Below are 144,179 nucleotides of genomic sequence, written 5' to 3' on the forward strand. Positions count from 1 at the left end.
ATGGGTAGAGCTGCGAAACACCAAAAGGCAGAAAACGTTAGTAGGAGTTGTATACAGACCACAAAACAGTAGTAGGGAGGTTGGGGATGGCATCAAACAGGAAATTAGGAACACGTGCACTAAGGGTGCAGCATTTATCATGGGTGACTTTAATCTGCATATTGATTGGGCTAACCAAACTGGTAGCAATACTATGGAGGAGGATTTCCTGGAGTGTATAAGGGATGGTTTTCTAGACCAATATGTCGAGGGACCAACTAGAGAGCAGGCCATCCTAGACTGGGTCTTGTGTAACAAGAGAAGATTAATTAGCAATCTGGTAGTGCGGGGCCACTTGGGGAAGAGTGACCATAATATGGTAGAATTCTTCATTAAGATGGAGAGTGACACAGTTAATTCAGAGACTAGGGTCTTGAATTTAAAGAAAGGAAACTTCGATGGTATGAGACATGAACTGGCTAGGATAGACTTGCGAATGATACTTAAAGGGTTGACCGTGGATAGGCAATGGCAGACATTTAAAGATCACATGGATGAACTACAACAATTGTACATCCCTGTGTGGCGTAAAAATAAAAAAGGGAAGGTGGCTCAACCGTGACTAACAAGGGAAATTAGGGATAGTGTTAAATCCAAGGAAGAGGCATATAAATTGTCCAGAAAAAGCAGCAAATCTGAGGACTGGGAGAAATTTATAATTCAGCAGAGAAGAACGAAAGTTTTAATTAGGAAGGAGAAAATAGAGTATGAGATTAAGCTTGCAGGGAACATAAAAACTGACTGCAAATGCTTCTATAGATATGTGAAGAGAACAAGATTAATGAAGACTAATGTAGGTCCCTTGCAGTCAGAATCAGGTAAATTCATAATGGAGAACAAGGAAATGGCAGACCAATTGAACAAATACTTTGGTTCTGTCTTCACTAAGACATGAATATCTCCCGAAAATACAAGAGGACCAAGGGTCGAACAAAAAAGAGGATCTGAGGGAAATCCTTATTAGTCATGAAATGGATTTAGGGAAATTGAAGGGACTGAAGGCCGATAAATCCCCTGGGCCTGATAGTCTGCATCCAGAGTAATTTAAGGAAATGTCCCTAGAAATAGTTGATGTATTGGTGGTCATTTTTCAACATTCCATGGACTCAGGATCTTTTCCTATGGATTGGAGGGTAGCTAATGTAACACCACTTTTTAAAAAAGGAGGGAGCGAGAAAACAGGGAATTATGGGGAAAATGCTAGAATCAATTATTAAAGATGAAATAGCAGCGCATTTGGAAAGCAGTGACAGGATCGGTCGAAGTCAGCATGGATGTATGAAAGGGAAATCATGCTTGACAAATCTTCTAGAATTTTTTGAGGATGTAACTAGTAGAGTGGATAAGGGAGAACCAGTGGATGTGATGTATTTGGACATTCAAAAGGCTTTTGACAAGAGATTAATGTGCAAAATTAAGGCACCTGGTATTGGGGATAATGTATTGACATGGATGGAGAAATGGTTAGCAGACAGGAAGCAAAGAGTGGGAATAAACGGGTACTTTTCAGAATGGCAGGCAGTGACTAGTGGGGTGCCGCAAGGTTCAGTGCTGGGATCCTAGCTATTTACAATGTACATTAGATGAAGGAATTGAATGTAATATCTTCAAGTTTGCAGATGACGCTAAGCTCGGTGGCAGTGCGAGCTGCGAGGAGGATGCTAAGAGGCTGCAGGGGAACTTGGACAGCTTAGATAAATGGGCAAATGCATGGCAGATGCAGTATAATGCAGTGAGGTTATCCACTTTGGTGGCAAAAACAGGATGGCAGATTATTATCTGAATCGTGACAGATTAGTAAAAGGGGAGGGGCAACACGACCTGGGTGTCATGGTACATCAGTCATTGAAGGTAGGCATGCAGGTACAGCAGGCAGTAAAGAAAGCAAATGGCATGCTGGCCTTCATAGCGAGGGGATTTGAGTATAGGAGCAGGGAGGTCTTGCTGCAGTTGTAAAAGGCCTTGGTGAGACCACACTTTGAGTATTGTGTGCAGTTTTGGTCTCCTAATCTGAGTAAGGACGTGCTTGCTATTGAGGGAGTGCAGCGAAGGTTCACCAGACTGATTCCGGGGATGGCAGGACTGACATATGAGGAAAGATTGGATCGGCTTGGCTTAAACTCACTGTAATTTAGAAGAATAAGAGGGGATCTCAAAGAAACGTATAAAATTCTGATGGGATTGGACAGGTTAGATGCAGGAAGAATTTTCCCGATATTGGGGAGGTTCAGAACCAGGGGACACAATCTAAGAATAAGGGGTACACCATATCGGACCAAAATGAGGAGAATCTTTTTCACCCAGAGAGTTGTGAACCTGTGGAATTCTCTGCCACAGAAAGTTGTGGAGTCCAGTTCGTTGGACATATTCAAAAAAGAGTTAGATGTGGCCCTTATAACTAAAGGAATCAGGGGGTATGGAGAGAAGGCAGGGGTAGGGTACTGAGGTTGCATGATCAGCCATGATCATATTGAATGGTGGTGCAGTCTCAAAGGGCCGAATGGCCTGCTCCTGCAGCTATTTTCTATGTTTTTATGGCCCCAAGTTTCCACATGATTTGCTCCTGATTTTTAGGAGCAACTGGTGGAGAACGGAGCATCTTAGAAATTGGAATTCTCCACATTTAAGTTTCCTCCAGTTCGAGTCAGGTAGAACAGTTTCACTTTTGAACAGAATTTTTTTTTCAAAAGGGGGCGTGTCCGGCCACTGACGCCTGATTTGTAAGTTTGCACAGTGAAAACGTACTCCAAACTAACTTAGAATGGAGCAAGTGAAGATTTTTGTAGGCTTGAAAAAACCTTGTCTACACATTAAAAAATCAGGCGCAGGTTACAAATTAGGCGTCCGGAACGAGGTCGGGGGGGGGAAGGGAAGTCATTACATTCTACAATAAATCCTTAGTTATACTTATACAAATATTATACAAATAATTCCAACCTGAATAAAAATTTAAAAGCAAAGAAAAGATTAAATAAACCATGTTCCTACCTGTGTGAAAGTGCTTCAGGCAGACCTTTCAGGCAGGGAGAAGGCTGCAGGAAGCTTCACAAGTTGAGGCAGCCATTCCCGACGGCAGGGGGGGGGGGGGGAGGCAGTGAGGGCCCAACCGACGGCAGCGGGGGGGAGGCAGGGAGAAGGCTGCAGGAAGCCTCAGAAGTTTAGGCAGCCGTTCCCGACGGCAGGCAGGGGAGGCAGTGAGGGCCCGACCGACAGCAGTGAGGGGGAGGCAGGGAGAAGGCTGCAGGAAGTTTCACAAGTTGAGGCAGCCGTTCCCGACGGCAGGTGGGGGGGGAGGCAGTGAGGGCCCGACCGACGGCAGCGGGGTGAGGCAGGGAGAAGGCTGCAGGAAGCCTCACAAGTTGAGGCAGCCATTCCCGACGGGCCCGACCGACGGCAGGGGGAGTAAGCTGCAAGAAGCCTCAGTGCAGATCATGGAAGGGCAATGTGGTTTTATTAAAAAATGTAAACAATTGAACAGCTACAAAGAACTACAAAAATGGCCAAGTGCCAATGTTTCCTTCACACTGCGCGTGCGCGAACGCTCCAACGCGCACGCGCAGGGTTGCCGGCACGAAAAAAACTCATTTAAATGGTATCCGCCCCCTCCTACTTACAAAATCGGCGCGAGTGGTAGGCTCCGCCCCCTGGGCGCTGCACCAAGCAGACATCGAGCTGCAAAGCGCTCGAGAATAGCACGTTTTTTTTCAGGTGCCGTTTTCGGCGCGAAAAACGGGTGCCCAGCTCGGAGGTGCGCCTGTTTTGCCCCGTGTGGAAACTTGGGGCCTATGTTTCTAATGTCCTTTGAGAACCAAAACTTGCTGTCCCATACCAATGTGATTGATTCATAACGACCCTCTGAAGTAGCCTAACAAGCCATTCAGTTTTATCAAACTTAGAAGATTTTAACTAGAGACGGGCAATAAATGCTGACTTTGCCAGCGACGCCCCCATCCAGTGAATTAATAACGAGCAAGAATTTACTGCCACCTTTAATTATGTGCAAATCTCACAGCAACTTCAGGCAAGGACAGATGTGCAATCAAATGCGAATATCCAGAAGTTGCTGTATCAGCTGTACCGCTCCGCCGTTAGTTTCCCAAAAATAGCACTCGATGTCTGACTCACCATTCAAGTGCATTTGAATTTGTTTTTATATAGTACCTTTTATATAGTACTTTAATATAGGAGCTTTAATGTAGTAAAGCATCCCAAGGTGATTCATAAGAGTGTTATCAAACAAAATTTGACAATGAGCCAAATAAGGAGATATTAAGACAGATGACCAAATAATGGTTAAAGAGGTAGGTTTTAAAACGCTCGTTAAAATAGGGGAGGCGCAAGAGGTCAGAATTATTGAAATCCAGAGATCTTGGAGCATTGCAGGGCTGGAGGAGGTTACAAAGATAGGGTGGGGCGAGGTCATGAGGGATTTGAAAATGAGGATGAGAATTTGAAAATTGAGGCATTGCCGGACCGGGAGCCAATGTCGGTCAGTGAGCACACGGGTGATGGGTGAGCAGGACTTGCTGTGAGGTTGGATACGCGCAGCAGAATTTTGGATAATCTCAAGTTTATGGAGGGTGGAGGATTGGTGGGGGGGGCATCTAGGAGAGCATTGGAATAATCAAGTCTAGAGGTAAAAAAGACATGGATGAGGGTTTCAGCAGCAGATAAGCTGAGGCAGGAGCGGAGTCTGGCGATGTTACGGAGGTGGAAGTAGGCGGTCTTGGTGATGGAGTGAATATATGGTTGGAAGATCACATTGCGGTCAAAAACGGCACCAGAATTATGAATGGTCTAGTTCAGCCACAGACAGTTGCCAGGGAGAGGGATGGAGCTGATGGCATGGGAATGGAGTTTGTGACGGGGAACGAAGACAATGGCTTCGGTCTTCCCAATATTTAGTTGGGGTACATTTTTGCTCATCCAATGCTGGATGTTGGACAAGCAGTCTGACAAATCAGAGACAGTGTCGAGTCCAGTGAGGTGGTGGTGAGGTAGAGCTGAGTGTTATCAGCATACATGTGGAAATTGATGTTGTGGCTGGAACTTTCACAAGTAAGAACGGGTGGGTTGGAGGCATAGGGAAAGTGGAAGTTGTGCCAGGAGGCGGGTTGGCAATTTAACTATTATAATGAGGACTGAAACCTCTACTTTAACCTGCTTTGCAGGTTTTACTGCAGGTGGTCGGGAATCCTGGGGCTCGGGATTCCCGGTAGCTGCAATGAGGCGGCTTCAGCCTCAGCCTCGGGGAGCTATCCTTGTCCTCTGGGTGGAGCAGGAATGCATCTTCCCGACCCCCCAAGCTCTCCCAACAGCAGCCCACACCACCCCGGGTTCGGGGATCAGACACCCCAGAGATTGGACTCCTCCCCCGGCCGAGGATCGCGACTCAGCCCTGGGGTCGGGGATTGGCAACCCCCAGGGCGTAGAAACGGCAACCATCCTGAGCCCAGTACCTATCTGTCCCTATGGCCTCCTGATCCGTGTTCCCCGCATGACTGGATCCAGCCTGTCTATCAGGCTTCCAGACGGGAAACCCACCCTTTCCTTTGCACGCACACTGTGGAGTTAAATCTCCACAGCTTGCCAGGAAGTCCAAACATCCGGGTTTCCCACTGTCTCCCGGGTCCCCTGGACCATGCGGGTGGGACCCGGGAAAATTCAGCCCTGTATTTTCGGATGATGTTGTTGAGGGGCAGCATGTAGATGAGAAATAGGAGGGGCCAAAGATAGATCCTTAGGGAACACCAGAGGTAACGATGCGGGAGCTGAAAGTCAAGCCATTGCAGGCGATTCTCTGACGACGATTAGATAGATAAGAATAGAACCAGGTGAGTGCAGTCCCACCCAGTTGGATGACGGAGGAGAGGAGTTGGAGAAAGAAGGTGCAGTCAACCATGGCCAAAAGCTGCATACACGTCGAGAAGGATGAGGGGGGCGTAGTTTACCACGGTCATTTACATCTTTGATAAGAGCTGTTTTGGTACTGTCGCTTGGCAGAAACCTGATTGGAGAGATTCAAACATGAAGTTGTGGAAAAGATGGACACAGATTTGCGAGGCGACAACACATTGAAGGACTTTGGAGAGGAAAGGAAGTTTGGAGAAGGGGCGGTAGTTTGCAAGGACGGAGTGGTCAAGTGCTGTTTTTTTTGACGAGAAGGGTGATGACAGCAGATTTGAAGGTAGGGGGAAACAGTACCTGAAAGAGAACCATTAATAATATTAGCTTACATGGGAGTTAGGAACAGAAGTTGGGTGGTCAGCAGTTTGGTGAGAATAGGGTTGAGGGAGAAGAGGGTGAGGCTCAAGGACAAGATTCGCTCGGAGAGAGCATGAGGGGAAATAAGCGAGAAAATAGAGAAAAATGTGAATTGAGGGCTAGAGCAGGGGGCAGCCTTAGGGGAATTTTGGCGTGATGGACTGGGACAAGGGAGGGAAGGGGCGTAGGATCAGATAGTGTCAAACTTTATGACAACAAAGTCCATGAGCTCCTTGCACTTGTTGTTGGATTTGATCACAGAGGAGCCAGGGGAGGTGGGTTTAAGGAGAAGCTTTGCAGTGAAGAAGAGAAGCTAGGGTTATCTTTGCATTCCAGGATGATTATATAAGGTCAGCAAGAGAGTAGGATGGGGCAGTTGGGGTTGCAATTCATAAGGATGCAGTGATGAGTGCCTCAATAGACCCTTCGGATAATGCCAAGACTGGCACAGAGGTACTCTGTTGACTTATCTAAGAGGCAGTCAAACCTGGCATTGTGGCTAGAAAGTAGGAAGGTCAAGGAGTGCTGAAGGATTGGGATAGGGATTTGGGAAGGCAGAGTATCCGAGAGGGGAGAAGTGAAAGGAGGCATGATGATAGAAGAGAGGAGCTGAGGAGAGGTAAAGAGAAAAGAAGAAAAAAGGGGGAGGGATAAAAGGGAAATAGAAATACTGGACTCAGCCAAAATGTGCACGTGAATGGTTACAGGGAAACTCAAGTTACATAGGCATGGTTACATAGCAAAATTAGGATAGATATGTCCTGGTAATAAATGCAGAATAGAGAGGAGACAATAGGAAGGAGTCCAGAGTTAAAGTCAGAGCTCCCGTGGTGGGATAAATTTGACATAGGTAGGGCAGGGTCAGCTTGGAGCATCGATGAACTGATGTCCAGGTTTGAAGACAGGTGTGGGGGGCGAGTGAGTCCAGAAGCTATTTGAAGCATAGAGTATCTGAGGACGATCTACCCCCCGCCCCACCCCCGATGGTGACGTTCTGCTCTGAAAATCTTCAGCCTGCCCGGCGGTGCCAAAACCTGTTTTTTCCCAGTGGTCCAGAGAGGCTGTGGCCTTCTGCAATGGTGATGTAGCTTCCCTTAAAAGGGAGGGCGCACTGCCGCTGCCACCATGTTTTTTTTTGTTGGACAACTGCCATGTTGGCCCAACAATTATGCCCCAAGGTTCGGGGAGAGTTGTGGTGACGCGGCGCTGTAATGACATCATCATGGCGGTCACTCCGCACCGCGCCCAACTTCCGCCCCTCAGGTGTTGCCACCGCCGCTATCAGTCTCTCTCAGGGAGTCACCGCCTCCATTAAGAGCGACTTCTGGATCCGAATTTTAAAAAAAACAACAGAGAGCGTAAATTCGTTCAAGAGGCGACCTCAACCAGACCTGCAGTAAAAACCATTGAAACGGAGTGCATGAGCCCCGTTTCGAGAGGGGGGAATTTCTATCCCATTTTCTCCATGTCTACCCAATCAAACAATATCAAATACTTCCATTATTTTAAAGACCTCTTCTATCATGTCAACTCTCAGCCTTCACTTTTCTAGAGAAAAGATCTCTAGCCTGTTCAGCCTTTCCTGAGAAGTGCATTATCTAATTTCTGGTATCCTCCTTATGAATCTTTTTTGTACCTCACCAATGCCTCTATATCCTTTTTCTAATATGGAGACCAGAACTGTGCACAATACTCCAAATATGGTTTAACCAAGATCCCTCTATAAATGAACCCCGGTGCTTGGTTTGCTTTTTAAAAATAAACCAGATTAACCTGCGTCATTACTTTTAGTGATTTGTGCAGGTTACAAGTCAAAACTCAGGAAGAAATGTCTGGCTTTTTTCTCTTATTTTAAGGTTATATTGTTTAGCAACATTGCACAGACATTTTAGCTCCAATTTTAACCTAACATGCCCAGCAGGAAAGGGGCAGGATCGGGTCAGGTACCCATGTTCTACCTCACCCGATTTTACTCTCCATTGAAGTCAATGGAAATCATTGCAAATTAATGGCCTTCATTTTTTCATAAAAGTTTGGTGGATGAAAGTTGCATAGCAGCTGAAATTCCTGGAGACCCACTCAGTTACTAGAACTGCAATGGGGCTGGATTTCTGGTTGCTAGTCTATACCAACCATGACCCCATCTGAATTCCTGTGGACAGAGTAATTTGCAGCTAGGGGGCAGGCAATGAAACTATATACACCACTCCTGGGGCATCTGCCCTGCATGGAACCAGAAGGTGCAGAATGGCATCTTGCCACTCAATCAGTGAGGGTTGGGGGGGAAGCTATTTTGCCTGAAGATTGCAAAATTGGAAAAAAAAGATTGATTTTTCAGCAGTCATGTTCGGACTGATTGTTGTTAAGAAACTGGAATTATTGCTTAGGGATGCTGTCCTTACACATAAGTATGTTCACATCATGCAGGTGTACTTTACACTCAAGGAAAATTAGGCAGAGCTGGCAGGATATGTGCGTGTTCAACATCTTTGTTGGAATTTTACATAGTTCAAAAAGATAACGGTTACCCAGAAACTTTTTCTCCTTTTGCTCTATAATTTAGAATCATCCTCTCAGGCTCAGGAATTTGAAATCTTCTGGGACGATTTTCATGCTGAATGTATATCGGGCAGGCACTGAGTGGGGAGAGCTCTTTGCCTGTCCGAATGCATTAATGTGGGGCCTGTGCCAGTTTCATGGCCTGGCCTAATTTAAACGAAATGGGTGAGCTGCCAACACAAAGTGCACTCCCTGTAGGCAGATTACCATTTGAGATGATGGGACATGGGGTGGGGGTGGCTGGTACTTAAAGGCATCTTGCAACAACTTAAAGGGGAAATGGTTTGCATAGTGATGGATAACAGGTCACGAGAATGTGCAGCAGAAGGCAAGATGACTTTGACCAGGGCCCCCAGATTCTCTGATGTAACGGTACAGGTGCTGATTGGCCATGCAAGAAGGAAATCCTCTCAAATATATGATGGGTGCCAAGACAAATTAGTCAACAAGCATGTCACAAAATATGAATGTTACTAGCATTGACCCCAGTACCAGGCTGCAGTGCAGGAAAGCAGGACTGCTGTGGTAAGACTTAGAAACATAAAAACATAGAAAATAGGTGCAGGAGTAGGCCATTCGGCCCTACTAGCCTGCACCGCCATTCAATGAGTTCATGGCTGAACATTCAACTTCAGTACCCCATTCCTGCTTTCTCGCCATACCCCTTGATCCCCCTAGTAGTAAGGACCTCATCTAACTCCTTTTTGAATATATTTAGTGAATTGGCCTCAACAACTTTCTGTGGTAGAGAATTCCACAGGTTCACCACTCTCTGGGTGAAGAAGTTCCTCCGCATCTCGGTCCTAAATGGCTTACCCCTTATCCTTAGACTGTGACCTCTGGTTCTGGACTTCCCCAACATTGGGAACATTCTTCCTGCATCTTCCCTTTGCATCTCTCATACTTGCTGCACAGTCCTGCAGTATCCTATATTACCATCACCAATATCAATCCTTCAAGTTTCTGATTTCCATAGCTCTCCTAAAGTCAGCAGGGAACACTTCACTGCACCTGCTTTCTGCTTGCACTCACAACTCCCGCTCCCTCTTGGCCAGAATTGCTGCTTCTTTCTCTCATCAGGCACATGATAGTAAGCTTCCTCAAAAATGTTGAAAACCCTTAAAATGGCACATAACCCACTTCCACTGCACCAGCAAAAGAAGTTAGTACACAACAAGAGGGAGGGTACAGGAACAGGAGCAGACTCTGCCACACTACAGACACAGACACCAATGGAAGAAGCCTCCATCAATATTATTTACAAAGGTGGGACAACTAGATTTGCATTGTTTTGTTGTGGATTCTGTTGGGCTCCTGCCAGAGTAACAGCTAGAGTTTGGTGGAACACCTGAAAACTTTAGCCTCTCTGCCTATCTCTCTCTCCATGTCACTCTCTCCCCCCAGTCTGTCTCACAGCCTTTCTCTCTTCAGAGTCTAATCAGTCTCTTTCCCTCAATTTAATGTACTTGCTAAAATTTGTAGAACACAAACAAAAACTACAATAGGTATGCCATTACAGGAATGTCAATTCTGTCTCTCTCACTCACACGCACACACAAAGGCCCCAAGTTTCCACATGATTTGCTCCTGATTTTTAGGAGCAACTGGTGTAGAACGGAATATCTTAGAAATCAGAATTCTCGTCATTTAGTTTGCTCCAGTTCTAGTCAGTTAGAACAGTTTCACTTTGTACCAGAATTTTTTTTTCAAAAGGGGGCGTGTCCGGCCATTTACGCCTGATTTCAAAGTTTCGTGAGTGAAAACTTACTCCAAAATAACTTAACATGGAGTAAGTGAAGATTTTTGTACGCTCGAAAAAACCTTGTCTGCACTTTAGAAAATCAGGCGTAGGTTACAAATCAGGCATAGGGAATGGTGGGGGGGGGCGGTGTTTAAAGGGAAGTTTACAAACATTAAACACTTCAGTTTTACAAATAAAGAGCCATCATTAATAATAAATGATAAATACATCAATAAATCAACCAATAAATCAATCAAAAAAAATTAATAAGAAATATTTTTTTTTTTAAATCAATAAATAAAACATTTTCTACTTACCGACTGCAGCACCGGGAGCCCTCCAACAGCGTGCTGGGATGCTCCCCTCAGTGTGTCTCTGTCAGTGTCTCAATCTCTCTGTCTGTCTGTCTGTCTCTCATTCTCTGTCTGTCAGTGTCTGTGTTTCTGACAGCGAGGGGAGGGGGAGGAGGGGGGTAGAGGGAGAGAGCAGAGGGAGGGAAGGGGGAGGGAAGGGGAAGAAGGGGGAGGAATGGGGAGAAGGGGGAGGGATGGGGAGAAGGGGGAGGGATGGGGAGAAGGGGGAGGGGGTAGAAGGGGGAGGGGGTAGAAGGGGGAGGGGGTAGAAGGGGGAGGGGGGAGAGGGGGGAGGGGGGAGAGGGGGGGAGGGGGGGAGGGGGGAGAAGGGGATAAAGGAGATGGGGGAAAGGAGATTGGCGGGGGAGAAGTAGATTGGGGGGGAGGAGATTGGGGGGGAAGGAGATTGGGGGGAAGGAAGGAGATTGGGGGGGAAGGAGATTGGGGGGGGAGGAGATTGTGGGGGGGGAGGAGATTGTGGGGGGGGGAAGGAGATTGTGGGATGGGGGAAGGAGATTGGGGGGGGAGGAGATTGGGGGGGGAGGAGATTGGGGGGGGAAAGGAGATTGGGGGGGAGATTGGATTGGGGGGGAGATGGAGATTGGGGGGGAGATGGAGATTGGGGGGTGAGGGAAGGAGATTGGGGGGGAAGGAGATTGGGGGGGGGAGGAGATTGGGGGGAAGGAGATGGGGGGGAGGAGATTGTGGGGAAGGAGATGGGGGGGAGGAGATTGTGGGGAAGGAGATGGGGGGGAGGAGATTGTGGGGGGGGAAGGAGATTGGGGGGGGAAGGAGATTGCGGGGGGGGGGGAAGAAGATTGGGGCAGGGGGGGGAAAGGAGAAGGGGAAGGGAGGCCGAACGGGCCGGGCCCGAGACTTCAGGCAGAGCCCGTCCCCAGCACCAGATTTACAGGTAGGTGGCGTTGGGTCGGGTCGGGGGGAGGGAGGTCAGGTCGGATCCAGTCCGGAGACGGGAGGGCGGGGAGCGGGTGTCGGGTCCGGTCCGGGGGCGGGGGGGGGGGAAGCTGGTGTCGGGGCAGTGGGGGGGGGGGGGAGCGGGTGTCGGGTCTGGTCTGGGGGCGGGGGTAGGGGGAGCGGGGGGAGGGGGAGCGGGTGTCGGGTCTGGTGCGGGGAGCGGGTGTCCGGTCCAGGGGCGGGAGGGCGGGGGGGGGAGCGGGTGTCGGGTCCGGTCTGGGGGCGGGGGGAGGGGGAGCGGGTGTCGGGTCTGGTCCGGGGAGCGGGTGTCCGGTCTGGGGGCGGGGGGTGGGGGGGGGAGCGGGTGTCGGGTCCGGTTTGGAGGTGGGGGGGGTGGGAGCAGGTGTCGGGTCCAGTCCGGGGGCGTGGGCGGGGGGCGGGAAGCGGGAGTTGAGTCCGGTCGGGAGGAAGCAGGAGCTGGCCATGGAGGAGCCTTATTCACGCAGCCCCAGTGAGGCCATTCGGCCAGGGCTAGGGGCTGCGTGCTTCAGGCGCCTGTAGCTACTGCACTTGCATGCCCACTGTAGCGCGCATGTGCAGAGGTCCCGGCACTGTTTTCAGCGCAGGGACCTGGCTCCGCCCCCAACAGCTCCTGCTGCGCTGCGCCGAGGGCCAGAGGACCTGCAGGGAGGTGGAGAATACGGAGGTTTATTTTAGGCGCACTTTGTGGTGCGAAAAACGGGCGTCCAGGTTGGGACTGCGCCGTTCTAGGCGCGGCTCGAAACTTGGGCCCAAACTCTCTGCTTTTTAAAAGAAACATTGCATATAAATTTTACTTCAGTAAAGCTTTCAAAATTTACCCTCTTGATTTTCAAAATTATTTGAAGGAAAGCTACTGAGCATAAACTGCTCATAGATAAAGAAAAAGGCCGCAACTCATAACAATGAATGGAAGCGTTCTGCGTGTGCGCACTTCAGGTTATTTTACAAACTTAAATGTGCGACGAAAGTAAAGACTTACGCATGCGCAGATGTTGGCCGGGACACAACAGCCGCGTCCATCTTGTTTTGCTTGGAATCTCCCATCAGTGCAGCTGCCTGAACAGTACTGATGCATTCTGGGAAATTAGATACTTTACCTGTTGAGACTCCACAATCCATCTTCAACTCACAGGGTCACATGTCAGTGCAAGTGTATCAGGTCCAAGCCAAGACTTTTGAGAAGTGCTGAGGTCTTTAAGTAAAAACCTTAATGAAGGCATTAAAACACACAAAAGATGATCTAGTAGATAAATGTAATCATGTTATTGTGAAATAAGTGATTGTTTGAATTTATTTATTATTTTGTTTAAACTCTTGTATTGGGCAACAGATATTTCAGTAACTGAGAAAAATTGGTGGTTAAAATAAGTATTTTCAGAGATTTGTTGGAACCCAATGTGGTCGCCAAATTGCACAATCTCAGGATAATATAATCTCCCTTTAAAATAGGTTTAATATTTAAAATCACAGTGCCACCTGTAGGAATAGCAGGTGGTGATAGTATGACATGGAATGGCAGAAAAAGGACCCACCAGCAGTTGCAGGCTGCATTCAGATTAGAGGTTATGAGCAAAATGTTTCCCTCAGTGGATGCCTTTCCAGGAATAACAGGTATTAATAGTACTTACAATCGAACATAAATTTAAAATCGTTGTGCCAAATTTAAAGGTGTCAAACAGGCGCAACTGTGACGAAATTTACCAGTGTGATGGCCCGTGCCAAATTTGTGCTTGCGTTCGGGCTTCCGCTAAATTTGTCAGGCCTCTTTTGGTGACCCTGGTGCTCGCCTGAAATGAGCATAGGCCTCATTTCAATAGTGAATTGAGGGTCCTGTGCTATTTCTGGAAAATTAATTTAAACTAGTCGGAGCTTGCTTTCAGGCCTAACCTGAGATCCTGAGGTATGTTTAAATAAAAACCTTAATATGGAGCCAGGAGGAGGAGGAGTGTACCTCTCAACTCCACATTAATACTGTGGTCCATTACTGGTCTGCGCTCCATCACCTTCCCATTTGCCTCCCCCCTCCCTGAGCCTACCTGTGGACATGCTTGGCAGCCGAGCCGGCCAAAATTCGAAGCACCCGAACTAGCAAACTGCACCGTGGTTCCTGATTGACACAGTCAGCTCACAGGATTTATTTCAGTGAAACCCGATGGTTCTCGGGCCTCTTTCTTGTGGTACCAATTATTAAATTTAGGCCCCATTAACAAAATGTGTGTCCAACTTGCCTAATTAAAATACATAACTAGTTGATCTTCCGTGGTAACGTTCCTGGTAAATGAGGGAGTATGGTCACTTTTACTCGTCTCTGCTGTTTTTGTATCGTTGTTACATTCTTTATCTCATCTATTCTGCTTTTGTCTGTCTCTTTAACCTTCTTCTGTTTCTCTGCACTTGACTCTATTTGCTTCTTTCCTTTCAGGTTTGTTGTTTGGTAAGAACATAAGAACATAAGAATTAGGAACAGGAGTAGGCCATCTAGCCCCTCGAGCCTGCTCCGCCACTCAACAAGATCATGGCTGATCTGGCCGTGGACTCAGCTCCACTTACCCGTCCGCTCCCCATAACCCTTATTGGTTAAAAATCTATCTATCTGTGATTTGAATATATTCAATGAGCCAGCCTCAACTGCTTCCCTGGGCAGAAAAATCCACAGATTCACAACCCTCTGGGAGAAGAAATTCCTTCTCAACTCAGTTTTAAATTGGCTCCCCCGTATTTTGAGGCTGTGCCCCCTAGTTCTAGTCTCCCCGACCAGTGGAAACAACCTCTCTGCCTCTATCTTGTGTATCCCTTTCATTATTTTAAATGTTTCTATAAGATCACCCCTCATCCTTCTGAACTCCAATGAGTAAAGACCCAGTCTACTCAATCTATCATCATAAGGTAACCCCCTTATCTCCGGAATCAGCCTAGTGAATCGTCTCTGTACCACCTCCAAAGCTAGTATATCTTTCCTTAAGTAAGGTGACCAAAACTGCACGCAGTACTCCAGGTGCGGCCTCACCAATACCCTGTACAGTTGCAGCAGGACCTCCCTGCTTTTGTACTCCATCCCTCTCACAATGAAGGCCAACATTCCATTCGCCTTCCTGATTACCTGCTACACCTGCAAACTAACTTTCTGGGAAATCCAAAAAGAGTTTCATGTAAGGAAAGAAGCCACCATTGGAAGATGACTGCATTTAGCAGGTTTGAGTTGTGGAGAAGATGTGACCCTCAGCTGTTTCTTTACAATCCCTATTTCTAATCACGAGTGCTCGCTCAACACCCATTATGTCCCCTAGCTTATCGCATTTTCAAATTTGTTGCTTTGTTTCTCAAAATAATTTAATGAAAAGCTATTGGGCAGAAGCTTCTGAGAGGTAAAGAAAAATATCTCATCAGTACAGCTAACTGAATGGTGCTGAGCCAGCCTGGGAAATGAGAGACATTGCATATACTCAAACTGCATAATCCAAATTTAGCTCAAGTATTTGAGCTTTGGGCCAAGTCCAATTCTAGACTTTTGGGAAAGGCTGAAGACTTCAAATAAAAACTTAAAGAAAGCATTAAAATACACAGCGGATAATTCAATGGAAAAATATAACGGCGTGGAAATTCCGACGTCCCGGGCACGAACAAAGTTTCTACGGACCCAGGAAGGCATCGGAAAAAACGGTTTTCAGCGCGCAATGCGCATGCACTGAAAACCAGCTTTTCCAACCTGTCAAGCTGGAGCTTGACAGATTGTAGCCAGATCGGGAGCGAGGACATTTGTATGGGCAAGATTGGGCTATTTAACCATATCTTGCCCAGCAAAAGTCCTCAAAAATCTTGCGCCTGAAAAAGCAGGTGCATAGCTTACTTTTACAGGCACAAGTGTTTTAAAACACACAACAGCAATTGTAAAATAAAATTATAAACACATAGTTTATTGTTAAAAACCTTTCCCACTACGGTAAGTTTATTTTTAAACATAATTAAAAAAACTTTTTAAGAAATCGGGAAAATATTTTATTTTTATAAGACATCATAACTTTAATTTCAATTAATTTTAAATATGTGTGGTCTGTTTTTTATTTTTTATTATTTTGTGTGATTGCTTTTGTTCCCATTAATAGCACTGAGAACCCGTAGTTATGCGAGTCTCAGTGCTGTTAATGGAAACCTGTGAAATACTTAACTGATTGGCTGAGCAGTCACACGTGGCTGCATCTTCTGCGTCGGGAGCCTCTGGATGGGAGCGCGCTTCGCCACGCGGAAGGAGAAGGCCTCCACATTGGAAATCAGGGCGCCTCCTAGACCACCAGGTAAATTCGTAAAAAATACCCAGCGAGGAGGCAATTGCCCGCGGGAAGATCCCCAGAGGAATTTCTGGGCAGATCATAATATAATTTTTTAAAAATATTTTACTTTTTAAAAATGTTATTTTGGACACTAGGGAGAAGAAATTCAGTCGCACCTCATTTGGGGCGGTAACCCAGGTAGAGCCGTAATTTTAGCATCTTCAAAAAGTTTGCGCCCTCCGCCCAGAAATTTGTCAGAATCGGGCGAAGAGCTGACATGGCGGTAAATCAGCCGTTGCACACTACAATGATGCAAAAGTTTGGTCGGTAAATTTGACGGACCCATTGCGCATGCGCAGAACTCCGAGTCAGACCCTGGGAACAGCTGACTCTTAAATGTGACAACTCAAGTATGCGCATGTGCACTTCAACACTCACTCACCTGAGACTGGCAGATGGATGCGGAAGCAGGTCAACAACATGTGCACCGCTTCTCGGCTGCCACCCTTGAGGCGGTCCTGGAGGCCGTGGAATGGCGCCAAGATTCCCTGCTGCCTGAAGGGGGACGTACGCCATCCCCTAGAGTCTTCAGGAGGCTGTGGCGGGAGATGGCACAACCTGTCACTGCCCGCAACACGGTGCTACTCAATGTCAGAAAAAATTCAATGACCTGACTAGAGTCGTCAGGGTGAGTACCCGTTACGTTATCCTTGCAATGGCTTCATGTGAGACTCACTGCTTGACACTGCCCACACCTTCTCTATGTCTGCCAGGCCATGCTCCACCTTGCTGTAGACACCTTCAAAGCTCTCTATAACCTCCACAGACATGCCTCGTCCTTGCAAGCATCTCTCACCTTCTAGCTCTCAACTCAGCCTGAGGACACCAACATGACCTTTTTAACTCGCCATATGCGGTCACAGGCCTTCAGCCTCATACTTATTTGTATCTCCTTGTGCCCACACCAAATTTTACACGTCCACTATGTGCAGCCACACAGGCTGAGAGGCAGAAATTCACAATTCGCGACATCAGTAGCGAGTCACTTACTACAGACAGGTGTTGCACACTAGTAGCTATAGACCCAAAGACAACATCTTGTTTTTGCTCATTGGAGGCCAAGCTCGCCTACAACAGGTGAGAGCAGGAGCAGATGGGAGTAGGGGAGCCAGACCTCCAGGACTTCACCGCCATTGAGGAGCGAGTGTCTGCCCTCATGGGCCCAGCAGTAGAGCAGTGGTGGCTGGCCAGACAGAGCCCGTGTAGGACATTGACGATTTTTCAATGAGATGTCTGTTTTCTGTGACAGCCCTGACCCTTGATCCCACATGCCTACGGCATGTATCTCCAAAATAATGATGCCCCTTCCTTCTTGCCTTCCTGCCCTCTCCCCAAGTGCTACCCAAAATTGTGTTGCTTTGTGCTTACAGATGATGAACCAAATGAGCCGCAGCATGCCTGTGAGCCAGTGTCCTCACAAGAGGGGGAGGATGAGGAGGGTGTCGGGACTTGTGTGGCCACCGATCGGGATCCGGCCTCAGTACCCGCGATTGGGGACACCAGCTTGGTGGAGGACACCAGCAACTTCCAGGGCTTCCAAATGTTGACGCTCCTGAACCCAGTGGCCTGCAGTAATGCGCAGCGTGAGGGGAAGCTCGGGGGACAGCTCTCTGGAGAGTGACGGCCCAAGAGTTCTGCTAAGAGTCAGGCAAATGAGGACCTTGACTGGGAGGATCTAAACAGGGAGTCATCGCAGATGCGCCATGAGATGATGGGTGCAATGGGGAGTGTATCGCAGAGCGTGGCTGCACTTGGTGTGAGAGTGGCGGAGGATGCCTTCAGCATGGGCCGCGCCTCTCAGCAGTCCACTGAGACCATCCATGCAGCTCTAGACTGGCAACCAGCCTCAGCAAGTGACAGTGGGATCCCAGAGGTGATAGCGCATGCTATGGTTGACATGGCAGCAACCATGACATCACAGGCCAAAGCTGCACAAGTTCTTCATGAGACACTGGTTGCTGGCAAGCACTCTTAGACTGCAGCGGTTCAGGCGCAGACTGACTGCAGCGTTTCAGGTGCTCCTTGCATTCATTCAATCTTAAAATGTTGCCATGCAAGCAGCGTATGCCACTATCCTCTCTGTCTTCCCAACAGTCGGACAGGGAACGGGGCCGCAGCAATTCAACAATCTGTGGGGGCACATATTGCTCCTGATGCTCTGGCACCACCCCACAGGAGTGGCAGTATGCCGCAGGAAATGGAAGGTGCTGTCCTTCCTCGCGATGACAGCATTCCGCTTCCCGCCACTGCCAGTCTGTCTTTGCACCCGACACGGCCTGCACCCCTGCTAGCCCACACTGCTGCCACCTATCCTGAGGTGGTGCAGTCAGCAGTCGGGTCTTCCAGACCCACAGCTGATCCAGGGCTTCCTCCTAGGCCATCTGACATGCATGCCGCAGACACATAGCAGACCTCAAGCAGCCTTGCTGCAGGCAACTGAGGAACCATTGAGGAGGAGTGATAGGCAAGGGAGAGGTTCAGGCAGAGGGATGGGAAATGCCTACTTAAAACACACTGATTAAAAGTGACCTCATGGGTCCCATGTACATAAAGGTTGATATATTCTTCATATGTTATATAATTTGAAGGGACAGGTGCTCCATTTTGTTTCATTTGAGGGGGTGGGGTTTTTGGCGTTGGAGGGATGTGTTGCAATTAAAATGTAAGTTTGAGCGTTTCCTTCAGCATCTGGTGTATGGCTTGTTACGGAGATATGGTCTTTTAATGGCACAATGTTCAGTCATTATTAGGTGCATCCCTCAGCTCCCTCCATTTAAGCGAAGCGCTCCCTTATAAACCGCCACTGCAAAGCCATGCTACTGTCAACATTGGCATGCTGTCTCCACCGTCGTTGCTGCTGGTCGTCGTCGTCTTGCTGGACATTCGGGGCATCGGCACGCTCCTGTTCCTATTCCTCCACGGCCTTCTCCTCCTCATCTTCCTGAGGTGGACCTGCGATCCCCACTGGCAATGCCTGGGCTCTCATGATGGCCAAGTTGTGCAGCATGCAGCACATCATAATGAATAGCGAGACCTATTGAGGGGAGTATTGAAGGCTGCCTCCAGAGCGGTCCAGGCATCGGAATCGCTGCTTCAGTACCCCAATAGTCTGCTCTATGATGCTGCGGGTAGCGGCATGGCTCTCATTGTAGAGTTCTTCCGGGTCTGTGGTGGATTGCAGAGGATGGTCATTAGCCAAGTGACCAGGCTGTATCCCTTGTCCACTAGCAGCCATAGTTGCTGAAACAGTCGAGGCAAAGTGCTCTCCTGCAGGATAAAGGCATCATGTGCGCTTCCAGGATAGCGCGCATTGACTGTGAGGATGCACTGTGTGAGGTCACACACCAGCTGTACATTTAGGAAATGGTATCCATTTCTGTTTCTGAAAACCTCTGCATTCTGGAATGGTGCTCACAAGGCCATGTGTCTGCAATCAATTGCTGCTTGCTCCCTTGGGAAGCCCGCTATCCTGGCAAACCCACATGCGAGCTCATCCTGTAATGAAGTCCATTCTGCATGTGTAGAGAGCCTGTGTGATGTGCTGCAAATTGTGAGACACTGTATATGTCACCTGATGCAACTTGGAACGAGCCGGATGTGGTACATTCTTCTGAACAGCAGAACACACACAGACTCCAAGATGGCTCCATTCCTTTTATTCTTGTTGTAAACAGCAATGGCTGCATTGCCACAGTAGTCCATTAGGTGGAGCAGTAGTCCACTAGGTGGAACTATACTACACTTCTCCCTACTTAATGATGAAGTAATTCTAACAACAATCATCATACATAAAAAAAGACATGGACTTATTTTTTCCATATTTACAAATCAAATTGAACCACTGATTTTCTGTTTCAAAGAGGAACATTAATTCTCGAACAGAACTTCCCAAACATGGTGTTGAACTTAGATTTATTCTAGGCTGATCTGAGGAAAGTTTTCCTCCAAGGGTTGCCCTTGATCTACCTTTGAATTCTTTATAACTCCAAACTGTTTGTCTGCCTGACTCGGACTCAGACTTAAATTCAAACTTTCTCTTGGACTTGATTTTAGTACATTTGTTGTAGGATATGCTACTGGTACTGCACTTGTAATAAGACTATCTGATGAGTCAGAAATAATTGAATCATTCCAACTTTCAACTCCTTTCACATCTGTAGGTAAAATATGATCAATGTGAACACACCTAACCTGTCCATAATCAAACATCTTGACCAAATATAGGCGAAGACCACATATCTTCACCACTCTTCCTGGTAATCATTTTACCCATTTATGGTGATGGTTCTTCACTCTCACCTTCTGATTTAATTCCACATTTCTCTCTCTTACTCTATCTCTATCATGATTCTCTTTCTGTATTAATTGTTTCTCTTCTACGGACTGTGCCAAGTTTGGTTTTAACAACGAGAACCTAGTTCGAGGCTGTCGTTTGAGAAAAGATTCTGCTGGTGTTCTACCAGTAATTATATGAGGAGTATTACGATACGTAATTAGAAAATTAGCCAATTTGTGGTCCAATGACAACGGTCGTTTCTTTGGATTTGGATCCAACATTTGCTTGATGAGAGCATGCTTTACATGTTGTACTGTGCACTCTGCTGCACCATTTGAAGCAGGGTGGTACTGTGGAACCTTTGTATGTTTCACACCATTTTTGCTCGTGAACTGTGCAAATTCTTCTGAACAAAATTGTGGTCCATTTTAAGACATAATTTCTTCTGGGAGTACATATGAAGAAAATAATCTTTGCAAATGGTCTAGTGGTTTAATTGTTTTTCTTCTGTATTGGAAACACCTCTACCCACTTCGAATGGCTATCAATCACAATGAACAATTGTTCTCCTTCCAGCTCTGCAAAATGTATATGTAACTTTTGCTACACCCTCGGAGGACATTTCCATCACTGTAATGGTACTGGTGATGGTTTATTGCTTACCGATTCACATGTTGTACACTGACTAACGATGTACTCTATATCTTTATCTGGACCTGACCACCATAAGTAACTGCATGCAAAACTCTTGGTCAAGCACATTCCCAGGTGCTGGTCATGAAGATTTCCTAATAATTTGGATCTGAATTTATTTGGTATAACCACTCTTGTATCCCACATGATACAATCTTTATCCACTGATAATTCATTCCTACAAATGAAGTATGGATGAATATTTTTCTCTGATACCTGCCAAAGCTTCCCTTTCGATTTGCACATAATTACGCTCACTGGCACTGAGAGTGTATGAAGTAAAAACAATTTGTCTCTCCTCCCCACTATGTAGTACGAGATATCACTGCCCAACTCCATATGAAGAGGCGTCACATGCTAGCTTGATCTCCTGAGATACGTCATAGTGAACTAACATGGTGCTCTCTACCAACTATGTTTTACACTCCTTGAATGCTGCATCGTTTTCTTCTGACCACTTCCACTGGATATGTTTTTTCATCAGTTCATTCAGTGTATGAAACACTGTAGCTAAATTTAGTAGGAACTTCCATAATAGTTCAAAAGACCCAAATATGATCGAAGTTCAATGACATTCTTGGGAATGGGTGCATTGCTAATTGCATCCAGCTTTTCCTTGGTTGGATGTAAACCATCTTTGTCTACTCTGTGCCCTAAGTACTCCACTGGATTTTGAAATAACTCACACTTGCGAGCAGTCACTCGTACTCTGTGTATCTCCAGCCATTTGAGCACTTTATTCAATATGTTATTATGGATTTGCCTGTTTGTTGCTGAAATGAATATGTCATCTAAATAACATACTACCCCCTCAATGCCTTGCAAAATCTGGTTCATCACCCCTTGGAATATGGTGGGGGCGGAAGACACTCCAAATGGTAGTCTATTAAATTGATGCAGGTCGAGATGAGTATTTATAGTCAAACATGACTTGGACTCCTCACCTCGCTCCAATTGTAAGTAGGCATTTGTAAGATCTAACTTTGAGAAGATCTGACCACCTGTCAGTGTTGTGAACAAATCTTCTACATTTGGCAATGTATTGGAGAAATTAACCTCTAGAACCTGGTTTATGGTTACTTTGTAATCCCCACACAACCTTAACTTGCCACCTGACTTGGTACAAGAACAATGGGTGTAGCCCAATTACATAGATCTATCTTAGAGATAATGTTGTCAGTCTGTAGTCTTTTGAGTTCTAGCTCAACTCTCTCCTTGAGTGCATATGGTACAGGACATGGCTTGCAGTAAACTGGTCTAGCGTCCCTCTTACCCTGACACTCGCCTTGAAGCCTTGGATCGGATTACCTGTTTCACAGAACACCTTCAGATACATCTTGATGATATCATCCTTCAATGCAAACCTCATTTCAACATGAGAAATTTCACTCCAATCCAGCTTCAGTGATCCCAACCAATTTCTACCTATTAAGGCAGTTTAAGTGAGGCAAACTCTGAAATGGTTCCTTGTATTTCACTGGTACAGTGATATGAACTACCACAGAAATTTGTCCTCCTGAGTAACCTCGCAGCTCTACCTTGGATATCTCCAATAGCAAATCACACAACTTGTCAAGATATAACGATTCCGATACTACGCTCGAGGGGCCAAATGGCCTACTCCTGCTCCTAGTTCTTATGGCTCCATTCCTTTTACTCTTGTTGTAACAGCAATGGCTGCATTACCACAGTAATCCACTAGGTGGAGCAGTAGTCCATTAGGTGGAACTATATTTCACCGGAGGTGTAGAAGGTGAGTGACTCCATGACCTTCACTGAGACGGGTAGTGCAGTCCTGGTGCCAATGTGAGGCTGCAGGTCTGCCTGCAGGAGATGGCATATCTCTGTAAGAACCTCCTTTCGGAGCGCAGCCTTCTGACACACTGCTCCTTGGACAGGTCCAGGTATGAGCATTGCCACCGGTAAAGCCGTGGGGGGGTAAAGCCTCCTGACCCGACATCTAGGGGCTCTCCTCCTTAGGCCGGCAACATGGCCAACTGCCCTTCTCTCTTCACGACGCCTTGCTAGAGCATGTAGAATGCAATGCTGGTGAACAAGTAATGCCCCCATTAAAGTTTTAGGAACATGTTTCTCTCAAGTTCAACTGGTATGTCTGTCTGCTGCTCGGAGGCTCACCACAGTGCTGTGTATAAACGTTGCACTGACTGTGACCTCCGACGGAAGCGTTTCCTCATTCTTTTAAGTAGCCACCAGCTAACGACCCTGCAAGCCTGTACCAACTGCTTTCCAGCCGTTGTTCTTGGCAGCCGCTAAATGAGTCGGCCGCACCTAAGTTACCGACCAGGGCGCAAGAATCGGTGTTGCACCAGGATTGACATCAGGATCGCACTGATCGTCAGAAGCCAGGCTCTACTAGTTTGCGCCCCCGGTGAGCCTATAATTAATTTTCGGTCGGGGCGCTAAATACTGTGCTCCCTGGTGGTAACCTCTTATGCTCCCAGTAACACCCCCTCTGGCCACTAACTGAGGTGTTAGACAACTGAAAATCCAGCCCTAGAAATGTTATTTAATGACAAAAAATGGTGATGTAAAAAATCAGAAAGTAAGTTAGGTGAACTCAGTGACGAGATTGCACAATCACGGGTAATAAAGTTTAACTATAAAATAGCGATTATTATGTATCACACAGTGTGACACCTTTAATATTGACACTAACAATTACAACACCATGGGAAGGAGTACCAAGTACTGTACTGTTGATACTTATCAGTTTTCAATGAAACACGCACTTACAGACCGAATTCTGTACATAATATATAGATATTTGAACTTTCTGGAATATATAAATTTTGGTCAGATTCTGCTCCAATTCTAAATTCATTTTAATACATTTGGGAAAGAAGTGCTGTAAAAAAAATGCCTTCTAAATATCATTGTGCACTTAGAATACTAAACGCATACAAATGTATAGTTCAAAGCATTGACGGATAAATAAGTAAAATATGCTAGCACAGGTTTATTGCGTCTGGATAGTATTATCTGTGCTGGTTGCAGGCTTGACCCTATGTAGACAAGGTTCATCTATGTAAACATCAGGCTCCAAAGCATTTGGAAAGACTGATTATTTGATCATAACATGTTTGACCTTCTTTTCCTGATGGGCTACCTTTATACAAAAGATATAAAGAATTTTATTCTGACACTATGGGTAGGTACTTGAGACACATAGCATAAACATAAACATCAGACTCATGCCAGATATATCTCTTCAAATTATCTAAAAGGAGCCAGGACACAAATGTTCAATCACGCTGTGACCTTTAAATGTAGGATAGCACAACATCTGTCTGGTCTAAGTGAGATATTTGCAGACAGAAAATGCTCAGTTGGTGTTTTCTGCAGCAAATTTCTGCATTAGGTGTGGTACATTGATCATATCAAAATATATGATCAGTGTTAATGCTGTGTGGTTTTTGCAGTGTTTGGAGATAATTTACAGCTCCCGTAATTCAATATCTTTTAAAGTGGCAATTTGCAGATCAGCAAAGTTTAGATCGGAGCACACGCATACTAATTTGCCAAGGACGATCTTGAAAGGAATACACAAATAACACTGGTGTCCAATGAAGCATCAGCAGGGCACTAAGCTTTCAACATACATAAACATATTTTCAGTAAATTTTTGTATCTGAGTTCTGAATATTATGTACTTGGGAAGATCAGATATAAAATGTTCAATCAGACAAAGAAGTAATTTTTTTACAACACAAACAACTTTTATTTATATAGCACCTTTAACGTAGCAAAACTTCCCAAGGTGCTTCACAGTAGTGATTCAAGACAAAACAGATAAATTTGACACCGAGCCACGGAAGATGAAATTACAGCATATAACCAAAAGCTTGGTTAAAGAGGTAGGTGTTAACGAGCGTCTTAAAGAAGGAAAGAGAGGTAGAGGGGCGGAGAGGTTTAGGGAGGGAGTTCCAGAGCTTAGGGCCCAAGCAGCTGAAGGCACGGCTGCCAATGGTTGAGCAGTTATAATCAGGAATATTCAAGAGGGCAGAATTTGAGGAGCGCAGACATCTCAAGGGGTTGTGAGCTGGAAAGGGACCCTAACAATTCCAGGTGGCTGTATCTTTCTCTACATCTCTTTGCTCAGTCACACACACATACAGGGCACTTTTCTACATTTGCTAAATGTTGGTAACCCCACACTGCATCCACATGATTTTCCAAACCAGGAAATATTCTCAGCAACTCATTGGGAACAGTTTGAACTTTTTATGTCCTCTATATCTTAGAAAGGGTGATACAGCATGAAAAGGAATGCCTGGGCAGAGCCATGACAAGTAATGCCTTTAACTCTCTGAGCAAAGAAGTTTCTCCTGAAATCTTTATTGGATTTATTAGTCACTATTTTATATTTATAATTGTTCCATTGTAGCCATGAAATATGGAATATCCAAGCTATCCTCAATCATTGATTTGACCTGGACTTTCTGCCTACTATGGGTGTCTGCAGCTTTCAATTAGTTAATTTGTTGTTCCCTGAGCTCTCATGAAAGTTGGTGTTGGAAGTACTACATTTCATGTGTCTCCTTTCATTGTTCCTGTTCTGCTGAAGTTCTATCACTGCCTCACTTACAGTCTGCTACCTAGTGACTTATCAGACAGCAATTGAATGCTTTTTTGGGAGTAGAAAATAAATAGTTAATCGATGGGTGGAAATAAAAATTGTAACACACACCAAGATTACTTAAAAATACCTATTTTCAATCACCCCATCATATTTTTTAAAGAAAATGTTAAACACACAATAATGAAATCTATAATATAACAGAGGAGGGAAAAACACAGTACAAGACTATGGGACCCTTCAGATTTCTATTGCTGGTGACACTTTTTTATAAGCCCATTTACTTCTGGTCAAAAAGCCAGGAGGCCATGCAATCAGGACATTTGCACTTCTTTTACACAAGATTTTGGGGGTGAGATTGGGCCTGGGCAGGGACCCACTGGCGGTATGGCATCGGTCACCTGCCATATGCAGCGACCGTTCCGTTCAGTTCCATTGACTTCAATAGGACTGAATAGCTGAAGTATCGTACAACAGGCTGCAAATGCAATTCCACCTGGTTTTCCTCTCCAGCCATGTCCAATCCCATCCTGTTAAGTCTTACAGGTTCTTGCTAGCACTGATGGCAATAGACATCAGAAAATCTAATGCAGAATGTCTATGAAACTCTACTGAATTTACTCACTACTTGTGAGTAATAAACATAGTAATTATTTCTACTAGTTAATTATAAACCTGCGCACAAAATTCCTTAATTCTTACAACTGATTTAATGGCATAATGTGAGTCACTAATTTTTATTCTGTGCTGTCCATTATCAGTGACTGCAGCATCATTTTACATTTGGCCCCTTGAAGCTCAGCTAATGGAATCCGATTTATTTTCTGCTGTCATACACATTCTGCTCAATGGCACTAATGCGACCATATTGAAGCGAGACACTCACTATAGGGTAGATTTTATGAATTCATACTCCGAGCCTGGAGCTTCGCAAACTGAGAACACATATCAGATTTACATGGAGGTTAAGAGGCCCTCTTTTGGCCATTAAAATTAGATTTTACAAATTCACTCATCATTATAAAAAGAAAGCAAAACTTGCATTTATATAGTGCCTTTCATGACCTCAGGATGTCACAAAGCGTTTTGCAGCCAATGAAGTACTTTTGAACTGTAGTCACTGTTGTAATGCGGGAAACGCGGCAGCCAATTTGTGCACAACAAGCTCCCACAAACAGCAATGTATTAATAACCAAATAATCTGTTTTTGCAATGTTGATTGAGGGATGAATATTGGCCAAAACACCGGGGATAACTCCCCTGCTTTACTTCGAAATAATGACATGGGATCTTTTACGTCCACCTGAGAGAGCAGACAAGGCCTCAGTTTAACGTCTCATCCGAAAGATGCCACTTCCGACAGTGCAAGACTCCCTCAATACTGTATTGGTGTCAGCCTAGATTTTTGTGCTCAAATCTCTGGAGTGGGACCTGAACCCATAATCTTCTGACACAGAGGCAAGAGTGCTACCAACTGAGCCACAGCTGACACAATTATATTATATGGATAGGAAATCCTGTAGGTTCCGCTGCTTGGTGACTGAACTTCCAATATGCATTCCTATAGTGTGAATTTGTAAAATCTACCATTCGTTTACGTATATTTAATAATTACCTTTTAAAACATTTCAGTAGCAGATCAATACAATAAATAACATGATATTAAAGAGTCCCTGATTACAATAATTTTAATGATAAATTCAATTGGACAGTTTTTGAAGATATATTTTTAAATCCTTGATTTCTTTCTTGATTCCTTAGGTTGTACATAAACTGTAGTTGAGAGGTGGGCAAATAATTTGCTCGTAGTCTCCTCCAAAATCATTCTGAGCCAGCACCTTAGTCACATGCAGGAGCCACCCCGCAACTGATTTTCACCCTCCCACCTTATGTAAATGTCCTTGACCCCAGAAGTATAGAAGTACAGATGGATCAGGATGCATAGGCCAGCAGTCAGAAGTCCTGTTGTGCCACGGTAATGGCAGTGGAGCAGGACTCAGGCCACTTCTATTTGCTAGGAGGGCCCTTGGCCTTCCAGCAATAGCAGGCTTATTTTGTTTTGTTCTTGAAATATACTTAAATTTTAGTGGCATAATACCAAGACTAGACAACTTTGTTTTTGATAAGTTGGTGAAAACACGCTTTTTTAGTAATTTTAAGTATATAAAATTAAATTGCTCTTATTTTGGAAATAATGTGGTAATGTGCCCCAAACTGGGGAGGCGAACGAGAGGGGGCGGGTGCAGACCAGCAGCTGCCCCCTTTAATGCAGTGATGCCAGAAGAAACACTCCTGCTTCCCCTGGCCACATTAAGGCACACTAAAAAGAAAAAAAACTTACCTTTAGTGGCTTCCAACAGTCCCATTAAGGACCGCTGGTTAGACCACAGAAGGAACCAGAAAATCTGAGCCTAGCACATCTGGCACAGTCTCCTCTCAGCTTCTGACCAATTTTAGAGAGGCGTCTTTAAACAGGCATTAGGCCCTTCATTAGCATCAACAGAGGGCCGAATGTCTGCTAAATCCAGCTGACAGGAATATCTGAATATTGCTTGAGCCAATATGGTATTGGGCTTATTTCAGGCACCCGAGGGATGCGGACATAGCTCCCGAAACTGGACATTTTTTGCCCCTGGTGAAACTGTGTCCAATATTGCCTTGTTTGTTTAGGAAACTCAGTGGCAATATTTCTGACCTTTCCAAAACTAGTAAAAATCAGATAACAAAAAGGGAAATAGAAAAAAAGGAATGCTTAGCAGAAAGCAAAATGCAAGTTTTCAGGAAAAATTGCAGAGCTATAAATAAAAAACATTTTAATTGCCAACTCAAAACTTCAAATGCCAGGACCCAGAGCAAAATCACACAAAGCATAAAATCTGCAGCTGAAGGATTCTTCTCGTTTAAATACCAGAAAAACTGTCTCAGGATAAATGGCATTACAGTACAATAGTTACCGTGTGAGTTGTATGTCTGCTTTCATTTTTAAAACGTTAGGACAAGAAATCAATGCAACATTCTAGCTGGACCATATCAGCAGTAGTTTCAGACTATTGGGTGATGAAAGCCTCACCAACTAAACACTGGTTAAATTCAGACTTTTCAAACAGCTGAGAGAATCTACACCAACATCTGTTACACCTGTGCACAATTCCAACCGCCTGCGTTCATTACAGTTCTTTATTGGCCATCTCCCATTGACAACTTTGTATGCTGTTCAAGTGGATATGGTTCTGTAATGCCCTGGGTTGCTGCTTTTGCTCCAGCTCATTTTTGCTATAGGGCAGATTTCACAGCAATGGAACAACAGAAACAACTACACTGTTGTTTGAAAGCTGCAAATAGGCTGGTTGGACACTAAAGAATTAAATGGTTTTAAAAAATAAAAAGGCCAGCATTTACCAACTGCAATTGATTGCAGAGTGATCGATTGTAGTACACAAATTTTAAAAAGGCTTCATTAAAAAACAATTCTTCAGGCTTCCCCACTGTTATTGTGGCTGGCTCCATCAAATTATTCCCTGCTCTACTGAGATGAGCATCTTAGTTTAGCAGATACATTTTGCCACTGACCCTAGAAAGTTAAATGATGCCAATGGTGCAACTTGTGACAGAAGGATGCTCTTCCTGGCTTTAGAACTGCCCATAAAAGGCCTCACAAGGGAAAGCTGGCCTCCAGTTGTTTCGCTCTGTGCTGGAGATGCTTCACACCCCTAAAATGACCACTGCTGCTCCCTGCTTCCCTTAAATTTGTACGTGTGTTACTTAGTCTTGTCAATCTACTGTTATTTGCCCCTGGAAGAAAAGGTTCACTGGACCTCCCACCCTTATTTAATGTTTTATTTTGAAATGCAAACCAGGGGTAATTATTTATTGCATGTTTATTATATGTCTTAACATTTGCAAAATAAGAATTTAGTTTACTTTAATATCCTCTTTTAACAACGACCAAACCATTTAACTCTTAAGGAGAAAGTTACATTAGGACTAATCAGTTAAAGGTTAACAATGGAGTAGAATTTTCGTTTGAAAATGCACTGGTTAGGTTAGAGTTCAAGTTTTCAATAAAATTAATTTCCATAATTGCAAACGTAAAATCTTCAGCGCAATCAGGGCAGCGTAATAGAACGTAATCACTTTTTTTCCATTAAAAAGTATTCCTTCATGTATTTAAGAGCAGTAGCCTGGTGCAAGGAATTATCACCACAAATAAGCATTGTTAATAAGAGTGCCCAGTCCTCCACCTATGAGTAACTTAATTTAAAATCACCGAAAATGACTTAAAAAATATTTAATAATTTAATTGGTGTACTCTAGTCCGTTCCTTAGTAAATAGTTTTTGATGTGAAAATCTTTAAAAATGTGCCCACTAGTGCTTGTGCGCCTAAGAAAATGAGCACAATTTGAAGAGCCTTCCCATAGCAGCACAATCGGCGGAATCTTGCAATTTCAAGCTGCGGGCATGGTCAGTTTTGTAGGTGGGGTCTGATCCGGGCGAACTGAATCTCGAAGCAGCGTAAAAGGTCTTGGATAACACAAATGTAAGTGAGTTTGGGCGTAACTCACGTTTAAAATTCCCTGATCTCTTGCACTGGTTTGACCAATTCCGTACGGATTGTGCTGCTATTACTAGTGTAAGCGAGCGAAAACTCAATCCCTTCCAAATTAAGACAATGATCAAAATGAAGCAATTAGTGACTAGAGTAGGCACTTTGCAGAATCTGTCTCTCTAGTTTATGCATAGCTTTTACAGCAGTTCTCATAGTTGTATAGTGAACGCTCCATGAAATCTTGTTTGGTTATAATTACGCCATACTTTGAGACATTAATTCAATTCAAAATGGGTTTTAGTCTCTGTTTTTGCAGCTTGATATCGTGACCTGAAACTGACTATACACTTTGCAAATAAAAGTTTGATATTTTGACTGACCGTTTCCTATCACTGAACAGGAATGAACATTATTTTTAAGAAAATGCATTGTTAGACAATCACTCAAATTAGACAGTCTGCGTCTGTGGGCACTTTCATATTGACCTGTTACTTCATTTGATGTACAAAAAGGATGCTGAAATTAAATGCATATTCAAAGTGAACCGAAATTTTCTCTGTACACTGAATTGCCCTGAATTTGCCGCAGCTCTTGCTCTGACATCAAGACCAATTCAGATATAACTGTAATGGATAGTTGGCGCAAACTTCTCTGCTAAATCCCACACACTTAAAAACATTTCTGCTGGTGAAACAACCACTGCATCCTACAGCCAACTCATTTAAAAAAAATCTCATCAGCTGATTCTGTACCAGCAGAAGTTAAAAATGGAAATGAATTAGAAAAAAATCAGCAAATACCTTCACATGCACAAACAAAATATTCATATTTGTGTTGATTGTTTTCCCCATTTTATTGTCACTTTATACTTCTGCTAGTACACAGCACATAAAGTAAATTGTGTAAAAAACACACTGCAGAAGTCTGAAGTAGTCAGGGCAGCTGTATGGAATTTTCTACCTGTTAGCTTGTGAAACTTTGTGTAGTATAAGCAGGACAGCAGATGATAGATTCAAATGCACATTCAAACATCTAACCTTGTTTATACATAAACAAGGCAGATGGGACATGTTTCACTACTCTTTATTGCCTAATAATGGAAGATTAGTGATTTGCTTTTCTGGAAAAGTAGTTAGCATTATAACAGAAGTACCATTCCATCTATTTTCATGATAACTTAATTAGCACATTAGAATTTTTTGTCGTAAATGTAACTTATCCATGCAGGCTGCAAGCAAGTTCTATTTATTCTTTTCAACACCGCAGACTTCATTATTTTAATTCATGATGTTCTTCTGTTTTTGCACCGAGTGAGTCACTATCACTTTCAATCAGTGTGGCTCCTCCTCCTTCACATTCACAAACACCCACGCCTGGTCAATGGTTCTAGAACACTACATGCATTTACAATTCAGTCTAAATTTACTGCTGTGGCATGATGAACCATGACAGTGATCTGTTATTAAAAAAACTTTTGTAATTACCAGACGTTATTTTTCGTGAAGAGTTCAGCTCCAATGAATATAACCAGACTCCTAAGATGGCTTGGTTATACAGGCTCTTTGCTGCCACCTCCTGGTAAAGATATATTGTCCTTTCCTGTCAAAGAAGATAACATAGGAAAATTATACAATAACAGCACTGATAGACAGCAAATATATATGAAGCATATAACAACCTCTTAGAACTAATATAACGCATGAGCCAGATAAATCCTTTAAGCATCTTCTGAGAAGCGAAATGATTATACAATTGCCTGCTGCACTGCACTCCAGTGTTTTGCTTCTCTTCATCTTAACATCCTTCCGCTGACTTACTTTGATTTTGTCCTCTCTCATAACAGCAGCTGTCGCTCTCTGTAGAGATACACGAACTGATAAACACCTGCAGCTTCTTCCTGGCCAATTCCATCACTGTCACAGATTTGCTTGCAACCCAGTGACAAGAAAAAGATCACACAAAAACCCGAGCATTGAAATGAATGAAGGCAATTTACATCGTGCAGCATGTCAGCTTAGCTACTGCCATGCCAAAACAAAGCACATCAGTGGTACCAACTAGAAACAACATTCTTTAAAAATGCAGACTACATAACATGAATATTTTATCTACTGCACCTTTCTCTGGATTAAATATGTTAGAGAGGCTGAACTACAATGGAAGCTGAACAATTGAAGTCTGTGCTGCAGTAAAAGAAAAAAGAATTTAAATAAAATAAAGAGCTGATGGATTCTTTCTGCTTATTCTAAATCAAAATTTCTTTCATTAATTTCAAGCAGTTTGGTTTGAGTTATGTCAGCCTGAACAGTTTTCATTAAAAAATCCTTTTAACAGCACTTAAAGCAGAAATATGGCACACATTATTATGCTGTCAGCTTATCTTTTAATACAAAAGTTCATATAACAAACCCTTTTATCCATAGAAATATTCAGTACTTTCTTTTTCCTTCAAGCATCTGCTCATTGGGATCACAAAGAGCTCCCTTTGTTCTAGACAGCTATCATGAAGTAGGCAGCCCTGGAAGTCACTTGTTTATCTGCATTTCATGTAAACTAAATTAAGGCTCAAGAACAAATTTTCACTGAACATGCTAGTTTGCAATTAGGCATGCAAGCTAGTTCCATTGCCACAAAAGAACAGACCTTAGTTGCTCATATATTTCATAGCTATGCTCCATCCAGCTATCTGAACCCCATTGCCTTAGATCCACCTACCAACAATTTGCAGTTAACTCCTTCCTTTAATCCACCTGCTTTTGAGTCTCTCAAAGGACTGACAGCTAGGATCAAGTGGAGCATCTTTTTATACACCACACTGAGCAGCTGGTTTGAGCAACAGAGTCTCATATTAACCCACATCACATATCGACTGGATTATATTTTAATTTTCTGTACATTATAAACCAACAGCTTTTCGTGTTCATTTGCTGATTAAATTCTAAATACATCCTATGTACAGCAATATGTACCCATGAAATCCTGAAGGTACCTGTGCATGCTTTTACCATGGAGCTAGTGATTATAACACTGGCAACAAGACACACCTATGTCATTTGATATTGAATAAAAATACATTATCGTAATTGTTTTTTTTAAGATATTTAGACATTTTCTGAAGTTCCATTAAGTTCTCAATTACAACAGGTCTCAGGTTTACGCTACATTCCTTTTCTAATGGATGTCTGTATAAATCAGCACAAGCATATGTGGAGACCACTGGACTCTGAATTTATTTAACTGACTAGAATTTAACAATGTTGAGGTAATCAGATGTGCTATTGAATTTATCAATCTTGAAATGATAGGAACTTTATTTATTTACTATCTACAGTAACTTATAGTAGATAACCTAAATTCACTAAGGTATAAAAAGTATGATATATAGATATACAGTATATTTAAAAATTGTGTGCTGTTTGAAAGTACATATAACAGGCATGCAACCGGTACTTGCACATCATCTCCTGAAACTACATATGTAGTTTATTTTTCTTATCTTCGGCTTAATGATTACTTTATTCTCGCAAAATCACATAGTATTCAGATTCTACGCAAAAGAACTCTTCAAATTTATTGAACAGAGCAACATAAATGCAACAGACCTTTCAAACAGTGAGCGGTGATTTTGAAAACATCTTTTAGCATCTAAAGGATTAAAAGCATATAGAGTTTTGTTTTCTCAAGACAGAGTTCATTGCTTGAAGGCAATGCAGTTCACCCCTGCTGGCTTCCTACCTTCCGATTATGAAGTCTCTTGCTTATCAGAGCATTCAGTATAAAAGGTGCCTCCAGTTATATTTAACATGGCACCTTAACAATACAGGCTTTTTTTCCCTTCCTCTCCAAACAGCCACCACACATATAGTGCTAGCAGCTTGCAGGACCATGCATGCAGTATCTCAGCAGCATCTAACTAATGGCTCCCAGGCCAGTGAAAACTTTTACATGCTGCTAGCTGTTTGAATTCTCTTCACTGCAGGACTTTCATTTACAGTGACAGGCTGCTGCCAGATGCAGTCAAAGTGGACCTATCAGAGCCTCTCTATGCAAAACTCAATTCCTCACCATTATAAGCAATCCAACATAATAACATCTCCCCCAGCCTTTGTATTAAATGGACAGTTTCATTCTGAAGCTTTAATAAGACTATTGTCAAGGCCATTTACAACATTAACCCTTTAAGTACCAAGAGGCTTGCATGGCTTTCTAAATACTCTTTGCTTCTCTTTCATACATCCACAAATATTAGTTTTCTAATAAATGATTTGAGGACCATAGTGTGGAAAAAATTATATGCAAAGATAGAACATAGCAGCATAAAAGCATTAAATTCAGCAACAAACTATTCTTACAAAGGCACTAAGAATTGAAATTCTAATCCTGCTATTTAGTTCTACTGAAATTTATCCTCACTCATCACAGATTATATCATATAACCGAACCGTTAAACTACTGAGACCTTCGAAAATCTCACCGTGCTACTTTCCTTAGCACAAAGTATTCTTGTAAAAGCTCTTCCAACAAAATCAAATTCCAGTTCTATCACTTTGTGCTCAAATTTGAGCAATATTTATAGATGAGTGGAATTATATTCTGGAATTCATCTTGGTAAGTGGTATTAATGCAACAGACAATATTCATTTTAGTGTGTCTTGTCGCAATTAAAATTTTTTTTGTGTTTTAAAGACATTCCTTTTTGTAGAAAAATATGAAAAAAATAAGTGCCGGACTTAGCAGAGTCAATGTTATGCTGTTTTTTCGCTTCAACTTTTATGTAATATCTTTACAACTTCTTTAGCTTTGTCCCACATCATCTATCATTTCCCTGATCTTGAGGGTGTTATGTATGTAAACCTGTAATTACCATGTCTAACCACCAGAGGGCTTATCCCCTGGAGTCCCAAGGGATCCCACAATCCCTTGGGAGCACCTCTATATAAGGAGGCCTCACAGGCTGGAGAGGCACTCTGAGATCTGTAATAAAGGACTACGGTCACACTTACTTTGAGCTTGCAGTATCTAGTCTGACTCCTTATCCAAGACATGACAACTGGCAATGAGATACAGATGACGAACCCCAACGCAACAATGCAGAGAACTCTGGGCATCCTGGAGAAATTTTCGGAGGGAGATGATGAGGAAACCTTCGTGGAGCGACTTGACCAATACATCGTGGCCAACGAGCTGGGAGAAGGGAACACTGCCAAATGAAGGGCGATCCTCCTCACTGTTTGCGGGGCACCAACGTATGGCCTCATGAAAAACCTGCTCGCTCCAGCAAAACCCACAGACAAGACGTACAATAAGTACACTGGTCTGAGAGCATCTAAACCTGAAGGAAAACGTTCTGATGGCAAGGTATCGGTTCTATACGTACAAGAGATCTGAAGGCCAGGAAGTGGCGAGCTACATCGCCGAGCTAGGGACTTCCTTGTACTTGGCATTGGCCATGAAGTAATACTTCGCAAACTTTTGACTGTAGAGAACCCAACCTTGAGTAAAGCCATAGCGATAGCCCAGGCGTTTATCTCCACAATTGACAATACCAAACAAATTTCCCAGCAAACTAGTGCTGTTGCAATTACTGTGAACAAAGTAACGTTGTTTTCGAATCAAAATGTACAAGACAGGACTTACACGCCTGTAGCTGCACATCCTCAGATGACTCAGAGTCTGCCATCAAGGGTGGTGAATACAAGGCAATTAACACCTTGTTGGCGCTGTGGGGGTGATCATCGATTCCATTCATGCCGCTTCAAAGGATACGCTTGCAAGTGCTGTGGAACAATGGGACACCTCCAACATATGTGCAGGCGAGCTGCAAAGCCTGCTAATCCTGCAAACCGCCATGTTGCAGAGGAGGACAGATCCTCTGCCGAACCAGAGCCTCAGACCAAGGAGGCAGAGGTATATGGGGTGGACACATTTACCACAAAGTGCCCCTATTAATACTGAAGGTTGAATTAAATGGACTCCCGGTGTCCATGGAGCTGGACACGGGCACAAGCCAGTCCATAATGAGTAAAAAAACTTTCGATAAGTTATGGTGCAACAAGGCTTCAAGGCCAGTCCTGACTCTCATTTGTACCAAACTTAGAATGTACACAAAGGAACTGATTCCCATAATTGACAGTGCTACCGTAAAGGTCTCCTACGATACAGCGGTGCACGATTTACCACTCTGGGTGCTCTCTGGCGAAGGCCCCACGCTGTTCATCAGGAGCTGGCTGGGAAAGATACACTGGCAACGTCCGAGCGCTTTCGTCCGTCGACGAAACCTCATGTGCCCAGGTCCTAAGCAAGCTCCCCCCGCTGTTTGAACCGGGTATCGGGAAGTTCCAAAGTGCAAAAGTGCAGATCCATTTGATTCCGGGGGTGCGACCCATCCATCACAAGGCGAGAGCGGTACCATACATGATGAGAGAGAGGGTGGCGATCGAACTGGACAGGCTGCAACAAGAGGATATCATTTCGCCGATCGAATTCAATGAGAGAGCCAGTCCGATTGTTCCAGTCCTCAAAGGAGATGGTACCGTCAGAATCTGTGGTGATTACAAAGTAACTATCAATTGTTTCTCCCTGCAAGATCAATACCCACTACCAAAAGCAGACGACCTATTTGCGACGCTGGCAGGAGAGAAAACGTTCACGAAGCTGGACTTGACCTCGGCCTACATGACGCAGGAGCTGGAGAATCTTCGAAAGGCCTTACCTGCATCAACACGCACAAAGGTCTTTTCGTTGACAACAGATGCCCGTTTGGGATTCGATCGGCCGAGGCGATATTCCAGAGGAACATGGAAAGCTTGTGAAGTCGGTCCCGCGCACCGTGGTCTTCCAGGACGATATCTTGGTTACAGGTCGGGACACCTCGGGTATCTGCAGAACCTGGAGGAGGTTCTTAGTCAGCTTAATCATGTGGGGCTCAGGCTAAAACATGCGAAGTGCATTTTCCTGGCACCTGAAGTGAAGTTCCTGGGGAGAAGAATCGCGGCGGAAGGCATCAGGCCCACCGATTGGAAGACGGAGACAATCAAAAACGCACCAAGATCACAGAACATGACGGAGCTCCGGTGGTTTCTAGGACTCATTAACTATTTTGGTAACTTCTTACCAGGTCTTAGCACATTGTTAGAACCCCTGCACTCTTTCCTGCATAAAGGAGATGAATGGGTATGGGATAAAAGCCAAAAAAATGCCTTTGAGAAAGTTAGGAAGCTGTATTGTTCAAACAAATTGCTTGTGTTGTACAATCCATGTAAGCGTTTGGTACTAGCATGTGATGTGTCGTCATATGGGGTCAGGTGTGTATTGCAACAAGCTAATGAATTTGGGAAATTGCAATCAGTTGCTTATGCATCCAGAAGTCTGTCTAAGGCCGAGAGGGCCGACAGCATGATTGAAAAAGAAGCGTTAGCATGTGTTTACGGCGTAAAGAAAATGCATCAATATCTGTTCGGGCTCAAATTTGAATTGGAAACCGATCATAAGCCGCTTATATCCCTCTTTTCTGAAAATGAGGGGATAAATACATATGCATCAGCCCACCTCTAGAGATGGGTGCTCACGTTGTCCACATACAATTACACCATCCACCACAGGCCAGGCACAGAAAACTGTGCCGATGCTTTCAGTAGGCTACGATTGCCCACCACTGGGGTGGAGATGGCGCAGCCCGCAGATTTAGTTATGGTAATGGAAGCATTCGAAAATGAGCAATCACCTGTTACCGCCCATCAGATTAGAACCTGGAGGAGCCAGGACCCCTTACTGTCCTTAGTAAAAAAAACTGTGTGCTCCACGGGAGTTGGTCTCGTGTCCCGTTAGAGATACAGGAAGAAATAAAGCCGTACCAGTGGCGCAGAGTTGAAATGTCTATACAGGCAGACTGCCTCCTACGGGGTAATCGAGTAGTTGTGCCAAAAAAGGACAGGGACACTTTCATTAGTGACCTCCACAGTACCCACCCAGACATTGTAATGATGAAAGTGATAGCCAGATCCCATGTATGGTGGCCCGGTATCGATGTAGACTTAGAGTCCTGCATGCACAAGTGTAATACATGTTCACAGTTAAGCAATGCACCCAGGGAGGCGCCACTAAGTTTATGGTCTTGGCCCTCCAAACCGTGGTCTCGGGTTCATGTCGACTATGCAGGCCCATTCTTGGGAAAAATGTTTTTAGTGGTTGTAGATGCGTAATCCAAGTGGATTAAATGTGTGATAATGTCGGCAAGCACGTCTGCTGCCACCATTGAAATCGACAGGCCATGTTTGCCATGCACGGCCTGCCTGATGTCCTTGTAGTGACAGTGGGCCGTGCTTTACCAGTGCCGAATTCAAGGAATTCATGACTTGCAATGGGGTCAAACATATCACGTCTGCCCCGTTTAAGTCAGCATCCAACGGTCAGGCAGAATGAGCAGTTCAAACAATCAAGCAAAGCTTGAAAAGGGTAACTGAAGGCTCACTGCAGACTCGCTTATCTGGAGTCCTGCTTAGTTACCACATAAGACCCCAATCGCTCACTGGGGTCCTTCCCGCTGAACTGCTCATGAAAAGGGCACTTAAGACAAGGCTCTCGTTAGCCCACCCTGATCTACATGAACATGTAGAGAGCAGGCGGCTTCAACAGAATACATATAATGATCGCGCAATTGTGTCACGCGAAATTAAAGTAAATGATCCTGTATTTGTGTTGAACTATGGACAAGGTTCCAAAGGGATTGCTGGCACTGTTTTGGCCAAAGAGGGGAGTAGGGTGTTTGTGGTCAAACTCGCAAATGGACTCACATGCAGAAAACACTTAGACCAAACCAAACTCAGATTTACGGACTATCCAGAACATAGACTCTACCTTTTTCGATCCTCCAACACACACACAAGTGGCAACCGACCCAGTGGTTGACCACGAAGCAGAACCCATCACCCGCAGCAGCCCAGCAGGACTCACCACCCCCAATAGTCCAGCAAGGCCAGCTGCGCAGCAGCCCAGCGAAGGCCCAACAAACGACTCACCAACACCCACTTTTGCACCGAGATGATCAACCAGGGAAAGGAAGGCCCCAGATCGACTCACATTGTAAATAGTTACACTATTGACTTTTGGGGGGCTGGGGGTGGGGGGCGGGGGGGGGGGGGGAATGTTGTTATGTATGTAAACCTGTAATTACCATGTCTAACCACCAGAGGGCTTATCCCCTGGAGTCCCAAGAGATCCCACAATCCCTTGGAAGCACCTGTATATAAGGAGGCCTCACAGGCTGGAGAGGCACTCTGAGATCTGTAATAAAGGACTACGGTCACACTTACTTTGAGCTTGCAGTATCTATTCTGACTCCTTATCCAAGACATAACAGAGGGCACTTTGTCAATCTTTACCACTCTGTAGCTATCCAGTAGAAAGTGTAGATAAAATGATATGTATAGATGTGTTTGGTTTGCTAATTTGTATATAATTAGGAATTAATCAACCAATGTATGTATTCTTTTGGAACAAGAAATCCAATACACACTGCAGTTTTGTTGGTTCACACAGCCTCCTATTCTACTTTGGTCTCCTCTGCAGGCAGCCACCTAATTTCCAGGAACTCACTGTATGAGGAATAGCGAAAGCAAACGCTCTTCCTAACACTTTATGGAATGGTGCCATGGAAACTCACTCTTTAATCCCTAAGAAGGATGTTCAGAGAAATTAATTCAGGATTCTCCAACCTGTTTCCAATGGTTACAAATCCATAGGCCTAAATAAAATTTTATTCAGGATTAACAGAACTCAAGTGGCTGAGTGTATCCTGGAATGCACATTGCAGGAGGTAGTCAGCCCACAGACAGATACAGATCAGAATAGCAAGTGACTGGCCACACGGACGGGTAGGAAGAGGCAGGTAGTGCAGGAATTCTCCGGGAGTGTGGTACTCTCAAACTGATATCCAGCTTTGAATATCGGTGAGGGTGACCACACCTCAAAGGAGTGCGGTCCTGAGGCTGGCACGGTGAGGCGAAGGACTGCACAAGGGACTACAACAAAGTGTAGGAATGCAGTAGTAATTGGGGATTCAACAGTCAGGGAGACAGACAGGCAGTTCTGTTACCATTAACATAAGGGACATCACGGAGAGGGTGCAGAACATTCTGCAGGGGGAAAGGAAAGAGCCAGAAGTTGTGGTCCATGTCAGAACCAATGCCATAGGGAGGAAGAGATGTGAGGTCTTGCAGTCAGAGTTTAAGGAGCTAGGGAGAAAGTTAAAAAGCAGGACCTCAAATGTAGTAATCTCTGGATTACTCCCAGTGCCACACACTGGTAAGAGTAGAAATAGGAAGATGAGGTAAGAGGGAGGGTATCAGATTCCTGGGACATTGCGACCAGTTCTGTGGCAGGAGGTACCGGTTCAAGATGAGTACTTTGCACCTGGACAGAGCTGCACGAATATCCTTACGGGCAGGTTAACTAGTGCTGTGGGGGTGTGTTTAAACTAATTCACCAGGGAGTTGGGCACCAGAATATAATACTATAAAGTGGAAACAAGGTGCACAGAGGACTGGAGAGATGGTTAGAGCTCGAAATAAAACAGAATTAGGTGGGATCATAGAAAATACAAAAAGGTCGAAATTAAGTTTGAGGTGCATGTGTGTAAATGCCCAAATTGGGATAAATAAGGTTGGTGAGATTTGGTTACAAATAGTAATGTGGGAATATGATGCAGTGGCAATAACTGAGACCTGGCTTAAAAAAGGAGAGGATTGGATGCTTAATATTCCTGGATACAAGGTATTCAGAAAAGATAGGGAAGGAAAAAAAGGAGGATGGGGTCGCAATTTTGATTGAGGAAAATATTACAGTGCTGGAAAGAGAGAAAATCGTTGAGGGATCAAAAACATAATCTATTTGGTTGGAGTTCAGAAACAATAAAGGTGCTATTACATTATTGGTGTATTTTATAGGCCACCAAATAGTGGGAAGGAGATAGAGGAGCAAATTTGCAAATAAATTGGTGAGAGGTGCAAGAACTATAGAATATAAAAGGGGTCGGAGGGTCTAGTAAGGAGGAGGAACTGAGGGAAATCCTTATTAGTCGGGAAATTGTGTTGGGGAAATTGATGGGATTGAAGGCCGATAAATCCCCAGGGCCTGATGGACTGCATCCCAGAGTACTTAAGGAGGTGGCCTTGGAAATAGTCATTTTCCAACATTCCATTGACTCTGGATCAGTTCCTATGGAGTGGAGGGTAGCCAATGTAAACCCACTTTTTAAAAAAGGAGGGAGAGAGAAAACAGGGAATTATAGACCGGTCAGCCTGATATCGGTAGTGGGTAAAATGATGGAATCAATTTTTAAGGATGTCATAGCAGTGCATTTGGAAAGAGGTAATATGATAGGTCCAAGTCAGCATGGATTTGTGAAATTGAAATCATGCTTGACAAATCTTCTGGGATTTTTTGAGGATGTTTCCAGTAGAGTGGACAAGGGAGAACCAGTTGATGTGGTATATTTGGACTTTCAGAAGGCTTTCGACAAAGTTAATGCACATGGGATTGGGGGTAGTGTGCTGACATGGATTGAGAACTGGTTGTCAGACAGGAAGCAAAGAGTAGGAGTAAATGGGGACTTTTCAGAATGGCAGGCAGTGACTAGTGGGGTACCGCAAGGTTCTGTGCTGGGGCCCCAGCTGTTTACACTGTACATTAATGATTTAGACGAGGGGATTAAATGTAGTATCTCCAAATTTGCCTATGACACTAAGTTGGGTGGCAGTGTGAGCTGCGAGGAGGATGCTATGAGGCTGCAGAGCGACTTGGATAGGTTAGGTGAGTGGGCAAATGCATGGCAGATGAAGTATAATGTGGATAAATGTGAGGTTATCCACTTTGGTGGTAAAAACAGAGAGACAGATTATTATCTGAATGGTGACAGATTAGGAAAAGGGGAGGTGCAAAGAGATCTGGGTGTCATGGTACATTAGTCATTGAAGGTCGGCATGCAGGTACAGCAGGCGGTTAAGAAAGCAAATGGCATGTTGGCCTTCATAGCGAGGGGATTTGAGTACAGGGGCAGGGAGGTGTTGCTACAGTTGTACAGGGCCTTGGTGAGGCCACACCTGGAGTATTGTGTACAGTTTTGGTCTCCTAACCTGAGGAAGGACATTCTTGCTATTGAGGGAGTGCAGCGAAGGTTCACCAGACTGATTCCCGGGATGGCGGGACTGACCTATCAAGAAAGACTGGATCAACTGGGCTTGTATTCACTGGAGTTCAGAAGAATGAGAGGGGACCTCATAGAAACGTTTAAAATTCTGACGGGGTTAGACAGGTTAGATGCAGGAAGAATGTTCCCAATGTTGGGGAAGTCCAGAACCAGGGGACACAGTCTAAGGATAAGGGGGAAGCCATTTAGGACTGAGATGAGGAGGAATTTCTTCACCCAGAGAGTGGTGAACCTGTGGAACTCTCTACCACAGAAAGTAGTTGAGGCCAATTCACTAAATATATTCAAAAAGGAGTTAGATGAAGTCCTTACTACTAGGGGAATCAAGGGGTAGGGTGAGAAAGCAGGAATGGGGTACTGAAGTTGCATGTTCAGCCATGAACTCATTGAATGGCGGTGCAGGCTCGAAGGGCCGAATGGCCTACTCCTGCACCTATTTTCTATGTTTCTATGTTTCTATGTTTCTAATAGCGATAATGGGAGACTTTAACAATCCAAATATTGAATTGGGCACTATTAAGGACAGAAAAGGGGAGGAACTTCTGATGTGTGTTCAGGAGAATTTTCTTGATCAGTATGTTTCCTGTCCAAAGAGGAAGGAGGCATTGCTGGATCTAGTCCTGGGAAAAGAAGTGAAAGTGGAGAATCTCACAGTTGGAGAGCATCACGGAAATAGTGATCATAAGGTTTACATTAGTAATGGAGAAGGACAAGGAGCAATCTAGAATAAAAATACTTAACTGGAGGAGGGCTAATTTCAGCGAATTGAAGAGGGATCTGGCCCGGGTAAATTGCAGTCAAACGGCCGAAAATTTGAAACCGCCCCATTTGACGAGAGTTTCTGTGCCAGGCGCAGAAGTCCCGCCCGACAAGTTATATTGGGTTTACCACATCCGAAAGGAAGTGGAGCGCAAAATATTGTGCTCCACTTCCTCTCGGAGATGGGACCTTGGAGCAAAGCCACGCGAATTTTCCAGCACTACGTGGTGGGATGCGTAGCGCTGGTGGGTAGACAGGGCCCTCACCTTCCATTAAAGGGGTGTGCTAAGCTGCCTACTCTGTGGGAGTTAGACGGGGCCATCACTGGACCACCAGGGTGCGGGGTGCCATGACAGCAGCCCGAAATACAAGTGGAGTGCCGAGCTGAAAGATTGTGGTACGGACCCAGCGATTCGCAATCAAGATAGCTGTAAGTTGGCAATTTTTTTTATTTTTCACTGCCACACCTTCCCTTTAATTTTTGCCTCGTGAGCGGCCTACGGCAGCTTCGTGGGTCATTACTGAATTTTCACTCCGGGGCAAAAACGGGTTGTTGCACACAGTGATGATGTTGACATCGTCAGTGCAGCTGCCCAGTCGCTACTGGTAGGAATGGGGCGCTACCGGTTAGCGCCATTGTTAAACTCCCTTAGAATTTCATGGGAATTGGTAGCAGCGCCGTGCCCAGCTGAAACGATGTTTGCGTCCTGTTAGTGCCACCGGGGCGCTAAAGGGAGGCGCAATTGACCTGATTTTATTTCCTCAAAGACTGGCAGGCAAAAATGCAATGGAGCAATGTGCTGCCTTTTAAGGGGAGATGGTTTCAGTACATTCCTGCAAGGGGGAAAGGGAGGACAGCTAAAGCCAGAGCTCCCTGGATAAGGAAAGAGTTGGAGTGTTGGGTGAAACAGAAAAAGGGGGCCTATGACAGATGTCAGCTTGATAATACAAGGGAGAATCAGGCTAACTGTAAAAAGTGCCGAGGAGAAATGAAAAAGGAAAAAAGAAGGGCAAAGAGACAGTACAAGAATGAATTGGTGGCTAAAATAAGGAGGAATCAATCTAGGCATATTAACAGAAAAAGGCTGTCATCAGAGGAGCTGTGAGGCCGATTCGGGACCAAAATGGAGAACTATTAGCGGAGGCAAAGGGCATGGCTGAGGTATTAAATGGGTCATTTGCATCAGTGTTTACCAAGGAAGTGGACTTAACCAAAGCTATGGTAAACAAGGAGGTTGCTGGGATTCTGGATGAAATAATAATAAATAAAGAGGAGGTACTTGAAAGGCTGGCGGTAATTAATGTGGATAAGTCACCCGGGCCGGATGGGATGCATCCTAGGTTACTGAGGGAAGTAATGGTAGAAATTGTGGAAGTGCCTTCCACAATCTTCCAATCCTCCTTAAGTACAGGTCGTGCCAAAGGACTGGAGAATTGCAAAGGTTACACCCTTGTTCAAAAATGGGGGAGAAGGATACACCTGGCAATTTAGGCCAATCAATTTAACGTCGGTGGTGGGGAAGCTTTTCGAAACAATGGCCGCGATTTCCTCTACCTCGGTGGATCCGTGGCTGGTGAAGTCGGTGGCAGGTCCCAACCTTGCTGCAGGCTCCAGCCCACTGTGTAGAATGATTTTACATTGATTGGGCCACCCAGCGCGTTTGCCGGCTAATTGCAGGAAGCGGGTCTGATGATGTCATTTGATTACAAACCTGCGAACAGATACTGACGAAGCACATGCAACATCTAAACAGGTTGAACGGAAGCAATAATAACATTCACACAGTATCACCGATTGTACTCTGGTTGGCATATTTGCCACAACAGCAGAGAAACCCGGCCTGAACCCTTCCTATTTTTCTCTTTGCCGTTCAAACACTCCCATAATAGAAGGGAGTAGCTGTGGACAGGCGGGGATCCGCCTCAACCAATCCTGTTGACTGATGTGGAGGAGAGCGCCTTGGCCCTAATCAGAGTCCAGCTTTGGCAGTTGCTGGGGGCAATGCTGAGCCCTCTTTGGGTAGTAAGGGTATGTAAATGGATCGCACGACTACAGATACTGTATTGAGAGATATTATGGAGTTGCAGCGACCCTTCAAATAAACATGTGCAAAGCCACCTTCCTCATGTCACCCTGCCCCCTCCCCTGCTGCGAGCCATTCCTCTGTTGTTTTCTACTTCCAGATGACCAACCAGAGGCGCAGCATCCCTCGAATGAGGCTTCCACGTCAGGACATGGTGGGGATGACAAGGGAGGGGAAGAGATTGCTCCTGCAGAGCATCACAGCCCACCAGTTGCCTCATTGGGGTTAAGTTCATCTGGGGGTGATGCTGACTTCCCAAGGTTTGAGGAGTCAGAGGCTCCTGCTCCCAGTGGCGTACAGCAACGCAATGCCGGGGTGGACTCTCGCAGGCTAGCTCTCTGGAAGGTGAGTTGCCAAAGTCGCTCTGCTCAAAGATAGGCAGATATGGAACTGGACCTGATGGAACTGTCCAGGGAAACCACAGGAATGCATTGGGATGAAGCCCAGCGAGCATTGACAAGCTCACTGCGACTGTTGCGGAGTCAGCACCGCAGATTCTCTTTGCGAGTTGTGAGTCCAGCGAGGCCATCATTGCCCACACACAGAGGCTGGTGACCTCGAGCAGTGGCAGTGGAGTTCCAGAGTGTGTGCCGCATGCCCTTGATCACGCCGCAGGCTCGGGCATGTCACAGGCACGAGCTTTGCTTCAGCTTGGCCAATTGATGCAGTCTATATCTGCTTCCATACCCTCTGTATTCCCTAGTGTCCAATGGAGAAGTGACGGTGCAGGCTCACATGGTGTGGGGAGACATCATGCTCCGGTTGCTAAGGCCCAGCCCCGTTGGAGAGTGAGTGGCTCCAGGGACAAGGGAGTTGGTGTCATTCCTCAGGATGACAGCATTCCGGATCCCACCGCTCACTCGCCAACCATGCACCATAGACGTTGACACCCCATCCACCTGTGACTGGTGATGCCGATGATGAGGCGCCCCAGTTCAAAGCCGGGCCTTCCAGGCCAAGAGCTGGTCCAGGCAGTCCTCCGATGCCATCTGCATTGTTTGGCCCCCCAACACAGCAGCTCTCTAGAAGCCTCGCTGTACGCCCTGAGGACTCATTGAGAAGGAGCAGCAGGCATGAGAGGGAGTTGAAGGGAAGAGGTGGAGGGGGGGAGGGGGAACTTTCGTGTAAAGACCCATTAAGTACTGGCATTACTTCATTGCTCGGAATGCCTGTACCTTTGATCACCTTGTACATAGTTGTGTGATAACAATGCACTCCTCTTCAACGGTGTTGCTGCATGAAGCAATCTTGTGTTAAATTACTTTTTGTTCATTGCAGGGAACAGTTTTGTGCTAATTTACATAGGGGCCAAAATTGATCAACTCACCACCCACTGCCGCTGACATTCTACTGCAACATCTGCCCAGTGCCACTTTCGACGTAGCCTGGAGCGGGCAGGAGGGGAGAGCCGCTGGGAACCACCCACTGACGTCAGCAGACGGCCGAGTGGCACAACTGAGCTCCTGCCCGCCGAGCTCCCAGATTGGTGTGGGTGGGAGTCGGCGGTTGTCAGCGCCTGAAGGGGGGGGGGGGGGGTGGGTGGACCGCTACGAGGAGGCTGGTCTGTTTCCGATGGTACGTATGAAGATCCTGAAAAAAACGTTTTATATTTTTATTTTCCACAGCAACTTACCTGGATGAGATCCCCTGAAGGTCTTCCGATAGTTTTTAAAATTTTTTCCTGATGATTTTTTTTTCAGATGTTTGACCCGCCATGGGCCTCTCTGCCACCAATAATGAGACCTCTCACTCACTGCCACCCAGATTGGCGGCGTACGTCTTTCATTTGCCACCCGCCGACCTTCGAGGGACCTCGGCGATGAATATCCTGCCCAAAGTACCGTCCGGTACCTCGGCGGTCATCGGCAGCATTTGGGCGGGCGGAGACCTTGACCAAATTTGGCCCCATAGTCTTTAAGGATTGTATAGCTTGGGTTTTTTTTGAGGGGGGCTATTGTTAATGTTGCATCTTGATAAAAATGTTTGTTTGACCTTTGTCATTGATGTCTTATGTCTCATTGCAGAATTAAGTGTAGATTAGCCGGCATGGTGGCATAGAGTAATGAGTCAATGCTGCAAACCCACCTTCCCCATTCAAGCAAACCGGTCAATGATGAGCTGCCGATGTAAGACTCTTGCTGCAACCACATCTCACACTGCCTCCCCTGTGGTTGTGGTGGATGCGCAATGGGTTCCTCGCCAGATGCCTCGTCCTCCCCCTCCTCCTCCTGAGGTGATCCTGCAATCCCCACTAGCAATGCCTGTCCTGTCATGATGGCTAAGTTGTGCAGCATTCAGCACACGAAAATGAACTCAGAGCCCTTTTGTGGGGAGTATTGATGACTGCCTCCAGAGCGGTCCAGGCATCGGAAGCGCTGCTTCAGCACACCAATTGTCTGTTCGATGATACTGCGGGTGGCTGCGTGGCTCTCATTATAGCGTTGCTCGGCTTCTGTGGCAGGGTTCCGGAGGGGGGTCATGAGCCAAGTGGCCAGGTCATATCCTTTGTCCCCAATCAGCCCGCTCTGACTTTGTCTTTGTCGCTGAAACATTCGTGAGACACTGCTCTCACACAAGATGAAAACATCATGTGCGCTCCCTGGATAGCGGACATTCACTGTGAGGATGTGCTGAGCGTTCTTCTTCTTAGGCAGCCCCTCGGAGTCGAGGATGACTTGCTTCCACACTAAAAATGAGTTCTCAGGTGACTGAAGATGCCAATGCGGGACCTACAGTCTCTGTCGCAGGTGGGGCAGACAGTGGTTGAAGGAACGGGTGGGTGGGGTGCCTGGGTTTTCATGCACTCCTTTTGCTATCTATGCTTGGCTTCAGCTTGCTTCCGGCATAGAGCCTCTAGGTGTTCAGCGCCTTCCCGGATGCTTTTCCTCCACTTTGAGCGATCTTGAGCCAGGGATTCAAAGGTCGGTGGGGACGTTGCACTTTTTCAAGGAGGCTTTGAAGGTGTCCTTGAAGCAATTCCTCTGCCCACCTGGGGCTCGCTTGCCATGGTGAAGCTCCGAGTTTTTGGAGTCTCATGTCAGTCATGCAGGCGATATGGCCCCTCCAATGGATCTGATCGAGCACGGTCAATGCTTCGATGCTGGGGATGTTGGCCTGAGCAAAAACACTGACGTTGGTGCGCCTATCCTGGCAATGATTTTCCAGGATCTTGCGGAAGCAGCATTGGGTGCTTCTCCAGTGTTTTGAGGTGCCTGCTGTATATAGTCCATGACCCAGAACCATATAGGAAGGCGGATATCACTACTGCTCTGTAGACCATGTGCTTGGTGCCAGGTTTGAAATCCTGCTCTTCAAGCACTCTCTTCCTCAGGTGACTGAAGGCTGCGCTGGCACACTGATGGTGATGTTGGACCTCATCGTCGATGTCTGTCCTTGTTGACAGTAGGCTCCTGAGGTATGGAAAATGGTCCACGTTATCCAAGGCCTCGTCGTGGATTTTGATAACCGGGGGATAGTGCTGTGTGGTGGGGGCAGGTAGGTAGAGGACCTTTGTCTTACGGATGTTTAGTGTAAGGCCCATGCTCTCGTATGCCTCGGTGAAGGTGTTGACGGTGGCTTGGAGTTCGGCCTCCAAGTGCGCGCAGACACAAGCGTCATCTGGCCTGGAGGCTGCGGAGGTTGAATAGATTCCCGTTTGTTCTACAATTAAGCTCCACTCCAGCGGGGCGCTTGCTGAGGGTGAGATGGAGATTTGCAGCAAGGAAGATCAAGAAGAGCATTGGTGCGATGACACAGCCTTGCTTGACCACAGTCCGAAAGTGAATTGGGTCTGTGGTGGATCCGTTGAACCAGAATCACGGCTTGCATGTTATCATGAAGCAGGCGGAAGATGGTGACACACTTTTGAGGTTAACTGAATCTGAGGAGGACGCTCCATAATCTCTCATGGTTGACAGTGTTGAAGGTATTTGTGAGGTCAAAGAAGGCCATATACACGGGTTGATACTGTTGCCTGCATTTCTCCATTTATCCATTGTGCCCCTTGGTGGGCAGAGTCCACATTGTGACCCTGAGAGGAGCTCTTCAGCCAACAGGAGAAGGCGGTTGAGGAGGATTCTTGCAATGACTTTCCCTGTGGTCGACAGCAGGGAAACTCCTCTGTAGTTACTGCAGTCGGACTTTTCACCTTTCTTGAAGATAATCTCTGAGATCTCCTGGCATGCTCTCCTCCTTCCAGATAAGAGAAATTAGTTCATGTATTTGCGCCAATAGTGCTTCTCCGCCATGTTTTAATGCTTCGGCAGGGATTCAATCTGCTCCTGATGCCTTGCTGTTTTTCAGTTGTCAGATGACCTTTTCTACCTTGTGCCGGGCTGGGGTTGTGCTGAGATGGTGGCGGGTAGCATGCTGCAGGATGCAGTTGAGTAAACTCACATCGAAGACAGAGTCTTGATTAAGGAGATCTTCGAAGTGCTCCTTCCATCGGGCACTGACTGCCCCTCTGTCCTTGATGAGTACCTCTCTGTTGTTGGCCAGCAGTGGAGTAGGGCCTTGGGTAGTAGGTGGCCTTGACTGTGCTAATGAATCCTCGCACGTTGTGGTTGTTGACAAGTTGCTGGATCTCCTCTGCTTTCTCCACCCACCATCTGTTCGTTAGGTCGCGGGTTTTTTGTTGGACCTCGGCCTTCAGCCATCTACAGAGCTGCTTTCTTGCTCTCGAGCTGTGTTGCCGTTTCCAGTCCAAGAATGCCTTGCGCTTGCGACTTATTAGCTCCTGGATCTCCTGGTCGTTCTCGTCGAACCAGTCTTGGTGTTTCCTGGTCACGTGACCGAGCGTCTCTTCACAGGTGCTAATTATGGAGGCCTTGAGAGCAGACCAGGCACTGTGGACACACTGCATCTCCGGGTCACCGGGATTCGTCAGGTTGGCAGTGAGGCGCTGGCTGAATAAGGCTTTCTTAGCAGGATCTTTGAGTTCTCCAGCGTTGATTTTCCTGAGATAGTGTTTCTTTTGCCGTCGCTGTTTTGGGGATACATTGATGATGGTGACAGAGCGGATTAGGCGGTGGTCTGTCCAGCAGTCGTCAGCTCCTGTCATGGCTTGGGTGATGCGCACGTCCTTGCGGTCCCTCGCTCGGACGATGGCATAGTCTAACAGATGCCATTGCTTGAAGCGAGGGTGTTGCCATGAAGTCTTATATTTGTCTTTCTGACGGAACAGGGTATTGGTTATGACGAGGCCATGTTCAAAGCATTTCGTCAGGAGGAGGGTGCAATTGGAGTTGGTTTTCCCTACCCCCTCTCTGCTGATCACACCTCCCCAGAGGTCTGTATTCTTTCCAACTCTGACGTTGAAGTTGCTAAGGAGGATCAACTTGTCACCCGTTGGGACTCGGGACAGGGATTGTTCGAGGCTGGAGTAGAATTCCTTTTTGGTCCCGTCTGTAGCTTCCAGTGTTGGGCCATATGCGCTGAAGACCGTAGTGCACTGGTTCCGGGCTAGGGTGGGCCAAAGAGTCATGAAACATTCGTTTATCCCACAAGGGGAGTCTCTGAGATGGCCCATAGTTCATTTTTTATGACGAAGCCTACCCCATGGAAGCGGCATTCTTCTTCTGGTTTACCTTTCCAGAAGAAGGTGTAACCACCACCTTGTTCTTTGAGCTGGCCTTCCCCTGCCCGCTTGGTCTCACTTAGGGCAGCGATGTCTACATCGAAACGTCTGAGTTCCCAGGCAACTATAGCATTACGGCGTTCCGGTTTGTCACTGTTGGGGTTTTCCATGAGGGGCCTGACGTTCCAGGTCCTGAACTTCATTTTGAAGGGTGGAAGATGCCTGTGCATGAATTATTTTAATGTGGGTTGGCCATCGCGCACGAGCTACCACACGGGCTTGGCAGAGCAAGGTCTTGGTCCAGTGGCAAGGGGATCCAAGATGACTGGAGACCAGGCTCCGCTGCATGGGTCTAGAACATACACACACTCCTACTGTCCTCCTTTCTCCTTCGCACAGGTCCTTTCTCCCTGGGATTGATAGGACACAGTGGCCACCTCACGACCTTGCTGTTGGCATGTGCTGCTCTTTGGCTGGGCCTCGACCTCGCCGCTCCTGGGCCCCGACCTTGCTGGCCCCGACTTCCGTTCCTCGCTACTTCCCACCTCCTGGCCTCGCCGGTCCCGTCCTCTGCTCCTTGCCGATCTCCGGGCCTCCCGCACCTCATCAACATCCGGGCTTCCCTCTCCTCACTGACCTCCGGGACTTCCTCTCCTCGCCGAACTCAGGACCTCGCTGACCTCCGGGCCTCCATCTCCTTGCCGACCTCCGGGCCTCCCTCTTCTCGCCGACCTCCGGGCCTCCCTCTCCTCACTGACCTCCGAGCCTCCCTCTCCTCACTGACCTCCGGGCCTCCCTCTCCTCACTGAACTCTGGGCCTCCCTCTTCTTGCCGACCTCCGGGCCTCCCTCTCCTCACTGACCTGTGGGCCTCCCTCCCCTCGCCGACCTCCGGGCTTCCCTCTCCTCACTGACCTCCGGGCCTCCCTCTCCTCACTGGCCTCCGGACCTCCCTCTCCTCACTGACCTCTGGGCCTCTCTATCATCACTGACCTCTGGGACTCCATCTCCTCACTGACCTCTGGGACTCCCTCTCCTCGCCGACCTCCGGGCCTCCCTCTCCTCGCCGACCGCTGGGCCCTCCTCCCCTCGTGACCTCTGGGTCTCCTTCTCCTCGCCGAACTCAGGACCTCGTCGACCTCCGAGCCTCCCTCTCCTTGCTGACCTTCGCTCCTCCCCATACCTTGTCAACCTCTGGACCTCCCTCTCCTCGCCGAACTCAGGACCTCGTCGACCTCCGAGCCTCCCTCTCTTTGCTGACCTTCGCTCCTCCTGTACCTCGTCAACCTCCGGGCCTCCCTCTCCTCGCCGAACTCAGGACCTCGCCGACCTCTGGGCCTCCTTTTCCTCGCTGACCTCTCCGGGATCCCAACCACACTGCTGGGTTCGACCTCGGTCCAATCAGCTACTTGGAATCCTGTGACGCCGGTTTTGTCGCCTTCTGTGATTCCGTCGTCTTCTCAGGGTTGCTCGCGCTACTCCCTGCGGTGGCTGGCTCCTGCTCCTGCTGTTTCCACCCAGGTCATGTCTGCCATCGCAGTGTCGTCACAGACAAGCTGTGTGTTTAGGGAATGGTATCTTTTTTGGTTTCTGAAGACCTGTGCATTGTGTGATGGTGCACACAAGGCGACGTGTGTACAGTCAATGGCACCTTGAAGCTTGGGGTTGCCTACAAATTGTCGAAACCCTAGCGCCCTCTCATTCTAACTGTCCCTGCTCATTGGGAACTTTATGAAGTCTATTCTGCGTGCATACAGTGGCCTTGTAACCTGATGAATGCAGCAATGTGCAGCATGCTGAGAGATGTTGCCTATGTCCCCTGCTACTGCTTGGAAGGAGCGGAGGTATAGAAGGCCATCGCCACAGTCACCTTCACCACGGTCATGTATCTTACATGGCCACTGTTGGTACTATCACAAGATGTGCCACCAGAGGGCACAGCAGTGGGAGACTCATGGGTTACTTGCACAGGTGTGCCTGGCCTGGTAAAAAAGGCAGGCCACCAGGTGTGATCCTCACTCTGGAGTTAACTAATAAAGGACTAAGGTCACTACAGTTCAAGTACAACACACTGCCTCGTGGAATCATTGTCAGAGCATCTAAGAACACAACAACTGGCGATGAGAATACGAACTTTCACGCAGAAATGGCTACCCTTGGTAAGTTGCAGCAGTTCGCCGATGGTGATGATTGGGATGCCATTGTGGAGAAGTTAGAACACTTTTTCACAGCAAATGACCTGGCAGGAGATGATCCGGCCGCACTGGCTGATAAGCGCTGTGCTATCCTGCTTACCAGTTGTGGGCCCAACTTATATGGCCTCATCATGGACTTGCTGGCACCACCGAAGACAACGACCAAGTCATACAAGGAGCTCGTAACCCTGATCCAGGACAAACTCAAGCCCAAGGAGAGCATCCTCACAGCCAGACACCGGTTCTATTCCCACCGACGGCCCGAAGGCCAGGAAGTCACCAAATACACCGCAGACCTCAGGAGGCTGGCAGCACCGTGCGAGTTCGGCACCACGTTAATGAAGCGCTGTGAGACATTTTTGTCATTGGAATTGGCCATGAGGGCCTTTTTCACAAGCTACTGTCGGCGGATACCACAGTCATATTGCAGAAGGCCAACTCTGTGAGCCACGCATTCATGAACTTGACCTGCGGCTCTAGGCAGATGTCTCACCCTCAGGACTCAAACCTGGCAGGTATTGTGCACAGAGTGGCGACATTCAGGAGCTGGACTGAGAACGTGAATCCTCTCAGGGAAGAGAGAACAGGCCCCCGAGTTCCTTAACTCAGAGTCCACCGAGGAGGGGGCTAATCGAGTAGCACCATGCTGCCGTTGCGGAGGGAATCACAGGGTTCACCAGTTTATCAGTGCCGTTTTAATGACTATGTTGGCAAAGGCTGCAGCACAAAGGGCCACCTCCAGTGAATGTCTAAGAGAAATAGGACTCACTGTGTCGATGAGGAGTCCGCAGATGGCCATGAATCCAGCGTGGATTATGAATTGTTAGACAGAGAGGCAGCCAATGCCACGGGGAGGGACATAGCATGTTTACCTGCACCACCGAGTGCTCCCAGCTGAAGATGGAAGTCGAGATAGAGGGAAGTCCAGTCTTCATGGAAGTGGACACAGGGGCGAGCCAGTCAGTGATGAATCAAGAAGCCTTTGAGAGGCTATGGGGACAATCCGGCTGAACGACCCGAGTTGACCCCGGTTCAGGCAGAACTGCGCACCTAGACCAATGAGATTATCCCAGTCGTTGCTAGTGCGAATGTAAAGGTACTCTATGATGGCACGGTGCACAAGTTACCTCTGTGGACTGTTGCAGGTGATGGACCAATGCTGCTCGGCAGAAGGTGGATGGAGAAAATCCAGTGGAAGTGGGAAGATTTCATCCCTCCAGTGATCGAAGCCCTCTGCGCTCAGAGGCAAAGCAAGCCCTCACCTGAGAGTGGGCCCAGCACCGATGAGCTGACCAGCACGGCACCTGAGACACAGACCGCTCAGCATGACTGCATGGAGATGATCCAGCTGAGATGACCCAAATGCACCTTCCAGGTTCCAGTGGCAGGACTCAGGAGGGAGAAAATCGGATCCAGCAGCGACTTCCCAATTGCGGAGGCAGAACCCGGGGAGAAGAGGATCACCGCAGTCGACATCGTGGACGAAGAAAAGATGGCACCCGCACCACGAGGCGATGCGCTGAAGACAAAGATGGCCGCGGCCAGCCCAGGAGGTGCAGCGCTGATGGAGCAACACGTAGCACCAAACAGAGAAGTGGATTGGGGTAAAGCAAGCAAGGCTCTCTTAAAGGAGGCCTGCAACCCACAACAATTAAAGGGACAGTTCCACACAATTAAGCAATGTAACAAGAATTGTAAGTTAGAGACTAACGGTGTAACGGATTATGTAAAGTGTGTAACTGACCATGTAAAATGTGTAACTGATAATCGGAATTGTATACATGCAACCAGCAAGGAAAAGTCACGCGATTATATACAATGTGTAATTGATGATTTGAACTGTGCATATGCAACCAGCGAGGAAAAGTCACACGACCATGATCGGACCCCTAGAATGTCCACCATAAGCAAGAAAAAACTGTGCAATGCAGGATTCCCACTGCACACAACCAATGCAGCGGGCAGACACCCATCGGCTGCACATCGGTCCAGAAAGCTACCCAATGCTGTAGCCTGCATTCTGGGGACCAGAGTCATGCACCACAAAGTGTGGCCACAAGCAGCCAAAACACACAAGCTGCGAAGCAAACGACCTCAGCAGGGCAAAGGCACCGGTGGTGATATCGTGCCCTGGGTCGGCTCCATCTCTCAGGCAATCGATGGCACCAACTGCCACGAGCCTGAAGGAGCAGACTGCACTAAGGCCATACCCCTAGATGTAGAGTCACCCGCCACTGTCTCCCCAGAGGAAACAAACACCAGCCAGGATCTCAAACATAGAAACATAGAAACATAGAAAATAGGTGCAGGAGTAGGTCATTCGGCCCTTCGAGCCTGCACCACCATTCAATAAGATCATGGCTGATCATTCCTTCAGTACCCCGTTCCCGCTTTCTTTCCGTACCCTTTGATCCCTTTAGCTGCAAGGGCCATATCTAACCCCCTCTTGAATATATCCAATGAACTGGAATCAACAACTCTCTGCAGTAGAGAATTCCACAGGTTAACAACTCTCTGAGTGAAGAAGTTCCTCCTCATCTCAGTCCTAAATGACTTACCCCTTATCCTACGACTATGTCCTCTGGTCTGGACTTCCCCAACATCGGGAACATTCTTCCTGCATCTAACCTGTCCAGTCCCGTCAGAATTTTATATGTTTCTATGAGATCCCCTCTCATCCTCCTAAACTCCAGTGAATACAGGCCCAGTCGATCCAGTCTCTCCTCATATGTCAGTCCTGCCATCCCAGGAATCAGTCTGGTGAACCTCCGCTGCACTCCCTCAATAGCAAGAACATCCCTCCTCAGATTAGGTCTGAGCGACGCTCAGGCCAATGAGTCAGCGGTTCCCTGTGCACTGCTAGACGACAGCTCCTCAGGGAGCAGCTGGGATCCAGAGCGTAAATAAAGGACGGGGAGGTTACAGACATCTGTGAACTGGCCTGACGCTAGGGACCACAGCAATAGCCCCGAGAGCAGGCTACACGAGCCAACCGGCTTCCTCCTGTCAGCACCGGGCACTGAACCACCACCAGACTGCAGGGACACCACTCAGCAGCTCCGGAAATAGCTTGTCCTTACGCACCGGTCACCGCACCAACAAGGTATCTCACGCTCTTGTCACACCACGGAACCACTCAAAAAAACCCGGCAAAACCCACCTACCTGAACTCGTATGTACATGAATGCCAGGAGTCCCTGCCACACCAACATGGGAGGGGGGGAGAATGGAGTGGTCAGGAACACACACACACACACACAAACAGCAACCACCAGTACGCTACTGCACCAACTACCCACCCAAGGTTGAGCCGGCCCTGCTGGAGGTCTACCAGACAGAATCCATATAGAGCTAAGCCCAAAGCATAGTCAATGCAGAGGCGATTTGCACTGAAGGTTTGGGGGGAGTGATGTCATGTATCTTACATGATCACTGTTGGTACTATATCAAGTTGTGCCACCAGAGGGCACAGCAGTGGGAGACTCATAGGTTACCTGCACAGGTGTGCCTGGCCTAGTATAAAAGGCAGGCCACCAGGTGTGATCCTCACTCTGGAGTTAACTAATAAAGTGCTAAGGTCACTACAGTTCAAGTATAACACACTGCCTCGTGGAGTCATTGTTAGAGCATCTAAGGACACAACAACCTCAACGGGCAGCGTAATCCTGTTGGTGCTGGTAGGCTGTAGGACTGCCTGTAGGAGCTGGCATATCTCTGTCAGCAATTCTTTACCAAAGCGCAGCCTTCTAACACACTGTGCATCAGAGATGTGGAGGTATGAGCAATGTTCCCTGTAAACCCATGGCGGGTAAAGTCTCTTCCCCAAACATCTGCAATCTTTTCGATTCCAAGGGCCCAACATGGCCATGAACCTTTCTTCCAGCTTGAAGCCGCCTGCCAATAGCAACCAGCATGATACGCTGGCGAACTACTATTGCCTCCATTGTTGCATCCAGGGTGCTAGCGCAGCCTTGCACGACAATTTACGTATTGCTGACGGTCAAAACGGAGGGCGGGACACTACATTTTTATACTGCCGCAAAAGCATTGGCAAAACTTCCGGTCGGGAGCTAAATCTTGGATGCCCCGTTTCACACCCAGAAACACCATTTACCGCCCCGCTGGGGTGCGAAATGAGGCTCAAAATAACGGAAAATCCAGCCCATGGAGTACAAAAGCCTGGAAGTTATGTTAAACCTGTATAAGACATTAGGTTGGCCCCAGCTGGAGTATTGTGTCCAATTTTGGGCACCACACTTTAGGAAAGACCTGAAGGCCTCGGAGAGTGTGCAGAAGAGATTTACTAGAATGGTCCCAGGGATGAGAGAATACAGTTACATGAATCGACTAGAGATGCTGGGGTTGTTCTCCTTGGAGCAGAGAAGGTAGGAGGAGATTTGATAAAGGTGTTTGCAATCATGAATGATTTAGATAGAGTAAATAAAGAGAAACTGTTTCCATGGCTGAAGGGTCAATAACCAGAGGACACAGATTTAAGATAATTGGCAAAAGAACCAGAGGCAACATGAGGAAAAATTTTTTTATGCAACAAATGGTTAGGATTTGGAATGCACTGTATGAGGGTGGTGGATATAGATTCAATAGTAGCCTTCAAAATGGAATTGGATAAATTCTTGCAGGAGAAAAAATTAAAGGGATATGGGGAAGAACGGGAGAGTGGGACTAACTGGATTGCTTTTCAAAAGAGGCGGCACAGAATCAATGGGCTGAATGGCCTCCTGTGCTGTACTATTCTATGATTTTAATTATTCAGTAAAAAATAAATTGACTGTATGGATTAAATACACTCTGATAGTTAAATACAAAAGCCATGAACTTACAAGAAGTACTTAAGATTACTGTTCATAACAAGAGAGCCAGATAGGGAATGGAAGACCAGCAGGAAGAGCAGTGCAAGAAAGATAGTTCAGGGGTCCACTGTGGTCATCCCCCCGCAAAATAGATACACTGCTTTGAGTACTGTTGGGGAGGATGACTCATCAAGGGAGGGCAGCAGCAGCCAAGTTCATGGCACCGTAGGTGGCTCTGCTGCAAAGGAGGGCAGGAAAAAGATTGGGAGCGCGATAGTGATAGGGGATTCGATGGTGAGGGGAATAGATAGGCGTTTCTGCGGACGCAACCGAGACTCCAGGATGGTATGTTGCCTCCCTGGTGCAAGGGTCAAGGATGTCTCTGAGCGGGTGCAGGACATTCTGAAATGGGAGGGAGAACAGCCAGTTGTCATGGTGCACATTGGTACCAACGACATAGGTAAAAAAAGGGATGAGGTCCTACGAAAAGAATTTAAGGAGCTAGGAGCTAAATTAAAAAGTAGGACCTCAAAAGTAGTAATCTCGGGATTGCTACCAGTGCCACGTGCTAGTCAGAGTAGGAATCGCAGGATAGCGCAGATGAATACATGGCTTGAGCAGTGGTGCAGCAGGGAGGGATTCAAATTCTTGGGGCATTGGAACTGGTTCTGGGGGAGGTGGGACCAGTACAAACCGGACGGTTTGCACCTGGGCAGGACCGGAACCAATGTCCAAGGGGGAGTGTTTGCTAGTGCTGTTGGGGAGGAGTTAAACTAATATTGCAGGGGGATGGGAACCTATGCAGGGAGACAGAGGGAGACAAAAATGAGGCAAAAGCAAAAGACAGAAAGGAGATGAGGAAAAGTGGAGGGCAGAGAAACCCAAGGCAAAGAACAAAAAGGGCCACTGTGCAGCAAAATTCTAAAAGGACAAAGGGTGTTAAAAAAGCAAGCCTGAAGGCTTTGTGTCTTAATGCAAGGAGTATCCGCAATAAGGTGGATGAATTAACTGTGCAAATAGATGTTAACAAATATGATGTGATTGGGATTACGGAGACGTGGCTCCAGGATGATCAGGGCTGGGAACTCAACATCCAGGGGTATTCAACATTCAGGAAGGATAGAATAAAAGGAAAAGGAGGTGGGGTAGCATTGCTGGTTAAAGAGGAGATTAATGCAATAGTTAGGAAAGACATTAGCTTGGATGATGTGGAATCTATATGGGTAGAGCTGCAGAACACCAAAGGGCAAAAATCGTTAGTGGGAGTTGTGTACAGACCTCCAAACAGTAGTAGTGATGTTGGGGAGGGCATCAAACAGGAAATTAGGAGTGCATGCAATAAAGGTGCAGCAGTTATAATGGGTGACTTTAATATGCACATAGATTGGGCCAGCCAAACTGGAAGCAATACGGTGGAGGAGGATTTCCTGGAGTGCATAAGGGATGGTTTTCTAGACCAATATGTCGAGGAACCAACTAGGGGGGAGGCCATCTTAGACTGGGTGTTGTGTAATGAGAGAGGATTAATTAGCAATCTCATTGTGCGAGGCTCCTTGGGGAAGAGTGACCATAATATGGTGGAATTCTGCATTAGGATAGAGAATGAAACAGTTAATTCAGAGACCATGGTCCAGAACTTAAAGAAGGGTAACTTTGAAGGTATGAGGCATGAATTGGCTAAGATAGATTGGGTAATGATACTTAAGGGGTTGACTGTGGATGTGCAATGGCAGACATTTAGAGACCGCATGGATGAATTACAACAATTGTACATTCCTGTCTGGCGTAAAAATAAAAAAGGGAAGGTGGCTCAACTGTGGCTATCTAGGGAAATCAGGGATAGTATTAAAGCCAAGGAAATGGCATACAAATTGGCCAGAAATAGAAGCGAACCTGGGGACTGGGAGAAATTTAGAACTCAGCAGAGGAGGACAAAGGGTTTGATTAGGGCAGGGAAAATGGAGTACGAGAAGAAGCTTGCAGGGAACATTAAGACGGATTGCAAAAGTTTCTATAGGTATGTAAAGAGAAAAAGGTTAGTAAAGACAAACGTAGGTCCCCTGCAGTCAGAATCAGGGAAAGTCATAACGGGGAACAAAGAAATGGCAGACCAATTGAACAAGTACTTTGGTTCAGTATTCACTAAGGAGGACACAAACAACCTTCCGGATATAAAAGTGGTCAGAGGGTCTAGTAAGGAGGAGAAACTGAGGGAAAACTTTATTAGTTAGGAAATTGTGTTGGGGAAATTGATGGGATTGAAGGCCGATAAATCCCCAGGGCCTGATGGACTACATCCCAGAGTACTTAAGGAGGTGGCCTTGGAAATAGCGGATGCATTGACAGTCATTTTCCAACATTCCATTGACTCTGGATCAGTTCCTATCGAGTGGAGGGTAGCCAATGTAACCCCACTTTTTAAAAGAGGGAGAGAGAAAGCAGGGAATTATAGACCGGTCAGCCTGACCTCAGTAGTGGATAAAATGATGGAATCAATTATTAAGGATGTCATAGCAGCGCATTTGGAAAATGGTGACATGATAGGTCCAAGTCAGCATGGATTTGTGAAAGGGAGATCATGCTTGACAAATCTTCTGGAATTTTTTGAGGATGTTTCCAATAAAGTGGACAAAGGAGTACCAGTTGATGTGGTATATTTGGACTTTCAGAAGGCTTTCGACAAGGTCCCACACAGGAGATTAATGTGCAAAGTTAAAGCACATGGGATTGCGGGTAGTGTGCTGACGTGGATTGAGAACTGGTTGTCAGACAGGAAGCAAAGACTAGGAGTAAATGGGTACTTTTCGGAATGGCAGGCAGTGACTAGTGGGGTACCGCAGGGTTCTGTGCTGGGGCCCCAGTTGTTTACATTGTACATTAATGATTTAGACGAGGGGATTAAATGTAGTATCTCCAAATTTGCGGATGACACTAAGTTGGGTGGCAGTGTGAGCTGCGAGGAGGATGCTATGAGGCTGCAGAGTGACTTGGATAGGTTAGGTGAGTGAGCAAATGCGTGGCAGATGAAGTATAATGTGGATAAATGTGAGGTTATCCACTTTGGTGGTAAAAACAGAGAGACAGACTATTATCTGAATGGTGACAGATTAGGAAAAGGGAAGGTGCAACGAGACCTGGGTGTCATGGTACATCAGTCATTGAAGGTTGGCATGCAGGTACAGCAGGCGGTTAAGAAAGCAAATGGCATGTTGGCCTTCATAGCGAGGGGATTTGAGTACAGGGGCAGGGAGGTGTTGCTACAGTTGTACAGGACCTTGGTGAGGCCACACCTGGAGTATTGTGTACAGTTTTGGTCTCCTAACTTGAGAAAGGACATTCTTGCTATTGAGGGAGTGCAGCGAAGATTCACCAGACTGATGCCCGGGATGGTGGGACTGACCTATCAAGAAAGATTGGATCAACTGGGCTTGTATTCACTGGAGTTCAGAAGTGTGAGAGGGGACCTCATAGAAACGTTTAAAATTCTGACGGGTTTGGACAGGTTGGATGCAGGAAGAATGTTCCCAATGTTGGGGAAGTCCAGAACCAGGGGTCACAGTCTAAGGATAAGGGGTAAGCCATTTAGGACCAAGATAAGGAGAAACTTCTTCACCCAGAGAGTGGTGAACCTGTGGAATTCTCTACCACAGAAAGTAGTTGAGGCCAATTTACTAAATATATTCAAAAGGGAGTTAGATGAAGTCCTTACTACTTGGGGGATCAAGGGGTATCGCGTGAAAGCAGGAAGAGGGTACTGAAGTTTCATGTTCAGCCATGAACTCATTGAATGGCGGTGCAGGCTAGAAGGGCTGAATGCCTACTCCTGCACCTATTTTCTATGTTTCTATGTTTCTACATATTTTAATTCTAATAATCTGGAATCTGACATTGTGTTTGTTTATGAATGCAATATCTTTTTAACTTTTTTTTTCTTCTTTTGATACAGTATTATAGTATAGTACAGTATTAGGCAGTCCCTCAGGGTCAAGGATGACCTGCTCCCACACCAAAAAAAAATGAGTTATTCAGTGTGTCCATGAGTTACCAACATCTTGGTCCAGGGACAAGGCGATCCAAGATGACTGGAGACCAACCTCTGCTGCACGGGCCTAGTGCACACACACACACACACACTCATACATAGGACGCAGTGTGGGCCTCACGGTCTCGCTGTTGGCCCATGCTGCACCTTCCCTAGGCCCTGACTCCATTGCTGGTACACGCTGCATTACTCTTGCTCCTGGCCAGGAGCCCGCCGCTCCTGGTCGACGACCCCGCCGCACCTGGGCCAGGATCCCGCCGCTCCTGGTCGACGACCCCGCCGCACCTGGGCCAGGATCCCGCCGCTCCTGGTCCACGACCCCGCCGCTCCTGGTCCACGACCCCGCCGCTCCTGGTCTACGACCCCGCCGCACCTGGGCCACGACCCCGCCGCTCCTGGTCGACGACCCCGCCGCACCTGGGCCAGGATCCCGCCGCTCCTGGTCCACGACCCCGCCGCTCCTGGTCTACGACCCCGCCGCACCTGGGCCACGACCCCACCGCACCTGGGCCACGACCCCGCCGCTCCTGGTCGACGACCCCGCTGCACCTGGGCCAGGATCCCGCCGCTCCTGGTCCACGACCCCGCCGCACCTGGGCCACGATCCCGCCGCACCTGGGCCAGGACCCCGCCGCTCCTGGTCCACGACCCCGCCGCTCCTGGGCCACGACCCCGCCGCTCCTGGTCTACGACCCCGCCGCTCCTGGTCCACGATCCCGCCGCACCTGGGCCACGATCCCGCCGCACCTGGGCCAGGACCCCGCCGCTCCTGGGCCACGATCCCGCCGCTCCTGGGCCACGATCCCGCCGCACCTGGTCCAGGACCCCGCCGCTCCTGGTCCACGACCCCGCCGCTCCTGGGCCACGACCCCGCCACACCTGGGCCACGACCCCGCCGCTCCTGGTCCAGGACCCCGCCGCACCTGGGCCAGGACCACGCCGCTCCTGGTCTACGACCCCGCCGCTCCTGGGCCACGATCCCGCCACACCTGGGCCAGGACCCCGCCGCTCCTGGTCCACGACCCCGCCGCTCCTGGTCCAGGACCCCGCCGCACCTGGGCCAGGACCCCGCCGCTCCTGGTCCACGACCCCGCCGCTCCTGGTCCAGGACCCCGCCGCACCTGGGCCAGGACCCCGCCGCTCCTGGTCCACGACCCCGCCGCTCCTGGGCCACAACCCCAACGCTCCTGGGCCACAACTCCAACGCTCCTGGACCCCGACCTCACCGCTCCTGGACCCCAACCTTGCCATTCCTCCACTCCACGCCACCTCCAATCGCCGCCGGTCTCGATCTCCACTCCACGGCGCCTCTGATCACTGCTCCCCACCGCTCCTCCTGCACCTGGGTCCTGACCCTGCTACTGGTCTCGTCCACGCTCCAATCGACTACGTGGATTTTTGTGACATTAATGCAGTCGCCCTCGTTGATTCCGTCGCCATCCTAGAACGGCTCGCGGGGCTCCCTGCGGTGGCTAGCTGATGGTGATCTCTCGCAGGTCAGGTGGGTGCCGCGCTAGGTCCTAGGGCGCTCCTGCTTTTATTCCCGCCTGCCGCTGATAGTGTTCGCTCGTAGGTCGGGTGGGTGTATTATAGCGATGGGTACGTTAGCACAGTTGTTATGTTACTGGACTGTAATGTGAGTTCAAATCCCACCACTGCAGCTCAAGAATTTAAATTCAGTTAATTAAAAAATAAATCTGCAATAAAAAGCTAGTATCAGTAATGGTGACCGAGAAACTACTGGATTGTTGTAAAAACCCATCTGGTTCACTAATGTCCATCAGGGAAGGAAACCTGCCCTCCTTACCTGGCCTAGCCTATATTTGACTCCAGACCCACAGCAATGTGGTTGTCTCTGAAATGGTGGCTCACCACCACTTTCTCAAGGACAATTAGGGATGGGCAATAAAAGCTGAACTTGCTGGTGACGCCCACATCCCATGAACGAATGAAAAAAACAAATCTGAGGGTCTTTTTTTACGAGTTCAGATGTATACTTTCATACAATAACTTCAGCACATTGTTTGACTCTGAGCTCAGCTTTGTCCCTCACATTCAATCAGTTACCAATATTTCACCTCTGCAATAGGAACATAGGAACAGGCTCATCTCGCCCCTCAAGTCTGTTCTGCCATTTAATGTGATCATGGCTGATCTGCGACCTAACTCCATGTACCTACCTTTGCCCCATATCCCTTAATACCTTTGGTTAACAGAAATCTATAAATCTCAGATTTAAAATGATCAATTGATCTAGCATTAATTGCCATTTGCGGAAGAGAGTTCCAAACTTCTACCACCGTTTGTGTGTCGAAGTGTTTCCTAATTTCACTCCTGAAAGGTCTGGTTCTAATTTTTAGACTATGCCCCCTAATTCTGGATTCCCCAAAGAGCAGAAGTAATTTCTCTCTATCTACCCTATCTGTTCCCTTTAATATCTTGAAAACTTCGATCAAATCATTCCTTAACCATCTAAATTCTAAGGAATACAACCTTAATCTGTGTAATCTCTTCTCATAATTTAATCCTTGGAGTCTGGTTATCATTCTGGTAAACCTGCGCTGCACTCCCTCCAAGGCCAAAATATTCTTCCCAGAACTGGTGGAGTCCAGAACTGCTCACAGCACTCCAGGTGTGGTCTAACCAGTGCTTTGTATAGTTGCAGCATAACTTCTATCCCCTTGTATTCTCGTCTTTTAGATATAAAGGCTAGCATTCCATTAGGCTTTTTGATTATTTTCTGTACCTGTTCTTGACATTGTAATGATCTATGTACCTGAATCCCCAAGTCTCTTTGGACCTCCGTTCATAGCTTTTCAACATTTAGAAAGTTCCCTGCTCTATCCTTTTTAGGTCCAATGTGAATGACCTCACATTTGCCTACATTGAAATCCATTTGCCATAGTTTTGCCCATTCACTTAATCTATCAATATCCCTTTGTAGTTTTATGCTTTCATCTACTCTTCCTACAATGCCACCTATCTTTGTGTCATCGGCAAATTTGGATATGTGGTTTTCTATGCCATCACCTAAGTTGTCAATAAATACTGTGAATAGTTGATGCCCCAACATAGATCGCTGCAGGACACCACTAGTCACATCCTGCCAATTAGAGTACCTTCCCATTATCCCTACTCTCTGTCTCTTGTCGCTCAGCGAATTTCCTAAAAGGTCTTCAATTCCACAGGCTTTAACCTTAGTTAACAGTCTCTTATGAGGGACTTTATTAAATGTCTTCTGGAAGTCCATATAAATTACATCCATAGATATTCTACTCTTCACCTCTTCAAAAAATTCAATCAGGTTTGTCAGGCATGACTTACCTTTCACAAATCCATGCTGGCTCTCTCTGATCAGCTAAAAATGTTCGGGGTGTTCAGTCACCCCATCCTTAACTATAGACTCTCATAATTTTCCGACAACAGATGTTAGGCAAACTGCACTATAATTCCCTGGTTACCCTCTCTCATCATTCTTAAATAGCGGAGGGATATTTATAATTTTCCAATCTAAACGGATGGTTCCTGAATTGAGAGAACTTTGGAAGATTATAGTTAGGGCATCTGCAATGTGCTCACCTGGAATGGGAACCATCTGGTCCTGGGGATTTGTCACTCTTTAGTTCCATTATTTACCTCATTACTGGTATTTTGCCTACGTAAGTCTCTCTCCTTGATACAATATTATTTTCCTTGGAATTTCTGGCATGCTATCCTCTTCCTCTACTGTAAGCACTGACAGAGAAACATAGAAACATAGACACATAGAAAATAGGTGCAGGAGTAGGCCATTCGGCCCTTCTAGCCTGCATCGCCATTCAATGAGTTCATGGCTGAACATGCAACTTCAGTACCCCATTCCTGCTTTCTCGCCATACACCTCGATCCCCCTAGTAGTAAGGACTTCATCGAACTCCTTTTTGAATATATTTAGTGAGTTGGCCTCAACAGCTTTCTGTGGTAGAGAATTCCACAGGTTCACCACTCTCTGGGTGAAGAAGCTTCTCCTCATCTCGGTCCTAAATGGCTTACCCCTTATCCTTAGACTGTGACCCCTGGTTCTGGACATCCCCCAACATTGGGAACATTCTTCCTGCATCTAACGTGTCTGAACCCATCAGAATTTTGAACGTTTCTATGAGGTCCCCTCTCATTCTTCTAAACTCCAGTGAATACAAGCCCAGATGATCCAGTCTTTCTTGATAGGTCAGTCCTGCCATCCCGGGTATCAGTCTGGTGAACCTTCGCTGCACTCCCTCAATAGCAAGAATGTCCTTCCTCAAGTTAGGAGACCAAAACTGTACACAATACTCCAGGTGTGGCCTCACCAAGGCCCTGTACAACTGTAGCAACACCTCCCTGCCCCTGTACTCAAATCCCCTCGCTATGAAGGTCAACATGCTATTTGCTTTCTTAACCGCCTGCTGTACCTGCATGCCAACCTTCAATGACTGATGTACCATGACACCCAGGTCTCGTTGTACCTCCCCTTTTCCTAATCCGTCTCCATTCAGATAATAGTCTGTCTCTCTGTTTTTACCACCAAAGTGGATAACCTCACATTTATCCACATTATACTTCATCTGCCATGCATTTGCCCACTCACCTAACCTATCCAAGTCACTCTGCAGCCTCATAGCATCCTCCTCGCAGCTCACACTGCCACCCAACTTAGTGTCTTCCGCAAATTTGGAGATACTACATTTAATCCCCTCGTCTAAATCATTAATGTACAGTGTAAACAGCTGGGGCCCCAGCACAGAACCTTGCGGTACCCCATTAGTCACTGTCTGCCATTCTTAAAAGTACCCATTTACTCCAACTCTTTGCTTCCTGTCTGACAACCAGTTCTCAATCCATGTCAGCACACTATCCCCAATCCCATGTGCTGTAACTTTGCACATTAATCTCTTGTGTGGGACCTTGTCGAAAGCCTTCTGAAAGTCCAAATATACCACATCAACTGGTTCTCCCTTGTCCACTCTACTGGAAACATCCTCAAAAAATTCCAGAAGATTTGTCAAGCATTATTTCCCTTTCACAAATCCATGCTGACTTGGACCTATCATGTCACCTCTTTCCAAATGCGCGGCTATGACATCCTTAATAATTGATTCCATCATTTTACCCACTGCTGAGGTCAGGTTGACTGGTCTATAATTCCCTGTTTTCTCTCTCCCTCCTTTTTTAAAAAGTGGGGTTACATTGGCTCCACTCGATAGGAACTGATCCAGAGTCAATGGAATGTTGGAAAATGACTGTCAACGCATCCGCTATTTCCAAGGCCACCTCCTTAAGTACTCTGGGATGCAGTCCATCAGGCCCTGGGGATTTATCGGCCTTCAATCCCATCAATTTCCCCAACACAATTTCCTAACTAATAAGGATTTCCCTCAGTTCCTCCTCCTTATTAGACCCTCTGACCCCTTTTATATCCGGAAGGTTGTTTGTGTCCTCCTTAGTGAATACCGAACCAAAGTACTTGTTCAATTGGTCTGCCATTTCTTTGTTCCCCGTTATGACTTCCCCTAATTCTGACTGCAGGGGACCTACGTTTGTCTTTACTAACCTTTTTCTCTTTACATATCGATAGAAACTTTTGCAATCCGTCTTAATGTTCCCTGCAAGCTTCTTCTCATACTCCATTTTCCCTGCTCTAATCAAACCCTTTGTCCTCCTCTGCTGAGTTCTAAATTTCTCCCAGTCCCTGGGTTCGCTGCTATTTCTGGCCAATTGGTATGCCACCTCCTTGGCTTTAATACTATCCCTGATTTCCCTTGATAGCCACGGTTGAGCCACCTTCCCTTTTTTATTTTTACGCAAGACAGGATTGTACAATTGTTGTAGTTCATCCATGCGGTCTCTAAATGTCTGCCATTGCCCATCCAAAGTCAACCCCTTAAGTATCATTCGCCAATCTATCCTAGCCAATTCACACCTCATACCTTCAAAGTTACCCTTCTTTAAGTTCTGGACCATGGTCTCTGAATTAACTGTTTCATTCTCCATCCTAATGCAGAATTCCACCATATTATGGTCACTCTTCCCCAAGGGGCCTCGCACAACGAGATTGCTAATTAATCCTCTCTCATTACACAACACCCAGTCTAAGATGGCCTCCCCCCTAGTTGGTTCCTCGACATATTGGTCTAGAAAATCATCCCTTATGCACTCCAGGAAATCCTCCTCCACCATATTGCTTCCAGTTTGGTTAGCCCAATCTATGTGCATATTAAAGTCACCCATTATAACTGCTGCACCTTTATTGCATGCACCTGTAATTTCCTGTTTGATGCCCTCCCCAACATCACTACTACTGTCTGTACACAACTCCCACTAACGTTTTTTGCCCTTTGGTGTTCTGCAGCTCTACCCATATAGATTCCACATCATCCAAGCTAATGTCCTTCCTAACTATTGCATTATCCCCGCTTTAACCAGCAATGCTATCCCACCTCCTTTTTCTTTTATTCTATCCTTCCTAAATGTTGAATACCCCTGGATGTTGAGTTCCCAGCCCTGATCACCCTGGAGCCACGTCTCTGTAATCCCAATCACATCAAAATTGTTAACATCTATTTGCACAGTTAATTCATCCACCTTATTACGGTTACTCCTTGCATTAAGACACAAAGCCTTCAGGCTTGTTTTTTTAACACCCTTTGTCCTTTTAGAATTTTGCTGTACAGTGGCCCTTTTTGTTCTTTGCCTTGGGTTTCTCTGCCATCCACTTTTCCTCATCTCCTTTCTGTCTTTTGCTTTTGTCTCCTTTTTGTTTCCCTCTGTCTCCCTGCATTGGTTCCCATCCCCCTGCCATATTAGTTTAACTCCTCCCCAACAGCACTAGCAAACACTCCCCCAAGGACATTGGTTCCAGTCCTGCCCAGGTGCAGACTGTCCGGTTTGTACTGGTCCCACCTCCCCCAGAACCGGTTCCAATGCCCCAGGAATTTGAATCCCTCCCTGCTGCACCACTGCTCAAGCCACGTATTCATCTGTGCTATCCTGCGATTCCTACTCTGACTAGCATGTGGCACTGGTAGCAATCCTGAGATTATACTTTTGAGGTCCTACTTTTTAATTTAGCTCCTAGCTCCTTAAATTCGTTTCGTAGGACCGCATCCCTTTTTTTTACCTATGTCGTTGGTACCAATGTGCACCACGACAACTGGCTGTTCTCCCTCCCTTTTTAGAATATCCTGCACCCGCTCCGAGACATCCTTGACCCTTGCACCAGGGAGGCAACATACCATCCTGGAGTCTCTGTTGCGGCCGCAGAAACGCCTATCTATTCCCCTTAAAATTGAATCCCCTATCACTATCGCTCTCCCATTCCTTTTCCTGCCCTCTGTGGAACAGAGCCAGCCATGGTGCCATGAACTTGGCTGCTGCTGCCCTCCCCTGATGAGTCATCCCCCTCAACAGTACTCAAAGCAGTGTATCTGTTTTGCAGGGGGATGACCACAGGTAACCCCTGCACTACCTTCCTTGCACTACTCTTCCTGCTGGTCTTCCATTCCCTAGCTGGCTGTGGACCCTTCACCTGCGGTATGACCAACTCGCTACACGTGCTACTCACGTCATTCTCAGCATCCTGGATGCTCCAGAGTGAATCCACCCTCAACTCCAATTCCGCAACGCGGTCCGTCAGGAGCTGGAGGTGGAAACACGTCCCGCAGATGTAGTCGTCAGGGACACCGGAAGTGTCCCTGAGTTCCCACATGGTACAGGAGGAGCATATCACGTGACCGAGCTCCCCTGCCATGACTTAACCCTTAGATACACTTAAATTGGCAACAACAATGTTAAAAATTACAGACTGATATGAAAAAGAAAGAAAAAGAAAAGCTACTCACCAATCACCAGCCAATCACTTACCCCCTTGGCTGTGACGTCACCTTTTGATTTCTTTCTACTTCTTTTTTGCTTTCTCTCCAAGCTGGAGCTGTACAAGCCACGCCTCTCGCCGACTCCCGCCTCTCTCGACGTTCCCCGGACTGCCCGACTGACGCAAAGTAATTATGCAACGTAACACACCTCTTCCGCTCCAATACCAAAACCTGAATCTACACTTTTTATCAACTCATGTCTGGAATTCTCCAATGCCCTGATTGTTTCTATCATTCATTATCTACAAGTCATCCAGAATAATGGTCCATTTCTTTCTGCACATTCCAACACTCCTGATCTCACTAACCTTCACATACTGTAATGAATTGATTTTAAGATACTCATCATCACCTTCGAATTCCTTCCTGGTTTTGCCCTTCTCCACCTCCATGAGCATTATGTTTATGTGGCTACCTTCCTACCTTCTGGTCCTCTAACACCAAACTACTTCTTGTTTCCTGATTTTCCTGTTCCATCATCAGTGGCCGCTCCTTCAGCTACCTTGCTCCCACCCTCTAGAACTCCCTCCCTCAGCCTTGTCTTCTTCCCTTACCTGCAAAAACCTACTAAAGACCCTCATTATTGACCATGTTTGGACCCCTCCTGACCCACTTTGTTCTCCTCCACTTTGCCCGCTTTCCTATCCACTGCGCTGTAAAGCATTCTGTGACATCTCTTTGTACATAACGAGTACTATAAAAATGTAAATTGTTATGTCAACCACCTTTCCAAACAAAGCACGCCAATACATCAACCCCGTTTTCAAAGTCCCATTTGAGAAACTAATATTAGTTAATGTCCTAATTAATTAAGCCTGTAGTCGAAGCCAACAATTTTCAAACTGAGGTTCTACGAACCTGGAGGGTCCATGAAATCAACAGATTTTGGAGTTGTTCACTAACTAGCGCTTAATTTCTGTTGCTCTTTGTTAATATATTTTTTGCAACTGTTTTCCTTTGGGTAACTGATACTGGGGCTGTAATTGGTTTTAGGCAGTAGTGCAAAATGGGCGAACAGCGAATCGTCGGCCTGTTTTACACTCCGCCTGATTTTCATTTCAATTGAAACTACAATTATATCCCCACTTGCATAAGTTAGGACAAAAACAACTTGTATATACACAGTGCCTTGAATGTAGAGTAACATTCCCAGGTGCTCCACAGAGATGTAATTTAAAAAAAAAACACATGGAAAGGTTTGAAAATTCCTGGTTTGAATGCTTATCGCAGTCTGCTGGTAATGGATGGGTCTCACACTGTTATCCAATTCATTAACAAAAAAGAATGAAGTCATGGTAGCCAGAACTAAAATTGCTTTCAGTTCTCATCAAAACAAATGCATGATGTCATGTATGTAACCTTCATGTAACTGTAACCTTCATGTAACAACACTGTACACTGTATACACCTAAGAAATGCACACCTTGACCACAGGGGGTGAACTTCTCGGAGACACTCCTCACCTGGTCATCCAGGTATATAAAGGGAGGTCCCACACAGGGTCAGCACTCCTTGATCCTGTGAATAAAGGTACAGGTCACAGAGTGATCTTGTCTCCAGTATGTGCCTCGTATTGATTTGCAGTAGAGTGTAAGGACATAACATTTGGCGACGAGGATGGGCAGGAAGCTCGCAGCGAGGCTGGTTTATGAAGCGGATGAACCACAAGAGGGATCTGCAAGGCAGGGTTATGCTGGGGACACAGCAATGGACACTGAAGTTCAGCGGGTTCAGGTGGCAAACATCCACAGCTCATACACAAAGACGTCACCTGTGATGATGAGAGTACTGTTAAATGGCATCCCGGTACACATGGATCTGGACACAGGAGCCAACCAGTCACTTATGAGTGTCCAACAATTCAAGAAAATATGGCCACTCAGAGCTAGCAGACCCAAACTAGAACGCATTGGCACGCAATTACGGACGTATACCAAAGAGATCAGCCCAGTGCTAGGCAGTGCAATGTTGGCAGTCACACATAATGAATCAGAGAATCGACTGCCACTCTGGATTGTCCCGGGAAATGGTGCTGCGCTTTTGGGGAGGAGCTGGCTAGCCGAGATGAACTGGAAATGGGGGGATGTGCATGCCATTTCATCTGTGGAGCGAAGTTCATGCTCACAGGTCCTACAAAAGTTTGAGTCACTATTTCAACCTGGTGTCGGTACTTTCAAAGGTACCAAAGTAGTGATACGCATCACCCCGGACGCCACACAAGTGCACCAAAAAGCCAGAGCTGTGCCGTATGTCCTGTGGGAGAAAATTGAGAGTGAGTTGGACCGGTTGCTAAGAGAGGGCATAATTCCGCCCGTTGAATTCAGCGACTGGGCAAGCCCCATCGTTCCTGTCTGTTTGGCATTCGCTCAGCAGCCGCTATCTTTCAAAGGAACATGGAAAGCCTGCTCAAATCCATCCCCGGAACAATTATATTTCAGGACGACATCCTTATCACGGGTCGAGACACCGAGGAACACCTCCACAACCTGGAGGAGGTGCTACGGCGACTGGACCGGGTAGGCCTGCAACTAAAGAAGTCTAAGTTTGTGTTTTTGGCCTCAGAGGTCGAGTTTTTGGGCAGGAGGGTTGCTGCAGATGGGATCCGGCCTACCGAATCCAAAACGGAGGCGATTTGTCGCGCGTCCAGGCCCGGCAACACATCGGAGTTGCGTTCATCTCTGGGACTATTGAACTATTTCGGGAACTTTCTGCCGAACTTAAGCACATTGTTGGAGCTGCTACACGTGCTCCTGCGTAAGGGTTGTGATTGATTTTGGGGGGACTGTCAGGAACGGGCTTTCAATCAGGTGCGGAACCTGCTTTGTTCTAACAAGCTGTTGACTCTGTACAACCCCTGTAAGAAATTGGTTTTGACATGTGATGCATCATCCTATGAGGTTAGGTGCGTGTTGCAGCAGAGTAATGATGAAGGCCAACTCCGTGGCTTATGCTTCCAGGTCGCTCTCCCAAGCAGAAATGGGATATGGGATGCTTGAAAAGGAAGCACTCGCATGTGTCTACAGGGTGAAAATGTTGCACCAGTACCTTTTTGGCAGAAGGTTCGAGTTAGAAATGGACCACAAGCCATTAACATCCCTGTTGTTCGACAGCAAAGCTGTCAATGCAAATGCGTCAGCTCGCATACAGCGATGGGCTCTCACGCTGGCTGCGTATGATTACACCATACGGCACCGGCCAGGCACCGAAAATTGCGCTGACGTGCTCAGCAGGCTTCCACTGGCCACCACTGAGGGGCAGCAGAGCAAAGTGCTGAGATGGTCATGGCTGTCGATGCTTTCGACAGCGCAGGCTCCCCCATCACAGCCCATCAGATCAAAACCTGGACAAACAGAGATCCCCTCCTATCCTTGATTAAGAAATGTGTCCTTACTGGGGATTGGGCGCCCGCACACGGAGCATGCCCTGAAGAGGTCAGACCGTTTTCACAGACGGATGGATGAACTCTCCATCCAAGCTGACTGCCTACCATGGGGCAGCCAGGTAGTCATGCCCCAGAAGGGAAGGGAAGCATTCATCAGGGAATTCCACAGCGAGCACCCAGGCAATGTGCTAATGAAGGCCATTGCCCGGTCACATGTATGGTGGCCGGGAATTGATGCAGACCTGGAACACTGTTTTCGCAGGTGCACGACGTGTGCCCAGCTGGGCAATGCCTCCAGGGAGGCCCCACTCAGCCTGTGGCCCTGGCCCACCAAGCCATGGTCACGTATTCACGTAGATTACGCGGGTCCTTTCATGGGGAAAATGTTCCTCATTGTTGTTGATGAGTACTCGAAATGGATCGAGTGCATCGTATTGAATTCGTGCATGACACCACAGTGGAGAGTCTGCGTGCGGTCTTTGTGACCCACGGCTTGCCCGACATCCTTGTTCGCGACAATGGCCCATGTTTAATAGCTATGAATTCCAGGAGTTCATGTCGGCTAATGGCATCAAACATGTCAGGACAGCACCTTTCAAGCCGGCTTCCAATGGCCAGGTGGAGCATGCAGTCCAAATCATAAAACAAGGCATGCTCCGGATTCAAGGACCCTCCCTTCAATGCTGCCTATCGCGCCTCCTGCTGGCCTATAGGTCCCGACCGCATTCGTTCAGGGGAGTCCCACCAGCGGAACTACTCATGAAACGTACACTTAAAACTCGGCTGTCTCGCATTCATCCAGTCTTGTCAGACATTGTTGAGGGCAAGCGCCACTCCTAAAATGAGTGCCATGACTGTAATTCAAAGGGGAGATGTATAGAAATCGATGACCCTGTATTTGTTCTTAATCATGCTTTGGAGTCCAAGTGGCTTAAGGGTACTGTAATTGGTAAAGAGGGGAATAGGGTCATAATGGTCAGACTTAACAATGGGTAGATATGCCACAAGCATCTGGACCAAGTAAAAAAAAGGTTCAGCATGGACACTGAGGAACCTGAGGAAAATCATGAGATGCTGCCCACACCACCGCCAGTGAACGAGCAACAAGAACTGTCAGCAGCATGCACAGTCCCTGAGGCCAGCCCGGACAAGCCAGAATCACCACAGTGACAGAGATGCATGCCAAGGCTCAACAACCAGAGCCCCAACTGTGGCGCTCCACGAGAGAGCGTCGACCTCCTGAAAGATTCAATCTTTGACCCAAAGACGTGGGGGGGGGAGGTGATGTCATGTATGTAACCTTCATGTAACTGTAATCTTCATGTAACAACACTGTACACTGTATACACCGAAGAAATGCACACCTTGACCACAGGGGGTGAACTTGTGGGAGACATTCCTCACCTGGTCATCCAGGTATATAAAGGGAGGTCCCATGCAGGGTCAGCACTCCTTGGTCCTGTGAATAAAGGTGCAGGTCACAGAGTGATCTTGTCTCCAGTATGTGCCTCGTGTTGATTTGCTGTAGAGTGTAAGGACATAACATATTCTGTTTCTGTGGGTATTACATAAGAACATAAGAACATAAGAAATAGGAACAGGAGTAGGCCATACGGCCCCTCGAGCCTGCTCCGCCATTCAATAAGATCATGGCTGATCTGATCATGGACACAGCTCCACTTCCCCGCCGCCTCCCATAACCCCTTATCCCCTTATTTTTTAAGAAACTGTCTATTTCCGCCTTAAATTTATTCAATGTCCCTGCTTCCACAGCTCTCTGAGGCAGGGAATTCCACAGATTACAACCCTCTGAGAGAAGAAATTTCTCCTCGTCTCTGTTTTAAATGGGTGGCCCCTTATTCTAAGATCGAGCCCTCTAGTTCTAGTCTCCCCCATCAGTGGAAACATCCTCTCTGCATCCAACTTGTTAAGCCCCCTCATAATCTTATACGTTTCGATAAGATCACCTCTCATTCTTCTGAATTCCAATAAGTAGAGGCCCAACCTACTCAACCTTTCCTCATAAGTCAACCCCCTCATCTCCGGTATCAACCTGGTGAACCTTCTCTGAACTGCCTCCAAAGTAAGCTGAAAAAAGGATGTCAGCTGGGTATGGTACTTCATTTTTTTAATTTTCTATCTAATTACAGCGTATTGTCAAATATTAAAATAGAATACAAAGCGAAAAAAATTCAATCTGGGACATACATTTATATTTTAAATCTAGCTAAATATATTAAAATCTCATTCAAAGATCCAATTAGAGTACATTATCCCAACCTCAGCATGCTATTATTAGATTGAAGCTTAAAGAAAAATAATAGGAAAGACTTGAAAGATTATAAGTGAAATATGATAGTATCATCTCAGAACATCTTTCAGAAGCATGAATCATTGCCAGACTAAAAGCGTATGAAATGCTTGCTCTTCACCTCTTCCTATCTAAACAGTCACACCATGCTAATACTGCATTGTCATTCACACATAAAGCTACCTCTCAAAGTTATTTCTCAACAGTATTTTGTCTTTTCAAACAAAGAATAATGACAAAATAAATCAAGAGAATGCGGCCTTAATCTTAGTTCTGTCACTGTTTATAATTAAAGAAAGATTTGTTTGCAAGGAGCAAAATAAATCTGAAAGCTGCTCCTACCCTTTTCTGTATCTGCATGTCCAAGCTATCTGTCTGAGGAATTTACCATCAATTAATACTTCATTATGTGTTTGATATGATTACAGCATGAAGGTGTGGTTTTCTATTCAATTAGAAGCACAAGATGAATGTGTTCAGCAAGATAATTCCAGAACTCTGAAGGAATTAATGGAGGGAATGTCTGTACTAGGCAGTTGATAAACTGCTGCACTATGCTGACACAGAAAAATTAGCCGTCTCGGGGCAAGACCCGAAAGCTATCATCTGCAGTTGTGAATCTACTGTTACTAAAGCCAATATTACTGCAGCTGTTCTTTTAAAGGAGCATTCTGCACCACATAGGGCAGGAGTAGGCCATTCAATCCCTCGAGCCTGTTCCATCAATCAACCAGATCATGGCTGATCTGCACCTCAACTCCATTTACCCGCCTTTGATTGATAATCCCTTCATACTCTTACCTAATAAAAATCTATCGATCTCGGGCTTGAAAATTTCAACTGACCCAGTATCCACAGCCTTTTGGAAGAGAGAGTTGCAGATCTCCACTGCCTTTTTGTGTGAAAAATGCTTCCCGATTTCACTCCTGCAAGGCGTAGCTCTAATTATGAGATTGTATTCCTTTGTACTGGATTCCCCCACCAAAGGAAATATGGATCCAAGTTTCGGCTCGAGTTGCTCCTATTTTTTTTGAGCAACTAGTTTACTATGGAATATCTTAGAATATCTTAGAAATCACAATTCTTGGCATTTAGTTTATTCCAGTTCTAGTGAGTTAGAATAGTTTCGTTTTAGTACAGTTTTTTTTTTCAAAAGGGGGCGTTACCAGCCACTTACGCCTGTTTTGCAAATTTAGGCAGCGCAAAGTTACTCCAAACTAACTTAGAACGGAGTAAGTGTTGATTTTTGTACGCTCAGAAAAACCTTGCCTACACTTTAGAAATTAGGCGCAGGTAGCGAGAGATAGGGGGCGGAAGGGAAGTTCGAGGGAAGTTAGGGGATTTTACAAAGCATTAAACACTGTACCAGTAAAGAGCCAGCATCAATAACAAATGATAAATAAATCAATAAATCAACGAATAAATCAATCAATCAAAAAAAAAAAAAAATTAAAAAAATAAAAAGTAAAAAATCAATCAGTAAATAAAATATGTAAAGTTTCTACTCACCTACTGCAGCACTGGGAGCCCTCCACCAGCCGGCAAAGAGCTGGTCGGGCGGGCCCTGCCACTGAAGAGGTGCTCGGGTGTGGCCCGCTGCCATAGAGGTGCAGTTCGGACGGGGCCTGCCACCGGGGAGGAATTTGGTTGGGCCCCGCCGCTGAAGAGGTGCTGGTCGGGCGGGCCCCGCCGCCGAGGGAGTGTTCGGGCAGGGCCCGCCACTGAAGAGCTGCTGGTCGGGCGGGCCCCACCGCCGAGGAGGTAATGGCAGTGGCGATGAGGCGAGGGATGAAGAGGCAGGCAGGCCACTCGGCCCGGGATAGGGGCGTCGAACAGCGCGACGTCCCTTCGGCCAGGGATAGGGTAGCCCGGAGACAGCACGCGCTGGGAGGGCCGGGAGCTACTGTGCATGCGCGCAGCTACCGGCACTCTTTTTGGCGCAGGGCTGTAGCTCCGCCCCCAGCTCCTTGTGCTGCGTTGCGTTGACTGTGAAACAGGCCTGCTGGACTCAGAGAATCGCGAGGTAATTTTTAGGCGTTTTTATTATTGTAAAAAATAGACGGGCCTCTCGGAGTGTGCTGTTCTGGGAGGACATCTGAAACTTGGGCCCCCATGTATCTACCATATCGAATCCTTTTGTCATTTTAAATGCCTCGACCAGATCACCCCTCTACCTTCTGTACTTAAGGGAATACAAGCCAAGTTTATAGAATCTGTCCTCATAATTTAACCCTTAATGACCTGGCACCCTTCTGGAAAATCTGCATTATATTTCCTTGAAGGCCAATATATCCTTCCTGAGGTGCCGTGCCCAGAACTGAATACAGTATTCCAGATAGGGCTGGCCAAGGCGCTGTACAACTGAAGCATTAATTCCTTCCTTTGTATTTCAGCCTTCTTGAAATAAAGGCCAACATTCCATCAGCCTTTTTGTACCTGTCTCCAATACTTCATCCAAGTGGCCATTCTTTATTTGGAACTCCAAGAATGAATGCCAGTAAACTATTCAACTGTAGGGTTATCACATTTGCACCCGATCCTCATTGTAGTTTTTGTGATCCGTTTCTTTTGTAACTTACAGCTGCACCAGTACTTTGGGGATCAACACTATTTACTTCTGTCAATGCTCTATTGAAACCTTCAAAATGGGTCTGCTCATTTGAAAAGTAACTCTAAGGTTTGATTGTGAGCAATAAACCCAGTCTACAGCCTAAGTAAAATTGCTCTCAATTGCCATTAAGCACATACGTTTTCCCCCCTCTATTTGATAAGCTAACTTTACAAAGCACTTTTAAGTGTGGGAGCAAGATTCTGAGTAACAGAAATGATATAAGGAAACTATGTTAGTCATTTCTACCCATCTCGCTCACCTGTTTGTTCAAATCTAAACTTTACCCATAGATGGTCCAGCACAAAGAGAGGAAAAATTCACTAAGACATGAATTTGTTCCAAACTGGCTTCAATGAAACTCATTTCGGCCTAAAATCAAAATATAATCAGAACCTAAAAATCTAACTCTCATTCCTCCTCCATGAGAGGGACAGAATTCAAAGCAGGATTTGGAAGATTGCTAATAAAAATTTGTGCTCCCTCCATCTCACTCTCCCAATATTGGGTCAGAAATTGCAGTCGGAGGCTTCCAATTATGTTTTACTCTGATGCCTAGATGCACAGCCCAGCGCAGATGCCCATGCATCCCAGGAGCGTATGGGCATCCTGGGATCACATGAGCCTGGACCACCAATGAACATGCAGTATTCTCATTGATAATAATGGCGAGTTCCGTTTGTATGGAGCTCCGATTACTATCAATGAGAATACCCCCAAAAACAGAAAAACACAAAACATAAATAAAAAAACACCTCACATATTTGAAATAAATTGAAAAATGGCCTCAAGCAGTCATAACTGGAATTAATAATCGTATAAATATACTGTGCATTCAAGGAAGTGTTGAGTAAGAGGTTAATCAACCTTGGTTTTCAATAAACTGACAAGAGGTGAATTTTGCAATGCACCTGTTGAGGTAACACTTCAAAGACCGGAACTTGTCCAGGTGAAATGCACCCGCGCTGTCTCAGTTGCTTTTCAACTGAGACCACGTCTGGTTCTTCGAATGAGTCAAGTCGGGTAGGTCTTAATTCAACATCAGGTCTTTATTTCTTGAGCATATGCACGGAAAGCCTCTCTCAACTGCTCGAAGTGGAGCACTCTGCAGAATACAGAAATGATTACATTCTTATACCTTAAGGGTCCCTGTCCATGTGCTCCTGAGGGCAGGCCCCAGAGCGTGGCTCACATTCTTTCTCCTTCATTATATTATAGTTGTGTATCTATCAATAGTCGAAGGTTCTTGGCTTGCTTTTAATCCATTTAGTACATCTAGCTTATTTACCTTGTTTGCCCACCTGACTCCACATTCTTGAGCCGTTACCTCAGAAATAGCGACAGTGGCAGTTTGTTAATTAGGTCAGTATCCTGTCTGCATTCTGCAACTAGATCAGTATATCCCTGGCAAATTTCTTGATTGAATTTCCATCATGTTATTATCCTACAACTGTATCTGCCCTCTTCTTCCCCTCAGGATCATGCATTGTAAAATATTATCATCATCATAGGCAGTCCCTCAAAATCGAGGAAGACTTGCTTCCACTCTCAAAGTGAATTCTTAGGTGACTGAACAGTCCAATACAGGAATTACAGTCTCTGTCATAGGTGGGACAGACAGTCGTTGAAGGAAAGGGTGGGTGGGGAGTCTAGTTTGCCGTACGCTCCTTCCACTGCTTGCGCTTGTTTACTGCATGCTCTCGACAACGAGACTCGAGGTGCTCAGCGTCCTCCCGGATGCTCTTCCTCCACTTAGGGAGGAAGAGCATGTGTTGGTGGGGATGTTGCATTTTATCAGGTGTTGGTGGGGATGTTGCATTTTATCAAGGAGGCTTTGAGAGTGTCCTTGAAACGTTTCCTCTGCCCACCTGGGGCTCGCTTGCCGTGTAGGAGTTCCGAGTAGAGCGCTTCCTTTGGGAGTCTTGTGTCAGGCACGTGAACAATGTGGCCCACCCAACGGAGCTGGTCGAGTGTGGTCAGTGCTTCGATGCTGGGGTTGATGGCCTGAATGAGGACACTAATATTGATGCAGGGGATTTGCAGGATCTTACGGAGACAGCGCTGGTGGTATTTCTCCAGCGATTTGAGGTGTCTATTGCATATGGTCCACGTCTCTGAGCCATACAGGAGGGCAGGTATCACTACAGCCCTGTAGATCATAAGCTTATTAAACAATTTACTGACACACAGTTGAAAGAGTCTTGAAATTACTTTAGGTAATTTACAGACATGCAGGTCATGGAGAATTAATTGCATTACTGATTTTAAATGTTTTTCTTATATTTAGTTGTTATGACATTGCTTATATATAACAGTTTGGAACTCTTCAGACACTATATTGTATGTTTTTACCTTAGACATGTTTAACAAAGAATCACTCCAAAAATGACAAAACATTGGATGTTCATGGTCCTTCCAAATCAAACATTTGTTTTCATCATCCGACAGAAGGTGGCAAAAGTGTTTAGTGAATTCAGGAAAGCAAAAATGTATACATTATTCCTATATTTTATCACAATGTCAATAAAAATGGAAATATTATATTCTGTAATGAGCAGGCAATGTGATTAACAAAATTAAATTTAGCAATTCAATTGCCTTTTGTGTATTTTAATCCCTTTTTTAAAGTTTTTACTTCAAACCTTGGCTTGTCTAACAAAGCTGGGCTTCAGCTGAAGATTTGTACTTCACAAAAGTTGCACAAATCTTCAATCCACAGCTGAACATTCTGAGCCAGCACATGTCGCATATCCAGAATGCAATGTGTATATCACAAGGAGTTTAAGATTAAATGTGCATATTCTCTTCATCTTGTAAAGATTAGAGAGTTTACTTGTTTTATCCAAAAGAATTTGAAATAGAGACTGAATTATCAAAGTTCCTGTTTTAGACAAGTATGGCATTTATTCAAATTTCGAGACAACATATACGGTTAACAACAGCACCTGTGAACAGCAGGAACATCTGTTATGGAGATTTATTTGTTGATGATTAGAAAATAAAATAAAGAGGGTAATTTTAAACGATTCCTTCCAGCGGGCAACCGATGGGATTGGAACGGCCACCCGTTTTGCGCTCCATCTGATTTAACTTTCCGTTAACGTCAAGAGTTTGCTTATGGTGATTGGATTGTTACATATTGCTGCTGATAATTACGTTAAGAAATCTCCCTTCTGAAATATTTTGAGGCTTAAGGAATCTAAAAAAAACATGCAAATCACAGAAATGATAAATATTTGAGGGTTTATGTGATCATTTTTGCTTTTTATAGAAATATATGTTTGTTAATAATTTTATGAGTCAGCTAACTAACTGGCAGCACCGAAGCTCCCAGGAGTTCTCATCGTGGTTAAAAACTGAACATCGCCCATCAGTAAATACCATACAGGGGATTAACGAGGTGCGAAGAACTGCCCAGCTTAGTACTTTATAAGCGGCACCTTTGTAATTAACTCATGGCACTGGCAACTGGTTAGCTAAATTTGACTGATCTAGGTGGTTACCTGTGATAGGCGTGGACACTGTAAGTGGTGGCGACTGTACTGAAGGCCGGAAAGGACCGGCCCGCACCCATGCCGGGCTGAAAGGACTCCGCACCCATGCTGGGCCGAACGGACTCCGCACTGGCCCGCTGTAATTCTAGGCCGAAAGGTACGGCCCACACATATCCCGGGCCGAAAGGACTCCGCACCGGCCCTCACCTATCCCTGTGGTCACACATCAGCTGTTCATTGTGCAGGGGGCTGTCGAACCAGCCGAAGGGACTCTAGGGCCGGCGCTGAACCAGCGGAAGGGACTCCGAGGCTGGCGTTCAACCGGCCGAAGGGACTCCGGAGCCAGTGCTGAACCGGCAGAAGGGACTCCGGGGCCAGTGCTGAACCAGCGGAAGGGACTCCAGGGTCAGTGCTGAACCGGCCGAAGGGACTCCGGGGCCAGTGCTGAACCGGCAGAAGGGACTCCGGGGCCAGTGCTGAACCGGCCGAAGGGACTCCGGGGCCAGTGCTGAACCGGCCGAAGGGACTCCGGGGCCAGTGCTGAACCGGCAGAAGGGACTCCGGGGCCAGTGCTGAACCAGCGGAAGGGACTCCAGGGTCAGTGCTGAACCGGCCGAAGGGACTCCGGGGCCAGTGCTGAACCGGCAGAAGGGACTCCGGGGCCAGTGCTGAACCGGCCGAAGGGACTCCGGGGCCAGTGCTGAACCAGCCGAAGGGACTCCGGGGCCAGTGCTGAACCGGCCAAAGGGACTCCAGGGCCAGTGCTGAACCGGCCGAAGGGACTCCGGGGCCAGTGCTGAACCGGCCGAAGGGACTCCGGGGCCAGTGCTGAACCGGCCGAAGGGACTCCAGGGCCAGTGCTGAACCGGCCGAAGGGACTCCGGGGCCAGTGCTGAACCGGCTGAAGGGACTCCGGGGCCAGTGCTGAACCGGCCGAAGGGACTCCGGGGCCAGTGCTGAACCGGCCGAAGGGACTCCGGGGCCAGTGCTGAACCGGCTGAAGGGACTCCGGGGCCAGTGCTGAACCGGCCGAAGGGACTCCGGGGCCAGTGCTGAACCGGCCGAAGGGACTCCAGGGCCAGTGCTGAACCGGCCGAAGGGACTCCGGGGCCAGTGCTGAACCGGCCGAAGGGACTCCGGGGCCAGTGCTGAACCGGCCGAAGGGACTCCGGGGCCAGTGCTGAACCGGCCGAAGGGACTCCGGGGCCAGTGCTGAACCGGCCGAAGGGACTCCGGGGCCAGTGCTGAACCGGCCGAAGGGACTCCGGGGCCAGTGCTGAACCGGCCGAAGGGACTCCAGGGCCAGTGCTGAACCGGCCGAAGGGACTCCGGGGCCAGTGCTGAACCGGCCGAAGGGACTCCGGGGCCAGTGCTGAACCGGCCGAAGGGACTCCGGGGCCAGTGCTGAACCAGCAGAAGGGACCGAGGCTGGCGTTCAACCCAACATCTTAAACTCCTAACCAACTTTTAATCAATTTTTAAACTTTTAATCAACTTTTAAACTTTTTAAACAATTTGGGAGAACTTTTAAAACTTACATTTTAGACTTTTAATCAAAATACTTTTATCCACCTATTATTGATCTACATCTTCGGCATTTTAACAACCTTTCGAAAAAAATTTAATAAATTGCGAATTTTTATCAACTTTTAGTCAACTCTTAATCTTTTTAAACAATTTGGAAATACTTCTAAACTTCTAAAATACATCTTAGACTTTTTAACAACTCTTAGAAAATCTTTGCAGCACGACAGCTGCAGGTAAAATGCAGTGAGCAGCGCCAGCCCTTATACATGGCCTTTTCCGATCTTGCAAAGGCCATTGGCACTGTCAGCCGTGAGGGTCTATGGAGCGTCCTCCTCCGTTTTGGATGCCCCCAAATGTTTGTCAACATCCTTCGCCTGCTTCACGATGACATGCAGGCAGTGATCCTTACTAATAGATCCATTACAGACCCAATTCACATCCGGACCGGGGTAAAACAGGGCTGCATCATCGCTCCAACCCTCTTCTCAATCTTCCTCACCGCCATGCTCCACCTCACAATCAACAAGCTCCCCACTGAAGTGGAATTAAACTACAGAACCAGTGGGAAGCTGTTAAACCTACGCCGCCTCCAGGCCAGGTCCAAGATCACCCCAACCTCTGTCATTGAACTGCAGTACGCGGATGATGCCTGCGTCTGCACACATTCTGAGGTTGAACTCCAGGATATAGTCAATGTATTCACTGAGGCATTTAAAAGCATGGGCCTTACACTTAACACCCATAAGACAAAGATCCTCCACCAGCCTGTCACCGCTGCACAGCACTGCCCTCCAATCATCAAGATTCACGGCGCGGCCCTCGACAACGTGGACCATTTCGCAAATCTCGGGACCCTCTTACCAACAAAGGCAGACTTTGATGCGGAGATTCAACATCGCCTCCAGTGCACCAATGCAGCCTTCGGCCGTCTGAGGAAAAGAGTGTTTGAAGACCAGGACCCAAAAATCTACCACGAAGCTCATGGTCTACAGGGCTGTAGTAATACCCACCCTCCTGTATGGATCTGAGGCATGGATGATGTATAAAAGGCACCTCAAGTTGCTGGAGATATATCACCAACGATGTCTCCGCAAGATCCTGCAAATCCCCTGGGAGGACAGGTGCACCAACATCAGTGTTCTTGTCCAGGCTAACATCCCCAGCAATGAAGCACTGACCACACTCGATCAGCTTCGCTGGGCAGGCAACATAGTTCGCATGCCAGACACAAGTCTCCCTAAGCAAATGCTTAATGTGGAGCTCCTTTATGGTAAACGAGCCAAAGGTGGGCAGCGGAAGTGTTACAAGGACACCCACAAAGCCTCCCTGGTAAAGTGCGATATCACTATTGACACCTGGTAGACCCTGGCCGAAGACCACCCGAGGTGGAGAAAGTGCATCCGGGAGGGCGTTGAGTTCTTTGAATCTCAATGCAAACGGCGTGAAGAGGTCAGGCGCAGACAGCGGAAGGAGCATGCAGCAAACCAGCCCCACCCACCCCTTCCCTCGGCGAATATCTGTCCCACCTGTAACAGAGTCTGTGGCTCTCATATTGGATTGTTCAGCCACCAGAGAACTCACTTTGGGAGTGGAAGCAAGTCTTCCTCGATTCCGAGGGACTGCCTATGATGATGATGGAATTCACTAAAATGCTTCTGCACTCCTGGCATACACTGGGGGGTTGTTTCACATGATTTTCTGTCTATTTATTTTAACCCTGCAAATTCACACTTAAATAATTTAAGGCAGGTACATAATGGGAGTAACTAGCTTGCAAGAGTGGGAATGGTGCTGGTGGGATTATCTGAGGACACATAAGGGTTTGGGAAATGATGGGGAAAGATCCTTATGAGCAGGAGAACGATTGGGGGTTAGACCTTGCTATTCCAATTCTACCAAACTCTCCTCCCCCAATGCTCTGAAACTCCTTCCTCATTGCTGTTGGACCCAAAGAAGCTCCCCCTACTCCAGACTTCCAATTCTCACTCCCAAAACCCAGAACACCCTTTCAGTCATCACAAAACACGAGTTGATATTGCCAGTGTTCCGTGATTTCAAAACTTCTCAAATGTTCCATCTTCCTATAATCCTGGGAAACTCCCTTCTAGTGCGCCCCCACCCCCCACCCCACTGATACTGAAGCCCCCCTTCCATTGCTTTGACATTTTCCATTCCAGAGCTATCCCAATGTTGATAAGTCAATGGCCCTGGCGATATTATTTGGCAAAACACCCCTATTCATATGAACCTCTGACCATGAGTAGCATCACACAATGACTGCTCGTATTATACAGTATCAACATTTTGATCCCGGCTATGTCAGTTTGATTTTAAAATGATTGGCAGAGTAAAATTACGCAAAATAATTAAATGTTATGAAGCCAAATTATAAGCCAACATAATTAAGAGGAATTTCAAGTTATTTTCCACTTTTCTTTATAACAGCTGCATCATAACCTCAGGCATCTTCCAACGTAAAAGGAGAAACAGAACACAGACTAGCCCAGAAATTATGCTCCTTCTGAAAGCAAAATTTGGGTACAGAGACAGTGGAGGCAATGGAATTTGATGCAGAAACCAGGCTTCCACCATTAACAAAACAACATCATATTCCAAAGGGCAGGGGAGCCTTCCTCTGCCCGCCTCCCCTACATCAGGACAGCAGTTCTTTAGGGGTGTCATAGCAAAAGAGTCAAACGTCAATTGATCCCACAGGAATTGATGGTCATTTGATTCTGGTCTTCCAGATATGAGAACAGAAGAGGAGCAGCAACACATCTTTGACCCGACAGGCCTCCTGCTCTTGCCTTCGGAGCAGCAGGGTGTCGGGCAGATATTCCTCTGCTAATGCAGTGTGGCCACCTCTGTGGTGCTGCTGCATGCGTGGGTACCCACCTTGTCCTCGGAGATTTTGGATGGGGTCATAGGGAATATCCAGCGGTACAACAGCGCCACCAGTATTTTTATCCTATTGTTTTGGAACTGAAAGTCACGTACAGCCAACGATTTGATCCTGCTCATTCATTTAATGAGGACTACCCCCACTCTATGAAAGGTGTGCTGGCTCAAGTGTCCACAAAATAATGGACCACATTCACCTGAGTGAGCAGGTAGCTTAAGCTGTCCGTGTCTTCTGTGCTGGGAGCTCAAATCTTCCTGGAACACAATTAAGATTTCAATAGGGAATGTCATGTAGCATGTTGCATAAAAAAAATTACATAACACTCCAAAAATCAGCAGGAGAGTACAGCTCAGTACAACTGCTGAGATGTATCTCCCACGCCCCTTGTCTCTGACCCTCTCAAAGTCTGCAGAGTCAGGGGTAGGTCCCTTCATTGTCAAGCATCCGTGATACTAAGGGGATCATTTTCCACCTTAGCTACTTGGACTGTAAACTGGTGGAGCGGATTGTCCGCCTGTTATAATAGCTGTAAATAAAAATCGGGCAGGTTCTATAATGGGTGAGTGACCCACTCCAGCAGTTTACCGCCCAAGTACTGAAAGTGAAAATTATCCATTAAGAGTACATTTATTGATATCTGCCATTGCCTCAATGCCAGAAGGTCCAGTGCAAATATCCCAGCATGGAATGGTGGGCTGGTGGTTGTCCTTAAGTTTAGTTGACCATGACCCAGTGAAGGTGGAAACTGAAGGTGGGTGTAGGAACTCTGACCATCCCAGGAAATTTGCTCTGAGGTTGGGGCACTGTATATTACAGAGGACTACACTGGTACAGGCATGGATTTTTGGAGTCATCGTCAATCGAAATTTGTACCTTTCATAGGAAACGTATCAAATACTTTAACATTTATACACAATAAACTGGGTAATCCTGAGAATCTAGCTGTACAGTATATTGGAGCCCTTAATGCAGTAAACTATGGAGTATTCAAATATGAGTTCACTTCCAATATCATACACTCTCAGCAGTGGTATTGTGAGGAGCAGGGTAGTCACTTTGATAAAGAGAGGAAGAAGAAGAATCAGAGGGTGAATCATCAAGGGGCACTCTTGTGTACCTCCTATTAGTTGGCTTTGGGGCATCACTACTGGAGACAGAGGATCAGGTCACCCATCTACTCTATTGGCCCATGTTGGTGATGCAAAAGAAAGGAAAAAGAAACACTATTAAAGGAGCAGTTTAATGCTTAAAAAATCATATCACGTAGATAAGGACGTGTCATGTGATAGGTAAGCTCTTGAGATATGAGATCAAGACATAAATTAAACTATTAAAAACAGCTGTTGTGACAGCTTTGTGACTTGGAGAATAGTATTGTAAATTTGTTATGTGGAAGTACTGTTTTAGGCTTAATTTTTGCAAGATATTTCCTTTTTGACAACATTAGTTCTTCAATTGGTTGGATTCTTTTAACATATGATCATTTTGTCTTATGTGTAGGCTTAAGTCAGTTTGCTATCATAACCATTATCATTATGTTGAATATCACCGGAGTGATTGTAGGGAATTCCTAGATCCCTTGCCACCCCTTTTCAAAACACAAAATCTCATTCCTAATCTGATTTGGGTTATGATAACTGAGACCATTAATATTCCACATTAAACCATTCTACCTGGTGAAGTTTAATTATCTATCACCTTTTGCTATTTGGTGCTTCGGGTGTCTGACAGATGTAGAAACCCATCATCATACTTAAGAGTTTCCAAACCAATCTACTGAGAGTTTCTGGTTAACCAATATGGGGGCTGAAATTCACTTGCACAAGAAAGCTGGCGCACCTCCTGACATTTTGGGGCCATCACCGCCTATATCTTTCGACAGTGCCCGATCGATAATCAGGCAAAGAAGTAAAAACATGGGTTCCTGCTCTAACGAGCACCTCCAAAGTGCAGTTTCCAGCGGTGTGACTGTGTTAATTGAAGCGGGATCCCCACGGAGAAATTCAGCATACTGGTAATGTGGAGCTAACGAGCCAGCTGCTCCCTGGCCTTCTGAAAGGTCAGAGTTTGCAGCTCGGTCCTGAGAGGGCAAGGAGTTTACTTTGAGGATGGCTGGTGTGAGAGGAGCAAAGAGGGCAAGCCGCTTCACCGATGCTGAGTTGGAGGCCCTTATGCAAGGTGTGGAAGGCAGGAGGAGATTGCTGTATCCCGACGTGGAGAGACCAACTTGAGATGTCTTGAGTAATGTATGGAGAGAGATATAGAAACATAGAAACATAGAAAATAGTTGCAGGAGTAGGCCATTCGGCCCTTCTAGCCTGCACCGCCATTCAATGAGTTCTCAGGCACCTCCATTCATCAGAGGATTCGCATGCAGTGCAGGAAACGATTCCACAATATCATCCGTCTTATGAAAGTGAATACCTCTACCACCAACTGCTGACCTTGCATCTGCGAGCCTCTCCTTTAACATTCTCTTATTTCCGATCCTCACTATTTAATCACTCAAGCAGCATTTCATTGTTCACGTCTCTCTCTATATATATATATATATGTGTGTGTGTGTTTTCGCAATGGAGGCTCCCTTTCTTCTCACACTTACAGCTGCATGTCAGGGAAAAACACTTGTGCACACATTTCTGATGCGTCATCACAATGGTACTCACCAACCATTCTTTCTTTTGCAGGCCAAACTGGCTCACAATCGAGCTGAGCAAAGGAGGATGGATGGTGGTGAGGCAGACTCGCAGATCCTCACACCTTTGGAGGAGAGGGTGGAGACACTCATGGACAGACATGCTGCATTCCCTGTGGGCCAGGGCAGTGCTGACGCCGATGTGGGTAAGTGAAGGCCCTCCTTTAATGCGCTCTCTCCTTGAATGCACCAACGCCAACTGTTCCTTTCCTTCATGGAAGTTTGCTAATTGCATCCTCCATGCCTTCATCCCCCACCTCTCGCTCACGGCAGCCCTTCTCCCATTTATGCTTGCAGATGAGACACCTCCTGTGGCCTGCGGTACTGTTGATGCTGATGTGGGCAGCATGGGTAAGTGAGGCTGTCCTTGAATGTGCTCTCTACATGAATGCGCCAGTGCCTACTGTGCCTTTCCTTCTGGAAGTCTGCTATTTGTAGGTGCCATGCGTTAATCCCCCACCTCCCCCTCACGGCAGCCCTTCTCCCCTTTATGCTTGCAGATGAGAGACCGAGTGGCAGCACACCCAGCACGAGAGGCGTCGCAGACCAGCTTGGGGCCTGCATCTCACCCTTCTCCACATAAGGTCTGAAATTTCAAGTCGCAGCAGTGAGGACATTGAGGGCTCAAGCCCTGCTGCGAACATTCACAGCACTCTATCGTTTGGGGATGCCACTGAGATGGCAGAGGATGAGGAGCACACTGATGGCACCAATGCGTCACTGCTTCCACCCACACGTACCAGCTCAGATACTGAAAGTGCGCGGTGTGATATAGATGAGGTAGTGCAGGGGTCTGCACTGGGTGCTGCACCGGGGCCTAGCGGGCTGCAGCATGGTGACGGGGCTAGGCAACCTCAGGTGCCATCTCTCCGAGGGGTGAGTCGGCACCGGAGGTCTGATGACGAGGACTCAGATGATGCCATTGATTTAGCGGCTTACGAAAGAAGGGTGGAGACCATGCAATCGCAGATGTTGGGGGCACTGACAAGGGTATCAGAGAGGCTTTCAGAAGTGGTGAGGAGGAGTCAGATGATGCCATTGATGTAGCGGCTTTGCGCACATCGTGGAGCACATCGTTGCCAGTGTGCAGGCGATGGTGGACTCCCAGAGTGACCGTGCAGATCCAGCTGTGATGCTGCAACCTGCAGGTGATGTGGAAGCTGCTTTTCAGCACAGGCACGAGGGAAAGAGCGCATCGGTGCTGGATTGGAGAGGATGGCTGCGGCCATGGAAGCTTAGAATGCTCTTATGCATTCTGGGCATCAGGCCATGGAGCGTCTTACTGCTGCCACCTCTGATGGATTTGAGATTCTGGCTGCTCTCATGCAGTCTCAGCTCGATGCCACCCGACACCTCAGTGTTGCGTTCGCGGCTGGGTCCAACACAGGCCTTCCGGTGTCGCGCCACAGCACCGACCTGACCTCCCTCATCTTGGTGGGGGGCGGTAATTTTCCGCCCCCGGTGTGTGACTCAGGCTCCTTGGACCAGAATCCTGATGATGTGCTTTCTCGGGATCACAACATTTCTGGCCCCAGACCTGGCACTCTGCCAGTGCCTCCACGTATTGCCTCACCTGAGCCAAGCCAGATTGAACCCTGCCAGGAGGGTGCTGCCCAGTGTGCACCCGGCCTTCCAGGCCCAAAGGTGTTCCAGGGCGTCCAACAAGGACATCTGTAGCTCCGACACTACAACCACAGCAGCCTTCCCAGATCCATGATGCAGCCACAGGAGAGATACTTAGGTGTAGTGTTAGGATAATCACGTGTAAAGGTGGGAAGGAGATGCATAGGTGTAAAAAATTATGAATTGTGTTAATTTATGGTAGATTTTTTTGTTCTGTTATGTTTTGCACTGACTTGCATCATTTGATAAATCTATTTTTTGCACACATATCTGGCCAGGTGCTTCATTTGGGAGTGGAAAATTCTGTGTGAAGGCACTCATTGGCATGGCCATAGAAAGTGGGTGCTGTAAGGTCATGTGTGGATGAGATTATGTGATTCGAGCAGCTATCCGATGTATCTGCACCTCCCTTGCAGGGTTGTGATGGCGACGATGCCTCCTGGCTGGGCGGCGATGGGGATCCTCCTCCTCCTCTTGCACCTTCTCCTGCTCCTCCTGTGCCTCCTCTTGATCAGGTGGTACTACTGGCTCGACCTGCAGTGGCTGGCCCCTCATGATGGCCAGGTTGTGCAGCATGGTACAGACCACCATGAATATAGAGACCCATTCAGGAGCATACTGCAAAGTGACACCAGACTGGTCCAGGCAACGGAACCTCTGTTTGAGGATCCCGATGCAGTGCGCAATGCTGCACCTGGTGCCCGAATGAGCGTCATTGTAGGCATGCTCTGCCGCTGTCCTGGGATTCCGCAGTGGAGTCAGCAGCCAGGTGGACAGGGGATATCCCTTTTTTTCCAAGCAGCCAAACAGAATCCTGATTTGGGCTCATGAAGAAGATGGGCACACTCGTCTGGTGAAGAATAAACAAATCATGGCTGTTGCCTAAGTACCTGTCATCAACTGCCAGGATCCTACGCTGGTGGTCACACACGAGCTGCACATTGAGTTAGTGACACCTCTTGCGGTTGACAAAGATCTTGGGGTGGTGTTGTGGCGCCCTCAGCCCAATGTGTATGCAGTCGATCACACCCTGCACCCTCTGGAACCCTGAAATGCGGGAAAATCCGGCCTGCCGATCCACCTGCTTGTTCCTCATCATCGGGAATGAGATGTAGTCCACTCTTCTCCTGTACAGTGCATCGGTAACCTGGCGGATGGAGCGATGTGCAGAGAATTGAGAAATGTTGGAAATATTTGCAGTCGCAGACTGGAAAGACCCTATAGCATAAAAGTTCAGAGCTATGATGACCTTGGTCTCAACGCTCAGAGCGATCATGAGCCTTGTGTGAGGCTCCAGATCTGGGCGCAGGACTTTGCAGAGCTCCCGCAGTACCTCCTTTCTGAATCTCAGCCTTGCAAGCATTGCTCATCACTGAGCTCGAGGAAGAAGAACTGAAGTCTGCAGACACTTTGAGGGTAGGGCCTTCTTCCCTCAACTCTGTGTTGGCCACCTCTCATGGCAGCTGGATGATGGTCAGCCCCTGGTCATCCTCACGTTCGGGCACCTCTGCAGGCTGTTGCTGGCAGGGTACCTGGCCCAGTATGTGGTGGTGGGGGGGTAGGGGGGGTCAGCATAACTGACCCTCCTCCTCATGCCATCTTCCTCCTGGCCACCTTCTCCACGTGCAGGTCTGTGCACACCTACAGGCCCTTCTGGATGTTGGGTAGCCATGGCTACTGCCTCTCTTGCCCGCTGCCTCTCTGCACATTGCTGACAGTGCCACCTTCTCCTGCGTGCCACCCTGCATCTGACAAGGTGTACAAGATGTTCCCCTGTCAACATTGATCCCATTGTGTGTGAAGGCTACACCCTGATACGCAGGCATCTGGAGCACAGTATGAGGCCTACAAACCTCCACTAATGAGTCAGAGCTCAAAGTTCTGAAAACTCTCCAAAAATTGATAAAGAGCACTCAGCAGGTTAAAGAAATCCACAAAACCAACACACAAAATTTACAGCAAAAATTCTCCCAGTTATGGGAATCCTCCGTTGTCCTCTTCCAGCGGTGTCGAGTAGCACGGCAAAGTATCACCCAAAAAGCTGGCGGGGGCACTGACAAAAAAACTCTCTCTTTTTATACTTGAATAAGGGTGGCATGGCCGTGTAGCAGCAGTGCACACCCTGATGATGTCACCGCGGCCGCAAGCCCCTTACCGCGGCCGTCACGGATTTCAGCGGAAGTCCTCACTGCTGAAAATGCCCCTGCGTTGAATATGCATCAGGGGGGCCAATCGACCAGAACGTGTTCAGGACCCTGAATTTCGGCCCCATGGAGTGCACACTCTCTCTCCTCATGGAACACACACCACTTAAATCCAGAGGGCTAGAAATTCATTATAGCCAAAGAATGGGCAGTGTTCATACTAAAAATAGTTATGTTGCATCAGTTGAAAATCATCTAGACTGCATCCAAAATTCGTCCGCACTCCTAATTAAAATGATTGCAGTCATGATTCTAGTCCAAAAACCTAAGCTCATTGGCATTACACTGAAATGATGGACCAATATTGGGTGTAGTAATGTTTGCCACAGTCTTTTTCTAATATTCAAAGGGGAGGATCATTGATGCTGCATTCTCAGCATTGTTGGGTGTGCAGCTCATTCTCAGCATTGTTGGGTGTGCATCTGCCTCAACAACCATAAGAAGAAGAACAAAGAGAAGGAGCACTTACTTACAAATGTTGATGATAGATCACCACCCCAGGGGGAGAGCCTAGGGTTTTCGAAGGAAGCTTTGGAGATACTGGTTTTAGCGGTGGAGAGAAAGCGGGCAGTCCTATACCAACTGGCAGGAGGCCCTCGCCACAAGTCTGCCGGACTATGTGGAGGGAAGTGGCACACCTCCTCATAGGCATCACTATGATCCTCTGATCCCACACCCAGTGCAGGGGGAAGTTTAACGAGTTCACACGGGTGGTCAGGGTGAGTGAAGGCTTCAACAAATGCTACGTACCACCACCTGTACGACAAGCTTCACACACTGCTCAATGCACCACACCTACAGTACACACCCACCAAAAATCTCTGCCTAGCAACACTCACCCACATTTCACACCTTGTACAAAATGACAGCTATTCAACTATGGCATGCACAAGGGTCATTAGTTATTAGAATTCATGTTATATGTGTGATATGTTTATGTATACATTTATTAAGTGTGATTGGAATATTTTGTGGTCTCTCTCATTTCACCATTGTGCCCAGGTGGACAATGTGATATGCCATGAGACAGGGATGGTATGGTGGGGATGTGGTGAGCTACAGGGATCAGGGGCTAGAACATCCACTTTTTTTGAATACGTAACGCCCACGTATCACCCATTTTACTGCTGAAATGACGAATAATGCCTATATAACGCCCATCTTGGCACAAAATGGAAACTGACGGGCATTTTTACGAAACATCGCCGGCCGAGAGTTACTTTCCCCATGTGCTTACCGCCAGCAAATAATATTAGCGCCCACACACTCTTTTGGGGCAGAATCATCAGAATGGGCAAAATCAATGCTCATAATATCGCCCAACATTACATTCTGCACAGAATTAACGCCGAGCTTCAATAATATTGTCCGCCCACTTTTTTTTGTCGTAAAGAGCACATTTGGAGAAACTAACGTCCAGGAGATCGCCCAGCGTCACTTTCACCACCTCGCACACATATCGCCCACAATATCGCTCACCCAAAAAAAGGCCCAGAAAAAGTGGAATTGTTCTGAACTAACGCCAGTGGTGTGGCTGACACTTTTAAAATCGCAGGTCGCTTCATTCAAAAGGCTGCCTCAACTTCGGGGGAGTTTGCATTGACTCTGGAGTTCTTCTCAGGTGAAGTGAACATCTCAACAGACATATTTTCAGACTCTGGACTATTGGGACTTTACGTCAGGTGTATTTTAGTGAGGAAATCATTGGTTCTGATCAATCGCTATTATACTTTCAATGCAATCGGGCCACCAAACAATAACTGTGCTTAAGCAGCGCTTCAGATGTCTTGACCACTCAGGAGGGTAGCTAAAATACAACCCTGAGCAAGTAGCTAAATTTGTGGTCGTGTGCTCAATGCTGCACAACCTGGCTATCAGGAGGGGACAAGAATTGCCAGAAGGGACTGATGCTCCACCTCAGGAGAGAGAGGAAGAGGACAACGAGGGGCTGGACGCTGACCTAGGCCCAGACAATCAGGCTGGCTATGCAACCATGCCCATGACCCCCTCCAGACCGCAGGAAAGGGCCCGTGGTGGCTACATAGCTGCAAGACTCTTACGTGAGGAGGTGATATCTGAACGATTTGCCTGAAAGAGCATTGATGTGAGTGACAATGCTGACACACTGCTGTGTGTGTGCAGCTCAGATATCAATGGTGTCAGTTAAAGTTTACGTTGATTGATGTTAAGCTTTATTTAACCGTTTCATGTTAAGGAATCACCAGTGTGTAACGGTGCAGCTATCTGAGACAATGCGCAACAAGGTCATGTTCAATATCAAAAATGTTATACCAACATTGGCCTGAAGTCATAAGTATCACAGGCAATAACACCAAACCCCGCACCTCACTTTTTCCATCATTGACATCAATCAAATGTTCAACATAGAAACATAGAAACATAGGAAATAGTTGCAGGAGTAAGCCATTTGGCCCTTCAAGCCTGCACCACCATTCAATGAGATCATGGCTGATCATTCACCTCAGTACCCCTTTCCTGCTTTCTCTCCATACCCCTTGATCCCTTTAGCCGTAAGGGCCATATCTAACTCCCTCTTGAATATATCCAATGAACTGGCCTCAACAACTCTCTGTGGTAGGAAATTCCACAAGTTAACAACTCTCTAAGTGAAGAAATTTCTCCTCATCTCAGTCCTAAATGGCTTACCCCTTATCCTTAGACTGTGTTCCCTGGTTCTGGACTTCCCCAACAGTGGGAACATTCTTCTTGCATCTTACCAGTCCAGTCCCGTCAGAATTTAAATGTTTCAATGAGATCCCCTCTCATCCTTCTAAACTCCAGTGAACAAAGGCCCAGTCGATCCAGTCTCTCCTCATATGTCAATCCAGCCATCCCGGGAATCAGTCTGGTGAACCTTCGCTGCACTCCCTCAATAGTAAGAACGTCTTTCCTCAGATTAGGAGACATGTCCAGCAACACAGAATACAAAGGCAAAGCAGGAGCATGGTCCCCAGCCCCCATACATTGCAACAAATTGCATACATCCAGATGGAGATATAACACAGCCATCACCTGCGCACATGCACCTCACTTTCCTTCCCTCCTCCCCTTCTTCTCCTGACCTCTACCCCTTCCACTCCTCGCTCCACGCGCCTGGCTGAGGAGCTCCTCAGGCGGTGCCTCATTGTGGGGGATGAAGACAGATGCGGTCGTTGCACGGGTACGGGAGCAGGGGCTGCTGAGGGGGCAACATTCTCTGATGCAGAAGCAGGATCTTGGTCCTTGCTCTCATCTGTCATTCACAGTGGTGGTGCGGAACCTAGGGGTGGAGTGTCGTGCTTGGGGACCCCTGGGAGGCCTGTGCCAACAGTGTTCCTGGCTATCGCATCCAGGGACTCTGCCATCCGCGAAATATACTTGGTCATGGTGGCCAACTGTCGGGATATGCCCCCCAATGCTTCGATGAGCTGGTCACCAATGTCTACAGTCCTCCTGGACAACTGTCCGCTCTCATGTGGCGCTCGTGGAACGGACCTGCCGCGTCCACGAGACCTCCGCGGGGTCAGCGCCGTCCTGGGGACAAATGGGGTGCCATGTAACGAGGTGCTTGGGGCTGGTACCTCCAGAGTGGAGGCGGGAATGACCGGAGGACCACTAGATGGCCTTGGGGTGGAATGTCTTCTGGAGCGTGGCGATGCAGGTTCCTCGAAGTCCGCGCTCTCATCCGTAGAGAACTGACCCAGCTGATTAATGGGTGAGAATTGGAGCTCCTCAGCACCAGATGTTGGATCGTCCAGAGAGTCGGGCCCTGCACCCCCACCTTCTGGCCTCTGTGGTCTTGCCTTGGGACGCGCTGCTGGCTGAGCTGCAAAACATAAATGAGGTTATTAGAGGAGAAAGGGGTGCTAGGGTCACAAGGTGAATCCAGCACTACACACAGCATATGCATGATAAAAGCACTACCACTCTCAAAATCATCGCAGACATCACATTTCAGGATTTTCAATATATTTGCCTTACAATGATTTTCATTAGGCCAGCATTATTTCTCGGACAATTTTAGAAATCATCGATCATATATGATCGTTTGGATATGAATGGGTGTGGCATCGATTGAATTCACAGCGTGCAATGGTAATAGAACATAAGAACATAAGCTTTATTCATGTGGCATCATTTTAGGGTCTGCAGATGCATCCGTGGCTGTCCAGGTGTGCTTCCCCACGAGTGAGAGCAGCCGTTCCTCCATCTCAGTGATGTCGCTGGTGACTGGTGGCCCCCCACCTGTTCGCCTCTGCATGGACCTCATCATCAATAGCTTCTTCTGTAAAAGGTGACAGGACGATATGGCATGAGATCATTGCGTGATATTGCTAGGTACTGTCACAGAGATTGATACAACACATAACCGACAGATGTAATTATGATTATTGTGAAAATTATAATTTTTTTACCTAAAGATTAACTGGGTCTTTATTCACTGGAGTTTAGAAGGATGAGAGGGGATCTCATAGAAACGTATAAGATTCTGACGGGACTGGGCAGGTTAGATGCGGGAAGAATATTTCCAATGTTGGGGAAGTGCAGGGGACATAGTCTTAAGATAAGGGGTAGGCCATTTAGGACTGAGATGAGGAGAAACTTCTATACTCAGAGAGTTGTTAACCTGTGGAATTCCCTGCCGCAGAGAGTTGTTGATGCCAGTTCATTGGATATATTCAAGAGGGAGTTAGATATGGCCCTTACGGCTACGGGGATCAAGGGGTATGGAGAGAAAGCAGGAAAGGGGTACTGAGGGAGTGTTCAGCCATGATCTTATTGAATGTCGGTGCAGGCTCGAAGGGCCGAATGGCCTACTCCTGCACTTGTTTTCTATGTTTCTATGTTTCTAAAGACATACACTGTGACCGCAGGCTTTGAGCATATTTTGCAACCTCCTGGCCCTCCGGTCTGCGGTGAGTGTAGAATCTGTGCCTGGCCATGAGGATGCTCTGTTTTGGTTTTAGTTGGTCACGAATTAGTTCAGTCAGCTCATCGTATGTCTTATCCTTGGCCTTCGTGGGTGCCAGCAAGTCCATGATGAGGCGGTAGACCTCGGGCCCACAATTGGTCAGCAGTATAGCCTTGCGCTTCTCCGCCAATGTGTCCATCTCCCCTGCCAGGTCGTTTGCCACGAAATATTGCTCAAGCTTATCCGTGAAGGCATCCCAATCCTCACCCTCTGCGAAGTCTTTTAGTGTGCCAAAGGTAGCCATAATCACGTGAAAGTCTGAATTCTCGTCGCTATTTGTTATGTCTGTAATGTACTTATGAATTACTGCACGAGGCAATGTGTTGTACTCAAACTGTAGTGACCTTGGTCCTTTATTCGTGACTCCAGAGTGAGGTACAAGCATGGTGACTAGCCTTTTATACGGGGCCCTGCACACCTATGCAGGTGACCTTCAGGTCTCTCACCGCAGTGCCCTCTGGTAGACAGTCTCTGCCACAGGGGCAGGAAACCCCAGTCTCCACCAGTTGCACCCTCTTGTGGTGGCAGCATAGTATATACACAGTGTAAACCTTATTGATTATCAGGTCACAAGCCTCCATCTTATGCAACTATACAATGATTACACACAGAGTATATCTATAGTCTGCATATATAACATCATGTAACTGCTTACAGAGTTCCATTACAAACCTCTGTATCCTGTCTTTATAAGGTCCTATGTTCTCGCTTCCTGTAGCCAAGACTTCTGGCAGTCTCATAGCCCTTTTGGTGATTAGTTCAAAGGGTGTTAGTCCTGTCGTCCGACTAGGGGTTGCCCTGAGTTTCATCAGTACTCGGAGTAACTTATCTACCCATCCTTTCTAGTCTCTTTGATCTTCCCTGTGAAGTGTGTACCTTGATTTGAGTCCAGCTGTAGTGGCAGTCCCCCTCGGTGTATTATTTCCTCTGCTAGGATTCTGGCCACAGTTTCTGATGAACAATTTCTAGTGGCGCATGCTTCTACCCACTTCGTAACCTGGTCTATTATAACTCGGCAGTATGTCTTTCCCTTGTTGCTGGGTAACGGTTCAGTAAAATCTAGCTATAAGTTTTGCCAGGGTTCTTTCGGTGGAGGCTGATGTCCCATTCTGACCTTTACTTTCCCCCCTGAGTTGTATTTTGCGCATGGCACGCACCTTCTACAGTGGTTCTCTATATTTCTACTTATTCTCTTCCATCACCACCATATGGACATTGAGCTTATCGTGTTGGTTCTACCTGTATGGACATACCCGTGGTAAAATTCCCATCTTTCCTCCATACCCTGTCAGTCCCCTTATTGGACTCCTCTCTGCTTCCACCCCTCCTTTTTCTGTGGAGTGGCTTCTCCCTGTACCTGAAGCATGTTTCCTTCCTCAGGCCCGATTGTACATTGGCCCTCCTCCTGAAGTCATGTATCCCCGTCTACACCAGGCTACCATCATGCAGTACTCCAAAAGCATACTGACTGTCTGTATAAATGTTTACTCTTTTTCTCTTAGCCACCCTCAGAGCCTCGGTGAGAGGCACTTGAGCCAATAGGCCTCCTTCTAGCTGTCCTTCCCTTCTAACCTGTCCGCTGCTATCTACCACTGCCCATCATGGTGTCCCGTTGATATAGTGCCAGGACCCATCTACATATGGATCCATGTCTGCCTCCTCAAGCGGGGTTTCACTAGCCTGACTACTTCCCTCGTCTTCTCCTGTCGGGCTACACTGATGCTCCTCTCTTTGCGTAATGATCCACCCTGCAGGGTTGTTACAGTTGTCTTTTACTGTTACCGTCCCAAAGGGGTGTAAGAGCATTGCTTCCTACTTAGCCCTTCGTATGTCGGATACCATTTTTAGCCCTCCTGTGTTAAGCACTTCTGCTAAAGAATGCTGAGTATGTAGGATAATTTGTCCGGACCTATATCTGTCCCCATGTAAACTTTGCTGTGGTACATATAGATGTGGAAGGGCCTATTCTGGTCAGGTAATCCCAGGGCTGGAGCACTTGTGAGAGCTTGTTTTAACTTTACAAATGCCATTTCCTGATCAGGGCCCCAGTTTACTGGCTCTTGGGAGGGTTTCCCCCCTTTGACCAGGTTCTGTATAGGTTGGGCCATCTCAGCATATTCGGGAATAACATTTCAGCAGTAGTGGAATAGCCCTAGTACCTGCCTGACCCCTTTCATGGTCCCTGGCTTTGGTATCGATCTAATAGCCTCCTTTCTGTCTTTGGGCATTTGTCTTTTCCCTTGTGCTATGATGTATTCTAGATATGTGACTTCACTCTTTCCATATTAAAGAATACATTTTTTTTAATTCTTTATAACTGTTATAATTTTATTTTCCTTCTGGCACATGGGAAAATATTCACTTCCAATTAAGAAACCCAAATTAATAATGTCCAGTAATTTTTTTAAAATTTCATGCAGCGATGCTAAAGTTATTTGGTGAACGAAATAAAACAGCTGTCAGCGGAAAGGGTTAATCCTTAGCAGGTTTGTAAAAAGGCAGGACGTCATTACGTGACTTCGCGTAATTCTTTTTTTAAAACCTTTCCCGAAATCAGAATACGGCATCCATTTTAAAAAGGTTTTCAAACCTGAAATTTAAATCTCCTTTACTGAAGTAGGAACTTTCGTGTAATTTAAAATCATTATCAACATAGAGTGTCTTTTACCTCTTTTCTAATGTGGTGAAGATTTCATATTCATACTTTGAAACAAAACTGGAACTTCACCGTGGCCACAATGAGCATCAATAATCCAATGAAACTAATATCTTTTTCATAGCCAATATAGCATCCAGTAAGTTTCATCATTTTCCATTTTCTCCTTTCTTCAAATGCCTTTTCACTGAACTGTAAAAGTATTGAATTAGTTTTTGTATCTAACAAACATTTTACACAGAAGGCTTGTGGCTCTGAGAAATTGTTAATTTAAACTACATAAGACAATGAAATGTTCAATTTGTTTTTCTTTTCGCAACTGTAGCTTCAAGATTCCATGTTTTATATTTTGATAAACAACCCATACTTTGTGCCTTCTAGGGCTCCGTAAATCAAATTAATTCTGCACCTGCATTTCTAACTTAAAATCTAATTCAATTCCAGGTGCACAATGAACATTTTAACACAGCTCCATATCCGAAAAATGGGGGAGCTAGAACAAACATACAGATTCATAATCTTTTGATGGCCTTCCTCCAGTCCATTGTTAAACATTTTTGCTTTCTCTTTCTCGGCACAGTAACTGCAGTTTCTGTGTCAGTTTTAATGTGTTTTTTGATTATTTTCACATTCTTTCCTGCAAGCATTTATACTCGAGACCCTTCTGGTCCATATCTCAAAGAGCCCCCCTGGTCTTCATTCCATCCCACTGGCCAGTTTTTATAATGATCCTGGGCACCCACCGCCCCTTTAGGTTGTATTCCTTCTTGTTTGTGCCGCGCATGATCAATACAGGCTTCTCCCTGTTATTACTGTGTCACCCGTCACGTTTCAGGACATACACCTATCCTACCTCGGTTTTTGTCCTTCCGTGGTTCACTATAACTTAGTTATACAGATTACCGCCTCTTAGTTCTTTATACAGATTACCTCCTTCCCCATCAATGCTACAGCTCTGCAGATGGTACAAAAAAGCATACTCACTGCAATAGCTAGCTGCCACATCATCCAGCTCGGAGTGTCTGTACCCTGCTCGCAGCGCCAAATGTTGAGCTGAAAAGAAGACTTCTCTTCCTCAAGGTGGACTCCAAGATATAAGGAATCGACACCCATCCACCCATATAGCGACCATGGAATCACTCAAATGAAACCTCAGTTAACCGTTTTTTATCAAGCATGCAAGGGAGGGGTCCCAATGAACACTTCTTGGAACAAAGGTTTTACAATTACATTTAAACATTTTTCGAGGTGTGCAGCCCTCCTACAAAACCACCAATTGGCCTACTGCTATCAGCGAAGTTACATTGATTTGTTGACCCTTGTCAGACTGGCTCTGAGTGGTTTCCCCACCTGTCCATCTCCCTTCACGTGTCCATCTCCCATCACATGTGTTATTCAGTGGTGTCAACTTTGCCTCAGTTCCTCATGACGTGTGAATTGACCTTGCTTCCCAGGGTTTGCTATCTTTCTAGACTGTTGACTCTCCACTGCCCTTGGAGTATGTGTTATTCAATACTGAATGTATGTTTTCATCTTCTATCAGTCTGTGCTAAGGGTCAATGCATTGTTGGCTACTTAGGATGGTTCATTAACCATCAAGCTTTGTTGCATAACAAGCTTTGCTGCTTCTCCTTCTTAAACCCCATTCAAGCAAGTGTATAAGCGTGCTTTACATATATAAGCGAATTTTACATACAATTGGTCAATTACAATCCCTACTGTAAGTTAGAGGAACTCCCAATTCCTCAGAACCTCCTAATACTGATAAGCCCTACAATCTGGACCATGTGTCAGACCAATTCACTACCTTCAGTATCCACTTTAGTGACAATCTTTTATCCCCTTACAGCCTGCCATTTTATTTTTTTGTAATTACAAGATCTTTGTTTCATTGCAGGAGTCCATAAAAGGCAGCTATGGTTCACTTAGAAATATTTATCATCTCAGTCCAAAATGTGTTTTGATCAGTGCAGAAAATATTCAAGGATTATCTTTTTTTTTTAAGTTACTTCCTCTCATTTGCATGTCAATTGTTTCTTAAATACACTGGTGGCTTAAGCTACCGCTATGTATAGCACATAGTAGAAAATGTGAATTGGTGCTAAATATGTCACTGGCATAATTACTGACAAATTTCAGAGCATAGAAATGTTTTACTTCTGATGGTAATACTCCAAAATCACTAATGCCCAGAGGGAAATCACATTGTTTCATTATTGATGGCAGTTGTCAATTCTACACTCACCTTTTCTAAGATATAAATAATATGGATATAATATGAACAATACTGAATCATGGACAGAAACACATCTTCCCGACAGTTAACATTCATTGGCTTGTATAATTTGTCCTCTGGGACTGTTGCTGCATAAATTAATGCAGATTATTCTCTCTGCACAATTTTTGGTGGCAAGCTAGATTTTTATTGGTGTAATGTAATAGATATTTATTGTCATTCAAGTTTGCTGTTTTGGGAATTATTACTATCAAAGTAAGTACAATCCAAAGGAGGAATTAAAGCCATCCACAACCTTATGCACAACAAGCTGATAAAGCTATTTTCTCTGTTCACTGAGCAATTCTAGCAACTGTAACAAGGCTGCTATTTTTACGTCTTGATCTCAAATGTGATTTCTAGTATGGACAGACCAGTATTTCATATTTACAACACTAATGTTATGTAGTGCTGTCAAAGATAATGTAATATTGTTTCAGTAAATGAATACCGAAGGAACTGAAATACTGGAACTGGAACTCAGAGATCTAAGGGGGCTGAAATCCCATGGATACCTCCTGATCTCATGCCGTAACTTCAGTGGGAGATTGGTGGAACCCTCAGAGAAATGGCGCAAATTACCATTTTTAGCGATTAACCCAATTTCACCTGGGGGTTCTGATGATCTCCCTCGAGAGATCCCTATTACAGACACTCCTCTTCAATGTTCCAAGTTCCATACTCCCAGCAGAGTGGCATCCAGACCAGTCTCATTGTGCAGTACATAGTGTAGAAGCTGTGTATAAATGATATGCACTTTTGTGAGTGATTAGTGATTGGTATAAATTATAGGCTTTTACCAAATAGCCATCTTAATGTATGAAATTGACTTGACTTATACAGATATTTTAAGCTACTTCACTAATTTGTATAGTACATGTATTTCAATAATTTTATCTACTTGGATCTCCGCATGGACTCAGTGAAAGGTGGGCTCAGTGGTATTTATACCCACTCAATTGGATGAGTGCTGACCCTGAAGGGATTTCAACAGTCACTTTAAATTTAAAAAGGGCAGCGAGCTCTCAACCTATATTGGCCCTGGTGCTGGGAACTTACCAAAGGGAAGGGATAGTAGGACATTTCAGGATGGAAAACTTTAAAGGGAGTTGCTGCATAGGGCAGCAAGATATTTGCTAGCCTTTAAAAAGCTGCTAGTACTTTCAATGGTTATATTTCAACATTTAAAGGCTGTTTGGGGTGACCAAAGTGGTTGTTCAAACCCACTGGTTGGCACAATTGGCTGGATTTTCCTGCTACAGTAATTTTGGGGCGGTAATGATATGGTACTGATACCGTTTGAAAAAGGTTTACACCCTCGTCTTCAAAATTTGGCAAAAACTGAGGTTCCATGATCGGGGGCACAAAATCAGGCATTACACAAGGATGTTTTTGCAACACAGCCGCAAATCGCGGCATTAAAAAGTTTTGTTAATTTAAGGAACTTCATTGTTGCTCAATGCCCTGCAATATAACATTGTATATTGTATGGTTTTATTTTGGTGGAGGGGAGTTTGTTACTTTGTTGTAGTAAAATGTTTGTTTGATCTTTTACCATTGGTGTCTTGTGTATCATTCCAACATTCACCAGAGATGTGGTTTCATGGGGGCACATAGCGTGTCCAGTATTAGCTCCATCCCTCAGTTTCCTCCATTTCGGAGAACCGGCCTATTATGAGCTGGCAATGTGTGACTCTTGTTTTGGCAGCATCGCCACACTGTCTCCCCCGTGAATGGTGAGGCTATCCAATGGGGGCCTCGCCAAGCTTCGCTTTGTCGTCCTCCTCCGCCTGAGGTGGGCCTGCAATCCACACTGGCAATGCCTGGCCATTCATGATGGCCAAGTTGTGCAACATGCAGCACACCACAATGAATTCAGAGACCTGTTGAGGGAAATATTGAAGGCTGCCTCCAGTATGGTCCAATTATCGGTCTGCCTGTAGGAGATGACATATCTCTGTCAGCACTTCCTTTCTGAAGCGCAGCCTTCTCACACACTGCTCAGCAGAGAGCTGGAGGTATGAGTGTTGGTCCCTGTAAAACCATGGGGGGTAAACCTTCTGTTATGTATTGTCCAGGTACATTAAATGTATGGTTACAATGGGGCGCCACAGAGGGCGCTGTGGTGGGAGACCTGGAAGTACTTGCAAGACAGAGTATAAAAGGCTGCCCACCACACCTGAGAGTCACTCTGGAGTTACACAATAAAGGACTAAGGTCACAGCAGTTACGACATCACCAGACTGTGTGGAGTCAGTGAGTTGAGTGCTACATACATCACATTGGCGACGAGGATGGGATTTTCTGGCACCCGCAAGCGCCAAGGACAAGTCATATGAGGAGCTGATTGAACTCATTCGTGACCAACTGAAACCGAAGGAGAACATCCTCACGGCCAGGCACAAATTCTACCACCACTGCAGACCGGAAGGCCAGGATGTCACCAAATATGCTGCGGACATCAGGAGACTCGCGGCACCCTGTGATTTTGGCACACACCTTGACGAGGCGTTGCGAGACGTTTTTGTTATGGGGATTGGCCATGAGGGTCTCCTTCACAAGCTGCTATCCACTGAACCTACAGTCACCCTGAAGCAAGCCATCATATTCAGCCGAGCATTTATGACCTCGACTTGCAGCACCAAGCAGATGATCCCCCACACAGTCTCGAACCCGGCAGGCACTGTCCACAGGATAGCGCCCGTCATGGATAAAACTGCAGAACATGGCTCTGCCCAGGGCAGAGAGCACGGACCTCGGGGTCCTGCAACTCAGAGTCCGCCGAGGGGGGCTAATCGAGTAGCACCACGCTGGCGCTGCAGAGGAAGCCATGGGGCTCACCGGTGCAGGTTTGTAGAGTATACATGCAGTACCTGCCACACGAAAGGCCACCATCAGCGTATGTGGAAAATAAATCTGACTCACCTTGTGGCTGAGGAGAGGATAGATGATCCACCATCCAGCGAGGAGCAGCCAGAAGAAGGTGAGGAGTTTGAACTGTATACTTGTACCGACGATTCAGCCCCAGTGGTTTTGGAAGTCAAGGTTAACGGAGTCCCAGTGAATATGGAAGTGGACACTGGATCGGGTCAGTCGCTAATGAGTCAGGAAACTTTTGATAAACTGCGGATCAACCCAGCTGCATGACTCAAGCTGGTCCCGGTCACGGTGAAGCTATGCACCTACACCAAGCAACTGATACCTGTTCTTGGCAGAGCGGATGTGCAGGTATCTCACGGGGGTGAGACGTATGGTTTACCTTTGTGGATCATTGCAGGTGATGGGCCAACACTACTCGGCAGAAGATGGATGGGGAAGGTCCGTCGGAGCTGGGAAGACTTCATTCCTCCACAGACCGCTGTCTCCCGTGTTCCCAAAGAATAGCGCCGACCGAGCTGGAGGAGAAAGAAGGGCTCCGACAGGCTGCTCCAGCAGGCACCGTCAGCCCGCAGGCAGAGGCCGGCTCGAGAGGATGCGGCGGTGCGGGGGCCGGTGCGTTGTGGCTCCCGGGTGCAGTCGAAGTGTGATGGATCCTGAGAGAGAGTCGAGAGCGAACTGGTAGGCAGCAGCAGGCTAGAGTTCAGCAGGGAAACCAACCTCGCAAAAGGGTCCGGAGAAGGAAAGCTGTTTATCGGCGGTCTAAATCGCAACACAGACGAGCAGGCCCTGGAAGAAGTGCTCTCCAGGTACGGGCAGATCTCTGAAGTGCAAGTGATCAAGGACACCCAAGCATCCCGCGGATTCAGCTTCAGCACAAGTGTTCTTCTCAAACTCGCTCAGCATGGCAGTCAAGCCACTCACATCCTCAAATGGTTCAGTAATTGCAGGAAGCTGCTCCTCAACAAAATGAGCATTTAACCTACGCCTTTTCTGTACCATTTCTTCAGGCACGCTACATCTCTTTTGGCTTGGAACCTCCTTTTCTGTAATCGGCTGCAACTGTTGGTGGGGTTGTTTCAATGTAAAGGTGCACAGTGAGCTCAAGATGGTGGCGAGCCTCATGACAGCAGAAGTCTGTAGAGAAAGGCAAGCAGAGCAACTAAAATGGCGGCGCCCAGTGGAAGCCTCATGGGAACAACAAGAAGGCATCTTAAAAGGGAAATGTACCCGGGAGTCTTAAAAGGGCCTTACACCATTGGCGGTCCCCACAAAGAGATTTTTGTAAGGCAAGAGCGAGTCTAAATGAGTAATGTGATTTGTATGATGACGTGAGTTAATATTTTGATGCTGAAATGATTACTGTGTTTAAAATGATGGGTGATTTACAAAAAGAGTTAATACCACAAGGTACAAGTAAAAGGGTTAATGGATCTGTGACTAACATGAGTAATGGACTAATGCGATTGCCGATTTTATGTGATTCATGCAATGGTTCAGCGGCGGCAGATGAGCCGCAAAGGTGATGACTTTCTGAGAACAGAGACAACGCACTAGTTGCGATACCCTGTCTCAGCACAGCCCATTGCCTTGGGCAAAAAGGGGCTGTATGCCGCCACTGTACCTCACCCAGTGGAGCTGGGATTAAATAACTGTTCAGTGTACCTGCAAACTTTTGTTGTAATTCTTCAATGCATCTATATGTACCATACAGATGCACTGTTTATGTATACCTGCTTTCTGTTGGACGTTATGCTCGTGTATTTCAGCACCCATGTAAGGACTGCAAACACCACATGCTTGCACCGGATTGCAAGCATAATCTCTACATGGGGGAGAAGAGGGAAGTGGATGATCATGGACTCACACTCACAAATCAACCAGGACGAACAAGGCCAAGGTTACCAGCAATGGCTTTTGGAACTGGGGGGGGGGGGCAGTGAGATGTTACGTATTGTCCAGGTACATTAAATGTATGGTTACAAGGGGACGCCATAGAGGGCGCTGTGGTGGGAGACCTGGAAGTACCTGCAAGACAGAATATAAAAGGCTGCCCACCACACCTGAGAGTCACTCTGGAGTTACACAATAAAGGACTAAGGTCACAGCAGTTACTACAACACCAGACTGTGTGGAGTCAGTAATTTGAGTGCTACATATATCACACCTTCCTCCCCAGACATCTTCGGCCTCTCCTCACCCATGCCTTGACATGGCCAGCAGCCCTTCTTCTAGCTTGACATCGTCTGGCAATACCAACCAGCATGATACACTGGTGAACTAGTAATAACTCCATTAAATTCTCTCACTGACCTTGTAAGGATACTGGAATGGCAGATAAAGTGCCATTTGGAAGTCGGAGCATTACGCAGTGTGCTGTGCCCAATGTGAGTCAATGTGAGCTGCGATGTCGGATCCTCATCCCTCCATTTAAATACACTGCCAATACCTCCTGCTGCACCCTGGGAATGCCTGTTTTTTTAGATGTTTCCTGAGGCGGGGGTTTAATGAGGTGTTAAGTCTGAATTTAGCATCCGGGACACTAGCGGAGCATTGCACGACGATTGACGTCATGATCTCAGTGAAACTAGAGGGCGGGGTGGTAAGTCTTTGTGCCGCCGCAAACCATGAGCCGAATTTACCAGCTGGGCGCTAAAAGCTGGATGCCCGATGTTACGCCTAGAAACACCATTTACCGCCCCTCCGGTGCGCAAACAGAGGCGCAAACGAGCCAAAAAGTGCAGATGCAGACAATGGCGTCTGTGGAGTCTACATCCCTGCTTGTGAAATGGAGCTGGCTTGGAATGAAGGATATATTGGCCACTTTGGGTATCCTCCCCACAAACAGCAGTGCAGCATACCTGGGAGGAAGAAGCAATAGAGAAACTGATGGCACTTTAGTCAAGGTTGTCTGCAGGTGGCTTTGCTGCAAATGGCAGAGCTCTGCATTAGACACCTTCCTGAATTAGAGCCTATGGAGTGAGTTCCTCATGGTCGCTTCTAGAGCTGCACAGGCTAGTTGGTGCTATTATGGTAGATGCAACCAATAAAGCTCCTTGATTATTGAACTTCCTGGCATGCCTTTTTCCTTTGAATACCACTGTCCTCTTTATATATTAATAGCCCTGGTGGTGGGGATGCAACCAGTGTCAGGGCAGCATCTTGGGGATAGATGGAAGTCTCAGATGCTGGATGTTTGCCCTAATGAAGGGGTTGAGGGACAGGGTAGAAAGTTTAAGCTTACCTGCACAAGTCTAAAGGGTTGTTATGGAGAGCCTACCTGATTTTCATTCCATTGATTTCAATGGAACAAAAATTGGGTGGGTTCTGCAATGCACCTGGTTATCACCCTGGCAGCGAAGTTGAAAATTACCCCCATTGAGACCAACTATAGCACTCCACCCTTTGCTCGAGGTGAGCTTGGCTCAACATTTCTTGTCTGTACAACTCAAAACCAAAATAGATAATGTATGTACCTACTGACCCTGGCTATTAAGGTGCTTCTAATCAATGTTTTCTCATGGAAATTAACAGTTCGATATATTATGAAGACATTTCATTATGCAATGGAGCAATTGAGAAGAAGATATGATATATAAGTTTCAATATTATAAACTCCTGACTGTAGATGAAGTTGTTCTGATATAACCAGTATTTTCCCCTTGCATTATTACATTGATAGATGTGAACTCGAATGAATATTGCCTTCCTTTGTATCTATGTATTTTTATGCACCACAGACCCTGTTGTGGTTGCTTGTTGCTGTAAATCGAAGTGGATATAACAATAAAGAAAACATTGCAAATGCCTTTGCAGAGTCAATTTCATGAGTGAAAACTAGATGCAGTGTCTTAAATAACATTTTCTAATGATGCTCGCTCATGTCACTTGAGGACAAAGCCCTGTAACTCAGAACAGTTGTTTTGTCTCTCATCTATTATGCTGATCTAATAAAGCCAGTGACTCTATATTAAATTGGTGGTTTTGTATAAGTAATCAGTTTTATTATGGTTGATCTAATCTTTCGTTGTAGTCGTTTACACTGTACTTTCAGTGATGTATGTTCCAACAGAGTAAAAATTATAGGAGTTATTATATGGACAGAATTGTTACCTCTGGGTGCGGCAGGTGCCGTAATGGGTCGGGAACACGATATTCTGAGCAATGCACGGCGCGGAGCGACTTTCACTTAATGGCCCCAATTGAAAGAGTCATGCGCATTTTCCGGTGCCATTAAATGGTGCATGTCTGATGATGTCATAGATGACTTGTTTCCAGCACCCATATTTAAAGCAGCCTTGTACTGAACTCATCTGAAGGTTGCCAGAGGAGGTCGGAAGGTGTGAAAGAAAGATCACAGTTGTGGAACTTTGGAAAGATGGAAAGCCAAAGACTGAGGGTTACACCACACTTCTCTGATTCATCGCTGCTTACTCTGGTGGAGACTGTTAGAGCACGTAGGGAGGTCCTCTTCCCTGTTGATAGGCAAAGGACAAGGAGGTCTCCACAAGAAACAAAGAGAGCCTGGCTAGATATAGCAGAGGAGGTCAGCAGCAGGGATGTGGTGAGGGAGACCTGGACCCAGTGCAGGAACTGATTCAGTGATCTCATGAGGTCAAGGAAGTGAGTGCAATGCCACACTCACCTTCATCCTGAAGTACTTGTCACCACATCCCCATCACTCTGCCTTCCCAAGCCCACTCCTGCACATCATTGCATACACTAACCTACCTTGCACATTCACCCATCTCTCTCTCTCTTTATCCCACATTCCCATCTGACTAACCATCCCTCACATTCACCCTCATCCTAATGCAATCATAGTAAGGATCGCCATGGAAGGAGGTCATTTGGCAATATCACCCCACTCCCTCATAGTCACCCTCTACAGATGTAACCCATCTTCCTTATACTCATTCCATCACTCTGACTCAAAGTTCTCTTCTTTCCCTCCTTGCAGGAGGAGAAGAGAGCCACAACAACAGGGCAAGGCAGACAACCGAGGTGGCCCTCCAGTGATTGCACATCTTACTGCAGCAGAGGAGGCAGCTCTGGAAATTTCAGGAGCTCGAGAAAGAGAGAGAGAGAGAGAGAGATGGGAGAAGGAGAGACGGTCATATCCCAGCAACCTGGTGACAGAATCACATCTCATAAAGACACATGGCATATAACAGTCACCCATATAGTGATTGATATCAGCAGCCAGTGACATGTCATCATGTGCATAATGGTAATGTTACCCTTTCTTATTATAACGCTTTTAATGCATCTCTTTACTCTCCCACAGGTCCATCAACTGCCCCCGTCCCCCGCCCCCCTCATTGTACAGCCAGAGGAGGAAGGCAACTCCTCAGAGGAAGCTCCAGCATTATCAGACCCAAGTGCAGCCAGCACCAGCACAGATACACACATCTCGGTGGATGCTGTGCACCATAGTTTAGAGTTGTCACCTGATGTCTCACACTTCACATGTGTGCAAGGGCAGCTGGAGTTGACAGGGACAGCAGTGGAGAATCCTCGCCAGAGGGCACAAAACGCTCCAAGCTCTGCTGAGCTACATGCAGATGCTGAACCTCGGGGGCCATCGAGAAACAAGGTGATCCTGGAGGGGCAGCAAGAATTGCATGAGGCTCGAGCATCTTTTGCAGCTGTGATGTCTGCAAATGTGCAGAGAATGGAGGAGTCCATCTCCAACATGAGCCCCACCATGTTGCAGGTGATGGCAATGAAGGCTGGCTTGAATGGTGCTGTCCTGACATGGTTAATATCATTACCCGACATGAACTCCCGGAATTCGTAGCTTGTGAAACACGGGCCATTATCGCTAACAAGGATGTCCGGCAAGCCGTGGGTCGCAAAGACCGCGCGCAGACTCTCCACAGTGGTGGATGTCATGCACGAATTCAAAATGATGCACTCGATCCATTTCGAGTACGCATTAACAACAATGAGAAATATTTTTCCCATGAACGAGCCCACGTAGTCTAAGTGGTCCATGTTGGTGTTTATCTCCGCATGGGCCTCCTCCCACCCCTCTTCATCTCACCTTGGCGGCGTGTCTTTCTATTGCTTTCTCCCTCGTACTTGTCTAGCTTCCCCTTTGAAAGCATTCTCAAGAATTTAACACATGGTAAATATACACGGCAAATATAAAACTTCAATTTCTATTTTTCTTTATTTTGGTCTTTTATCGGCATTATCGAAATGGACACGAACTTCACACTGGTTTAAACCTAAAACCAGAAATACTAGTAATGCTCCTGTAATAAAGCTGACTGTGATATTTGCGTATATTCAGCACTGTCGTAATAGTGTTTGTTTCAATGTCACAGTGTGTGAGTTGCAAACTTAAAATGAAAATGTCTCTCCCAGAATAACTGGAATGTCTCGGGACTTGTAGGTGGTATAAGGGCCTCTGGAACATTGTGGGCCACCCCGACCAGCGAGCGAACACCACCGCAGGTCGGGGATATAAAAGAGCATACCACTACAACTTCCAGCGTGAGCCGTTGCAAGTGCGCGACGATTTCGAGGAAGACGACTGGGTGACGTCATCAAAACCCAGGTCGCCGTTTGGAGAGTGGACACGAACATTGGCGGTGCCCAGATACAGCAGAGGACCGGGAAGATCGGGGCGGATGAGCAGCGAGAGATCGTGGTGGAGGTGCGGCGAATGATTGAGGTAGAGGAGCGGCGAGAAATCATGGCAGAAGTGCGGTGAATGTTTTGTAGCGGAGCAGCGATGAGGGATCGTGGCAGAAGTGCGGCAAATGATTGGGGCAGAGGAGCAGTGAGAGATCGTGGCTGTGATTTGGCGAGTGATGGATGCAGAGGTGTAGCGAATGTTTTGTGGCGGAGGAGCGGCGAGAGATCGTGACGGAGATGTGGTGAATGTTTTGTGGCGGAGGAGTGGCAAGAGATCATGACGGAGGAGCAGTGAGAGATCGTGGCGGAGATGCGGCGAATGTTTGTGGCAGAGGAGCGGTGAGAGATCGTGGCGGAGGTGAGGCAAATGTTTTTTGGTAGAGGAGCGGTGAGAGATCATGGCAGAGGAGCGGTGAGTGATCATGGCGGAGGTGCGGTGAACGTTTGTGCGGAGGAGCGGCAAGAGATTGTGGCGGAGGTGCGGTGAATGTTTGTGGTGGAGGAGCGGCGAGAGATCGTGGCGGAGGTGCGGCAGATGAGGGTACGTATCATGTATGGATGCTTGGGGTTACTAGCCACCAGGGAGCACCACTGTCGGAGGTCATTGGGCTGTACACACGTGGTGCGGGCCAGGTATATAAAGCAAGCCACGATGTAATATTGGCACTTAGGACCCGAATAAAGTTGAGCCAGGTTTGCACCTGAGTGAGTTTACAGTATTCAGACTATCGAGTTATTACATATATAACATTTGGCAATGAGGTAACTCAAGAACCTTTGCATGCAAAATGATAACCAATGGATTTTATCGATCTCCTGGACCAGTACTTCATGGCCAACAAAATGGAGGAAGCTACTAATACAGTTAGGCGCAGGACGGTTTTCCTCACTTTTAGCGGTCCGAAAATCTATGGCCTCATAAAGAATCTCCTCTCGCCTGCATGTCCAACTGACAAGGACGATGTGGAATTGTGTGCTCTGGTACATGACCATCTCAAACCAAAAGAAGGCATCATCATTGCACACTATCGATTCTACACGTATGTTCATTCTGAAGGCCAGGATGTGTCGGAATTCGTCGCCAATCTAAGACGTCTTGCTGGGCCATGTAAGTTCAAAGACACATTGGGAGACATGCTGCGAGATTTCTTCATAATAGGAATCAACCACGAGGTGATCCTCTGGAAGTTATTGGCTGTGGAGACACTGGATTTGAGCAAGGCCATTGCCATTGCCCAGGCATGCATGTCGACGGATGCTAATGTAAGGCAGATATCATTGGAGAGTCAGAGCTCCACGGCAGTACTGTAAACAAGATTCTGTCGTCGTATGGCAGAGATGCTTATGGCAGGGCCTACTCGACTGCGTATGTGAAACCTGTAGCTTCTCAAAGTCCGCCAACGGGTACGAATCTGATTTCACCCTGTTGAGGTTGTGGAGGCAATCATTGGCATCATCAGTGTCGTTTTAAACAGTATATCTGTAAAGGCTGTTCGAAAGTGGGGCATCTTCAGCGAATGTGTTCACAACTGAGCAAGCGTGCTCCGACTCACCACATGGATGATGACGACCAGTCCAGCGCGGACCTGGATATGCAATCCGAGATACCCGAGGAGGAAGTGTAGGAACTGTATTCATTCCTGCCAAAGAGCCAATGGATAATGGTTAATGTGAAACTAAATGGCATGCCAGTATCGATGGAACTGGACACGGGTGCGAGTCAGTCGATAATGAGCCAAAGGACGTTCGACAAGTTGTGGGACACTAAGGCTGTGAAGCCTAAGCTGAGTCCAGTCAATGCCAAGTTGTGTACTTACACCAAAGAACTCATACCGGTGATTGGCAGTGCAGTAGTCGTCATATGACGGTGTGGTTCATGATCTACTGTTATGGATCGTTGCAGGAAATGGTCCAATGCTGTTTGGCAGGAATTGGCTCGAAAAAATCAAATGGAATTGCAACGATATCAAAGCATTGCCATTGGTGGATGACACTTCGTGTGCTCAAGTGCTGAGCAAGTTTCCTTCGCTGTTTGAACCAGGCATCGGCAATTTCACGGGAGCCAAGGTGCAGATTCACCTGGACGCGGGTGCAAGACCCGTCCATCACAAAGCTCGGGCTGTTCCGTACATGATGAGGGAGAAGGTCAAAATTGAGCTGGACAGACTTCAATGTGAAGGGGTCATATCACTGATCGAATTTAACGAATGAGCCAGTCCCATTGTTCCTGTGTTGAAAAGTGATGGCACTGTCAAGATTTGTGGAGACTACTAGGTCACGATCAACCGATTTTCGAAACAGGATCAGTTCCCGTTACCGAAGGCTGGTAACCTGTTTACAACGCGAGCCGGTGGGTAGTCGTTCACTAAACTGGATCTGACGTCGGCCTATATGACACAGGAGCTCGTCGACACGTCAAAGAAACTTATGTGCATCAACACTCATAAAAGACTCTACAACAGGTGTCCTTTTGGAATTTTCTTGGCTGCAATCATATTTCAGAGGAACATGGAGAGTCTACTGAAGTCCGTCCCTAGAACCGTCATGTTTCAAGATGACATTCTGGTCTCAGGTCGTGACATTGCTGAACACCTGAACAACCTTGAAGAGGTTCTACATCGTCTGGACAAAGTGGGACTCAGGCTGAAACATTCAAAGTGCCGGAAGTCGAATTTCTGGAGAGGAAGATTGCTGCTGATGGCATCAGGCCTACAGACTCGAAAACCAAGGCCATCAGAAATGCACCCAGGCCTCAGAATGTGATGGAGCTCAGTTCGTTCCTTGGTCTACTCAACTACTTCGGTAATTTCTTACCTAGATTGAGCACTTTATTTGAGCCACTGCACATGCTGCTCAGAAAAGGCGACAACTGGGTTTGGGGTGTGTCTCAAGATAGAGCTTTCGAGAAAGCTACAAATCTGCTTTGCTCTAACAAGTTGCTGGTACATTATGATCCGAGTAAGCGTCTAGTATTGGCCTGTGATGCTTCATCATATGGGGTTGGCTGCGTGCTCCAACAAGCTAATGAGTCAGGTAAACTGCAACCTGTTACGTATGCTTCGAAAAGTTTGTCAAAGGTGAAAAGAGCCTACAGCATCGTAGAAAAAGAAGCTTTAGCCTGCGTGCATGGAGTTAAAAAGATGCATCAGTACCTGTTTGGTCTTCGGTTTGTTCTCGAAACGGATCATAAGCCATTCCTTTCATTGTTTTCAAAAAACAAAGGTATCAATACCAATGCATCATCCCGCATCCAGAGGTGGGCACTGACATTATCTGCCTATGATTGTGTCATTCGCCATAGACCTGGCACCGAGAATTGTGCCAATGCACTGAGAAGCCTGCCTTTGCCCACACCGGAGGTGGAGACGCCACAACCTGCAGACCTACTGTTAGTCATAGATGCTTATGGAAGTGAAGGAACCCCTGTCATGGCTCAACAAGTTAGGACCTGGACCAGACAGGACCCGATTTTATCAGTTGTAAAACGTTGTGTCCTTAGTGGTGATTGACCTGCTATATCTATGGAAATGTGGGATGAGACCAAACCTTACAATCGTCGCAAAGACAAACTATCCATTCAGTCAGATTGTTTACTGTGGGGTAATCGTGTTGTTATGCCTAAGAAAGGCAGAGAAATTTGTACGTGATCCACTCAGCACTCATCCCGGTATTGTCATGATGAAGCCCATCGCCAGGTCTCACGTAGATGGCCTGGAATTGATTCTGATCTGGAATCATGTGTGCATCAGTGCAACACTTGCATGTAGCTAAGTAAAACACCAGCGGAATCTCCGCTGAGTCTGTGGTTGTGGCCAACCAAACCATGGTCGAGGATCCACATCGACTTTGCAGGTCCTTTCCTAGGTAAGATGTTTTTAGTTGTGGTGGATGCATACTCCAAGTGGATAGAGTGTATAATCATGTCATCCAGTACATCCACAGCTACCATTGAGAGCCTTCGTGTCATGTTTGCTACTCATGGTCTGCCTGACATCATTGTGAGCGACAACAGATCTTGCTTCACAAGTCTGGAGTTTCAAGACTTCATGAAACTCAATGGTATTAAACATGTGAGTTCAGCACCATTCAGATCTGCTTCTAATGATCAAGCAGAGCATGCTCTCCAAACAATCAAGCAGAGTATAAAACATGTAACTCAGGGTTCACTGCAGACTCGCTTGTCATGCATATTGCTTAGGTTAGCCACAGGACAAAATCCCACATACTTACTGGGGTCTCCCCTGCAAAACTATTGATGAAGAGAGGTCTCAAGACCAAGCTCTCTCTCGTCCATTCTGACTTGAACGATCGTGTTGAAAACAGATGTCAAAATCAGCAGTGGTATCATGATTGCACTGCTGTGTCACGCGACATCTCTGTTAACGATCATGTGTATGTGCTAAATTTTGGTCAGGTCCCAAGTGGGTCGCTGGTACTATTACGGCCAAGGAGGATAACAGAGTGTTTATTGTCATGTTCAAGAATGGGCAAACATGCAGGAAACATGTTGACCAGATAAAGCTGCGGCACACACATGGATGAACTGGAACAAGTTGAGGAAAATACGATCAGTGACCAACCAACTATTTTCATTCATCAGAGGACTCCACCATCATCAATGAATCTGGACTTTCAATTTCTGACATGGCCATTGCCACTCCCATCAGATCAGCTACCCAGCCTCCAGTCATAAGTGACTCAGAACGCTCGCCCAGAACTGGAGTTGAACTGAGATGATCAATTCATGAGTGGAAAGCCCCAGACCGTCTTAACTTGTAAAAAGACTGATACTAAGATCTTGAAGGTGGATGTTGTCATGTATGTATGTTTGGGGTTACTAGCCACCAATGGGCGCCACTGTCGGAGGTCATTGGGCTGTACGTACGTGTGTGCGAGCCACATATATAAAGCAAGCCACCATGTAATGTGGGCACTTTGGGCCCGAATAAAGTTGAGCCAGGTTTGCACCTGAGTGAGTTTACAGTATTCAGTCTATCGAGTTATTACATACATAACAGTACGGGGTTCTGAAGTGCTGAGGGCCCAGGGGCAGCATGGTCCAGCCCACACTGCGATATGTGTGCGCACTAGGTCCGTACAGCAGAGCTGGTCTCCAGTCGTCCTCGTTAACCTTGCCTCTGGAAAAAGGCCTAGCTCTGACTGAAATGCAATGGTCACCACACGTTAAAAATTCCACACACAGGCATCTTCCACCCCTTCAATTGGAGTTCAGGACTGGAACATCAGGTCCTACATTGAAACATTGAACGCATGTGGAAGCAAATCATCCTTGTTCGAGGGATCGCCTATGATGACATTCAATTGGGAAATATGTGTGTCGATCCAGGTAGGGTGAGATTTGCGCTGTTTTCAAAGAAAGAACAAAATAGTAAAGCAAATAAGAACATAAGAACATAAGAAATAAGAGGAGGAGGAGGCCATTCGGTCCCTTGAGCCTGCTCCGCCATTTAATATGATGATGGTTGATCCGATCATGGACTCAGGTCCACTTCCATGCCCACTCCCCATAACCCCTTATTCGCTTATTGTTTAAGAAACTGTCGATCTCTGTCTTAAATTTATTCAATGTCCCAGCTTCCACAGCTCTCTGAGGCAGCGAATTCTTCAGATTTACAACCCTCTGAGAGAAGAAATTTCTCCTTATCTCAGTTTTAAATGGGCGGCTCCTTATTCTAAGGTTATGCCCTCTAGTTCTAGTCTCCCCTATCAGTGGAAACATCCTCTCTGCATCCACCTTTTCAAGCCCTCTCATTATCTTATATGTTTCGATAAGATCACCTCTCATTCTTCTGAATTCCAATGCGTAGAGGCCCAACCTACTCCAATTTTCCTCATTAGTCAACTCCCTCATCTCCGAATCAAACTAGTGAACCGTCTCTGAACTGCCTCCAAAGCAAGTATATCCTTTCGTAAATATGGAAACCAAAACTGCACGCAGTATTCCAGGTGTGACCTCACCAATATCCTGTATAACTGTAGCAAGACTTCCCTGCTTTTATACTCCATCTCCTTTGCAATAAAGGCCAAGATTCCATTGGCCTTCCTGATCACTTGCTGCACCTGCATACTATCCTTTTGTGTTTCATGCACAAGTACACCCAGGTCCCGCTGTACTGCAGCACTTTGCAATCTTTCTCCATTTAATTTATAACTTGCTCTTTGATTTTTTCTGCCAAAGTGCATGACCTCACATTTTCCAACATTACACTCCATCTGCCAAATTTTTGCCCACTCACTTAGCCTGTCTATGTCCTTTTGCAGATTTTATGTTTTCTCCTCACACATTGCTTTTCCTCCCATCTTTGTATCATCAGCAAACTTGGCTACGTTACACTCGGTCCCTTCTTCCAAGTCGTTAATATAGATTGTAAATAGTTGGGGTCCCAGCACTGATCCCTGCGGCACCCCACTAGTTACTGATTGCCAATCCGAGAATGAACCATTTATCCCAACTCTCTGTTTTCTGTCAGTTAGCCAATTCTCTATCCATGCGAATATATTACCCCCAACCCCGTAAACTTTTATCTTGTGCAGTAACCTTTTATGTGGCACCTTGTCAAATGCCTTCTGGAAGTCCAAATACACCACATCCACTGGTTCCCCTTTATTTACCCTGTTTGTTACATCCTCAAAGAATTCCAGCAAATTTGTCAAACATGACTTCCCGTTCATAAATCCATGCTGACTCTGTCAGACCGAATTTTGCTTTTCCAAATGTCCTGCTACTGCTTCTTTAATAATGGACTCCAACATTTTCCCAACCACAGATGTTAGGCTAACTGGTCTCTAGTTTCCTGCTTTTTGTCTGCCTCCTTTTTTAAATAGGGGTGTCACATTTGCAGATTTCCAATCAGCTGGGGCCTCCCCAGAATCTAGGGAATGTTGGTAAATTGCAACCAATGCATCCACAATCCCTGCCGTTACTTCTCTTATAACCCTTGGATGCAAGCCATCAGGTCCAGGGTATTTATCTGCCTTTAGTCCCATTATCTTACTGAGTACCACCTCCTTAGTGATTGTGATTGTGTTAAGTTCCTCCACCCCCTATAGCCCCTTGACTGTCCTCTGTTAGAATATTGTTAGTGTCCTCTACCATAAAGACTGATACAAAATATTGGTTCAGAGTTTCTGCCATCTCCATGTTCCCCATTACTAATTCCCCGGTCTTGTTTTCTAAGGGACCAACATTTACTTTAACCACTCTTTTCCTTTTTAGATACCTATAGAAACTCTTGATATCTGGTTTTATATTTCGTGCTAGTTTACTTTCATAGTCTATCTTCCCTTTCTTAATCATTTTTTTTAGTATTCTTTGCTGGCTTTTAAAAGCTTCCCAATCTTCTGTCCTCCCACTAGTTTTGGCCACTTTGCATGCCCTTGTTTTTAATTGGATACCGTCCTTTATTTCTTTAAGCTTAGTACGCTGGTTAGAGATCCAACTTTCTCAGCCTCCATCTGAATTTGAAATTCAATCATGCTATGATCACTCATTCCGAGGGGATCCTTTACTAGGAGATTGTTTATTAATCCTGTCTCATTACACAGGACTAGATCTAAGATAGCCTGCCCCTGGTTGGTTCCATTACATACTGCTCTTGATGAACTCTTCCTCAAGGCTACCCTGACCAATTTGATTTGTCCAATCAATATGGAGGTTAAAATCACCCATGATTATTGCTGTTCCCTTTTTACAAACCCTCATTATTTCCTGGTTTATGCTCCGACCAACAGAGTTGCTACTGTTAAAGAGCTTATACACTACACCCACCAGTGACTTTTTCCCCTTATTGTTCCTTAACTCTACCCAAACTGTTTCAACATCCTGATCATTTGAGCCAATATCATTTCTCACTATTGCAGTGATTCCATTGTTTATCAACAGAGCTACCCCACCTCCTTTTCCTTTTCCTTTCTGTCTGTCCTTCTGGATTGTAACAGCCCAATATAACTGTTCATGCATCTCTGGCCTAAAAGTAAATAAAGAACCAAATAAGGCAATTGACTTTTGAAAGTAATAGGATGTGTTACTGAAAGCATCATTGATTGCAATGGAGTTTTGGGATACCTTTGCAAATAAATAAGTGTACAGTTAGACTGCCAATTTTGTGTCACCTAAAGCAGATTCCAATTTGTAGTGAAATAAACATGACAGCATCACACTGATTTGATGCTGGAATGCAGCTGCATGTTGCGGAGGCTAGGCCAGACATGTGGGCTTAACTCCACATAGAGTATAATTCCCATAAGCATGAGTTTCACCCTGTGAGACTGGTACCACAGCATGGGATAGAATCATCATCATCATAGGCAGTCCCTCGAATGAGGATGATTTCCTTCCACACCAAAAGGGTTCAGTTCATAGATGTTTCAATGAAGGACCCGATATTTCAGTCCTGAACTCCAGGGGTGGAAGATGCCTGAGAGTTTTTTTTAACGTGTGGTGACCGTTGCACATCAGCCGAATATTTGATCAGCGACAGCATTTCTACTGGGACGAAACATGCATGCCATGGATTCCTTACTTGGCTTATATAGCGTGCTATTTTCTGGCCAGCATTTTAGCCCAGTATAAACTGCTCTTGCACAGAATTTAATCAGATATTCAATTCCATTGAAATTACATTTATGGGTAAGCTCAGGGTCCCCATGCACTTTTCTGTTTTAGGGGATCAGAACATATAGGAAAGATTAATGTTATTAGAAAACCAATCAAATATTGTCTGCAAAGTCAATAGAATAGGAAAATCCTTAAAGAAGAATGGATCTGAAGAGTGGTCATGAATATCTGAAATGTTGATCTTTATTGCAAAGGGGATGGAGTATAAAAGCAGAGAAATCCTGCTACAACTGTACAGGGTATTGGCGAGGCCACACCTCGAGTACTATGTACAGTTTTGGTCTCCGTATTTAAGGAAGGATATACTTGCATTGGACGCTGTCCAGAGAAGGTTCACTTGGTTGATTCCAGAGATGAGGGTGTTGACGAATGAAGATAGGTTGAGTAGGTTGGGCCTATACTCATTGGAATTCAGAAGAATGAGAGGTGACCTTATTGAAACATATAAGATAATAAGAGAGCTCGACAAAGTGGATGCAGAGAGAATAATTCCACTCATAGGAGAAACTAAAACTAGGGGGCATAGTCTCAGAATAAGGGGCCGCCCATTTAAAACTGAGTTGAGGATGAATTTCTTCTCTCAGGAGGTTGTAAATCTGTGGAATTCTCTGCCCCAGAGATCTGAGGAGGCTGGATCATTGAATATATTTAAGGCGGGGATAGACAGATATTTGAGCGATAAGGGAATAAAGGGTTATGGGGAGCGGGCAGGGAAATGGAGCTGAGTCCATCATCAGATCAGCCATGATCTTATTAAATGGCGGGGCAGACTCGAGTGGCCAAATGGCTTACTCCTGTTCCTATTTCTTATATTCTTATGTTCTTAACTTTTATTCTGGATCAGGACGTAACAAGGCATCTTTCTGCCAAGCAATACAATCCGAAGAAATTTGTTAATCAATTAAAATTAATAATAAGGGATGTTTTCAAAGCACTTGAATCACAGTTTTAGGGGGAGAAATTTGGCTGCTGAGCACTTCCTGTTAGTGTTTGTGGGGGCGCTAACGGTGCACTAAGGACTTAGAAACCGGGTGCCCACGAACTTCAGTGCTGGTTTAGTGCTGTTGTTAACAATTACCGCCTGGACTGCTAGCGCCTCGCAGATCGTGATAACATAAAGTGCGCAGCACCCCATTACCCACCCCCTCCCACTCGCCCCAGATGTTACATTGCACCCCAACCCCTGCTGCATCGCCGGATGTGAACAATGGCAGGAAGAGGAGGAGTTGTCTACTCGGCTGGCTGCTTGGGGAATGCTATTTAAAGGGAATGGTTTTCAGGTAGGCCAACATTTATTATTTACGCCAGTCTGATGCCAGCTCAAAGTGTTTGGGGCTAAATTTTACACTTTAATGCAGATCGCCAAAAATGGGCGTTTTTTCCAGCGTGGGCGGTAAAAATGGGTTTTCAGATTTTTGGCTTGTCGTCCATTTTCAAAGCCACTAGTCTCCATTTTAAAAATTGAGCATTACTGTGAGTGATCTGAAATGGGTGTTAGCGTTAAATCTCTCTGACCTTCTGCCGTAAAGTGTCGCCGTCCTTAGCAACGGCATGGCAACGCTCGATTCCCACGATTCAGGAGGTCAAGGGTCATCATTACATGCACATAAGAGGAGATAGAGAGAGAGGGAGCCGAGAGGGAGTGAAGGCGTTTGTGGGTGTGGTGTGGTTGCTTTGGGAGGAAGGAGGGAGAGTTTCGAGCTTTATAGCAAATTCTGCCAAAAAAATTAGCTGTTGCCAGCCAGATATTTGCCTGAATTTGGTGCCTATAATGGAGGGAGTGCAGGAGGTGACACAGCATGCTGTGGAGACTGACACTGGCGACAGCAGTGAGCTAGGAGAGGAGCACATTGGAGGACGCAAAAGAGCGAGGAGGTTCTCGGATGAGGCAAATGTCTCCCTTATGCAGGAGGTCAGATCACACTGGGGTGATTTGACACGGGGAGGGCGTGAGAAGCCTACCAGAGGCTATGGACCGACATAGCCAAGGTGGTCTCGTCGGTGACCAATGAGGTGCATGAGGGCAACCAATGTCACAAGCGATGGAACGACCTTGTCGGATCCGCAAGAGTAGGTATTACATTTATTTACATGTACTTATGAATTTGTATTTGTAATAGTCATGAGTGACTATCATCAGGTGTGAGGTCTTTCACTGTTACCGGGAATGTTGTACTCAAAGCCTGCGGTCACGGTGCACGTCTTTAGGTAAAGAATGATAATTATCATAATAATCATGATTACATCTGTCGGTTATGTGTTGTATCAGTGTCTGTGACAGTACCTAGCAATGATATCATGTAATTATCTCATGCCATGTCGTCCTGTTACCTTTTACAGAAGAAACTATCGATGAATAGGTCCGAGCAGAGGCAAACGGGTGGCGGACCACCAGTCATCAGCGACCTTACTGATATTGAGGAGCGGGTGCTGGCACTGGTGGAGAGTAAACCCCAGATGGCCATGAAGGCAGCTACAGACCATGAAGTGATGCCACATGAGTACAGTATACACCATTGCGTGATGTAAAGTCAATAGATGCCACACCCACTCATAACCGAACAATAATATATGATAGATGGTTTCTAAAAGCATCCTATAAATAATGCTGGCCTCATGAGAATCATTGCAATGCACAATGTGTTGATGGTCATGAAATGTGATGTCTGTAATGATTTTGATAGTGGTGGTGCTTTTGTCGTGTGTAGCGCTGGACTCACCTTGTGACCCTAACACCCCCTTCTCCTCTAATAACCTCATTTGTGTTCTGCAGCTCAGCCAGCAGCACGGCCCAAGGCAAGACCACTGAGCCCAGAAGGTGGGGGCACGGGGCCGGACTCGCTGGACGATCCAACATCTGGTGCTGAGGAGCTCCGAGTCTCGTCCATCAATCAGCTGGGTCTGCAATTGAGGAGTCTGCATCACCAGGCTCCAGAAGGCATTCCACCCCAAGGCCATCTAGTGCTCCTCCGGCCATTCCCACGTCCACTCTGGAGGTACCGGGCTCAAGCACCTCACCACAGGGCACCCCAGGTCAGCGCTGACCCCACGGAGGTTTCGTGGAGGCGGCAGGTCTGTTCCACGAGCGCCAGATGAGAGTGGAGAGATGGTACAGTTCTCCAGGAGGACTGTAGACATAGGTGATCAGATCCTACATGCATTGTGTTGCATTTCCCGACAGCTGGCCAGCATCTACAACACCATGACAGAGTACGTTCCGTGGATGGCGGAAGCCCTGGAGGTGATAGCCAGGGACACTCGTGGCACAGGCTTCCCAGTGGTCCGGGAGCACAGCACTCCACCCCCAGGTTCCGGATCTCCAGTGCCAATGACACATGAGAGGCAGGAGCAAGATCCTGCTCCTGGATCTGACAATGTTCCCAGCTCGATATCCCCCGCTCCCATATCCGTGCGACCGCCGGCTCTGCTTTCAACCCCCCCCAATGAGACACTGCCTGAGGAGCTACTCGGCCAGGCGGTATGGAGCGAGGAGGTTAAGTGGTAGAGGTGGGGAGAAGAAGGGGAGGGGGGAAGGAAAGTGAGGTACATGTTCGCAGGTGATGGCTGTGTTATATCTCCATCTGGGTTGATGCAATTTGTTGTAATGTATGGGGGGATGGGGACCACCCTGTTGTTTTGCATTTGTGTTCTGTTTTGCTGGACATGTTGACCATTTGATTGATGTCAATGGTCGAAAAAGTGGGGTGAGGGTTGTGTGCTTTTGCCCGTGATACTTATGATTTCAAACTAATGGTCGTATTAAATGTTTTTTATTCAACATAACCTTGTTGCACATTGTTTCAGATAGCTGGACCATTACACATTGGTGATTCCTCAACATGAAAGGGTATGATTACACTTAACTTGAATCAACTTAAACTTTAACTGGCACCAAGGTGATGCCCACCATTAATGTCTGAGCTGCACACACAACAGTGTGTCAGCTTTGTCAATAACAGCAACGTTTTTTCAGGCAAATCACTCATTTATGAGCTGCAGACGTAAGAGTCTTGCAACTATGTAGCCACCACAGGCCCTCTCCTGCGGTCTGGAGGGGGCGTGGGCATAGTTGCATAGTCAGCCTGATAGTCTGCCCCGAGGTCAGCATCCAGCTCCTCATCCTCCTCTTCCTCTCTCTCCTGAGATGGACCATCAATCCTTTCTGGCAATTTTTGTCCCTTCCTGATAACCAGGTTGTGCAGCATGGAGCACATGACCATGAGTTGAGTTACCTGATCAGGGTTGTATTGTAGCTCCCCTCCTGAGTGCTCCAGCCATCTAAAGTGCTGCTTAAGCACACTAATTGTTTTCTGGACCACATTGCATGTGGCCGTGTGGATCTCATTGTATCATTTCTCGGTCTCTGTGTGGGTGTCACGCAGGGGGGTCATCAACCAGGTGGCGAGGCCATATCGGTTGTCACCAAGCATCCAGCATTGTCCTTGTGGCTGACTGGTAAACATGTCGGAGGTAGCGCTCTCACGCAGGATGTGAACCTCATCGAAGCTACCCGAATATTTGGCATTCACTGCCATAATTATCTGGTTGTGGTCGACAACTAATTGGATTCCAGGGAGTGAAATCCTTTTCAGTTGCAAAAAACCTCTGTGTCCTGAAAAGGTGCCTGCATGGCGATGTGCGTACACATGGCAATTGCTGACTCCAATGAGGTAACTTTGCAATGAGGTAGAATGCTCCAGCCCTGTCAGTCTGAGCCTCCGTGGTCATAGGGAAGCTGATAAAGTCCATCCTACGCACATACAGGGCCTCCATGACCTGTCTAATATAGCAATGTGTGGCGTGGTGAGACATAAGGGAAATGTCGACCGTGGAGTCCTGAAAGGAAACGGGCATGTAGAACGAGATTGCCGCGGTGACCTTGACCTCGACGGACAGTGCTGTCCTGAAGGTGCTGGCAGACTGCAGATCTGCCCTGATGAGCTGGCATATTTCAGTGATAACCACTTTGTGGAAGCGCAGTCTCCGAAGGCAGGTGTTCTCGGATAAGTTGAGGTAAGACCTCTTCTCCCTTTAAGTGCAGGTGTGTATGGTCTGGACCTCCTCCTCAGTCTGGCATATCTTAGATTGGGCACATAATGCTGCGCATTAGACATTGTGCTATTTGCACTCTGCAGCATCTGCGTTGTAATCGATGCAGGCTGAGGAATGGCTGGCCCCATTACAATAAAAGTATAATGCCGATTGTTCACAAACAATACATTTCAAAACCCCGACACCTACATTAAAATCCAATCGTCCACAGTATGAAAATATGTCTGTTTAGATGGTCACATCTCGAAGAAGAACTCCAGAGTAAATCCAAACTCCCCTGTAGCTGAAGCAGCCTTTTCAGTGAAGCGGCCTGCTATTTACAAAATGGTGTCCACACCGCTGTGATTAGTTCAGAACAGTTCAACTTTTTCAGAGCGGTGTTTTCGGCAAGCGATATAGTGGGCGAGATGTGTGCGAGGTGCTGAAAGTGATGCTGGCCGATATACTGGGTGTTAGTTTCGGCAAATGGGACCTTTATGACAAGAAAAAGTGGGCGGTCGGTATTATTGAATCTCGGCATTAATTACGTACCGAAAGCTGGGCGATATTATGGGTGTTGGGTTCACCCATTCCGATGATTCCGCCCCCAAAAAGTGGGCGGGCGATATTATTTTTTCCCGGGGTTACGTACATGGCGAAAGTATGCTTGGCGCCAAAAATGAGCCCCCATTTTGTGGCTAAATGGGCGATATCTTGGCATTACACCTCATTTCAGCATTAAAATGGACGTTAAGTGGGCGTTATGCATGCATAAAGAATGGGAAATCTAGCCCTTGATGTTTCCTTGCTGTTTGAGGTCCAAGTCCTCCACTTTGTGAGAGTGTTTGGGGCTGTAATGGCAGTCGCGCACGTCGCCTTGCAATGCAGAAATACCGAGAAGTAGATTGTGCACCATCATTGGTCCTTGCCTTTAAATGAGGAAAACAGCCTCTGCTGCCGTTAGCAATGCACTCCAAACGCTCTGACACCGTCACCCCGCTCTCGGACTTTAGCAACATAAGCAAAATGGTTTGTGCTTGATTTAGCGCTCCACTTCCCTCTTGGAGCGTTAAAGCTGAATTTCCTGGCAGGAAAGGATCGTTAGCGCCTGGTGCTACTTTTTCTCGAGGGACGGAAGTGGAGGCGGGGCGGAGTCTCTGCCACTGTCATTCATCTGCGGAGCGGTGATGACGTCATGACACGTGTGCATCACCATGTCTCGCCCCTCCACTTAAAGGGGAAAGACTCTGCGAGCTCTGTGAAGATTTTAGTTATAACCATTGGGCCACCTGGGAGGGTTTCAGCCGGGCCAGCAGCCTGGCACCCAAGATGGTGTGCCAGGCTGCCTGTTGGTGGGCTGGCCGAACACGGGGGCATAAGTGTTCGGCCAATCTGGAAGTCGGCCGGCAAAACAAAAATGGCAGTCGCTCAAGTGTGCCCTCCCCTTTAATGGCCACCGTGCAGCCATCTCCCACACACTGAAAACAAGGTGCACCGATAGAAAAAGCTGCCAGGGGCACCACTCGGCAGCCCGAAGATTTTTGTGCTGAATATGGATGGCGGTGCAGGAGATCGGCGGTACGCCCTTTGGTGATGCACTTAAAAGGGGTCAGCAGCAGTGGGGCGGAAGTGGGGACTGCGAGAAAAATCATCAAAGTGAATTTCGCTGGTGGCGGCCATTGGACTCCAAATAGGTGGCCACTCGACTCCACCGCTTGGCCGCCACTTTCCGGCGGTACGAGGCTTTTTTAGGAGGCTGAATTTCGGCCCCATTATCTCCAAATTCGAGTGATGATCACACACAGTGCTGCTGTGACAATTCTATTTCTTTGAACATTAAGTGGTTCTAAACCTAATCCCCCATTACATACAGTTCTTTGACTTCAGGATTTATAACAACAAAATACACATGGCACAGGGTTTTGGCTCAACCAAGATTCGTTTGTTTATTGAACATACACACAATTACCCAGTTTAAATCCCTATGATTTATATTGGACTAACAAACCCCAAAATACAAATCCCTACGCAAGGTTCATTTGCATTGGCACAATATGACACAGTTAAACCCATCCGCTATTTGCGTTGTGTAGGCATACTGTTCACTGTGTGATGTCTGTAACACTGTATACCACATTGAATGTACCCTTGTACTGTACACACCTTACCGGTACACCAGAGGGTGCTGTTGCTGGAGACCCAGGAGTTGCCTGCACACAGCACGTAACCCAGTATAAAAGGGAACACACAGCTTGTTGTCTGCACTCAGAAGCTGCTAATAAAGGACTGCAGATCTGCACAGTTTAAGTGCCATACCTGCCTCGTGGAGTCATTACTAAAGGTGCCTACATACACTACAACTGGCGACGGGAATACGAGATCACGAACTACACACTCAACATGTCTAACCTCAGCAACTTTCAGCAATTTACAGAGGGGGAAGATTGGGACGCTTTTGTGGAAAGATTGGAACACTTCTTTATAGCCAACGACCTGGACAGGGACACACCGGCCACACTATCGAACAAACGCAGGGCCATCCTGCTTAGCAGTTGTGGGCCCATCATCTACGGTCTCGTCAGGGACTTACTAGCCCCGGAGAAGACAACCACCAAGAGCTATGAGCAACTTGTAACAATCATACCGGAACAACTAAAACCGAAAGAAAGCATCCTCACAGCCAGGCACCGGTTCTATACTTACCGGCGACCTCAGGGCTAAGAAATTTCAAAGTATGCTGCACACTTAAGAAGACTAGCTGCACTGTGTGAGTTTGGCGACCACCTTAATGAAGCACTAAGGGACATATTTGTCATCGGAATCGGCCACAAAGGCTTCCTACACAAATTGCTCTCGGCTGACATCACGGTCACCCTGCAGAAAGCAATTCAAGTGAACCAGGCCTACATGGTTTCGGCCAGTAACTCCAGGCGAATACTGACCCAGGACTCTAAACCGGCGAGCGCAGTGCACCACATGGTTACTTCTAAAGACAGAAATGCTGCCCCGAGTCCCGCAACCCTGAGTCCACCACATGGGGCAAACCGGATGGCCCCGTGCTGGCACTGTGGAGGAAACCACAGGGCCCACCAGTGCCGCTACAAAGACTATGCATGCAAAGGCTGCAAAGAGAAAGGGTACCTTCAGAGAATGTGCAGAAAAGGCTGTACTCACTGTGTCTCTGAGGAGTTGGCTAATCACTGGGGCTCCGACACAGATGAAAATGAAGTTGCTCAAACCCTGGTAGAAGAGTATGGAATCTTTACCTGCTCCACCGGAAGTTCTCTGTGGATGTTGGAAATGGACATCGAAGTGGTCCCAGTCTCCATGGAGATTGATACAGGGGCGAGCCAGTCTGTGATGAGCCAAAAGACCTTTGAAAAAATTTGGAGGAATTCTGCCACTCGACCAAAACTGTCACCTGTCCAGGCAAAGCTGCTCACCTATACCAAAGGTAAAATCCAAAGTCCAGGTCTCCCAGGGCGGCGTGTTGAACAAACTCCCCCTGTGGATTGTAGCCGGCGACGTTCCCATGCTGCTGGGCAGGAATTGGATGAACCTGGTCCACATCAGGCAAAGTGGCGCTGTGGAAGAAAAAAGAACCACAGCCTACCAGCAGCAAGATCACACAATGGCTGCAGCACCACACGCATGTGGAAGAAAAGAGCACCACAGCCCACCTGCAGCAAGACCACAAAATGGCTGCAGCACCACAAGCAGCAGACCTGTAATCAAAATGGCCTCCTCCATGCCACGAGTCAATATGGAGGAGCATCATGTGACATCGAGCGGCCAATCGGATTTGAAGGCTCCCTTAAAGTAGACCGGTAAACAAAAAAAGTTAAAGGGGAAGTTCCAACTATTTGAGTACATGGACTTTAAAGCTAAAGATGCAATTAAAGGGTGCAAGTATGAAAATGTATGCAATGTAACCATGAATTGTGATACTGGTTTAACTAATGTGACTAATGAGATGAATGCAGGTGTCAGAAGGGTTAAGAACAAGTTTATTATGCACAACAGTAATAATAGAGATTGTGAAATGCCTAATGTAACCATGTCTGTTGAAACCAGGACACCCAAAAGTGATGCAAATGCTAGAATGTATACTGCAAGCTCAACTATGTGTGATCAGAGCCAAGGTGTCATGTATACCGGTAGGACACTGCCAAAGGACATTGGATCCTACAGGGACCATGCTGATGCCAATGCAATCCCCCTGTGGGAGACCCCCAGGTCTAGCAGGCTACGTGACCATATAGCCTGGACCTTTGGAATGAATGTGATGCTCCTTGCAGGAGACACACACAGGCAGTGGGAGCAGACCCACTACAGGGACAGTGGTCAATGGGCAGCCCAGCCACCACCAATGGCAAACTGCACCAGACCAGCCCTACAACCCCTGGCCACCAGGGCCAACACTAGGAGCATGAGGCCAATACCCTCCAGCTTCCCTGGTAAACCCTGGGATGACCTGACCCTCATCCCCATTGGTGGACAAGGAGCCCACCCAGTCTTGTGGCCCTGTCCACCACCCCACAACTACCACAGTGTATACACACCACCCACTGCTGCCATGGCTACCTCCCCGAGGGATCCCACAACAGTGACACCCACTTGGTTTGCGTGTGAGGGAGGGGAAACGTACAAAGCCAGCCTGAAGCACAGGGGTCACACCTGGCAACCACACAACCCTCACCGCAACCTCCCATAGCCCACCACGGATCATATTCCCCAGTCATGACAACAAGAATATGACAAATGCTCATAGAAACATAGAAACATAGAAAATAGGTGCAGTAGTAGGCCATTCAGCCCTTCCAGTCTACACCGCCATTCAATGAGTTCATGGCTGAACATGCAACTTCAGTACCCCCTTCCTGCTTTCTCGCCATACCCCTTGATCCCCCGAGTAGTAAGGACTTCATCTAACTCCCTTTTGAATATATTTAGTGAATTGGCCTCAACTACTTAGAGAATGCCACAGGTTCACCACTCTCTGGGTGAAGAAGTTTCTCCTCATCGCGGTCCTAAATGGCTTACGCCTTATCCTTAGACTGTGACCCCTGGTTCTGGACTTCCGCAACATTGGGAACATTCTTCCTGCATCTAACCTGTCTAAACCCATCAGAATTTTAAACGTTTCTATGAGGTCCCCTCTCATTCTTCTGAACTCCAGTGAATACAAGCCCAGTTGATCCAGTCTTTCTTGATCGGTCAGTCCCACCATCCCGGGAATCAGTCTGGTGAATCTTCGCTGCACTCCCTCAATAGCAAGAATGTCCTTCCTCAAGTTAGGAGACCAAAACTGTACACAATACTCCAGGTGTGGCCTCACCAAGGCGCTGTACAACTGTAGCAACACCTCCCTGCCCCTGTACTCAAATCCCCTCGCTATGAAGGCCAACATGCCATTTGCTTTCTTAACCGCCTGCTGTACCTGCATGCCAACCTTCAATGACTGATGTACCATGACACCCAGGTCTCGTTGCACCTCCCCTTTTCCTAATCTGTCACCATTCAGATAATAGTCTGTCTCTCTGTTTTTACCACCAAAGTGGATAACCTCACATTTATCCACATTATACTTCATCTGCCATGCATTTGCCCACTCACCTAACCTATCCAAGTCGCTCTGCAGCCTCATAGCATCCTCCTCGCAGCTCACACTGACTCCCAACTTAGTGTCATCCGCAAATTTGGAGATACTACATTTAATCCCCTCGTCTAAATCATTAATGTACAATGTAAACAGCTGGGGACCCAGCACAGAACCTTGCGGTACGCCACTTGTCACTGCCTGCCATTCTGAAAAGTACCCATTTACTCCTACTCTTTGCTTCCTGTCTGACAACCAGTTCTCAATCCATGTCACCACACTACCCCCAATCCCATGTGCTTTAACTTTGTACATTAATCTCTTGTGTGGGACCTTGTCGAAAGCCTTCTGAAAGTCCAAATATACCACATCAACTGGTTCTCCCTTGTCCACTTTACTGGAAACATCCTCAAAAAATTCCAGAAGGTTTGTCAAGCATGATTTCCCTTTCACAAATCCATGCTGACTTGGACCTATCATGTCACCATTTTCCAAATGCGCTGCTATGACATCCTTAATAATTGATTCCATCATTTTACCCACTACTGAGGTCAGGCTGACCGGTCTATAATTCCCTGTTTTCTCTCTCCCTCCTTTTTTAAAAAGTGGGGTTACATTGGCTACCCTCCACTCGATAGGAACCGATCCAGAGTCAATGGAATGTTGGAAAATGACTGTCAATGCATCCGCTATTTCCAAGGCCACCTTCTTAAGTACTCTGGGATGCAGTCCATCAGGCCCTGGGGATTTATCGGCCTTCAATCCCATCAATTTCCCCAACACAATTTCCCGCCTAATAAAGATTTCCCTCAGTTCCTTCTCCTTGCTTGACCCTCTGACTCAGGGGGAAGTATTGTTGTGTAGGCATGCCTGTTCACTGTGTGATGTCTGTAACACTGTTATGCCACGTTGAATGTACCATTGTACTGTACACACCTTACCAGTACACCAGAGGGTGCTGTTGCTGGAGACTCAGGGGTTGCCTGCACACGGTAGGTAACCCAGTATAAAAGGGAACACACAGCTTGTTGTCTGCACTCAGGAGCTGCTAATAAAGGACTGCAGGTCTGCACAGTTTAAGTGCCATACCCTGCCTCGTAGAGTCATTACTAAAGGTGCCTACATACACTACAATTTGACTGTTACATATAAAGTTACCCAGACTAAATCACAAAACACTTCTATGATTTGACTGGAAACACAGAATCACCAAGCTGTCTGCTGAGGGTGACTGTAGGCCCAGATCGTAGTTGCAGCTTGCGTCCCGAAGACACACTGCTGTCTATTACTGTTTTGATACTGTGCCTTCGAAAATGGGGCTTCTGTGTACTGAGAAACCAACTTGCAATCTCAAAACAGATTTCATGTTCCCTCCTGTGAACACAATGGCAGCATAATGTCTCTAGCAGAGAACTCTTGATGGCCAATTGTCCCTCGTTTAGGGTCATTGTCCATGAAGGTGACCGTGGGCATGAACCTTTCTGCATTGGGCTCCTTCCAGGCTGGAGCTGGAGATCTTTGCAACATCTCGCAGTTTGCCAAAGGAAGTCACTGAGGCCCTCCATTCAAAGAGAGCTAACTACATTTCATTCTGTCTTGCCAGAGAGCAGCAGGCGGAGTGAGCATGCGGCTTCACAAGGATTGTGGTCTTCCCCATGGAGCAGGGTGCCATTGATTGCACGCACATCAATTTGCATTTCAGCTCCGATTTTTACCGCAACCAAAAGGGATTCCATTCCTTTAACATCCAGCTGGTGTGCAACCATAGTCAACGAATCATGCAGGGATCCTGGCAGCAGGCCTGATGCCTTCATTCTGTGGCTGTCCGCTGTGCCATCTGCATCTGAGCCACCACGACTAATCAATGGGTCAAAGGCTATCCGCTGACGACATGGCAGATGACATCGGTGTGTAACCCAAGCACACGTGGGCAGCATGCATACAATGAAAGATATACTGCCATACAAAATGTGATAGAGCAGACTATTGGTGTGCTGAAACAATGCTTCCGCTGCGTGGACCACATTGGAGGAGCCCTGCAGTACTTGAAGAGTGAGTGTCAACATTCGTGGTGGTCTGCTGCATGCTGCACAATCTCGCCATCATGAGGGCACAGCCTTTGCCACCAGCTATAAGATGAGCAGCTGAGGAGCAGGAGTTGCAGCAGGAATAGGAAGAGGAAGTGGAAGAGGAAGGGAGGAGGCAACCTATGCAGCTCCTTTCTGGCCAGGCTCTCTGTGGACAACTCATTCAACTATGACACAAGTAGACCTGACCCCAATTCCCCATTCACCGGCAATCACACACCTTCACTCTATCACTGACCAACACAGCGTTCGCTTGGCCACAATGCTAAAATAAAAGCCAACACAAAATAAACATTCCAAACTAAATTTATAAATGAAAGCATGCCATATTGTATATACATGTAAGCTGATCACCCTTGTGCATTCTCCTTGTTCCTGTCATCCATGTGCCTTTGCCTGTCCTAGTGCTCCTACAAAGTCCTACCACAGTGGCTGTAGGATGGCTGGGGAAAGGCTGCTGACTTTCAGTGTGGGAGACTGCAGATGGCCTTGCAGAATGACCTAATTAGGAGGGAGAAAATAAAGTATGAGAGGAAGCTTGCAGGGAACATAAAAACTAACTGCAAAAGCTTCTATAGATATGTGAAGAAAAAAGGATTAGTGAAGACCAATGTAGGTCCTTTGCAGACAGAACAGGTGAATTTATAATGGGGAACAAAGAAATGGCAGACCAACTGAACAAATACTTTGGATCTGTCTTCTCTAAGGAAGACACAAATAACCTTCTGGAAATACTAGGGGCTCGAGGGTGTAGCAAAAAGGAGGAACTGAAGAAAATCCTTATGAGTCAGGAAATGGTGTTAGGGAAATTGATGGGATTGAAGGCCGATAAATCCCCAGGGCCTGATAGTCTGCATCCCAGAGTACTTAAGGAAGTGGCCCTAGAAATAGTGGATGCATTGGTGATCATTTTCCAACAGTCTATCGACTCTGGATCAGTTCCTATGGACTGGAGGATAGCTAAGGTAACATCACTTTTTAAAAAAGGAGGGAGAGAAAAAAAGGGGAATTATAGACCATTTAGCCTGACATCAGTAGTGGGGAAAGTGTTGGAATCAGTTATTAAAGATGAAATAGCAACGCATTTGGAAAGCAGTGACAGGATCGGTCCAAGTCAGCATGGATTTATGAAAGGGAAATCATGCTTGACAAATCTTCTCGAATTTTTTGAGGATGTAACTAATATAATGGACAAGGGAGAACCAGTGGATGTGGTGTATTTGGACTTTCAAAAGGCTTTTGACAAGGTCCCACACAAGAGTTTAGTGTGCAAAATTAAAGCACATGGTATGGGGAGTAATGTATTGACATGGATAGAGAACTGGTTGGCAGACAGGAAGCAGAGAGTCGGAATAAACGGGTCCTTTTCAGAATGGCAGGCAGTGACCAGTGGGGTGCCGCAGGGTTCAGTGCTGGAACCCCAGTTATTTACAATATACGTCAATGATTTAGACAAAGGAATTGAATGTAATGTCTCCAAGTTTGCAGATGACACTAAGCTGGGTGGCGGTGTGAACTGTGTGGAGGATGCTAAGAGACTGCAGGGTGAGTTGGACAGGTTAGGTGAGTGGGCAAATGCATGGCAGATGCAGTATAATGTGGATAAATGTGAGGTTATCCACTTTGGTGGCAAAAACAGGAAGACAGAATATTATCTGAATGGTCACAGATTAGGAAAAGGCGAGTTGCAACGAGATCTGGGTGTCATGGTACATCAGTCATTGAAGTCTGCCATGCAGGTACAGCAGGCGGTGAAGAAGGCAAACAGCATGTTGGCCTTCATAGCTAGAGGATTTGAGTATTGGAGCAGGGAGGTCTTACTGCAGTTGTACAGAGCCTGGGTGAGGCCACACCTGGAATATTGTGTTCAGTTTTGGTCTCCTAATCTAAGGAACGACGTTCTTGCTATTGAGGGAGTACAGCGAAAGTTCACCACACTGATTCCCAGGATGGCAGGACTGACATATGAGGAGAGACTGCATCAACTGGGCTTGTGTCCACTGGAGGTTAGATGAATGAGAGGGGATCTCATAGAAACATCTAAAATTCTGACGGGATTGGACAGGTTAAAGGCAGGAAGAATGTTCCCATTGCTGGGAAGTTCCAGAACCAGGGGTCACAGTCTAAGAATAAGGGGTAAGCCATTTAGGACCGAGATGAGGAGAAACTGCTTCACTCAGAGAGTGGTTAACCTGTGGAATTCTGTACCATAGAAAGTTGTTGAGGCCAGTTCATTAGATATATTCAAAAGGGAGTTAGATATGGCCCTTACGGCCAATGGGATCAAGGGGTATGGAGAGAAAGCAGGAAAGGGGTACTGAGGTTGAATGATCAGTCATGATCTTATTGAATGGCGGTGCAGGCTCGAAGGGCTGAATGGCCTACTCCTGCACCTAATTTCTATGTTTCTATGTTTCTAAGACTTCCAGCAGCCCTGGCCTAGTAGGCCCAGCTTCCATCTTGGCAAAGGCGGCAGCAGTCTGGGCTGGCTGGATGACAGACAATAGCAAGGGCACTGGTGGAGTGGCAGTGGTGGGAATGCTGTCAGCCTGACAGAAGGCAGCAGGTTCATGCTCCACAGAGCCACTGCCACTCACCCAGGGTGGCAGCTCAGCAATCCTAGTAATCCATAGGTGGAGGGATGCTGAACCACTGTGACACCTTGGAAGCCACTTGGCACAGTGTAATCCATGATTGCAGTGTTGGAAAATCTTGGAGCCCGCCCTCTCCCTGTTGTGCCACTCCTCACTCTTTCCAAGGTTAGAATCTCTTGAACCATGAATTGTAGCACCTGCTCCAGCCACTTTAAGAGGTGCAAGTTAGTACAAGCTAGCTTTACGTACTGCTAGCAAGCTACAATTCTGGGCCCCATGTTGAGGCGTGCAGCCAATCAACAGTGCAGTTAGCGCTGGCTGCACTCAGAAATCATGGTACTCGGCAGGCAGCATGAAGGTGGCGTACATCGGAGGCAACCGGAGTGGGTCAATCGCGCATTGCAATCCCCGTGCCAGTTTTCGCGAGCTATGGAATTTATTCCATTTAAGGTAAGTAAGGCAGCATATCAAAGTCCAATAGCATCGCATATTCATTTTTTTAATAATCCCTTTTCATTATTTGTACAAATTAACTTTCGGCATTATTGTTGCTCTGTGTGTTCACCTTACAGTGGAGTAAAGCAGCTTATTGTTTCAAATCAAGCTTCGCCTCGCCGAGTTTAATTCGGTCCACCTTCGAAGGTGCTATAGAGATACCATTGCAAATGATACAAGTATCTAGTCTGGATCACAAGCGCTATGCTTTTGTTATTTCCTCGATTATTCTATCATCCAAGTAGATCTAGGGCAGTGCATGTCAATTCTGATAAATGAAAGGCACTCAGACAGCTTAAAGAAGCGATTGATGCTTCCTGAACCTGCGAAATCTGAGAAGGTATCTACAGCAGACCCAAACTTGTAAGACTACCTTTAAGAGGACTGCTGGAGCAGGCCAGGCCCCAACATCTCTGACATGCCCTTTAAAACGGATGAGCAGCATACTGTGGGTGGTGCCTCGACCATAATCAGAAATTCTGCTGAGGGACTACGTTTAAATAATTATTCAATGTTAATGAGGCCAGTTCATGCCGGTAGTGCAGCTTCATTTATGCAACAAAAGCTAATCAGGAAATCGGGCATGCCATATATGTAGCTACACACACAACTTTTCAAACCCCACCTACTACCTCTGTGGCTCTGTGCCATTGGCAGATTTACCCTTTCCCGTTATTCAGTCCTGTATTCATGGAGCTCCTAAAAAAGAAGAGCCTCAATTATTTCCTTACTCATTTCCTTGAGGATTCTAGTGTGTATGGCATCTACCCCAGAAATAGACTGATGCTTTAATGATGTCTGCTTGTGTTGTTGATTCCTGAGACAAAATATCGGAGTCTGGAGTTTGTCCAGAGTTTTCAATTGTAAAGACTAGTATGAATCCGAAAGGGTTGATCCTGTGACCATGCAAGTATTTCATTTCTTTACCCAGAGACTGGTGAGAATGTGGAACTCGCTACCACAGGGAGTGGTTGAAGAGAATAGTGTAGATGGATTTAAGAGGAAGCTAGACAAGCATATGAGGGAGAAGGGAATAGAGGGTTATGCTGACAAAGTTAAATGATGAAAGACGGGAGGAGACTCGAGTGGAGCATAAACGCCGGCATGGATTGGTTGGGTCGAATGGCATGTTTCTGTGCTGTATATCCGATGTAAGCGCTAATTAATTTTATAATGCAAACACTCTGGGGGAGAAATTTGCATCATTTGTGCCTCCCATGAGCGCCCCGGGGGCACTAACGGGACGCAAACGATTTTGCCCGGGGGTGGGGGGAGGTGGGGGGGGAGGGGCATTACCACCTCCCGCAAAATTGCGCAGGAGTTAGCGGAGGCGTAAACCGGCAGCGCCACGCTCCCGCCGGTAGCTCTGCAGGTTGCTGCACCGGTGATGATGACATCATTGCCGTGAGCAGTAACCCATTTTCCCCCCGTAGTGGAAATTCTGTAGCACCCCGTGAGGCAACCGTGGGCAATGTTCGCACTCTGCTCTCGGGTTGAAAAGTAAAGGGGAAGTGCGTGGCACCATTTCTTTTGCACAGCCAACTTGCCGGTCCGGCTTTTCGTTGTTGATTTTGCAAGGTCCATGATGTGATGGTGATTCCCGGCACTCCGCTTCTGTGCTTCTCAGTGTTCCACAGCATTGAATTGCTGCAAACACTGGCAGTAACTGCACAGAGGCACAGGACTGCACCCAGGCTCTCCCATGACTCCCTCCATATGCTTATTGAGGGAGTCACAGCATGCAGGAAGGTTCTCTTCCCTTCCAATGAGCGGAAGAGACCTCCCCAGGAGACCAACGCAGCCTGGTTGCACATTGCATAGGAGGACACAAGCAGGGATGTTGTCAAGAAGACCAAGCTGCAGTGCCGCAAACCTTTCTATCTCAATAGATCACAAAACTTTACTGCAAAGCCACACTCAACCTCATCCTGCTGTGCCACTCATCACATCCCCATCACTCTGCCCTCCCTACCCTACACCTGCACATCCTTACTCACCCCAACTTACTTTGCACTTGCACCCATCCCTCTTTAATTACGTTATCACTTCCCCATCTCACTAGCTACCCTTCAGACTCACTCTCATCTTAGTCTTGGTAGTCTGTTGTATCCAACAAAGACATTGATATGCTAATCATCAATGGCATGTGTCTTCAAGTGGCTGTATAGGCCAATTCTGGATGCACATAGTCTCTTGCACGTCGGACAAGGGAAGTTCGATGTGCCTGATGCTGACAATACTGCCACCTGATGTCGTCTATCTCTAGTGTCCCGCAGGCATTGACATCGGCTTTCTTCGAAGGTCTGGCAGGCAGTCCTCGTGAGGGTTCGCCACTGGATTTTATTAGTTGCTGTATTCTCGAGGTCCTTTGGTCGGATGCCACAGTACTGGAGGTTAGCCTTGATGCAATCTTTGTAGCGCTTGCGGGGGCGTCCCTGGTGTCTTCGGCCTTCACAGAGCTCGCCGTGATGAAGCTGACGAGGGATCCTTGACTCATCCATGCGGATGACATGTCCAGCCCACTGGAACTGGGCTCGCATGATCATCACCTCAATGCTAGTTGATTGTGCTCTCTCCAGAACCTCAAAGTTTGACACCCGGTCTTGCCAGCGTATGTGGAGTATAGATCTGAGACTGCGCATATGGAAAGCTTCCAACTTTTTGATGTGATGCCTGTAGGGTGTCCAGGTCTCACATCCATAAAGGAGAGATGAGAGAACGACTGCTCTATTCACCAACAGTTTAGTTGACAGTCAGATGTGGTGGTGACTCAACACCTTAGTGCGCAAGCGACCAAGTGCCTGTCTGGCTTTACAGAACCTTGCATCAATCTCCTTGTCCAAGGACCCATCACTTGATATAGTGCTGCCAAGGTACTTGAAGCTGTCCACTGACATTAGTTGTATACTGCCGATGAAGACTGTGGGAGCAGGTGCTGTGGTGCCTGGGGCAGGCTGATAGAGAACCTCGGTTTTACTAAGACTGAAGGTTAGGCCAAACAATTCTGTTGCCTCAGCAAATTTGCTGAGTATGAATTGTAGGTCACTCTCCTTGTGTGCCATAAGGGCGCAGTCGTCAGCAAAGAGTGCCTCTAGGATGAGTCGTTTCCGTACTTTGGTCTTTGCAGCAAGGCGGCGGAGGTCGAACAGTGAACCATCTAATTGCTATTTCAGGTAGACCCCAAACTCCAAGTCTTTTATGGCATAGTTCAAGACGCAGGTAAAGAATAGGTTGAACAGAACTGGAGCGAGTACACAACCTTGTTTCACTCCATTTGAGATGGCAAATGGAGCTGTGTTGGGCTGTCTGAGAGCACTTCACCTGTCATGTTGTCATGAAACAGCTCAATGATGTGGACAAACTTCCTTAGGCACCCACGTTTCGTCAAGATTGACCACAGCGCTGCTCTGTTGACAGTATCGGAGGTCAATAAATACAGCATACAGGTCCATGTTCTGCTCAATGATTGAACTTCTCCCGCACTTGTCTGAGTGCAAAGATCATGTCCGCTGTGCTCCGACCAGGTCGAAAGCCACATTGTGTTTCTGGAAGATTTACTTCTGAGACACTAGCTATGAGTCGGTTCAATACTATGCGAGCGATGATCTTCCCAGCAATGGACAGAAGCGTTATTCCCCTGTAGTTGCCACAGTCTACTTTGTTGCCCTTGTTCTTGTAGAGGGAAACTATCATAGCTTCACGGAAGTCCTATAGCATGTCTTCATCTTCCCAGGTGCTAGTTATGTCATGAAAGGCCTCGAGAGTTGCTGGGCCTACTGCCTTGTAAATTTTGGCAGGGATTCCATCCTTTCCTGGAGCCTTTCCAGTACTCATCTGGTTGATGGCTTTCTTTACTTCATCCATGCTGGGAGGAAGAACGAGATCTTCTTTGATAGGTTGTTGGGGTATGGAGTCAAGTGCTTCTTCGTTCACTGTTGAAGGTCGATTAAGAAGATTACTGAAGTGCTCTCTCCACCTCTCATTTATTCCAGTCCTGTCTTTGATCAAAGTGCTGTCATCTACTGAAAGGAGTGGAGTAGTGCTGGGTTTTGATAGTCCATAGACTGACTTGATGGCGCTGAAGAACATCTTTGTATTGTGAGTTCCAGCATAATGTTCCACTTCCTCTGCTTTCGTCTGCCACCATTTATCTTGCATCTGGCGAAGGTCTCATTGTGCTTTGCTCTGCATGTGTTTGCAGCGGTCCCTCTTGGAAATTGAGGAAGGGTCATTTTGCCATTCTAGGTATGCTTTTTTCTTTTCATCCAGCGTCTTGCAGATCTCAACGTTGTTTTCATCGAACCAGTCTTGGTGCGCCTTCTCTTCAAGTCCAAGAGTTGTCTTTGCTGAGTCTGTCACCATCTGTTTGAGCTTTGTCTACTTGTGTGTGGTGTTGCCGATGAGCGGTCTGTGAGACATCAGCCTGTTATCGAGGTCATCCTGGAACTGCTCACGGTAGCACTGATGTTTCAGCCTAGCTGTGTTAAAGGCACTTCTGCTCGGTTTTGGACGCTTGCGCTGAAGTGGAGCAACAGCTGGAGAGTGGATCTGGCTAGACGGTGATCTGTCCAGCATTCTGCTCCCTGCATGGTTCTTGTGATTTTTACATCCTTGATGTCTCGCCTTCTTACAATGACATGGTCTATCATGTGCCATTGCTTAGACCTGGGGTGCATCCAAGTTGTTTTGTACTTGTCGGCCTGCCTGAATAGAATATTTGTGATAATCAAGTCATTCTCCACGCACATACTCAAGAGGAGGAGGCCATTACTGTTTAATTTTCCTGTGCCGTGCTGTCCAATGACTCCCTTCCAGTGCTTGCTGTCTTTTCCAACTCATGCATTGAATCACCCAGGATGATCAACTTGTCCCCAGCAGGTGTGGATCTGACCAGTCTGTCTAGATCTTCATAGAACCTCTCTTTCATCTCATCGGGGCTTGGAAGGGTGGGTGCATAAGCACTTATAATGGTGATGTGGCGCTTGGCATTCAGGGGGAAACGCAGTTTCATAAGTCTTTTGTTAATCCCTTCAGGCAGATTCGGAAACTGTTGCATAAGAGAAGTCTTCACTGCTATGCCAACTCCGTGGATCCTATTCTCATTCTCTGCCTTGCCTTTCCAATAGAAGGTGTAGCCGCTATCTAGTTCACTCACGCAGCCCTCCTCTGTAAGTCTTGTCTCACTCAGAGCCGCTATATCGATGTTATAACACTGCAGCTCTCTTACAATAAGGGCAGTCCTTCTTTCCGGTCTTGCCCAGTCTAAGAGTGTGCAAACATTCCATTGTCCGAGAAGAAGTTTTCTTGTGTTATGAAGTTTTTGACTGTTGCTATATTTTCGACCGCAGAATGGGTTGAACTGCCAGGCGCGTTATACTGGTCAGTTAATGGAAGGGCAGGCAATGTTTGGGCCACCTTTTCTCGGCTCCTCCCTTATAAAGGGTGAGCAGTGCTGTCCTAAAGAGGGCTATCCAGTCGCCTGGGGTGCTGCCGGGTTCCTCTGCTGCCCTGGATACTGAGTCAAATGACCACTTGCCTACAGGCCACCTACGTGCAGGTTTGAGGCTATGACTCCCAATGATCACCTCAACCTGTCGCTTCGTCCCTCCCCCATCGCCGCAGGACTTGGTATGTTGGATGATGGTTAGCACAAACCTGTGCATAGATGCTTTTAAAGTGGGAAGGCTGGTGCATTGGGGCGGTCCCACTCTCTCCTCCACAGAAGCTGGGTTTCAGTGGCCCAAAATTTGGTACAACTGAAGATTTTGTTGGCTGCAGTACTCTGCCATGCCCTATACACTCCACAGTGCATTGCTGTTCCACTTCATGGCCGTTGGATCAAACTTGATTTCCTCCACCAAATCCACCGCAACAGACTTCACATGCTGGGGTGAGCAGGTCCCGAAAGTCACTGAGGGATAATATCCATCGGCTACCCTCATCTGGTTTAGCCTGCATCTTAGTGCAATCATATCAACTAACAACACACAAAGGTAGGCACTTGGGTGTTTTATGCAATGTTCTTGTAAAGTTTCTGTTAATGTACTGTCAAACATTGAAACCTTTATTTTCAACATTTTGCGTTCTTGTACAGATTTATGTACACCTTTGGAAGTGGCTTAATTAGTTGCAGTGAATGATGAGATATAACGGTATCCCCCACAGTTGTGATGAGTGTGAAAGGAATGACTTGGACATTGTAGGGTTGCTTTATGGTTGCATCATGTGGCAGCCAGGGTGTACCATGTCAAGTGAAGTAAAGCTGGCCATGGTGAGGCCATCCCTGGCCTCCTGGGCAACAATGTGCTCCGGTGCTGATGCTTTCTGTCCTGTGCAGCCTCAGTTGATTGCGGAGATGGTTAGTTTTGTTGTTGGTGCTGCTGATGTGCCTGGTGCTGCTGGTTTTGGGACTGAACATGGTGGGATTCTGAGGACCAAGGTGAGAGAGCATAAAAGGCACCCATGTTGATGTAATAGATGGTAGGTGAAGTAGAGATGACAAAAGCATTCTGTAAATGGTGAGAGAGTTCTTCCAATGAGGTGAGAGAGATTGGAGAGTGGAAGATGGAAAGCCTGCAGAATGAGTGCTGGAAATGGAGTGAGAAAAATCTTCTGCCTGAGGAAAGTGAGTATCAGTTAGGTGAGAGCTTTTACTGTATATTTGAAGCTGTCAAGTAATCAGCTGGAGCAATGGCCACTGAACTCATGCCTCAGCTTGACAGCTGTGGTCTGTGCACAGCAGGGATCCCATGGTCATGAAGTTAAATATAAAAGGTAAGTGAAAAAAGGCTGCTAAGCATCTGACAACTAGATGCTAATCATTTTATGTTGGTCCCCTGAAGCTGCCGGTCAGGTCTGCCCACAGTTGACAAACCTGACATTGGGAAAGGCGTGTGGCTGTGCATTCACAGAGCGGTCCTGACCCGCTGTGAAAAAAAAAACACTTTCCTACCCAACCCGCCACGATCCCGCTCGCTAATCCCTCAGGCCTTCGTAGGTGTTTTGCGTTTCTCCCTTTCAAACTCAATCATATTATGGTCATCATTAGATAAATGTTCACACACCGTTAACTAAATGTGGCTCATTGCTCATTATTACATCTAATAATGGCCTTCCCCCTTGTTGGTTCCAGAAGATATTGTTGCAGAAAACTATCCTGAACACACTCAAGACTAATCCATGCCATTTATCCCTCACAACATCAAATAGATATGCCTAGGCTGTCAGTATTGTGCAATATTAAGATTGAAGCAGTGTTTAAAGAAGAGTTCCACATTTACACCAGAAACGCAAGAGCGGTATAGCATTCCAAATTAAACCAAAAAGCAGCATGGAATATGAGCAATATAGCTTTTCACAGCATCTCTTCTGCCCATGCAACTCTCTGCTAAACAGAGTTACTTTCTGCCATTCAGTCCTCGTACACAAAACCTTAACAGCTGAGTTAACCATCACTTATCAAATCAAACATGAGGCAACTATTCTTATTATAATTGCCTCTGGTTGTATGTCATCTAAATATATATAAAAATGGCAGATGCCTATGCCATGTGTACCACAACATTAATTAAAGAAGTAAAGTGTAAATGCTCATTCACTTCAGTGCAATACTGAGGGAATGCTGCACCATCAGAGTTGCTATCTTTCAGAT

General features: G+C 46.7%; 1 protein-coding gene across 1 annotated transcript; it reads right to left on the bottom strand.

Annotated features, from left to right (window-relative positions):
• Positions 1–90,824: 90,824 nt before the first annotated feature.
• On the bottom strand, positions 90,825–91,818 carry LOC139230038 (putative nuclease HARBI1). Its single transcript, XM_070861796.1, has 2 exons — positions 91,419–91,818; positions 90,825–91,279 (listed from the first exon to the last, which is right to left on the bottom strand). The coding sequence occupies exons 1-2, from the start codon at positions 91,816–91,818 to the stop codon at positions 90,825–90,827; spliced, it is 855 nt and encodes a 284-aa protein (XP_070717897.1).
• Positions 91,819–144,179: the final 52,361 nt, after the last annotated feature.

Source organism: Pristiophorus japonicus, chromosome 2 (genome assembly GCF_044704955.1).
Source record: "Pristiophorus japonicus isolate sPriJap1 chromosome 2, sPriJap1.hap1, whole genome shotgun sequence".
In the NCBI taxonomy this organism is placed as follows: Eukaryota; Metazoa; Chordata; class Chondrichthyes; family Pristiophoridae; genus Pristiophorus; species Pristiophorus japonicus.

Coding starts and splice junctions, on each gene's coding strand:
- LOC139230038 (XM_070861796.1), bottom strand. CDS start 91,818: ATGCTTGCAAGGCTGAGATTCAGAAAGGAGGTACTGCGGGAGCTCTGC. Junction 91,280..91,418: donor CCCCAAGATCTTTGTCAACC/GCAAGAGGTGTC, acceptor CTTCTTCATGAG/CCCAAATCAGGATTCTGTTT.